The 144,179-nt window shown below is 40.5% G+C and overlaps 2 protein-coding genes and 1 long non-coding RNA gene across 3 annotated transcripts; 1 reads left to right on the top strand and 2 right to left on the bottom strand.

The window, feature by feature from the left end:
• On the bottom strand, positions 38,980 to 92,520 carry DSG2 (desmoglein 2). Its single transcript, XM_003356392.4, has 15 exons — positions 92,393 to 92,520; positions 72,159 to 72,194; positions 70,238 to 70,372; positions 66,714 to 66,875; positions 66,434 to 66,578; positions 64,907 to 65,073; positions 62,049 to 62,186; positions 61,746 to 61,931; positions 56,170 to 56,435; positions 54,052 to 54,194; positions 53,543 to 53,770; positions 49,129 to 49,362; positions 46,167 to 46,288; positions 43,820 to 44,155; positions 38,980 to 41,704 (listed from the first exon to the last, which is right to left on the bottom strand). Exons 1-15 carry the CDS (start codon positions 92,429 to 92,431, stop codon positions 40,682 to 40,684), a joined length of 3,360 nt encoding a protein of 1,119 aa, XP_003356440.1. The 5' UTR covers positions 92,432 to 92,520; the 3' UTR covers positions 38,980 to 40,681.
• LOC110261189 lies at positions 92,841 to 102,305 on the top strand. The gene is made up of 2 exons (XR_002345076.1): positions 92,841 to 92,947; positions 101,843 to 102,305. It is a non-coding gene; the product is annotated as an uncharacterized LOC110261189 (long non-coding RNA).
• On the bottom strand, positions 108,993 to 140,738 carry DSG3 (desmoglein 3). The gene is made up of 16 exons (XM_003356391.4): positions 140,470 to 140,738; positions 131,348 to 131,383; positions 130,695 to 130,826; positions 129,678 to 129,833; positions 129,100 to 129,244; positions 128,336 to 128,502; positions 127,085 to 127,213; positions 126,607 to 126,792; positions 123,563 to 123,834; positions 122,536 to 122,675; positions 121,232 to 121,459; positions 119,348 to 119,608; positions 115,051 to 115,190; positions 114,674 to 114,737; positions 113,053 to 113,300; positions 108,993 to 111,856 (listed from the first exon to the last, which is right to left on the bottom strand). The coding sequence occupies exons 1-16, from the start codon at positions 140,515 to 140,517 to the stop codon at positions 111,239 to 111,241; spliced, it is 2,970 nt and encodes a 989-aa protein (XP_003356439.2). The 5' UTR covers positions 140,518 to 140,738; the 3' UTR covers positions 108,993 to 111,238.

Here is a 144,179-nt window from a genome sequence, read left to right as displayed (position 1 = left end):
GATTCTACATATAAGTGAGAGCATGCAATACTTGCCTTTCTCACTTAACATGATGCCCTCAAGGTCCATCCGTGTTGTTGTAAATGGCAGGGTTTCCTCCTTTCTCATGGCTGGGTAATATCCCATTGTATACCGCATAAATGTATATCCGTCTTTATCCATTCATGGTTGATTCCATATCTTGGCTGTTGAGAATAATGCTGCAATGAACATGGGGTGCAGAAACTCTTTGAGATCCTTTTCATGTATTAGGATGTATACCCAGGGATGAGATAGCTGAATTACATGCTAGTTCTATTTCTAATCTTTTGAGGAACCTCTGTATTGTTTTCCATCGTGGCTGTACCAATTTACATTCCCACCCACAGGGCACAAGGGTTCCCTTTTCTCCACATCCTTGCCAGCATTTACTGTCACTTGTCTTCTTTATGGTAGCCATTCTAACAGAGAGGTGATATCTTGCTGTGGTACTGTTTATGTTTTTTTCTTTTTCTTTTTAGGGCCACACCTGAAGTGAAGGGAAGTTCCCAGGCTAGGGGTCAAATCAGAGCTACAGCTGCCAGCCTACACCACAGCCACAGCAACACAGGATCCTAGCCGCATCTGCGACCTACATCACAGCTAATGGCAATGCTGGATCCTTAACCCACAGAGTGAGGCCAGGGATCGAATGGATACAAGTCAGATTTGTTAACCACTGAGCCACGAAGAGAACTCCCCCATTTATGAATTTTAACCTAAGTACAGGAACCCATCTTGATGCCTGACACATCTCCTCATGTTAGATCCATCCCCACTCTACCCCATCAATGTCACTTTGTCGTTCACTGTACCATTCAAGGCACGAGCACACCTTCCAAGTCTCATCACTTGGCCACTTTAACTTGCTTGCCCTCTGAACTATCATTGATCTGGAAATCATTAAAAAAAAATTGAATTTGAATAAGACAAGGAGATAAAGGGAAAGGGAGGCAATCAGAGTGCAGGGAGCATAATGAATCTGATTGTTGAATCACCAATATACTTGCAGAGATAGAGATGATGTTTTTACATATAAGATGAAAATTTTTGGCAGAGACCTAAAGAGCAAGGGCAGATCATGTGAAGCAAAGGAGAGGGAGTCCCAGGGGAAGAAGCCAACTATGTTTTACATGGGAGAAGAGCAAGGCTGAAGAGGGAGGAAGAAGTGATGAGAGTGGGAATGCATTCTTGGGCAAAGGAATGCTTGTCTGGAGCAAATGGCAGTGACAAATATGAGAAAAGTCCACTGTTTCTTGCCTGAGAGGTAATTTGTGATGAAAGAGGTTTATAAGGCTAAACATAAACTCCCAAAGATAAGAGGCCTGTCTTTCCGTGTTTATTTGCTTTTGTCAAATCTCCTTTGGGAAGATGGTTACAAGGGATCCACCAAGAGGGATGAATGAAGGTCAAGGGTCACCACATTCCTGGGGTCCTAAGTGGTTGCTGTAGAAACTGTGTCTTCTAGGGCGAATATCAGCAGCTTCAGGATCCAGTGCCAGAAAACGAAGGTGCATTAGTGAACCATACATGCTATAAATGTGTGTCTTTTCTTAGCCATGTACCATTTTTCTTCACATTCTGACCATGGGGTGGAAGCTTAAATGTTTAGTTGAGGTAAAAAATACTAAATTGATGACAACATCCTTCCTTTGACTACAGAAATATATGGTAGTTAATGAACAACTTCAGACTGAATTTAATGTTCTCCTGCCTTCTCCTTTGTAATGGACAAGCTTATTTATTCTTTTGCTAAAATTATGATCATAAATTCTTTCTTCTTCATTTATTTTCTGAAGGTGCATGTCAACAGTTAGCCAGTGATCCCTTGGCTCTGCTAATAATAATTTTGGCCCCATAATATTCGTGTGAGAAAGCTGATTAGCCAGAGTGGAGAGTTGTTGGCCAAGTGTTTGGATCTCATGGCAGAGCTGGCTGGTGAGGGTGAATGGGGATGACATTGTTTGGGGGTCCTGGATCTTGGCAGGCTAAAGAATTCAATTTTGTCAGCTCCCCTTGAGGGGACTAAGCCCTGAGGATTTCATTAACGTTAAGAAAATCATAAAAGACGCATTTTAAAACCATAATACCAATTTAATGAATAGTCATATGGTTGCTGAGTAAACAAAGAATTAGAGCAGAGGGATTTGACTCATTTTTGAGAGTATTTCATCCAGCCTATGGGAGAGCCTACAGAATTTTCTTCCTTCATGATAGAGCATATACTTTTCTTGTACTAGGAAGCTTGTTTCTACCTTATCTAGTATGTCTTTCCTCTGGGAATTTCTGAATAAATACGGAAAAATCCTTTTCCTCTGGTCTTCCCTTCTCTCATTGTCCAGGTAGGCAACCATCCAAGAAAAGGCAAACTTTAACTAGGATGTGTTAATTATGTCATATTTTATGTCTTATTAATGGTAAATTTAGTTTCATGGTTGAATTTTAGTGAAAGTTGGGAGCGACCCTTGGGAGCTCCCTATTTCAAGACTGTTCCACAACTTGTATTTCACCTGCTGTTGTATTTAGGGACTCTATAATCAAAAGCAGCAACCTCAGCCTTTCCCAGGCTCAAGAACCCACCCTGTCTCTATCTGGGGAACTTTGAATTTGCCTTATGTGAGCCATCCAGATGGTTGAAAGTCAAGACATCTATGCCTTGGTCCAAGTTTACATCTGTTTTAGTGATCACATAGGTGTTAAGAATTTTATCCATAAGTCATTGGTAGATGAAATTAGAGTTTTGGCTTCTAGGGTCACTTAACGCTCAGCTATCCCCATCTATGAGAGGAGAGCTACACAGAGAAGAGGAGATTCAAAGTTCTTCTATCTATTTGGCAGGTTTTGTTTGGGTTTCTCTCTGCTTTCCACCATGGCGGTCATGCACTGTGGCCACATGTGGCAAAGCAGGCCCGAGATTTGATGCCATTAGGATGGGCGTACATGGCCATACCCTGTAAAGGATCAACAGGAAGCAGGTTATGACCTGATGGAGAGCTTGTATGTAACAGAATACTTTCCTCTCCAAATACATTCCTGTGATTACTTTATAGCTTAGCTCAGTTTACCAGGAGACTCTACTGAGGTTCAGGTCAACAGGTACAATTAAACAGAATTTATTTGATTGATTTTATCTCTGTACCCATACCTCCCTCAGAATCAATTTACAGCCATCATCCAGGATCCATGACTCAGGATCCATACTTTGGCCACTTGTATGTATCCTTCAACCTTGGAAATAAGGCTAATGCAGGGATATTATAAGTTTATCAACTGAATAAAAAACAGCAATTGAACATCTTCTGAATGTGAGCCAATGTATGCCACCATCAGTTATATGAATTTTGATAAATAAATGTATGCAGTCCACCAGAATCAAGAGTTAGATTTTTTTTATTTTTGTCTTTTGTCTTTTTTTAGGGCTGCACCTGCAGCATATGGAGGTTCCCAGACTAGGGGTTGAATCAGAACTGCAGCTGCCGGCCTACACCACAGCCACAGCAATGCCAGATCTGAGTCACATCTATGACCTACACCACATCTCACAGCAATGCGTGATCCTTAACCCACTGGGCGAGGCAGAGGATAAAACCCGCATCCTCATGGATGCTAGTCAGGTTCATTAAGCACTGAGCCACAATGGGAACGCTGTAAGAATTTTTTTTTTTGGCTGCACCAATGGCATGTGGAAGTTCCAGGCCCGGGATTGAACCTGTGCCAGAGCAGCAACCTGAGCTGCTGCAGTGACAACACCAGATCCTTAACTTGCTCTGCCTCAAGAGAACTCCGAGAGTTAGAATATTTCTATCCAAAGAGTTTCCACACACTCTTTTGTAACAATTTTCCTTTCCTCCGCCTAGCCACTAGCAACCACTAATCTGCTTTCTGTCCTTATAATTTTACCCTTTATACCCATATAAGTGGAATCATACAGTATGTAGCCTTTTGATTCCGGCTTCTTTCTGTTAATATTCTTTTGATATTCATCCATCTTATTGCCAATTTCATTAATTTTCCTGTTAATTTATGAGTAGTATTCATTTGGATGAATATACCACAATATGTTTATCCATTTACCACTTGGTGGGTACTTCATTTCTTTCCAGTGTTTTTTTTTTCTCCTTTCTTTCTTTTTTGGCTGCCCTCGCAGCATATGGAAGTTCCCAGGCCAGGGATCAAATCCTAGCCAGACCTGTGACCTACCAATGCTGTAGCTGCAACAACATTGGATCCTTAACCCACTGTGTCCAGGTGGGGAATTGAACTGGGGCCTCCACAGTGACAAGCAGGATCATTAACCCACTATGCCAGAGGGAGCTCCTGTTTCCAGTTTTTAATGATTGTCTCATACATTCCACATGTGAGAAACAATGTTCTTAAAAAGATGGAGAAACTATCTGAGAACTGTACATAGCGTATGTAGACTGGAATGAATTATCCAAAGAACCTCGAAATTGGTATGTGAGAAACACTGTAAAAGTAGCATGTCATAGAAAAAGCAGAGCGGTGCCAAGCCAACTTATTAAGGGTTCTTTTTTTTTTTTCAATTTTACTTAATTTTTATTTTATATTAGAGTATAGTTGATTCATTGGGGTTCTTAACTTGGGGTCTACAAACTGTTGATTCTGTGGGTAAAATTCAGAAAAACTGTGATGTTGAATGAAAAAAATTACATCTTAATTTTAGAATTTCCTTAAATTTAGGAAATTTCGTATCTCCTTAAATTATAAATGTGGACAACAAACCAGAGTAGTTATTAGCAGTACTTCTGATCTTGTCACCAACAGAAATCATAGATATTTTTGTATACATTTAGTTGGCAGATATATTTTAAAATATTCTTTATGCTCATCACTACTTTGAAATTATGGTCATCATTAGACCCAGTGCTAGATTTTATAATTAATAAAGATGTACATATATTATATTATAATTTGAAAACAATTTTTTTGGGGTCATTTTTAGGGCCACACACCTGGCACATGGAAGTTCCCAGCTGGGGGTAGAAGCAGAGCTGCAGCTGCTGGCCAATGACACCACAGCAATGTGGGATCTGAGACTCGTCTTTGAACTATGCCAGAGCTCATGGCAACACCAGGTCCTTAACCCATTGAGTGAGGCCAGGGATCGAAGCTACGTCCTCATGGATACTAATCAGGTTCATTACAATGAGGACTCCTGAAAAATATTGTAAAGTGTCATTTTAATGTCACTGATTTCCTTTGTAATCCTCTATATTTAATTTTAAACACAGTGAGGTTAATAACCTGGGGAAAGAGATGGAATGGACACAAGGCCAGCCTGGCATGAATGTAATCTAATGGCATCTACTTGCATATGTAAAGTAAGAGGATGGGAGTTATCCACGAGCTTGATTAGTGGTGGAAGGAAATAAAAAGGAAGTTGCAATATTTGTTGTTTGGAGTGAAGATTTATAGTTTTATGAACAGGATCTTCCCTGGAGCAGCGAACAGTATCACAAAGACTTCCCACAGAAATAGGGAAAGGATCCATCATTCTGACCGGTGTGACTGTTAGGTTTCTTAAGGAATATCACTGTACTAAATTCCTATTTATAATTTGCACTTCAGTGTTTCTGGTTGCAAAAGTCCGTCTCTGATATTTCAGATGAAACAGTGGTTCTGAGCCTGCACAGTTGACTTTGGACATTGGTCAGCCCATGTAAATTGGCGAATTTGCCTGGGGAACGCCTCCTAGGGAGACCGCCAGTTGGGCTCCACCAGGAGACATGGATCTCAGCAAAAGGCATCCCCACCCCCGACAATGTCAACAATAGGAGTCAGGCTGATATGGGGCTGCTGGTTTAGAAGGCAGGGATGGATGCGACAGTGCTAAGCCGCTAAGCCGGTGGAGGCCAGAGGGGCAGGGTGTTGAAGATGGAGTGTAAATGATTCTCCACTTTAGAACCTGGGATGACTGGAGATGGGCTCTCCAACAGGAAGACCGAGGCAGTGAGGAAACCGAAGGTCTTGTTTGTGGAAAGGGGAGTAATTTGAATATTTAAAGGCAGAGGCCAGGGAGACAATGCAAGTTTAAACCAAGTCAGATGTCCCTGCAGCAATCATGCTTTATACGTCTTCTTCAGCTGAAATCTGGTTTCACTTGTAACTGCATTTCTTTCAAGCTTTCTTTAGTGGTACCCATCTCCTCATCTGATCAAGGAACCCTGGAGCTCTCATCATTCCTGTTTGGAATTTTCTGTCCCCAAACCAGGCCTTCAGTGTCTTGATGACTGGATGGTGAGAATGCAACAATGGGGAAATCCTTAGGTTGACCTGCTTTATCAATTAAAGATGCAGAGGTATGATTGGTTTTTCCAGTTGACTCAATCGACAAGACCCAATCAATTACATTCACAAAAGGGGTTAACCTACAAATCACCTTGCTTTCCTGCATCCCCAGAGGAACAGACTCCTCTCTCTTCTTCCCCCTTTCAGCTTCTCCATTCATTTGTGCTCATGCCACTTAAATCACTCCCCTGCCTCTTCCTTCTACTGAGTCCCAGGAAACGTCAATCCTCTTGTCCCCACTCCGCTCCATCCTCAGCAAATGTCCCAAGAGCTCTACCTCTTCATTTTAGCTGAAATCTGGTTCCTCATGTAACTGCATTTCTCTTAAGCTTTCTTTAATGGTACCCATTTCCACCTCTGACCAAAGAACCCTGGCGCCCTCATCATTCCTGTTCAGGATTTGCTTGCCCTCCCTCCCAGCCTGTGTCCTGTGGTCAGTCTTCAGTGTTCCTCTCACCAGGCACCCTAGATGCCTCTTATCCTTAATCTTTTGTCATGTCCTCATCTGAGTGTCCCCTCTCCATCTAATTGGAGAACACCTGTGGAAGGTGGCCATGTGCTAAGCTTGCTTAAGGGAAAAGTGACAAAGGAGTTCCCACTGTGGCACAAGGGGATTGGTGGCATCTCTGCAGCACCAGGATGCAGGCTCTATCCCTGGCCTGGCACACTAGGTTGCAGTGTAGGTCGTAATTGAGGCTCAGATTTGATCCCCGGCCTGGCAACTTCACATGTCGTGGGGCAGCCAAAAAAGAAAAAAAAAAGGTGACAAAATTATTTTGATCATGCCCTCAAAATTATCATTTAACTCTTGAGTAACCTTCATTTCAGCTTGATTATTCTTATATCCACATCTGTACCTTATCAGTTCTTCATTGCCCTTCCTACATATTCTTAGATCTGGATTAAACACTTAACCTTCCTTTCTTTTAACTATTCCTTGACCCTCCTTCCTGCATTCCTTCATTCAGAAGAAAGCTCACCATTTTTTCCAAATGCCCCCCCCATTTTTTTACATTTATAATGTTCCCACTCTGACCTGAATTTGTCTTCTTCTCGGATTATCCATTATCTACTCTTCATTGAACTTGCACCCACTTTCTCCCCATCTCTCTACTTCCTTGGTGCCTGAAAATTGATTCACATCACCCGAGGTGATACTGCCCTCCCACCCTTCCATTCCCATCACCCCTTAAGGGTCATCACTTCTCTTTTCTCATCATGCGCGTCAAGGATGACAGTCTAGTTTCCCTGCCACTTCCCTCTTATGAGATCTCTTTTACTCCACGGGTTCTTATCATCCCTAAGCCCAGCAGTATTCTGTCCTCCTTCCACCTTGATCCCTTTCTCCACCCTTGTGGAGGAACATCCCACACTGTTCTTTTTGGCCTGACCATTCCTTCCCCCATCTCCCGGCTCTCTGAGCATCCCAGCTGTGCCTCGTGTTCAACACGTCTGAAAGTGAACTCCAAATTCCGCCTCTCCCCCCTCCCCCATCACCCTTTCTCCAAGTGACATTACCATGTTTGGTTGGTCAAGGCTAAAAACCTCAGGAATTTTGTTTGAATTCTTCCCCTCTTAGGCACCAAAGTTTAAACCGTAAAAGCAATTCTATTTCCAAAATATTCACCCCTGTCCTTGCAATTTCTTACTTTCTGTTTCCACAGCTGCCAACCAAATCCAAACCTTCATTGCTGATCAAATAGGCTTTGGCAAGTATGTCCTAACTGGTCTCCTTGCTGCTAATCTATTTTCCATATAATCTTTTCTATAAGCTACTGCCAAATTAATCTTCTTAATGCATACCTCTGATTTCATCACATCGCTCTTCAAAAGTTTTCTCTCACCACCCCCCGCCCATGTCCAGCTAAATAAAGTTGAACGTCTTTTGCCTGGCATTCAGAGATGGCCAAGACTTGGTTCAGCTCCATCTCCATTTATGGCTGTGGTCCTTGAGACACTCACTGGACCCTGGATAGATCCTGCAACATGCCACCCCTGGGCCCTCATCTCTTCCCCATCCTGCTAACTGCCCGAAGTAGCAAACAGAGCTTCCCAGAGGCTTTTTAGTGTGTGAAAGGCAAGCCCCTAGGGAGAGGTGAGACTTGAAGCAGAGGGTGAGACTTGAAACTTCAGGGGCAGCAGTTTCAATAACCCAGGGGAGTGACGATGAAGGCAATGGTAATAGAGAAAAGGTCAGGTAAGAAATGGTTAGGGAGATGGAGATGAGAGATTCTGGTAACATTGGGAATGGAAAATGAGTGAGAGGGAAGAGCCAAGGTTTACTCTAGTACTTTAGCTTGGGAGGCTGTTTTGATAATCAAGTCATTGTCTTTTACAATTAGAAATATACAAGACAGTGACTCTAGCTTTGGACGTGTTGAGGTAGAGGGGTTGATATTCAGGCATTCACGCCCAGGTAACTGTTGGAGATGATAGCATGGGAGATGGAGCTTGGGAAAAATCAGGCTGGAGATGGAAATTCAGGGTCATGAGCATGTAGGGTGGATCCACCCTTTGGAGGTGACCAGTAGAATTTACCATTGAGAAGTCTGAGGATAGAACTCTGGGGTAAAGTAACATTCAGTCAATGATAAAAGCAAGAGAAGCCTGAAAGCTAGGTTTTTTGCTAGGCAGAGGTTATGTCTCTCTTTTGATGTGCTTTGTACCTCTCTTAGACATTTATGCCACTTGTCAGAGCTCTGTGTACACACCATTTCTCTTTTCTGGAGCATTAACGCCTTGAGAGCATAGGCAATGCCTTCTGATTCTCTGTGTCCCAGTCTTTAGTTAATGCAGGGCCTGGCACATAGGAAACACCCCTCAAATGCTGACTGAATAATTCAATAAACGAATGAAGAGACAGCTCGACTTTGCTTTCTCTCTCAGTGACCCAACACTTGTGCTGCCCTCCACACCCAACTTTTGGCTTTAAAAAAAAAAAAAAAAACTTTTGGCATTTCTGATGGCAGCTCAGTAATCTAATTGCCATTTTCCTTAGCTCTTTCTTAAAAATATATATTCTATTGAAGTACTCTTGCTATACAATATCATACAAGTTACAGGTGTACAAATACTGATTCACAATTTTTACAGTTATTGTAAAATATTAGCTATATTCCTTGTGTTGTATAATATATCCAAATAGTGCATTTTATGTCTAATAGTTAGTGCCTGTTACTCCCATACCCCTCTCTTGCCCCTCTCAGCACTGGTAACCACTAGTTCGTTCTCTATAAATGTGAGTCTTCTTTATTTATTTATTTATTTGGTCTTTTTAGGGCCACACCCATGGCGCATGGAGATTCCCAGGCTAGGGGTCTAATTGGAGCTGTTGCTGCCTGCCTACACCAGAGCCACAGCAACACCAGATCTGAGCCGTGTCTGCAATCTATACCACAGCTCAAGGCAATGCCGTATCCTTAACTCACTGACCAAGGCCAGGAATTGAACCCACAACCTCATGGTTCCTAGGATTTGTTTCTGCTGTGCCAGGATGGGAACTCTTTCTTTCTTTCTTATATTCACTAATTTGTCGTATTTTTTTAGATTCCACATATAAGTGATATTATAGAATGTTTGACTTTCTTTGATTTATTTCACTTAGCGTAATGCCTTCCAAGTCCATTCATGTTGCTGCAAATGGCAAAATTTCATTGTTTTTTATGGCTGAGTAGTATTTGATTGCATGAATGTACCACATCTTCTTTATCCATTCATCTGTTTATGGACATATGTCGCTTTCTTATCTTAGGAACTGTAAATAACACTGCTATGAACATTAGGACATTTATCTTTTTGAATTGGTATTTGCTTTTTTTTCCCCCAGATATATACCCAGGAGTGGAGTTGCTGGGTTATGTGAGAGTTTTTGTTATTGTTGTTTGAGGAACTTCTATATTGTTTTCCACAGTGACTATACCAACATTTTCCTGTGTTCTTTATTGCATGTGCTAGACTGAGACAGACTGAGTCTGAGCTCGAGTGAGTGTTCCTTGTTTCAGTCCTTAGTCAGTAGCTTTGTTTTCCTACCCACTTGCCTGCATCCACTTTCCATCTTCACCCAGGTTATTTTCTGAGGGCATCTATATGCCTTCTGCATTTGTCTAAAGGTTCATTTCTTCATTTCTTTTTCTTTTCTTTTTTTTTCTTTTTGCGTTTTAGGGCCGCACCCATAGCATCTGGAAGTTCCCAGTCTAGGGGTCTAATTGGAGCTGCAGCTGCCAGCCTACACCACAGCCACAGCAACACTGGATCTGAGCCATGTCTGCGGCCTACACCACAGCTCATGGCAATGCCGGATCCTTAACCCACTGATTGAGGCCAGGGATAGAACCCGTGTCCTCATAGATACTAGCTGGATTTGTTACTGCTGAGCCACAATGGGAACTTCTGAAGGTTCACTTCTTCATTCATTGATTCCAGACTCAAATCCAAAACCCCTCTACTATATAGTTCACAGGATGGACAGAAGCCTTTTCCGCTGACATTTCATTGCCTCCAAAATATGCATTCTAGAAGACAATTTCACCTAACTTCCTTAGCCCAGGACAGACTCGGAAACTGGAACAAACTGCTTTATTCCGTGTTTTTGGATAAGTCTGGTGTGTGTTTGGGGTACGAGGGCAAGTCCTCCTTCCTCACCCTACATTCTAGACCAGTGGTTCTTAAAGTGTCAGCTCCAGACCAACAGTATCAGCATTCTTTGGGAACTTGTTAGGAAGTGTACATTCTAGATTCCCACCTGAGAATTACAGAATCTGAGTCTCTAGCAGGGGGACCCAATAATCTGTGTTTTAGCATGCCCTCAAGGTGATTCTAATGTGCTCTGAAGTTTGAAATATTTTATGATACAAATATGATATGTATCAATGTATCACATAATTTGTTACAAATATCATATGCTCTCACTTATACATAGAATCTAAAAAAAGATACAAATTAATTATTTACTGAACAGAAATAGACTCACAGACATAGAAAACAAACTTATGGTTAACAAAGAGGAAAGGGAGGAGGGATAAACTATGAGTTGGGGATTGAAATATATATACTACTATATATTAAATAGATAACCAATAAGAATCTACTCTATTACACAGGGAAATATACTCAATATCTTGTAATAACCTATAATGGAAAAGAATCTTAAAAAACATATACATATGCTTTATATATATACACATATAAATATATAAAAATATGTATATATAATAAACAAAATATATATACACATATAACAGAATCATTTTGCTGTACACTTTGTGATTTCTGCCAAAAAAATGCAATATTAGAGTGGAATGCAAAAGAAAAAAAGAAAGAAAGAAAAAACAAAACCATTATCTTAGATGCAACTCCTGTTCAGGACTGAGGTTGGGCCATGGAGTCCAGAGTCTGGTTTCTTTAACTGCTCTGCCACCTCCTAGCTGGGTAACATTGGCCAAGAAAGAATTATTTGCAGGTATTAGTAGCTTAGGAAGGCTGATGCAGGAATAATGATCAACCCAGATTTCAACAAGCAAAAAGAAAAAGAGTTACCCAGATATCGGCTCAGGGCTGTCTGCTGTTGGTTACTTATGAATTCAGCTGAGGAGTTTGCTCCGCCTGTTCTCCATTTCAAGAGTTTTAACTACAAGGTCACTCTGAAAATGACTGCTCATTCTTCTTGAGAGGTAAACCATGTCATTAGCTGTCTGTACAGTCAATACAGTTCTCTTGGAGCACAACTCAGCTTCTATTCTTTTAATGCATGTTCATACCAACAATGTAATTCTTCACTTGGGAAAAATGTTTGCACAGAAAACAAAATAGATTTATCCATAGCTTTATCTGAGTCATGGACAACCCCACGTGGCCTCCTCCCCAGTGCGCAGTTCTGAGAACTGCTCCAAAGTCATCATGAAGACAAGACAAACACTGTGGCCACTGGTTAGGATGTAGTAGTGTTCCTACCTGCACGGTTGCCGTCAGCTCAAAGCAGTCACAGTCTTTTATCCCCATTCTTGGGGTCCTGTGGGGCTGGAGGCAGCTCCCCAGACAGGTAAGCTTCTCCTCTTGCACCATGTCCATCCTTGGAATCTTCCTCTGACTCCGCCTCCATCTAGAGACCTCAAAGTCTATTGAGATGGCACCGAACGTAGAATGCCAAAGTGGTAACTCATTATCCATTCTTTAAGAAAGTCACAAATAAGAGTAAGTGATTGTCCGCTCATCTTTTTTTCTTTTTTGGCCACCCCACAGCATATGGAGTTTGCAGGCCAGGGATCAGATTTGAACTGCAATCATGACACGTGGCACAGCTGCGGCGACACTGGATCCTTAACTCATTGTGCCGGGCGGGGAATTGAACCTTCATCCCAGTGCTCCCGAGATGTTTTTGATCCCATTGCACCACAACAGGGACTCTAATGTCTGCTCATTTTTGATTTTTGAAATCCCCTTGTTAGCAGGGCCAGCTGAGGGCATATTGACTTAAAAACTCAACTGGGACTCAGGTACGAAGGAAGGAGTTTACATTTTTATGGTGCCCCTACTTTTTTTTAAAGCCTTCCAAGCATGCCCCAGTTTCTTATACTGATGCCATCTCCAAAGCTGTCCTCACAGTCACCCTGATTGTGAGGGCTGCTCAGCAAAGAAATAAATTCCCTTGAGAGGCAGTGTAGCATAGCAGAAAATGCAAGCACTTTGGACATTCGCATTGTGTCTCAGTGGTAGAGAACCTGACTAGTATCTGTGAGGATGGGGGTTTGATCCCTGGCCTCACTTAGTGGGTTAAGGATCCAGTGTTGCCATGCATATGGTGTGGGCTGCCGATGAGGCTTTAATCATGAGTTGCAGAATGGCTATTACGCCAGATGATTTGTGAAAATAAAGGTAGTGAATGCAGTCAAGGGGATGGAGAAGCTGCTGTGGCTGTGGCATAGACCGGCAGCTGTAGCTTCGATTTGATCCCTAGCCTGGGAACTTCCATATGCTGAAGGTGCAGCCCTAAAAAAACAAAAAAAAAGCAAAAAAAGAAAAGAAAAAAGAAAAAAGAAGAAAATACATGAACTTTGAAATCAGGAAATCTTGGTTGGAGTCTGACTTTACTGCACATTAGTTTTTTTTTTTTTTTTTTTTCCTTAGGCTCACACCGTGGCATATGGAAATTCCCAGGCTAGGGGTTGAATAGGAGCTGTAGCCTCCAGCCTACACCACAGCCACAGCAAGGCCAGATCTGAGCCGCATCTGCAACCTACACTGCTGCTTATGGCAACTCTGAATCCTTAACCCACTGAGTGAGACCAGGAATCGAACCTGCATCTTTGTGGAGTCTAGTCAGGTTCTTAACCCGATAAGCCACAACAGGAACTCCCACACTCGGTGTTTGACCTGGGTTTTCTTGCACAACCCATAGGGCTTAATGTCCTTATCTGCTAAACAGTGGAAAGAATGGTGTCTACCTGTTAGGGAGGATTGAATGCACTAATGAGAAGAAGACAGCACAGTGCTTGGCACTTAGTAATACGTAATGTTGGTCTGGTTGGTAGAGATGGATGGGGGTTTGGTGGGCCTGCCTTGATTTTGTTTAAACAATTTAAACTTTGGCTCTGTTTGTTGTGGCTACTCTACAGAGAAAATTGCAAGCCTGTGGCTGTCTGTTTCCAGGTCCCAGCTTTTTGGAGAGGAATCACCATAGCGTAACTCAATTTAAGACCCATTTTATTTTTGTCCAAATGCAAATGTTGACATTATAAGATGTGGAAGTTCTGTCAGAATGTTGATATTTGTTAGTCAACTTGGATTAGGAAGCATGTAGAATGTCAGTAATTCTCATGGCATTTGAGTGATGCCCATTCATTTCAGTGTGAGTCACTATACAGAATGGCTATCATGCAGGATGGTTTGTGAAAATAAAGGTAGTGAATTAGGTCAAGGGGAGGGAGGAGCTGTGTTGTCTCTATTCCTGCTGGGAAGTACGATGAAGCTCCGTGGTGTCTTCCTCCTGGCTGTGCAAGGAGGGGACTCTGAATGATCTGCACTGGGGAGGGGGAGGGGTTGGAACTGGACCTTGTTTATTGTCAGCTAAAACAGAACTGTTTAAATCACATTTCTAGATTGTGCATGATTGCAGCTGCCAGCAAATAGGTCAAGGGTGACAATTGCATCAGTAGTATTTAAACTTTGCCCTGGGCTTTGAGCTTCTGTGAATTCAGAAGTGCATCTTCGGCAGGTTCAAAAAAAAAACAGTCATTCAGAGGAACTGATTCTGTGGCAGGTTGAGTTCATTAATGCAGAATCAGGACCCTGGGCCCTGGTGAGCAGCATGTAACCTGACCAAAAGCAGGAGACTTCAGCTTTCGGTGTGTGGCTCAGTTGTTCCAACCTCTTCTAATATGATGTAAAATTCTTTTTCTAATGTAAAAAAAGTGTCTTGGACCCGAACTCCTAATATCTACCTATATAGTAAAATACCCTATGACATAAAGTTAATAAAAGGTCAGCAATGCCTTGGAAGGACTTTGTATTTTACAAAGTGTATGTGTGAGTGTGTGTGTGTGTATTTTAAAAGCAATCATCTGTTCCTGGATGAAATATGAACTTCAGTCACCTTGTGTGGTTGAGCCAAGGACTGGTGGGCCCTAATTATGGTGGTTATTTTCAAGGCCCTGGAGCTGCAGATGCCCCTGCAGGGGCTGCTGTCAAGCATTCTTTAGCAAACGCCTAGTCTAGGCCTGCGTGCTGGAGGGAGAGGGTGCAATTAGTGAGTCAACACTCACTTGGAGGCAAAGGTCTTGACTGCAAATCTCAGTCTTAGCTGCAAGGGAAGTTTCAAGCATAATCTCGTCCTCAGGCAACTGAAACCTCTTGCTGGGAGAGGAACCTGTTTAGACACTTGACACTGGAGGCAAGTCACCAAGCGCTTGGCTGGCAGTTCAGACTGAAATTGCCCAACACACTTGGGGGGAAGAGAGGTGCCAATGTCAGGCTGTGGCCGTGATGAAGACTCTGTGGAGGGGAGATTTTTAGGGAGGGCTAGAGTAAAAATAAAAGCTTCAAAGATCCAGAAAAGAAGGAGGACCTGTCCTCTGACCTGGCCTCCTGGGAAGGGCTGCACTCTACCTGCTTCCTCCAGCCTGGAGGTGGCCTCCTTCTTTCTTTGGGGGCTGCCTCTATAGGTCTGTGACTTTCCAAAGAGGAAGAGTCTTGGAAGTTGGGAGCCCTTGGGGACTAGGGGACATTCTTAGGACCTTGGTACCATGTTTTCTTGGGTTCTTGGCTTAGATTTGCCATTCAAAACCAACAACTTTTCTTTGCTTGTTCTTTCAATTTAGAGCTTGGGCTTTCTGGGAAAGCAGTATAAAAAAATGGCACAAATGAGGTTGGGGGATTATCTGGGGATTTCAACAATGGTTGATTCCCTTTAAGAAGGATAATCTGGACTTGAATGTATAAAGGTTACAATTTCAAGTCTTACACAGGCTGCAGGGGGCCAAACTGGACCAGTGAAATCCAGAGAATACAAGGGAGATGGTGTCTACACAAAAACGTGTCTCACTATTAGAACTCAGGAAAATTGGTCTTTTCATCGCTGTTTCCTCTTAGCTCTAGGGCTAGAACTGCTGGATCAGCAAGAAATCAAGGCTGAGAGGCATTCAGAAAACACTCCTCTTCTCAAAAAAGACAGAACAGACTCTCATTCAATGCTGTTTTGCTGGGGCGCCATTGTGGCCCTGAACCTTCTTAAATAGTCATGTCTTTATTTACCTCTGGGATGTCTTAGTTGTTAGCAGGATTCATAATGCTCTGTTCTTGCAGAGAAAATATCTTAATATTATATTGTTAAGTTGTTCCCAGTATTCCCATATCTCCCTCTGTCCCAAGTGGAAGTAGATAAAGGTAGCATCAAATAGAAAGAATGTGACCAGTGGGCTAGACAGACCTGTGTTCAAATCCTGCCTTTTGTGCCCTCTGGGTGAATGGAGGCACTTGGGGCTTGGGGAGAATTGGAGGAAACTAAGTATGGAAAGCACTGGCTTAACCAAGAATCGGCTTTCGTCACATGTCTATTCTTGCTCCTTCCCCCCTTGAATAGTTCTCATAACATCTAGTTTCATTGTGTTGTCTTTCTTTAGCCAGACCTGAATTGCTAAAACCTAGACTGCCTGGCCTCTAGTCCTAAATACAGACTCCTATTTTACAGATTAAAAAACTGAGGTTTGGAGAGGTGTGTGCAGCAGCTTGCATAGAATAACATCCAGCAGGCATCTATGCAGGGCTTGCCATATGCTAGGCAACAAGCATTGAAATCTTACAATGGTAAGATAGTTACTTTTTTAAATCCCACATTTTATAGATGAGGCATGGAGATAGATTTGAAAAGTTAATCTATACCTGATCACTCTAGGCCATACAAATCTTCAGTGTGAAAAATAGAGCTGATACTAAAATCGACTCTCCAGGCTCTACCGTTTTCCTGTGCAAGGGTGCCTTTCCAACACCCTTAATGGGATAGTCTACCTCAAGGTGGTTATGCGTTCTCTGAGATCGGGATCTTTAACTAAATCCATGAGAGTGTTAGCTAGAGGGCAACACCTAGAGGTTGCTATAGGAATGCTTCCTTAAAATTTTTTTTTTTTAAAAAATAGAGTATTTTTCAAAACAGAAACAGATCAAGGACATGGAGCACAGACCTGCATTTGCCAGGGAGGAGGGGGGAAGGAGTGGGATGGATGGGAATTTGGGGTTAGTAGACGCAAACTATTACATTTAGAATGGATAGGCAATGAGGTCCTACTGTATACAGCACAAGAAACTGTGTCCAATCTTTTGGGTTAGAACATGATGGAATATAGTATAAAAAATAACGTGTGTGTATATATATATATGTATGTACACTCATATATGTATATATATATACACACACACACGACTGGGTCACTTTGGTGTATAGCAGAAATTGAAGGAATATTGTGAATTAACTATATTTTAATAAAAAGTTTTTAAAGAGTATTTTTAGAGTTTCAGATTTACAAAAAATGAGTACAGAGAATCCCACTCACAATTTTCCCTATTAATAACATCTTGCATTAGCTGGCATATTTCTTATCATTGATGGGTCAAATTTGATACATTATGATTAACTAATGTTGATAGTCTGCACGCAGCCTTTTCAGATTGGCTTCTTTCACTTAGTCATGTATGTTTAGAATTCCTCCATGTCTTTTCATGGCTTGAGAGTTCATTTCTCTTTGTGGTTGAATAATATTCCGTTGTATGGATGGACACATTTTGTCTATCCATTCAACCCCTGAGGGATTATGATTGCTGCTGTGTTTTGGCAATTGTGAGTAGAGCTGCTATAAACATATGTGTGCAGGCTTTTGTGTTGGTAGAAGTGTTTTGATTAGCAGCTAGAATAATTGACTGAGTTTGAAGAACAATCTCAATTTCTCCAATTACACATAATGATTTTAATCTGGTTTGCTTCATCTGATAGGTTCCCCAAGCATGTGGGTCTCTTATTTAAAGAGGATGGATCCATATCATACAACTGACAGAACTCTGAAGCTTTGGGAACCTCTCAGACCCTCGGCCCTCAGATTTTATTAGACTTAGGGGAACTTAGCACTCCCAGAAACAATTAGCAACCGAGGAGTCTTAACCAATGCAGGGTTCACAGGGAGGATTCTGGAACCTCGCAGGCAATTCATGACACCTTGGGCACAGGCAAGATTCTTCGTGACTTTTGATCCCATTGTTCCTTCTGCTAAAGCTGGCTCATGAAAGAACAATTTCTCAACAGCTAATGCTCACTAGAGCACAACTCAGATTTAGTAGAGCAGACATGAGAACCATCAGACCACATGGAGACCAAAGGGAAATACGCAGATTTTACTGTTGTCCTGTTACTATTTAGGCAAAGGGGCTGTGGAGACTGTCACACATTTCCCAATCCCCCTGCTGACTCAGCCCTGTCTCTTCCTTTTACTTGGGGGCTGAGGCTGGCAAAATTCTCATGTTCTATTTGCTTCTATTTTTATATACCTGCCTCTCTTCTCACCTCTATTTGCTTCCTTAAAAGAAGAACCTGCTAGAAAGAACTCTGAATAGCCATAGTAGTGAGGGCAATGAAGGTTGTTTCAAGCCATTAAGTTTTCCTTTGATTGTTACTTTCTATCCTTTTTGATTATCTTAGTCCCCATTACATGGAAATAAAAATAGGTTTCTGCAGCCTTTTGTGAATAATTTTGGGGGTGATGGAATTAAAAGACCCCTTGCTTTAGTTGCTAATATTGAAAAGAGGGAAAAAAAAAGAAGAAAAAAAAAGAAAAGAAAAAAAAAAAAAGGAGTTCCCGTCATGGCGCAGTGGTTAACGAATCCGACTAGGAACCATGAGGTTGCGGGTTCGGTCCCGGCCCTTGCTCAGTGGGTTAACGATCCGGCGTTGCCGTGAGCTGTGGTGTAGGTTGCAGACGCGGCTCGGATCCCACGTTGCTGTGGCTCTGGCGTAGGCCGGTGGCTACAGCTCCAATTGGACCCCTAGCCTGGGAACCTCCACATGCCGTGGGAGCAGCCCAAGAAATAGCAAAAAAAAAAAGACAAAAAAAAAGAAAAGAGGGAAGGGATTGAGGTGAGAGAAGGCAATCATGAAATGAGGCAGACTCTTTCTAGTATTATAGAGGAAAGGGACCTGGGGACACGCATATTCTAATGAGCCACGTGAGAAAATGCACACATATATGTGTCTACACTTGTAAGCCCAAATGTTCAGGTACAGTTTAATGCTTGGAAATAAATACATATAGGACCCCAACAGGGGTGGGATAGAGGGAGGGGATGGGGCTGTGGCAGGTGGAAGGTGGACTTAGCAAAGGCCAACACTCACAACAACTTGACATTGGTTCCTGGAGCAGAGAGGCAGAGTAAACCTTGGACAGACCTACATGCCACCCTGTGGCAGGAACAAGTTTGGTACAGGTGATGGGGAAATATTTGATGGCCTGGCCCTGTTCTCTGCCCAGATAAAGATGGCAGGATGATCTCTGTCCACATGTATTTAATGTCAGAGCTGAAGCCAAGACTGAGGTCCTCAACCAAGAAGGATGATTAACAAAATTCACACCCCAAGATTCTTCATACTTTTTATTGTGAAGTGTCTGCATGCACAAGCTCAAGGCCAATTGGATGCCTTGATTATAACTTATAAATAATGACTGGAATTAGTGTTTATCTTTGAAATAGACAGCAGTGAAATTCTCAGCTGTGCCAACAGTGAAAATGCGATTACATTCTCCATACTGATAATGATGGCCTTTAGCATGAAGGAGGATAAGAATTATTTGCTGAATGCATTACCCATTGATATTAGTGTTGCTGCAATAATGACTGCCAAAGACCACCATGCAAAAAAACGCTTGATTGGAGTTGAGCCAGAGAATGTCAAAGACTCAAATGAATTTGATATTATTCCTTCTCTAGGCATTGATTTCTTCTTGGTACTATACCTAATTTTCAAAGTTCCATCTTTTATGGTGGACAAACATTCAACTCTAAGGAATCACATAAGAGAAAGTGCACTGTAAATTTAGAAAAATCCCAGGAGGCTTTACCATACACAGTCTTCTGGGCAAACCCCAAACCCCATGGTCTCCATTTATTCTTTTGGTGCCTATGAGTGAAGCAGGTGGAACAGGTTTGTTGGGTGTAGGTGGCCTGTCAGTATCAGGCCCCAGGGCAGGAAGTCACATGAGGTTCAAGGATGCTCAGAGCAGGAATTGGAAGCCACATTGAGAAGGAGAGCAAAGGTCAAAGTGTGTTAGTTCCTCCAAGGCCCATGGCCAATGTAACAGACCAGCTGGCCAGCAAATCTTTGACAAGAAGAAGCAACCAAGCCGAGACTCAGCAGAATATGACCAGAAGGAGAGGAAAACATGAGGCCCAGGGCAGACTGTTGGAGGCTTTGTAAGGGGAGGCTTCCTCAGATGTCCTAGTTTAGTTAAAGAGTCTGTGAAGGGCAGTGGATACCTTGCAAAACTGGGAAGGTTAAGGTGGTATCGAGCTTGGGGTGAGTCTGTGTGGAATGGAGCCTGATCGAGGGTGGCTTAAATTGCATGTGCTCATCTGCTTGCCTACGAGGGGTTGAGACCTGGGTGGGTGCGGGCTGTCTCCGCTCTTTGTGGTACCCTTGCTCGGGGCCAAACTTCCCTGTGACTTGCTTGGCTTTCCCTGAGGGCTGTCAAGTGTCCACAACACCAGTGCTCATCTTGTCTTCAGAGAGCAGCAATCTGAGCAGAAGAAGGGTACTTCTGTTTAGTAGGAAGAAAAGCCTTTTCCTGACTTTCCCTCTGAGCATGTTAGCCAGGATGGGGGCACCAGCCCTGGACCTGGCCACCAGGGAGGGCAGTAACTCTGGGGTCTGGCATTTTCAGCTTTTATCAGCCAGAAAAGAAGACGGTCCAAGGAATGGTGATTGTGAAGGCAAATAACGGTGCCTGTTTTCATGCCCTGGACTTTTTTAGGTCTTGTTCAGCAAATATAAAGTTTGACCACATTGCCACTCCACATCTCAGCCAACCTGCTTGATTATTCTCCACCACGGTTGCAATAGGAGTTCCTGTCGTGGCTCAATGGATTACAGACCCGACCAGTAAATATGAGGACATAGGTTCGAAACCTGGCCTTGCTCAATGGGTTAAGGATCCAGCGTTGCCATGAACTGCAGAGTAGTTTGCAAACACAGCTTGGATCTGGTGTTGCTGTGACTATGGCCGGCAGCTGCCACTCTGGTTTGAAGCCTAGCCTGGGACCTTCCATATGCCACAGGTATGGCCCTTAAACATTTTTTTTTTAATTTTTAAAAGAAAGAAGAGTTATAGTTGCACCCAAATTATTCCTAAGAACCCTAAATATGAGCCAAACAGGAAGCTGGTGTTCCCCATGCTTTAGCTTCCCTCATCCTGCTGCTGTCTGTGGAGTGACTGGAGAAGGAGGACCTGGTTGAGAAGTCTGTGCTGAGGGAGAATAAGGGTTTGGGAAAAGGGTTGGTATCAGTGATGGAACATGGGTGGAGCATGAACTCTATCACATGACAACTAGTCCATTTCTAAAATGTTATTTTGTATCAGATCTGCTCTCACAGGCAGCTGTTGCCCTGGCTTTCTCTGAATTCAACCGATTTTATTCAACACTGCTCTGCGTGCATGTATCTCATAAGCTTAAAGCTGTTTTGTAGCAGGACTGAAAGGTATACACAGTGTGCTGAATTGTTCTAGAGCCACCTTTGCTACTTGAAGAATGAACAGAATCTCCCGTGGATTTCAGGGCCCCCGACCCTCTATGGCCTAAGTTAGAGCGCCAACAGAGACAACTGTGTGGGATTTGAGAAGCCGAAGGGACATAGTGGCTGTTTTGCTCTGAAGCACATTGCAAGCCAATATGGTGGCAGCCGGATGGGTGGTGTCCAGTGGCTTCAGCCTGTCTTTGCTGCATCCCTCCAGGATCTAGCTATTCTAGGTGATTGTTGGCTCATCTGAAGGACCATCTACCACGAGCCACGTGGCAGTGGATCTGCAGTGCTCCTCCCCCAACCACACACTCACAAGTGACACAAGTGACCAGCACTTGGCCAGCTCTGATCTGTCCACCCCACCAGCGCTTCAGGAGGCCTGGGCATGAGATTTCTCCAATTGTCTTATTTCCTCTTCCAGATTCTTGCTTTCTGAGCTCCTCCCACAACTGGGTTCAGATCCAGCGCCCCCGAGGCTGAATCTTATCCCATAACCTGCCTGGTGGCTCTCTTTTTCTGAACGCAGCTGGCAGAGACACATGCTACTCAGATGTGCATCAAGCTGGCCTTTGTTTATTTCCTCTAAGCCGTGTTTGGAGCCCCCATTTCTACCAAGGATAAAGGAATGTAGGATGCTACTTAAACTTGTCAAATTAAGGACATTCAGCCTATTATAGTTTATTTTATTTTATTTTTTAAATTTTATTTTATGATTTTTATTTTTCCATTATAGAAGCTTTATAGTGTCCTATCAATTTCTACTATACAGAAAAGTGACCCAGCCATATATATATTTCCCTCTCATTATCCTCTACTGGGTTCCATCACAAGTGACTGGATATACTTCCCTGTGCTACACAGCAGGATCTCATTGCTTATCCAGGCCAAATGCAATAGTTTGTATCTATTAACCCCAAACTCCCAGTTCATCCCACTCCCCCTGCCTTGGCAACCACAAGTCTGTTCTCCACATCCATGAGTTTCTTTTCTGTGGAAAAGTTCATTTTGGCATAGATTAGATTCCAGATGTAAGTGATATCATATGGTATTTGTCTTTCTCTTTCTGACTTACTTCACTTAGTATGAGGGTCTCTGTCTTTTATAGTTTAAAACACTTGTGTCTGGTTAACCTTAACTGTTTTGTATGTCCTTTCTTCCTTTTTTTCCTGGGTGCACTATTCCTGGGTGTGAGGGGGAATATCCCCAAATTCCTGGGGGGACAGCCCTCTCCTGGCATCTCCGATGCGGTGTGGCCAGACTGTCCCTAGAGGCTGTGTACCGCTCTGCCTTGAGGTGTGGCTAATTCCATATGGTCGTTTGGGCCAATGTGCTGGAAACTTCTGCTGGATTCTGAGGCTCCTGACATTTGCTTCCGCTAAGACAGCCACCCTCTCCAGCCTCGTCTCCTGACTCTGGGTCCCGCTGGCCTATCTGTCCTCTCATTATCCCCACGTCCTCCCCCCGGACCCTCCTGGTGTCCTGAATTCCGAGCCCAGGCTATGTGGGAATCAGGGCACCATCAGAACCATTTAGGGAGCTTTGAGAAGTTTAAGGAGAATCCACTGGCTGGAAGGAGGTTTCTAGAAGTCTTAGAAGGTGGAAGAGTAGAGGCAGCAGGAAGGGAGACATACCCCTGGGAAGGCAGGCACTTGAGATAGAAGCTTCTGCGGTGGAACAGTTCCTGGAGCTGACAGGCTCAAGGGCAGCCCCCAGGCATGGGGGTGGAATGAAATGGCCCGGAAACGGAACATGGGGGAAAGTTCCCTTCCTTAGTGGACATGTACCTTGTCCATGTGCTGAGGAGAGGCTTCGAGGAAGCCCCAGGATGTCCGGGGGGGTGGGGAGGTGGGGGGGTGGGCGGAGAGCAGAGGAAGCTCAGGAGAGTGGAATAGCTTGGAACTTTGTAAGTCAACCTTCTGAGTTTAAATCCTGGGTCTAAGGTCATGGTATATTGTTTCTTTGAGTCTTGCTTTCCCCGGGTGTTTAGTGGGGACACTGATGTCCCTTCTGACCAGGAAAGAGTCAGCAGGTTCTTGGTGTTCTGCATCCATCATTAGCCACATTTCAGCACTCAGCAGTTCACAGCCAGGAAGGAAAATTAGTAAAAAAAAAAAAAAAAGCACCACTGTATTTCCTTGAGCGGCTTCCTGGCACTTTCTTTGGATTTCTAGAAATCCAGACAGTATATGTGTTCATTGTACTCATGCCCACTTTTGGCCTTATGATCTCTTCTTAAAGCAAGAGGTCCATTTTATACTTTATGGTACTTTGAATCCAGGAAAGATATCAATTTACCGCCACTCCATGAAGGTGTAAGGAGACAGGACAATTTGATGTTCTTTTTTATCTCATTTTGCCTCTTGAGGGCGTGTCCATCTGCAGTTGCCCCATCACTCCATCTGCCCCATCACTCCTCAGCAGAGCTCCTCCCTCTCCCAGGGGAGATTAAGCAATAACTGAATTATAGTGGTAAACATTTAGCTGAAATCTTGAAGTGGTAAAATTAAGGTAGTTTTGAATGGACACTCATCAAAATGCAAATTTTCAAAAACTGGAAACTTCTGAACTTCACACACCATAAGCTGCTGAAGTATGTTCTTTACCCAAGATACTATAAACTCCTTGCCAGCAATAACCATGTTGTAAGGATCTTTGTATGTCCAGGACTTAGCCTAGTGCCAGACCCGGTAAAGCTCTAATGAATGATTTAAAAGTTGAACCTGGAGAAGAGAAAGGTCCATATGAGTTCATGATGCATGTCAAGTTAATAAAAAGCTAAGGAAAATCATAAGAAAAATAGATGTCTCCATTATGAAGAGTAAAAGAGAAGATTTACGTGAAACAGCCTGAGGAATTCCAGTGAGATTTAGGGAAGAACTTCCTGACACAGACACTGTGCCCACCCTGCCTCCCTTTCCTACTTTCATTGACCAAGAGGTTGCCTCTGAATGAGAAGATAGGTCTAGCTGACCTTCCAAGCTTGTTTCAGCTCTGAGACTGTGAATGTATTTTCCTCACTTACTGCGAATCACTGTTATTTTCTTCACTGCTGAAGGCTAGCCTTGAAAACATTTTTTGAAAATTTCAGACCATCTCATGGCTGATCTTTCCTGTCATGGGCTGGTGTGGATTTCTGCGGGTGTAGAAAACTGAGGAGCTTCAGAGTCTACCGAATGGCACAAGACCTCCCAGGGGTTGAGAGACGGAGCAAGCTGGGGACCCTCCCCACAGCCCAGAATCTGGTATCTTTTAAAGACCACATGTATTTTTATAATCTAAACAAACAAAGAAGACTTGTTTTGTACTGAAGGAAAAAAAACAAACAAGCAAAAAACACAAACCAAACCGACAACTTTCCCTGACCTTTAAAACCCCTGTAAGCCTCAAAGCTGTTGGCTGTATTTTGTAATAACTCTGATCTTTTGACTAAAAAAGAATGCTGATCAGTGCAAGGATGCCAACCTCCATTAGTTACCCGGTTGCTAAGTGATAGCTAAAGAGGATTAGCTGCTCGTAGATCACAGGTACATGGAAATTTCTGCCCTGGGCTTTTGTTCATAGTGATGAAAAATAGTTTAGAGTATTTGAGGAAAGAAAAAAAAAAAAAAAAACCCTCTTCTGTGTTTTTGGCTCTTGAATTTAAAGAGCCCTTCTCTGTCCCAACAAACCCAAAGATAGGAAGACACAATGAACAGATTTCTGAGGCCTGAAGTGCATCTCAGGCTTGGCTTTCTCTCTGTCATCATTTCTTGAGACAGGGCTGACTGTCTGATGATGCAGAAGGCAGGAAGATCAGCCAATTTTACATATTACATAACTGCGCTTTCGACCCTCAGTTTACTCATCCCTAAAATGGGAGAAAATAATGGGATGTCTCCTAAGGATTGTTGAGGGGATAAAAGCAGATTCGTATGGGAAATGTTTAATTGGCATCGCGTTTGCCCGTAGAGAGTACCTAGTAAATATTATTAGCATTTTTACCACAGTTACTAGTATTATTAGTATTAGTAATATGCCATTGTAACAGTGTCTCTCTGTGGCTTCGGGGTACTATTATTCCAAAGTGACGCACACATTTAGTTTCCTCTGTTAAAGACTGACTGCAGGTCCAAGTTTTGATCACGGCGCAGATCTCTCAGTAACCAAGGTCACTGCCTGTGAAAGCCCCGCCCTGAAGGGTGTGCGCATGCGCAGGCCACCCGCTTGGGTTCCCCTCTCTGCGAAGTGGGCAGCTGAGCCTGCTGTAGCTGACACACTCTGTCACAAAGGGTGGATGGGGCGGTGGGAATATCTGTTCCTTATTTCCTCTATCCCCGCAATTACGGAAAGTAAGAAGTATGGCCGTCTTGTCACTTGAAAGCGTCTCATGAATCCCCAGGAGGCACTGGACAGCGCTGATTTTTTAAAAATTTTAACCAGCTGTTTACCATTTTTGCAGGGTAAACAATTCTGTGACGAACATCCCTCTAGGCACATCTTGTCCTCATTGCAAGATTGTCTCCTGAGGTGAAATCTGAGGAATTGAGCTGCTGAATCTGATTACCTTTGGATGGATCATTAGCAGTATCACAACATTGACCCACCTGGTTTTACTCACCCCTGTTACCAGGGTCATGTCAGAGCTGGAAAGGAAGATGGATTCCTGTCCCTCTACATTCCTTCTGCTGCTTTTATAGTTTCTCTGCTTGTTTCTTCTAACTCATTGATCTGCATTTATGACTAAACATTACTGCAGGAAAAGAGAGAGAGACAGAGAGATTGTTCCTTTTGATTGTTGTCTTTATTTCTATTTCATCCCAGCTATTGTCTGTGGATAGGGTAGGTGGTCCCTAAACCATTTTCTAGTTCTTAGGAATATAAATCCTGCACTAGCAATAATAAGGTGGATTATATCTACCTTTTCTGAGAATGCTCTAGATTTTTCCCCTTCATTGCGAGGAACACTCCTGGATGAGGAAGCTCATCCCTTTGAAAAGCAAGAATCCTCATCTCTCTCTTTTACCACCCATTTGGCTGCTCTTACAGAAATCTGAGAATGCCTTGGGTGTCTTTTTCCTTCGATGTCCCCTTTTAACTAAGTACCTCCTTCCAGGTCTCTGTTTGAAATTCTCAGGGAAAGGAATTAACTGGACCGCTTACTTATCATCCTTGTATTTCGAGCAGATCTTCGAATCAGGCTATCTTGGGCTTCTAGGTAGCCTGTAGATAGATGGTTACTCTTGGGTTAAGAAGCCATTTTTCATCACCAGCTTTAAGTTGTATGTGTGTGTGTTGACTTAGATCGAGCTGCTATAACAGAATACCTTAGACAAGGAGGCTCATAAGGAAGTTACAAGCACAGATTTTTTTAAATCATAGTTCTGGAGGCTTAGAAGTCTAGGATCAAGGCACCAACAGTGTCTGGTGAGAGCCCAGTTCCTGGGTAACTTCACTTAGTGCCTTTAGTGCCCTCTGGAGTTCTTATAAGGGCACTAATCACATTCATGAGGGCTTCATCTGCATGACCTAATCGTCTTCCAAAGGCCCCCACCCCCAAATACATCACTGGGAGTGAGTTTTCAGTATATGAATTCTGGGGGCAGAGGCAGGGACACAAACATTTGGTCGATAGCAGGTGTGCATCACATGGAGTGGAAAGACCCCGTTGGTGTTCTGGAGCTCTAAGTGGGGTGTTTAGTATTCTGGAGACCTGTATAGGTGCCCTTGATCAAGGTTTCTCTTAGAGTGTCAAACCGGGGGAGATAAAACAGGACAAGAATTGCCAAGCATTTTGTAAAAAGGAGCTCCTGAAAATATCAAAATATTTACTCTGTGATCCAGCACTTACAATCCTAGTTATTTGCCCGAAAGAAATGGAAACATGGCCAGGAGACCTGAACCCAACAAAACAAAACAAAGCAAAAAATGGTCATAGTAGCTTTATTTTTGAGAACACGAAAATGGAAAACAGCCCAGGTATCCACTGAAATGAGAATGGATAAGCGACTTGGACATAAGGTATAATAGGATACTACTGCCAACAAAAAGAAACGTATTACTATATATTTTTTTGGTTTTTATTTTAGGGCCGTACCCGTGCCATGTGGAAGTTCCCAGGCTAGGGGTCTAATCTGGGCTGTAGCTGCTAGCCTATGCCACAGCCACAGCAACACTGGATCCTTAACCCACTAAGTGAGGCCAGGGATTGAACCCACATCCTTGTGGTTCTTAGTCGGGTTCATTAACCACTGAGCCATGAAGGGAAATCCAAGAAATGTATTGTTGATACACACAACACAGGTGAATCTCAAAAACATTATTCTGTCAAATATAAGCCAATAAAATAAAATTTTAAAAAACACAAACATTATTCTGAATGAGAAAAAATATGACTCCATTTACATGAATTTATAAAGAGGCAAAATGAAAAAAATTAAAAAATAATAAAAAAAAAAGGTGTAGCCTGTGTAGGAGGAAGCATTAGTATTTTCTGTTGTGATGATAATTTCTACATCTTGAAAGGGGTTTGGTTTACACAGGTGTTGTTTTTGTCAAAGCTTAGAAATATATACTTGGAGTTCCCGTCATGGTTCAGCGGTTAACGAACCTGACATGAGGATGTGCCATTGATCCCTGGCCTCTTTCAGTGGATTAAGGATCAGGTGTTGCCGTGAGCTGTGGTGCAGGTTGTAGACGTGGCTCGGCTCCCGCGTTGCTGTGGCTCTGGCGTAGGTTGGCAGCTATATCTCTGAATCGACCCCTAGCCTGGGAACCTCCACATGCCTTGGGTTCGACCCTAAAAGGCAAAAAAAATTAGAAAAAATTTGTATACTTAAGATTGGTACCTTTTTTACCTCAGAGGGGAAAAAAATGTAAACAAATCTTGAACTCCAGTTAAAGCTATGCCCACCGACATATTTCGGGGAAAATGTACTTATGCTATAATTTAATTTGAAATTCATATTTTGGGGAAAATGTACTTATGCTATAATTTAATTTGAAATTCATAAAAAAATGAGATGGATTGATGGATGGATGGAGAAATGGATGGGTAGACAGATATGTAATAAAAGAAGAATAGTAAATATTAATGGTGGAATCTGGTGATGGGAATATGGGTGTACTCTGAAAAGTCTTTCAAATTCGTTGCATATATGAAGTGTCCTAATAGAATGTTGGGGAAATATCTGGTGAGGTAAGGAATGCCATTCCATTCATTTCAATAGTACCGAGTGTAATTTAGGGTCAATTCAACAGCAGACAAAAAATAATTGAGTACCTGCCATCTATAAAGCTCTGTGTTATGTACTGAAGACAGAATAATAAATAAAAAGTACTTGGCTCAGCTTACCTTTTCATAAGGGAGACCAAAGTGAAATCAAGTTGTCATGGGAACAAACATAGCTCAATGATTTTCTCGAACAGTCTAATTTCAAGAACTTTTATTATTTTTAAATGTAAGAGATTCCTTAATTACTCGGTTTTGTTTTGGTTGCTTAACTCCATAAGACTTGGTATATAAATGAATTCATCCATCGGGAAAATAATCTTCTGTCAAGTGCCGGTCTCCCAATTTTGTTTAGGGAAACATTTTGGCTATAATTATATCTGGCCTCTCTGTTTGTTCAGTGACCTTGTTGACATAACATTTAAAATTTACACCGAGGAAAGAGGCTCCAGAATACATGGAAAAATCAATGAACGTCAGAGGGAAAAAAAGGTTAATATTTAATGTTCACATGGGTTGGGGTTATTTTCAACTTTCCCCCGCCCTCTTCTTTAGTATTTCCCACCTGCAACCCATCCCCCACCACACCCCAACGGCTCGTTCTAAACTCTGCTCATAAGATTGTCCTGCTTAGAAGTTTCCTGTGGCTCTTAACTGCATCGAGTCTGGGACTGAGGACTTAACCTCCCCCTGTATCCCTACTTTCTGCCATGTCCTCTGCATGTCATTTCTCAAACACTAGCCACCCTCGGCTCTGTGAGGTGAGCATTAAGCTGATCCCTGCTGACTTAATCTTTACTTTTCATGAAAAGCCCGCTTCTCTAAGAAGCCCCTTAGATATTCCCATCCCCAAGTTCATGGAGGAATTAATTTCTTCAAGCAGCCTTGGTGCTATCTTTGACATCTTGTTTATTACTGGGCTGTCTTGGTTTTCAGAAGATGTTTGTAACTACAATGACCACTACTGTGTCAACCCCTGAGGGGCAGAGGCTGGGTCTTACCTTTGAATAAACTTTAAAGTCACTAAAAGAGGCTCTGCCCATAGTGAGAAGGCAACAAATGTTAGTTTCATTGCATCTTGCTTTGCAGAAAAAATCAATATCTATTTGTAAATTAGTCCACACCAGGATGATTGTGTTATTTGTAAATTTGTTGGTCAATCCCTCCTCGAAAGGGCAGCATTTTTAATAGAATCAAAGTCTCATGACTGACCTTGAGAAAGACATTTTGTATTTCACCACAGAAGGAGCTGTACAGATTTTATCAGCCTTTCATAATCTGGGCTTCTTTCCTCAGGCACTCCTGAAGCATATCACACTTTATCTGGGAGGAGCACAGGTAGCAAAGGCAGATATTAGCCTTTGTGAGTTTGCCTTGCTTATGCCCTTGTTAAATTGCTTAATTTTTTTCTTTTAGTTTTGATACTTGGACTTTGCCTTCTTTTGCTGCATGCATAGTGCCATCTTGTGGCCCGAAGCATATGACACACATTTAGTTCAAAGGCGATGGTTTTGGGACATGCCCAGGAGAAATGTGCTTCTGTTATTCCACCTCTTTCTATGGTCCAGAGGATCTCCAAACAGAAAAACATGTCAATTACTACGAGGTGAATGTACACATAGTTTGCTGTAAGCCAACTCAACTTGGGCTTCATTCTAACAAAAGTCTATTTAGAAGTATTTATGATGTTTATATTTTGTGCATTTCCTCAACTTTTTCAGAGCAGTACCCCAAAGACTGTTTTTCCTTCCTCACCCCAATATTTTCCCGAAGAGAAAAAGGCCGTGTAAAAATGGGGTGACGGTAAGCATGGACCTTGGAGGGGCTGGGAATGACAAAGCTCGCGAAGACTGCAGCAGGGTCTAACTCAGAGGGTTGTGAAACCAAACTTTCTGCTGCAAGAAGCTGAAAGCAGTTGATATGGGAAGTGGGACTTCTGGGTTCCATCCTGATGTCAGCCTTGGGTAAGAGGACAGAATAAGGAAACAAATCTTTAATACAGTGAGTAAAATCTCTTGGCAATCCAAGCAACCAGAATATATAAAGAAACTCTGAAATAAACAGAAGAAATGTTGAGTCATTAAAAGTAGTTCCCATTATGCACTAAAACCTCCCTAGTTCTCTTTCTCTCAGAACCCTTCAGGCCCTTCTCAGAATTCACTGATTATGACTTTCTGATGATGGAGGTCCTGCCATGACGCAGTGGGTTAAGGATCTGACTACACTAGCTCCTAGCCACTGTGGAGGTGCAGGTTCAATTCCCGGCCTGGGGAACTTCCATATGCCTGGGTGCAGCCATAAGATTAAAAAAAAAAAAAATTTGGAGTTTCCGTCGTGGCACTGTGGAAATGAATCCAACTAGGAACCATGAGGTTTCGGGTTCGATCCCTGGCCTGACTCAGTGGGTTAAGGCTCTGGTGTTGCCGTGAGCTGTGGGTAGGTTGAAAAGGCAGCTTGGATCTGGCATTGCTTTGGCTGTGGCGTAGGTTGGCAGCTATAGCTCCAATTGGACCCCGAGCCTGGGAACCTCCATGTGCCAAGTGTGTGGCCCTAAAAAAAAAAAAATTCTGTTGAGGACAAAAGTGGGTTTGTGATGCTGCACTTTAGTGGTTGCAAATTAAATGAAGGACAGACAGGTGAGACACTGACATCATTGATCACACATAGGTTTAGGAAATCAATATGAATATTTTGTTGGATTTTCCAAATTTTCAATTGTCTTGTTTGAGTGTATCACGAGAGGATACAGACCAAAGAGGCCCATTCCTGTTTTCAGTGACCTCAACTCCTGATGAGGATGGGGATAAGAAACAAGATTTACACACACAAAGCAATTAGAGAAATATAGAAAATAGTTTGTTTTTTCATCTTTTATCTGTATTTTGCCTTCCCCTCCCCTCCAACGAAGTATGTATAATGCAAGAAAATATTTTAGTAACACTTTAAAAATGTGGAAATGGGAGTGAAAGAAAGAAGGAGTTGAACCTAGCCAGGACATCTTCCAGAAAACGATAAATTCAGTAGACATTCTGGCTAGCAAATGACAACTTAAAAAAAATTAAATATTGATCATTTCTGCTAGTTAGAGATATGGGGGGGGGAGGCTATACCAGTGGTTTATGACAAAACAAGCAAATATTAAACCAAGTCTACAAAATGTACAAATATTTATTAACAGGCAGGTCCAGAAAGTCATTCAACATGATTTTGTAGCTCAGGGCCTTTCTGCTCTCAGCCCGAGTCACTTCTGACCAGCAGTCGATGCAAGGTCCATTCTGAGGCAGGCACCATCATGTTCAGATGCCAGGACGAGCCAGTATTGTGGTCCGTCAGCCGGCAGGAATCTCCTGGGAGTAGAAGCACATGGCACAGGTGAGGTTCTGGTGCTGCAGGAACTATGGGACCGGCGGGGTTGCCTTATTCTCATGCCACGTTCATGGACCTTCCTGTTGGATGGGAACGGTACACCCAGTGCCTAAACAATCACCAGTCTCAAAACCACTCGTTTGACCATTTAACCATTACATCTGTCCCTCATGCTAATGAGCAAATCTTCCAGTGTGGATTTTGGAAATGACATTTGAAGGGCTAAGTAATCCGAGTGGGCATTTCTGATTAAAAATCTTCAAACACTGACGTTCTTTTTGTGGCTCAGTGGGTTAAGAACCTGACTAGTATCCATGAGGCTGTGGGTTCAATCCCTGGCCTTGCTCAGTGGGTTAAGTATCCTGCGGTGTAGGTCACAGATGCAGCTCGGATCTAGCATTGCTGTGGCTGTGGTGTAGGCTGGCAGCTGTAGCTTCCATTCAACCCCTAGCTCAGGAACTTCTATATGCCACAGGTATGGCCCCAAAAAGAGAAGAAAAGAAAAAAAAAAAAGAATTCTTCAAACACCAACCACTCCCAGGAAACAAATTAGAATTAACATGTACACATGTTTATCACACATCTTACAATGAAGTGGTTTTGAAATGAATTATCTCGCAGACATCACAATAGAAGTCATAACGAAGAAGCAGATCACCATACGTTAAGGTCTTTATATAAATATTTTTTAAAACTAGAAGGGAAGAAGGAAATAATTTGCATGGACCTAAATTTAGACTACAAAAGAAAGCAGGAAAGGCCACTGAGCTAAGTACAAAAGCCTCAGAAGCAAGTAAGCAAAAAACACTCCTTACGTTCCCGTCGCGTGGCTCAGTGGAAACGAGTCCGACTAGGAAGCATCAGGTTTCGGGTTCGATCCCTGGCTTCACCCATTGGGTTAAGTCTCTGGTGTTGCCATGAGCTGTGGTGTAGGTCGAAGATGTGGCTCGGATCCTGAGTTGCTGTGGCTGTGGTGTAGGCCAGCGGCTACAGCTCCAATTGGGCCCCTAGCCTGGGAACTTCCATATGCCGGGGGGTGTGGCCCTAAAAAGCAAAACAAAAACAAAAACAAAAATACACTCCTTAGAATTAGTTCCACAGGCAAGAATGATCAGTCTTCCCCTCGCTTAGTGGAAGAGTTGTTTGTGGAGTTCGGGTTGCAGAGCCTCTGAGGAAACAGAAAAGCTGTGTGAAGCCTGCATCCAAGGCCACCTAGCTGGGGTGTTGGCTGCCATCGATGATCTTAGACCCTTCCTTTGGAAATTGTACAACCACATACATGCTTTGGTGTTATTGCCTCTGGTTGTGGCTAAAGGCTCCATAGCGACTCTGCAGTCTCTTCATTCAGGCTACTTTCAACTCAGGTTTACATTGTGTTACGGTTTCCAGCAATTTGTGTTAATTATTCACCAAAGAGTTGTTTGAGGAAATGCATGACTTTCATGGGAAAAAATAGTACAGATTTTCAAGCCAAGTCTGTTTGTTTACTAGGTGTTACGGGCTGAGTTCTGTTCCCTCAAAGTTCATCTGTTGAAATCCCAACTCCTATTACCTTGGAAGGTGACAATATTTGGAACTAAAGTGTTTTTTTGCTTTTGCCTTTTTTTCAGGGCCGCATGCACAACATATGGAGATTCCCAGGCTAGGGGTTGAATCAGAGCTATAGCTGCTGGCCTACACCACAGCCACAGCAACATGGGATCGGAGCAGCATCCTACACCACAGCTCAGGGCAACACTGGATCCTTAACCCACCGGGTGAGGCAAGGGATTGAACCCACATCCTCATGGATACTAGTTGGGTTCGTTAACCACTGAGCCCTGATGGGAACCACTGGAGCTAAAGTCTTTACAGAGGTAGTTAAGTTAAAATAAGGTCATGGGGCTGGGCCCTAATTCACCATGACTGGCATCCTTATAAGAAGGGGAAATATGGATGTAGACACATACAGAGGGAGAGGCAGGTGAAGATAAGGGAGAAGAGGGCCGTTGACAAGCCAAGGAAGGAGGCCTGGGAAGAAACCAACCCTGCTGACACCTTGACATCAGGCTTCTGGCCTCTAGATGTATGAAAAAATAAAGGTCTGTTGTTTAAACCCCCAGTCTGAGAGCTTTGTCATGGCAACCCAAGCAGACTAACACAACAGAATTTTTTATTTTATTTTTAATTTTTTTTTTTTTTTTTTTTTTTTTTTTTTGCTTTTTATGGCCATGCTCGTGGCATATGGAGTTTCTCAGGCTAAGGGTGGAATCAGAGCTGCAGCTGCCAGCCTACACCATAGCCACAGCAATGTGGGATCCAACCTGCACACAGCAACGCTGGATCCTTAACCCACTGAGCGAGGCCAGGGATTGGACTTGCATCCTCATGGATTCTAGTCAGATTTATTGCCAATAAGCCACGATGGGAACTCCCAACAGAATTTTTTAAAGGGGGTTTTTATGACTTTAAACATGAGCCATTGTTTAGCAGCTGAATGTCAGTGAGTGTCCCCAGGGAAGCAGATGAAAGTGAGGAAGGTTTAATGGATCGAATGCAAAAGGTGAGGCAGATGGGAGAATCCGAATAGGATGGTCTAGGATCCCAAGTTGGGCAATGTTTGAGGAGGGGACAGTCAACACCCACAGGCCTCCAGGTGCAGAGGGAGGAAGAGTGGGTTCTCAACTCAGAAATGGTGTTGCTGTGTGGAGCGAGATGCCTAGAAAGTGCTGGAAGAAGGAGACGGGAGGAAATGCCCTGACTTTATTTCTCTCTTTCTTGCAACCTCAGCCAATGCCTCCCAGTGGCCAAGTCAAGGCCAGATGACAAGGATGTCTGGGGAAGCAGCCATAGATTAGAGCCAGTGAGAAAGGGCAGAGAGTGACATGAAGGGGACATGGGGAATCTTCGGCCCACGGCTATCTGGATTTGTAAGAGGTACACATCACCCCTCATCTCATTTTCTCAACTTGGCTCATGGATTGGTGGAGCCTCTGTAGCTCGTCTATTTCCACTCACAAATGGGCTTGATAGAGTTTCAGAATACTCACGCCAATAATGCATGAGAGCCAACGGGGCGTATCAAGGTCAGTGACACAGCAAGATCCACAAAGAAAGTCCAAGGTTTATGTACATTGTGGAGTAGTAGAATATTTGAAGGTAAACTACAAGAAATTAAAGATGCATACTGTAATTTCTAGAGCTATGCTGTAAAACCAACCAACCAACCAAACAAACAAATATAAAACAAACTTTCCACAATGATAGAGACGGTCTGTTTGTGCTTTTCAGTTGATGGCTGCTCACCGCATAGAATGTAGCCCTAGAATCTCAAGGGCAAGTTGAAATCTTAAAAAAGAGAAAAAAACAGAATTTTTCCTGGCGCAAAAAGAGAAACTTTCCCTCCCTTTATCCCTTCCTCTACTTTGGAAAACTTGTAACTGTTAATTCTTTCTCTATCCCTTTCAGATGGTGTATCCATCTTTTTAAAACTAAATGCGTCTTTTGCCAGCTTTACAAGCAGGGATGTCTTAAGGACGTCTTAAGGACATAGGAACCATCTCTTTCAAGCTCAAAGAAGAAAGCACTTGTAGCTCCCCCTTTCCATGAGTGGCTAGCTCCAAATCTTTCACTAGCCACCTGTTGTAGATACTAGAAATTTTATTTCTTTGGATAAAGCAATCAACAAACACAATGGCCACGTCAATTACCAGGTGAATTTAAGATGAGTCATGTAAGAAAGCCATGCTGACAAGTCCTGTTTGTGGACAAGTTGTTGTTTCTCTTGTCAACAGGCATGTAATTGGTTGTGTCTGACTTGCTACTTAAAGAGATGAGATTTATTTCTCTCTTTGCAATTTCTTTTTGGGTTGCCTGTGATACACATCATGTTCTGGCTTAAAGCTTATTCAATAATAAATCTGTTCTCTTTCTCTTGTACTTTTGTGAGAGTTTCTCTAGGTTGGCAGGATTTTTTTTTTTTTTTTTTTTTTTTTTAATGGCTGCACCCATGGCATATGGAAGTTCCCAGACTAGGGACTGAATCCGAGCTGCAGCTATGACCTTCACCACAGCTGCAGCAACACTGGATCCTTAACCCACTGCACTGGGCCAGGGATCAAACCTGAACCTCTGCAATAACCCAAGCTACTGTAGTAGGATTCCTAAATCACTGTGCAACAGTGGGGATTCCAGAAGATTTTGTTTTTAATTAGAGTTCCGCAAGAGCAATCAGTGAAAAAAATAAACATGAGGAAGTATTGTAAAAAGTCAGTGGAAGAGGAGTTCCCATCGTGGCTCAGTGGAAACGAATCAGACTAGCATCCATGAGGATCCCAGGCCTCACTCGGTGGGTTAATGATCCAGCACTGCCATAAGCTGTGGTGTAGGTCACAGACGTGGCTTGGATCCTGTCTTGCTGTGGCTGTGGTGTAGGCCAGCAGCTACAGCTCTGATTCAGCCTTTAGCCTGGGAACCTCCATATGCCATGGACCTAAAAAAAAAATCAGTGGAAGAGCTACAAGCGGAATTCTAGAACAGGCAAACACACAAAGGAAGGCAGAAAAGAAAGAGCAGAGAAATAAAAAGAGATTGGACCAAGAGAAAACAAATACCAAGATGGTAGATTTAAACTCATCCCTATGAATAGCTGCTGTAAATAGATTAAAACTTTCCATTTAAAGTCAGAAATTGTTAAAATGGGTAAGAAACCAAGGCCTAACTGATATTTATGAGAAACATACACTATAAAAGCACAGACAGGTTGCGAATAAAAGCATCAAAAAGATATAACCATGCGAACAGTAAACATAAGAGGGCTGGCTTGGTGACATTAATCATAAGCGAAGCAGATTTCAAGACTAAGAATATAACCAGAGACAGACATTGCAGGATAAAAGGGTCAATTCTTTGGAAAGACACAATATTGCTAAATGTATTTGGACCTAACAAGCAGGAATAACAAGTTTCAAAATACAAGAAGCAAACAGAGAGCGAATTAAACCACAATCAGTTGAACATTCCTCTCTCAGCAATTAATGGAAAAAGTAGACAAAACATCAATAATGATATTGAGGATCTGAACTAAACTAACAGTGAAATTCTGGGCTATTACAGAGGTAAGATTTGATCATCTGACAGTTGTTAGCTGAAACACCTCATTTCTGGGTGATCCTTGATAAGCAACATCTTATAGCATAAATTTTGATGTTGCAGTGATTAGAATGTGATCTGAAGTGATTCATGATGTTAATCAAGACTTGCTCTCATGTACCATGTGGGGTGGGAGCATTGGGGTCACAGAAGTAGAACAGTCTTCATGCCTTAGGATGTCTTCAAACTTTTTTATTATTAAAGTATAGTTCATTTACAATGTTGTGTCAATTTCTGCTGTACAGCAAAATGACCCAGTCATACATACATATCCATTCTTTTTCTCACATTATCCTCCATCATGGTCTATCCCAAGAGACTGGATATCGTTCCCTATGCTGTATAGTAGGACCTCATAGCTTATTTATGTAAATGTAATAGTTTGCATCTACTAACTCCTAGTCCAACCCACTCCCTCCCCCTCCCCCTTGGCAACCACTCTATGTCTGTGAGTCTGTTTCTATTCTGTAGATAGGTTCATTTGTGCCATATTTTAGATTCCTCATATAAGTGATTTTGTGTGGTCTTTGCCTTTCTCTTTCTGACTTTTCTTAGAGAACCTCTAGACATACCCATGTTGTGAAAGATTTATTAATGTGACACTAGGCAGAGATTCTGATCTTTTTCCCTTGTAAACTGTAACAATCAACTAAAACAGCCTCTCAGCAATGGTTGAATGATCCCATCTCTTGGGGTCAGATGTGCCAGCCTCCTTCAGCTACATCCACACGTTCTTCCACTGTTACTCTGCGGGCAAATTTCCCTAGAAAAATGTTGCCAGACTTGGCAAAGAGCCACACAGTGTCCCGTTAAATCTGCATTTCAGAGAACAGATAGTTTTTCATTCTGGGACATATGTATATTTAAGAACTGTTCATTACTAGTCTGGAACGAAAACGTAACAGGGCCTTCTTGCATTCTACCCCACTTTGGAAGGAAAATGCGTTCTTCTGCGGAGGCTGGCTGAGCTGGATGCAGGCAGTTCTAATTAAAATACCGAAGTCCAACAAACACCTACCTTCAGAAGGTTGTTTCCTCCTTGACCACCAGCAACATTCCTTGTAAAATAGGATGGGGCAATAAAAAATCTGGGCAAAGCACTGCTCAAAAGGTCACCTTTTTATTTAAATATTTTGATGGTAACACATACAAATACAATGTTTCTCCCGAGGAACAAATGTAAAAACTAACACAAGTCACCCTTTCTGGTATAAAGAACATTTAGAAAATGTGATGACTTTATATTCAGGAGACAGGTTAGGTTTTTCCAGCCTGCCGGAGGAGGACGTTGAAGACCCAAGTTTTGTTTGGAGTACGTAGGTCATATTCACATTTTCATGTAGTATTGCTATTCCTGTTGCAGACTTGGCAAAAAATAACTACTAAGTCTATGCCAAAAAAAAAAAAAAAAAAAAAAAGCAACAACAATCATTAAGTAGAGTAAAAAATTTAGAGTACAGAGCAATGACCTCCATTTTGGCCACAGACTTAACAGTGTCTAAAAATATCTGCCTTTTATTTATACAAATCAGTGAGTAAAAAAAGTATACATTGTTTGCTTATGCATAATTCAAGTCAACAATATTTTTAAAACTGTGCTACAAAATGAATTTTTAGAGATTCATTTTTCCTAGCAAAATATCTTGAACATTCACTAAATTACTGCCTTTCAAATTTCTGGAAATTATTTTGTGGTGGAGAATATATAAATTACTACTGATATGCACTTTGAAACCTGAAATGGATTCTTTCTTCAAGGGGCAATAAGAATTCCCTCTGTTTATTGTCAAACACCTGAATCCCTTTTCAAAAAGAAAGGCAAGCTGCTGTTCAAATTCAGGTTAGTTATATAGTATTTAATACTCAGGGAGTAAGCTATGACCAGCTAGCCAATGACTTTTGAGACATGGGATAAATCATAATTTTAAACTCATAATTATAAAAATTACAGGGTCTTTCAATATTTTTTTTTCAATTCTAGTTAAAAGGGAATGGCTTCTGAAATTCAGTTTAATTCTACAAATATTGATTTGGCACACCCATAGTCGGCACTGAGGATAAATAGCAGGGGAATAGGCACAGTTTTTTAACCACAGTGTTCATAGTTAATATAGCTGTACTAAATTAGAAGATAATGTGTCCTGAGGGTTTTTTTAAAAATAGTATATTATTACTATAAAAAATAAACTATATTTATGAGTTTTGCCCTGGATTATTCCACTGAATTTGAAGTACTTAATATTTTCATGATTATTGAGAGACAAAGGGAAGGTATAATGCTATTTTGAAGGTCATACAACACACACACACACACACACACACACACACACACATGCTCAGAGTCACATGTATGGACACACATACACTCACACACAGTTACATGCACAGAACCACACAATGTGTGTTCTTACCATGTTAGTGTTCTAAAATTCAATTGCTGGAATTCCCATCGTAGCTCAGTGGTTAATGAACCAGATGAGCATCCATGAGGCTGTGGGTTCGATCCCTGGCCTCGCTCAGTGGGTTAAGGATCCAGTGTCTCCATGAGCTGTGGTGTAAGTCGCAGACACGGCTTGGATCCCACTTTGCTGTGGCTGTGGTGTAGGCCAGTGGCTACAGCTCTGATTGGCCCCTAGCCTGGGAACTTCTATATGCTGTGGTTGAGGCCCTAAAAAGACAAGACAAAAAAAAAAAAAAAAAAAAAAATTAAATTAAATTAAATTAACCTTACATGAACTGAAGGGGCTCTTGGCTTAAGGAAACCAAACAAACAGAACTGGTTACTTGGACTGTGTTATGTATCTTTGGATAAATGAATTGTTGATAATTTCCTAGGTATAGGGAAGTATGGGCTAGAAGAGTAATGTTAAATGACAATGAGGTAGGCAAAGCGGCCCACTCAGTGCTGTGGGTGGCTCTACTGGATGGCTCATGAACTATTCAGTCGATAAATTCTTTTTTTTTTTTTTTTTGGCTGTGGAAGTTCCTGGGCCAGAGATCAAACCTGTGCCATGGCAGTGACAACACTGGATCCTTAACCCACTGAGTCACTGAGGAATTCCAGTACTTTGATACATTCTCAGAAGCCAGATTTGCTCTATTTAACTTGCTTTGTGAATATGGTTTGGCCACAAGTCACTAAAAGGCACCAAAGGCACAGCATCACCATCATGCCCTCAGCCAGTCCTGGGGCATTTCTGAATTGCACTCCTAGAGAGGAGACAGTAAGGTTCTCTGCATTTTAGTGACTGAGAAGAAGTTTAAGCCTAAGGTATTATGTGCTTTAAATGTTTGTGAGGGTTATGAAAACCAGGTCCTTTGAAAACAGGAAATCAGAAATCAACGCTGCTAGCTACACTCTGGGTCAGAGTGTGGCCGACGGCTGATTAGGAGTAAGCATGCTGGATGGTGCTATGCTTGGTGACTTTGGTGGAAGATGCGGTTATGGTATGATTAGAATGACCAGGCTCCTCGAAGCCCAAGTTGGGCAGAGGGCCTGGGACTCTGGTTCCAGAGACCACAGTCTTTTTGGTAGTTACAGAGGTTTCAGTGGGAATCTGGTAGCTAGACTGCAGAGTGGAGGCGGGGCTTAGCACTCTTTCTGTCACTGTCATGTTCTGTCCTATGGCTACACTAGGCACAGCCATCGGGGGTTGCAGGCTGGAGCTGGGGGTAAGGAAGCGCTCTCTCTCCCTCACCATGACATAGTGGGCATCCGGGAGATGCCCAGGGCCTTCCAGAGGGCCAGATGTGCCCCCATCAGGCTGGATCACTCTCTCGGTGACCACCACGTGACCCTCACTGGCGTACTGCTGATCTAGCAAGGAGGAAGCTGGGGCATAGACCCGCTCTGTCACGATCAGGCCCTGAGACTGGTTGGGGCCCAGGATCACAGTGCTTGGTGGCAGAGTGGAGCCCGTGGCATAGGACGTTTCTGTCACTATCATGTTGCCAGAAGCCAATGGATCAGAAAGTGGTGCGGCTATTGTTTGACCCTGCCTGGAAGATACAGACTTTTCAGTGATTATTTCCTGAGTTAGTTTCTCTGTGTTTACTTCAGGCAAAGGTTTGGGAACTTGGAAGCTGCTACCAGAGGAATAAGCATTCTCGGAATTAACCCTGGTTTGCTCATAAAGTGAACCGGAAGGTGCCTGCCCACTGGTTTCTCTCACAGCTTTTGGCCTCTGCTCCATTTCTGCATCCATCTCTATTTTTTGACCCAAACAAACTTCAGCAAGAGTCTTGAATTTCAATCCTAAGTCATCTAAGAAGCGGTCATCCAGCTCTCCTTCAATAAAACTGCAACAGCCAATGGAACCCTGGAGAGATTCAGTTTCTTCCTGAGAATAGACCAGCAGGCAGTCTTTGGCTATGTGAATGTCATCTTCCTCAGTGTAAGAGGCAACTTTCTAAACCGGAAACAAAACAAGTGTACAATGAGTGACGCACAGCATTTAAGAACAAGCCTCTAGATTCCTGCCCCAAAGGCATAACCTCAAGTCTAGTTACAAGGAACCATTAGGGAAACACACATTTAAGGACATCCTACACCAGGACTGGCCTATAGTCTTAAACTAATATTAACATCATGAAAATTGAAAAGGCAGAGGAGGAGTTCCTGTCGTGGCTCAGCGGTAACAAACCCAACTAGTATCCATGAAGATGAGGGTTTGATTCCCGGTCTTGCTCAGTGGGTTAAGGATCTGGTATTGCCACGAGCTATAGTGTAGGTCACAGCCACAGCTCGAATCCCGAGTTGCTGTGGCTGTGACATAGGCTGGCAGCTGTAGCTCTGATTCGACCCCTAGCCTGGGAACTTGGATATGGCATGGGTGCGGCCCCAAAAAGACCAAAAAAAAAAAAAAAAGAAGAAGAAGGAAAGAAAAAAAAGAGAAAAAAAAAAGGTAGAGAAGACAGTTTCAGATGGAAGGAGACGAAAGTGTCATGACAACTAAATGGAAAGGAGTGTCCTGAACTGGGTCCTAGACAGGAAGGACAATGACTATGAAAGATAGTATTGGGATAATTGGTTAAACTGGAATACAGAATGTGTCTCTGTTAAATCTCTGTGCTGTGGAGACGTAAGAGGATGTGCCTGTGCGTGTAAGACAGAAGAGAGAAAGCAAAAAGCAAATGTAGCAAAATGTTAATATTTGGGTAATCTGGTAAAGAGTATAATGGGAGTTGGAAACTTCTTGCAAATTTTCTGATGAGTTTGAAATGACTTTCAAATTAAAAGCTGTGCACACATGCATCAGCAAGACTGATTCGTGCAGGACTAGAGCAGAAAGGGAAAAATGTATTGAAATAAAACTAACAGCACCAGAATGGAGCCTGGCCGAGAGACGGAAAAGGGACCAGCTAATACCTGGGGGCAGGCAGACAGCAGGAAAGAAAGGAGTGTAGGAGGGAGCAGAAGGTGGGAAAGCAGTCGTGCAGAGAGGAGGGCACAGAAACGAACTGGCTGCTCGGAATCCCATCACCAGGCGTGGCCTTGCTCTCAATAAAGGCTCCTCACTCTTGATTCTAGGCATGAGCTCCCTGACTGAGCCTGTTCATCTTTCCTGCAACTCTCCTAATTTTTTGTGAACCACCTCAGCAGTGAAAGAGTACCCTCTTTCAGAGGACAAAATTTAAGTGGATGCAATAGATTGCATCTTTTATTTTCTGTTAAAATATAGTTGATTTACAATGTTGTGCCAATTTCTGCTGTACAGCAAAGTGACTCGTCATATATATATGCTCTTTTTTGGGGGTCTTTTTTTCTTTTTAGGGCTGCACCCGTAGCACATGGAAGTCCCAGGCTAGGGGTCGAATTGGAGCTGTAGCCACCGGCCTACGCCACAGCCACAGCAACTCTGGATCCGAGCCACGTCTGCAACCTACACCACAGCTCATGACAATGCTGGATCCTTAACCCACTGAGCGAGGACAGGGATCGAACCTGCAACCTCATGGTTCCTTGTCGGATTCGTTTCCCTTGTGCCACAATGGGAACTCCCCCTGTTCTTTTTTTTTATTTTTTTATTTTTATTTTTTTATAATAGTACTTTTCATCATGATCCATCCCAGGAAATTGCACTTTCTGCCTCACTGGCAGCAGCTTGGTCATGTGACTCGCTCTGGCCAATGAAATGTGAGTGGGAAAAGGCAACCACTTTGAGGGTTCTGTACTGCTGTTCCTTGCACCCCAAGAACAGGAGCTTCCCGGGCCCAGCCTGCCTTTTTGGTCTGCACCTTGGAACGAGGGCCACACGGAGCACAGCAGAGCTGTACCACCAACTGGCAAAAAAAAGAATATGGAAAAGAAGCCTCTGCGAGGAGTAAGATTGTGGGGTCGTTTTGTTTTCTTTACATAACTGAGCTGACTGATTCAATGGTCCCATCTCTCCTTCTTCACTGCCTGTGAGCGTTCTCTTTCAAAAAGGAACTAAGTCCTGCTTAGATCCAAGGCAGTGATTACCTGAATAATATCCCATTCACATATATATGTTTTCCCCCCATACATAAAAACCAATGCTTACCTCAGTGAAATAAGTTCGTAAGAATTCCTCGTTCACTGCCACCGCAGCTGCTTGAGCTCCAGCCATTTCTCTGGAAGCCCCTGTGGCTCTTGTGGTCCTCATGGTTTCTGTGCTCACCACAGCTCCTGTGGTCCCTGTAACCTGGGTGGCCCCACCGGAGAGAAGGCTTCTGTGCTCCTCCCATCGGCTGTCCATCTCAGAGAGCTCATGCTGCCCTTTGGTAAAGGAGGCGGAGCTGCTTCCTTTCACAGTGGCCTCTTTGCTCATCATACCTGCAACTCCGCCGCCTGCTGCGACACCATCTCTGTGATCCGCTCCCAGGAGTGGGACCACCACCTGTGAGAGCAAATCGAGTTGAGTCATGGATGGTCAGGACAGCTGGGAGGAGCTGAGCTAAGTGAGCACAGAACGGGAAGGATTTATCTAACTCCACAAATGAGGCAGATGAGGGCAACTTGTTTTGTTTGTTCAATTTGAGTCTTCTTTTTTAATTTTAATTTTTAAAAAATTTTTATTAAAATATAGCTGATTTATTTGAGTCTTCTGAAGATCTCTGCTGAACCTTCTTGTTTTATTAGTAGGTAACCCAAGGAGAAAACAGAAAACTAAATACTGTCTCAGCTCATTTACCCTCTGGGCACCAAGGGCATTGCAACTTTCCTCTGGAGTTTGATGCCTTCTTTTATGGTTATAGGACCCTTATTTGGTTTTTCTGGCTGGAAACATGGCTTCCCCAAATAAAGACTGTCTTTTCAGGCCTCTGCTGATGCTAGGTGTAACATTCTAAGTTCTGGTTAATGTGACTGCAAGGAGAAATGGTGGAGGGTTCTGCAGAAAAAGAAAGACAAATACCATATGACATTACTTATACCTGGAATCTGATATATGGCACAAATGAACCACCCTATAGAAAAAAAAAAAAACCTCATGGGCATGGAGAACAGAATTGTGGTTGCCAAGGGGGAAGGGAAAGGAGTAGGATGGACTGGGAGTTTGGGGTTAGTAGATACAAAATGTTGCATTTGGACTGGATAAGCAATGAGACCCTGCTGTGCAGCACAGGGAACTACATCTAGTCACTCGTGATGGAACACGATGGAGGATAATGTGAAAAAAAGAATATATATATATATATATATGTATGACTGGGTCACTTTGCTGTATAGCAGAAATCGACAGAACATTGTAAATCAACCATAATAAAAACATTAAAAAAAAGAAGGTGGTTCTTGGATGTGAGGGAGCTCTGGCTGCAACATCTGTCACCCACTGATCATCAGGGTTGATGTGGCTGATCTGACTGGCTAGGTGGGTGTCCCCTTCCTCCCTCACAGCTCCATGTGCATCCCTCCCAAAGCTGTGCACTTGATCTACTGGTCCTTCTCCAATAGAGGACTGTTCTTTGGTCAAGGGCACATGACTAGCTGTGCTCCCCCGCTAGAATCTCCAAACAAACTCTCCAATAGGAAAACAATCTAAATTTCCATTAAGAGAAAAATTATTAACTACATTATGTAATATTGTGTAGCCAATGTATTGTTTTATAGCCAATAAAACAAAATCTGTTAAAACTAAAAAAACAAAAGAAGTGATTCTTCACTTTTCTCCAATTTGCGGGCTGGAATGTGGGGATGGAGGCTAGTGTCTGGAGCCAGAGGAGAGCAGGAGAGGGGATCTCCTCCACGGAGGAACAGCTGAGAAAGGAGATGCTGGGCCATGTTGTTGAGGAAGCATCACGCTGGTCCTGCACCAGTGTTTATATTTAAGCCACTGTTACTCTGAGTTTTCTGACACTTGACACTAAATCATATCCTATTAGATAGGACACTCATAGCAGGTGGTGATGAGAGATACCGGGTGAAGATGCAATAGAGAGATGATGGGAGATGGCTATTAAGTAGGTATGGGACGGGCAATTTTGCAACACTTTACACCTGTCACGGGGGTTGTGGATGCACCTCTGCTGGACCTGTGTGTTACATGCAAGGGAAATGGAGAAGCAATTGGCTGTGAAAGACAGCATTTAATATTGGGACAAACACTTCTACCTCAATCCCTGCACACTCTTGCTCTCTTTAACCTGCTTGCCATTTCTGGTGTCACTACCTGACCCTTCTACATTCTCTGTAATGCAGGATCTGTCATAATGGGGCACAACCACCTCAACTCCACCCTGGCAACAAACGCAAAAGATGCTGTTGTCCGAACCTGGTGATTATTGAAGGCATGTGAATGAAATTTGTAGTGACTGCTTTACTCTCTCATGACCTAAGATATTAGACTCACTCCCCAAGACCCCTTAAAAGCAGAAAGGAAGACATGCTGCACTGATATCTGATTATCTGACCTTGTCTTCAGGGGGCGCCCCTTCGTTGTTCCAAGGATGCAACATCTCTATCGTACCAGGGATAGGGGTAAAGCCTTTGGCGCCCTCGCCGCAATGGCATGTCAGCAGAAGCAGCGGCACAACTGCAGAGAAACAAAGTTGAGTACAAAGAAGGTTAGTCTGGACAGATTTCTAAATTTAGGTTGTAAAATTTTGGAATTTGCGATATCGCTTCTGGAGTTCAGACTTCACTTATTTACAGCCCTATTCTTCTGTTTTTTTCTTCTTCTCTTGATCCAACTTCACCAAGCTTGTTTTGGGTGAGTTATACCGAAGACAAAAAGCAGCATGAAGGAGGCTTACAGACTCAGAGGCCTTGTCCATTGCAAAGACTGTGGTCGCCAAGTGGGACACCAAGGCTGGATTCGACAGTATTCAAACCATCAAAACCAAATGATGGCTCAAAGTTTTGTTTTTCTAAACCACTTTGATTTTTAATGTGAAAAAATTCACCATCTAAAATACATACATATATATATGTTAAAAAAATCAAAAGTTCCTAAGAGTAGACAAACTTTAGTTAAATATTCTAGAACACTGGAACTTCTATAATACGTCACCACTTTACCCCAGAGTAGAATTTGGCAGACAGCATGACTCACTGAGGTTCCAGGTAACCTAGAAATGACCTAAGTACTATTTTCTAAAATGGCTCTACATTTAAAACCCTTAGGATACATAGAACATTTCAGAATTTGATAAAATTTCGAGCTCTTTCCATTTTATTCCACCTCCAGGAGGAAGTAGAGAATTTAATATCAGGACAAACACTGGTTGCTTGATCAGTAGAGAATTAACCACATCTGCAAGAAGTCCACCCCAAATTAGCTTCCAATTGTAAACTGACTACTCCACAGAATCCTTTTTATGTAATCGTAACTACAGTTACTGTACGTAATGAAAAGACTGAAATCAACCAGGGGTAATTCAACAAATGTTTATCAAGTGTCTGCCATGTGCTAAGTACCACACTAGGCTCTAGGAAGTCTGAGATGAGAACGCAGCACAAGGAATCTCCAGATAAAAGATATCATCTACCTACTTATAAACTTAGTAAGTCAAGTCATTTACCATTATGTCTGTATTTTTACCCATTAAATCGAGGTGATGGTAACTTTTGAATGCTGTGCATTCAATTGGATATCTACTAATGGCTTTAACAAGCCCTTTTTTTTTTTTCTTTTTTAGGGCTGCACTTGCAGCATATGGAAGTTCCCAGGCTAGGGGTCAAATCGGAGCTGCAGGTGCAGCCTATGTCACAGCCATAGCAATGCCGGATCTGAGCCACATCTGTGACCTACACTGCAGCTTGAGGCAATGCTGGATCCTTAATCCACTGAGAGAGGCCAGGGATCAAACCCGCATCCTCATGGATACCAGTCAGGTTCTTGACCCACTGAGCCACCACATGAACTCCAACAAGCTTCTTTTTTTTTGGTCTGCACCCAATGCATGTGGAAGTTCCCAGGCCAGGGATCGGACCCTTGCCAGGGCAGTGACAACGCTGACTCTTAACTGCTAGGCCACCAGGGACAAGCTCCTTTTCTGACATTGAAATAGCTGAGGCTGCCTTGGAGGCATTCCTCTGCCCCAGGGAGTGGTTCCACATGACCCCAGGCTGCAGGCTTCTGTTCCCCCATGAGAGGAAACCCAAGGTCACTGGGGGGCATGCAAGGAGGGTAGGACTGGCTGTCATTGTTGGGAAGCATGCAAGTGCTCAGAGGGTCTGGGTCCTGTTGCTGCAGGTGCGGGGGCAGCCAAGCAGAGGGTGAGGAGGTGAAGCTCTGATGAGCTGAAGGTGCAAAGCAAGGATTGATGGGAATAAGATGAGTGTGTAAAATAATCTTGTACCCATAACCTAAATTCATGCCACAAATCTTTTCTGAGAGCATTCTCTGCACAAGGCACTGCTCCAGGCCCTGGGCCTGGAAAAACGGATGACATCCCTCCCTCCCTCACAGACCCTATCAAAATAGGGACGCTGACAAGGTTTAGACTAAAAAACTAAAAGGTTGGGAGTTCCTGTCGTGGCACAGCAGAAATGAATCCGACTAGTATCCATGAGGATGCAGGTTCGATCCCCAGCCTCGATCAGTGGGTTAAAGATCCCGTGTTGCTGTGGGTGTGGTGTAGGCCAGCAGGTACAGCTCTGATTTGACCCCTAGCCTGGGAACCTCCATATGGCATTGGTGTGGCCCTAAAAAGACAAAAAAAAAAAAAGATTGTTGAAGAACATGCACAATAACTTTGGGTTATGTAAATCAGGAAATGATTCATTTCTATAAAACAAAATTTTGAAGAATGCCTCAACAATTTGATAATTTATCAATGATCAGTTGTTTCCCTTACTCAGCCTCAACAGCATTCTAGTGTGATTAGAGAAAAACTAAAGGAATCAATGACTCCTATAAGGAACAAAATACTAAAAACCAAACAAAACCAAACCCACCCCCCCAAAAAAACCTAAAAAGGCACTAAAATTAATAAAAGAGCTAAAGCGTAGCTTTTTTCTTTTTTTAGTTATGTGTTCTTTTTTTTAAAAAAACTGAAGTATAGTTGATTTACAACATTGTGTAAATCAATTTCTGCTGCACAGTGGAGTGACCCAGTCATACATAAATATACACTCCTTTTCTTATATTATCGTCCTTCATGGTCTATCCCAAGAGACTGGATATAGTTCCTTGTGCTATACAGTAGGAGCTCATTGTTAATCCATTCTGAATGTAATAGTTGGCATCTACTAACCTCAAACTCCCAGTCCCTCCCACTCTCCCGCTTGGTAATCTCTATGTCAGTGAGTCTGTTTCTATTTTGTAGATCAGTTCATTTGTGCCATATTTTAGATTCCACATATAAGTGATATCATATGGTATTTGTCTTTCTCTTTCTGACTTACAGAGCATAGCTTTTAAATACTTACGTAGCAAGAGCAGAAGGGCCAAAATTATGAGTGCAATTGCTGCAGGCCCCAGGCCAACGTAGGAGTCAGACCAAGATCGCCTTTCTGCACAACTTCTGCCTTCCACACACTTACACACCGTGAGGTCAAGGATCTGCTTTTCAGGGCAACTGAAGCCCTGACTATCTGAAATCGAGAAGCGAATTTGATTCCTCCCAGCCTTTTGTTCGTTTTGCTGTAATAGTACACTGGTACCTACAAGGAACAAGAAAATAAAAGAAATAAAAATGAGTCATTACCAAGGAAGGGACAAGATTAAATCATAGAAACATTCTTTTTGAAAAAATTATTGGGATATAGCTGATGTATAATATTATATAAGTTGCAGGGATTCACACTTTTTAAAGGTTATACTCCATTTCTAGTTATTATAAAATATTGGCTTTAGGCCCTGTGCTGTATAATATATCCTTATAGCTCATTTATTTTATACATCGTAGATTGTACTTCTTAATCCCTACCCCTATTCCTGCCCCTCCCCACTGGTAACCACTAATTTACCAAGGAAGTTTTACTCTTCCATAACTTCTCTTTTGAATTCACACTGTATGCTTGATGAATTCTGGCCAGACACTCCAAACATGAAGGTAAATAGCAAAGGATCAGGTTTGGACACACCTTTTTGTTCCCAACACTGAGTATTTTAAACTTTGAAACATTTCAAATCTATAGAAAACTTTGAAAGATGATTATGATGAATATTGATATACTCTTCATGAATTGCCCACACTTTATAACATTTTCTCTCTACAAACACACTTTTTTCCTCCTGAACTATTTTCCAGGTAAGCTGCAGGTCTCATGACATTCTTCAGCATATTCCTCCTAAGACCAAGGGACTTTAGCCCTCTCAAGAAATTTATTATTGATATAATACTATCAAATACATAAAACACATTCAAACTTTCCAATTGTAGTGAAAATGCCTATTTTATTAGAGTTCTCTCTCTTACTCTCTGTTTTTTTTTTTTTTGATCCTACATCCAATCAAAAATTATGCCTTGCATTTAGCTGTCATCCTTGTCTCTATTAATAATCTACCATAGTCCAACTTCCTCTTGGCCTTTCAAGACCTTGACCTTTTTGAAGGCCACTTATTTTAAAGGATGCTCCACAGTTTGAATTTGTTCAATTGTCTTCTCATGACTGGATTCAGGTCACACATTTTTGCTAAAAATACTACACAGAAAATGTTGTGCAAATGACCTTTTTTTTATCTTCTTTTTTAAAAACATAACCGATGATGATGATTTAAAAATTTTTCTTTCAACATGAATAAAAATAATGACCAGTTTTCACATGAGTAAGGATCCAAGCCGTGTCTGCAACCTACACGACAGCTCACTGCAACGCTGGCTCCTTAACCCACTGAGCAAGGTCAGGGATGGAACCTGCGTCCTCATGGATGCTAGTCAGATTTGTTAACTACTGAGCCATGATGGAACTCTATAAACAACAAATTGTTAAGATGCTTTTAATTTTGGGCGGTAGTTATAAGAGTGTCTGCCTTATTAGCCTAGAACTTTCTGTACTTTGAAATTTTCTCAAATAAAAATAGGTAGGATCTATTTTTTATCATGATAGTTGGTCGATCACCATATTATATAACCAAGGAGAAAAAAGCCTAGGTGGGAGAATCCTGTCTCTTTAAACTATCTAGATACATAAAGTATAACCTTGGTGACTTCTTGTTATAACACTCCAACATGTACGTATATCCCCAAGGGTTTTATGTTTCTAAGGCTAGGAAAAAAATTCAAGAGCCTATCAAATTCAAACATCTTTCTTTTTAGATAGAAAATCCAGTGGGCTCAGAGGGTTAAGAACCTGACATAGTGTCTGTAAGGATGTGGCTTTGATCCCCACCCTCGCTTGGTGGGTTAAGGATCTGGCGTTGCCACAAGCTGCAGCATAGGTCACAGATGCGGTTTAGACCTAGTGCTGGCTGTGATAGAGGTCGGTAGCTGGAGCTTCATTAACCCATAGCTTTGAGAACTTACATAAGCTACAGGTGTGGCTGTTTAAAAAAAAAAAAGAAAGAAAAAAATCCACTATGTATCTGGAGAGGCAACAGGACATAAAGGTAGAGAGTGGAGACTCTATAGCCAGACTGCTTGGGTTCAAATCCTAATTCCAGCTCTTAACTAGCCTTGGCTTTGAGAATGTTAATAAAACTTTCTGCATCTTTGTTTCCTCCTCTGTAAACTGTCGACAATAGCAGCACTAAACTTCTAGGGTTGTTAATATTAGGTCAAGTGCTTAGACCAGACTAGCATCTCCCAAACATCACGTGTTTCTTAGATAAAATAAGGAAGTCTTAGCATTCCAGCAAGTTCAATACAAACACATTTACATATCTTAGTCAAAGAAAGGCGAACTCCAACCAAGCAGTCGGCCTAGGGGAGAGTCCCAGACTTCTGTGAGTACAGAATGAGACAATGTGAGCCAGGAGACCAACCAGGTCGTGATCTCCAGCTCACTGAAAACTTGATCTTAATTAATTAATTAATTAATCAGAATGGTGACTGTCATCCTTAGAGGGGAGACAACCTGAGTTACCTGGGGGGTTTACTATCTTTTGCAAGTGTGTATCCTAACAAGATTAATTAATTTATTTATTGTCTTTTTGAGGCTGCACCTGTGGCATATGGAGGTTCCCAGGCTGGGGGTGGAATAGGAGCTGCAGCTGCCAGCCTAAACCACAGCCACAGCAATGTAGGATCTGAGCTGCATCTGTGACCTACGCCGAAGCTCACGGTAACACTGGATCCTTAACCCACTGATTGGGGCCAGGGATTGAACCTGAGTCCTCACGGATACTACTTGGGTTTGTTATTGCAGAGCCACAATGGGAACTTAAGTTTATATCCTAAGAAGATTCAGAATTAAGTATAAAAATATTTAAGCAAATTAAATACATAGTTTTAATATTTTTGTATGATAAAGAAAACATTTGTATATGTTATTGTACTTATATACTTGCAATATTTTTAAGAAAATTAGCCCTATTAATACAGCAGCTTTGTAACTCCAAAATGTGTGATTATGTTACTAATTTAGACTTAGGGTTTTAGGTTGAAATATTCCTGGTTTGTTCAGTATTGGACCACTGAAGAGGATTTCAGGTCTGATATAAGTTATATTCATTGGAATTTTAGAGCATAGGCATCAGAAGAAAATTTTCTTTGTTAATTCATATCACTGAAATACCTAAAAAGGAAACCAAATATATTAAATTTATAAATATAGCTGGAAATGTTACAGGTCTTTAATTTGTAAATTGGAACAAACATGATACAAAACCTTTTAAAATAAAATGACTGTAAAATTTGCTAGGCTTAAAAAAACAGCTTTATATGTTAAGAAACATTTGGGTGTTATAGTTTAAACTTTTCTGAAAACTTTTCCGAAAAGACTACTAACTGTTTAAAACAAGAGTTTCCTGGATAGATTTTCTGCATTTGAAACCACCTTGAAGGAACTCAAAAGAGCATGTCAACAAGGGGATATGTCCTAAGATACGGATATATATGCTTTTGTTCCTCTGGCGTGGGTGGGGGGGAGTTGGTACAGTACAGACTATCACATACCAGCTTTGCGACTTTGGACAAACTTAATTATAGTTACACCAAAGCTTTCTCAGCTGTAACAGGGAATAATGTCACGGGGTAAGGAGTAAGTGTGCTAATGCATATGACGAGCCTGCAGAGTGCCTGGCACATGGTACGTGCTCCATAAACGCTATTTTTAATGGAATCATCGAAACCATACATCAAGATTTTTAGAAGGCATATGATTGCTGTGCTTATTTAGAAAGACAGAGTATTCCGCAGCTTTGGAGGCAAACCACTTCAAGAGCGATCTGGAGAATATCCAGCTACTTTAAGACATTAAGATTTCTATTTCCCTTCTCTCCCCCCAAATAGGGTATCTGCTATTAGGCAGATCAAAAACACTACACCTGAGGTTCAAAACTTCACTTTATAAACTCTTTTTTTTCTTTTTTTTGCTTTTTAGGGCCGCACTAGTGGCATATGGAAGTTCCCAGACTAGGGGTCCCATAAGAGCTACATCTGCCAGGCTACACCACAGCCACAGCAACGTGGAATCTGAGCCGTGTCTTCGACCTATACCATTGCTCATGGCAACACCAGATCCCTAACCCACTGAGTGGGGCCAGGGATCAAACCCAAATCCTCATAGATGCTAGCCGGGTTCGTTAACCACTAAGCCACGAAGGGAACTCCCTAGAAACTTCTTTAAAACACTGTGTTGGAAATATCATTCATGAAAAGAAAAAAAACCCGATATTATAAAGCTTTTCGGTTTCTATCATGTTTAATATTCAAATATGTAGCCCCGTGCTTTTGCTTACTTTCTTGGTGTACTATTTTCCATCTTTCTGCCATTCCTGCTGGTTTGTCAATGATAGAGAAACTGAAAGGTGCGCTGTTCTGGGGTCCGTCCAGGTCCACTGCCGTCACATTCACATACTTCGCGTCATCACAGATCATCTGCACTGGCTCGACCAGTGTGGGACAATTGTCATTGACGTCTTCGACCATGATAACAATAGTGCCAGTGATGGTTTTTCTAGGATATTCTTAAAAATAAGGAAAAAAAAAAGTATACTCTGGTTATACTGCTCATAATGGACATAGTTTGAATTCTCTTTCCCAGCTGTTAAGAAGAAGGTACTAATAGCCTATCTTAGCTATGTTTTCCTATTCAGATCAAGTCATGCCTTTGAATCCACTAAAGAAGTAGAAATGTGAAGGTTTACCCATTTGACCTTTCTACAAGGTCAAAATAGAGGTCTCCAAAGTTGGAAAATAAAATCTAAATACATATAACCAAGGAAAAGAAACCTATTTAATAACTTACCTTCGGTGACAGCCACAATCTTTACAGTGTATGTACCATTTTGGACATATCTGGATTCATAATCAGGAATTTTTACAAGTTTAATTTCAGATGTGGCAGAGTCCACATAAATCCAATTGTCTATATCTTCCAACTTGGCATATCTGTTAGAAAACAGGCACAACATTAATTTTGAGCTCTGGATAAACTGAGACTACTTACAACTCTTTTAAGCCTAATTTTTGCTTCATTGTGTACGTTCTCATTATAAGCATTTGTTTGGAAAGTTTTAAAATGTCTTGAAACTATCCTAAAAGCTCCTCTCTTTACTGCTTATCACACTTCTTTGGAACCTTCCTTATTTCTGAACCGTACTCAGAACAGATATACAAGGGGCAACCATTCCTTGCCTGCTCCCCCAGGAAGTTTACAAGTTGCTCTTCAGTGTCTTAGAGCTAATCTAGTCTCCCTTAAATTTCGAGTTAACCTTTGGAGGATAACTTAGCTATGCAGCAAGAACTCATGGAGAAAAGCAGTCTCACATTCCACTGTTTATTGGCATGTTATCAATATTTTAAAATCAATGACTGCTTTAAATGGAAGTACTTTAAATATGGGGGATATTGTTCATTGTTTGGAGCAACAGGTTTCTTACAGTTAGAAATGGTTAAAAGTGAAAAAAAGGCTGATAATGTGATTTCTGGGTCTCTTCCCTCAAAGCAAAGGAGAATTAGTGTGGAAAGAGACAGCTTTGGGAAGACAGAGAGAACACAGTATGTTTTCCAAAATGTATGTCACTTAATACCATTGATATATTTAAAATATATCCAAATACAAATATAAACCAAACATATGAGTATTTGGTTCAAGCAATCAGATCAATAATTTATTTTCTATTAAGTGGCTGTTTAGGCACACAAATATGAGTGACTAGAATATAGCAATGTTTATTTATAGTGACTATTTAAAAAATTCCTATTACACACTTTAACTAAATTCTTCTGCCTTTTAATATTTTTACCAGTAAATGAGGATACATTTGGATTTTCATAGACATTGCTAAATTTCATGTCTGAAATTTTAAAGCTTGGACTTAGTGGCTGCCGATGTATTCCCACGTTATACTTGTAACAAAGTCAAAGATATAATGGCAAAATCACATTTCACAATGGAATGTTTTGTGTGATCTCACTTAAGGAATTTTCTACGACATGGCAAATATCCATAAACAATTGATGCTTATGAATAATCAGTAAAAAGTAAATTATGACAAAGTTAAGAGTGATTCTTCTGTTGTCCTTATCAACATTTCTAAATTAGATGAATACTGGAGATTATTTAACTTAGCTGTGCCTACTATTCCTTATCTGTTAAATAGTAAGTCTGAATTAATCTTTAAGATCATTCTCATTCTAAAGTTCTGTCACTGTATCCTAAAGAATAAAATACTTTTGAGAAGAAATATGGTTCGTTATTTTTCAAAGTAGAACACGCAATCTTTTGACACAGTCTTAAGTCCTAATAAAAGCAACAATTAAAATTAAGTAGATGGGGAGCTCCAGTTGTGGCTCAGCGGAAATGAATCTGACCAGGAACCATGAGGTTGCAGGTTCAATCCATGGCCTCGCTCATTGGGTTAAAGATCTGGTGTGTGTGAACTGTGGTATAGGTCTCAGACACGGCTCGGATCCTGCGTTGCTGTGGCTGTGGTGTAGCCCGGGCAGCTATAGCTCTGATTTAACCCCTAGCCTAGGAACCTCCATATACCACAGGTACAGCCCTTGTGCAGCGAATTTAATTTGCTATTTTCTTACCTCTAATACTCTTTTGGGAGATATGACAGATTTTAAAAAGTTTCTTTCTGAACTTGTTCTTGATTGCTTTTTAGCTTTCTCTATCCAGAATGGTTTTGAGTGAGCTACCCAGCCTCACTCAGGTGGTAGAGGGAAGGGGTCCTGGGAAAATTCCTTTCTGCCTCGAGTGACCCGTGCCACTCTAGGGAATTTAATCTACAGGCCTTTGGGGAGTTACAATGGCGGGGTTCAAAGAAATGAAGTGTTCAAATTTCATTATGATTTTTGAAAATAGGCATGCAAAGGAATTTATAGTGAGGAAATAATATACATAATTATCTCTTACTTTACTCGGGCTACTTGTCCAGTGTCTTCATCAAAAGCTTGAAATTTTCCCAGTATTTGGCTTTGGCTTGATTTTTCCATGCTCTCGCTGGCATGAAATCGGACTGTACTGCTTTTAAAATAAATGCCTTCTTTCACATTTTTCACTTTGACTCTGATGGGAATGGATGTAGGCTTATATTTATTCTTAACTGATTTGTGAAAAGCTGCTTTGTTAGTGACAATAACGCTGAAGTTCAGACTCTTCATTTCTTCATAATCCACTTCCTAGAAAGGCAAAATCAAAGGGAATTCTTTTAAAAGGGAAGACACTTGTGGTTTTAGTGTCAGATATAATAATTTAAAATATGAAAAATATAGAAGCACTGAGTATTCTAACTCTTATATTGACATCACACCATTAAAAGTCTCTGTCAGTCTGGATATTCATAAATGTTAAGGATATTTAGGATGCATTTATTTTATTTAAGGTCAAAATCATTTAAAATATATACATTTTTAGGAGTTCCCATTGAGGCTCAGTGGAAATGAATTTGACTAGCATCCATGAGGATGCAGGTTCAATCCCTGGTTTCACTCAGTGGGTTAAGGATCTGGTGTTGTGTGAGCTGTGGTGTAGGTCGCAGACAGGGCTTGGATCTGGCATTGCTGTGGCTGTGGTGTAGCCTGGCAGCTACAGCTCTGATTTGACCCCTAGCCTGGGAACCTCTATATGACACGGATGCAGCCCTAAAAAGCAAAAAAAAAAAAAAAAAAAAAAAAAAAAAAGATGTATATAATATATATACATTTTTCTTTTTGACAATCTGAAGTTATGTTTTTCTTAATAATTAATGGAATTAAATGTAAGTTAATATTCCTTAAAATATATCCCATGGGTTTATTCTGGTGAAAAGGGCTACTACATAAGCAGCACTGTCCTATGGCAACACTGTTGAAAAAACAACCACTTAAATTTGTTAAGGCCAGGGGTTTTCAAATTTGCTGAAACAAGTAATCTAACCCTCTCCATTTTTAGCCTGTCTATTCATATCTGGTTTGCTATCAATGCCATAAAAGATTAACCTTCCTCCAAATACTCTGTTCTTTGTGAACTGTAGTATATATAACTTGATATGATCAGCTTTACATTTGATATAATCAGTTTATCACTCCTTACATATTTTATGTTCCAATTTGTCCATTTTCTTTTAAAAAACATTTCTATAGCTATCTACTACTTAGCTACACTTAATTTACTTAGCCATTCTGTTATTAGGCATTTGGACTATTTGCAATTTTTGAATATAACTAATAATGCTCTGAATGTTCTTATATTATAATTATTTTTCCTCTGTTGGGCTATGTACTCCTACTAAAAGAAGTACCCTTTCAAAGTTTATGTAGGTCCTGTTACTTTTTAATTCCAGGGGTATTGCCATTTAGATGTACTGACTATTTTTTGCTCCTTCTTCAGGATAACATTAAATATCTTACATGTGTTTACATGAATTACTGCAATGCTCACTTTTGCTTTTGGATAATTTATCATGAAATCCATTTTCTCCTCTATAGAGTTCTGGATAGATAACTTCTGCCTCCTTTTTTTTATATAGGTCACTATGGTGTTGGGACAATGACACAATAGAAATTGACTAGAGGAGTTCCCGTCAAGGCGCAGTGGTTAACGAATCCGACTAGGAACCGTGAGGTTGCGGGTTCGGTCCCTGCCCTTGCTCAGTGGGTTAACGATCCGGCGTTGCCGTGAACTGTGGTGTAGGTTGCAGACGCGGCTCGGATCTGGCGTTGCTGTGGCTCTGGCGTAGGCCGGTGGCTACAGCTCCGATTCAACCCCTAGCCTGGAAACCTCTATATGCTGCGGGAGCGGCCCAAGAAATGGCAAAAAGACAAAACAAAACAAAACAAAACAAAAAAAAGAAATTGACTAGAGAAAAACACACTCTGTGATTGCAGAATCCTTCTGAAATTCTTTCCTTTTCCTTTTTTTTTTTTTTTTTTTTTAAATTTTTGGTCTTTTTTAGGGCCACACCTGTGGCATATGGAGGTTCCCAGAGATCAAATCAGAGCCAGCAGATCCAAGCCACATCTGTGACCTCTGCCACAGCTTGTGGCAACACTGGATCCTTTCACCCACTGAGTGAGGCCAGGGATTGAACCTGCATCCCCATGGATACTAGTTGGGTTCTTAACCTGCTAGGTCACAATGAGAACTCCCTATTTTCTTAAGATGCTCTTGCATTTCACAGGCTTATTTTGATGTATGAGGTATGCCGGATGAAAAATAAAATCTTCCAGCCAAATGTCATTAGTCTTCCAAAGCTGTAAAGGACCAAGACAACATTTAAAAAAATGAATTGCATACTGGGTACATAAAAATTATTTCACAGTGTTTGTTATAAATAGCCAGAATGCACCAAGGAGAATGGAAATACTTTCAGCATTAAGAGAAATGTATGAGGGCATACATCTCTATTTTTTTACAACTGTTAGCATATTTTATCACTCCTATTTTTGCTATTTTTAATAGCAAAAAGATACTAAGCTTATTTGTTAACAAAGCTGAGGATTTTTCTCACGTGATGATTTACTATATTTCTACAGTCTGAAGTATCCTTTTCCTTCACCTTTTTTTGGACAGCTTTACTAAGGTATAACTTAGCTACAGTGAAATGTACCCATTTTAAGTGTATGGCAGGAGGATGTTTAGTTAGCCTGATGTTTAGTAAGCCTAAGTAGTTTAGCAAAATCGTGACCATCCCATTTCAGAACACTTCCATCATTCCCAAAAGTTCCTTTTCGCCTATTTGCAGCCGACTCACAACCCCCTCCCTAGGCAACCACTGATCTATCTTCTATATCCATTTTTTGCCTTTTCTAGAAATTTCACATAAATAGAATTGTACAATATATAGAATTTTGTGTCTGCATAAAGTATAATGTTTTTGAGGGTCATCCATATGGTAGCCTATATCAGTATCTTATTCCTTTTTATGCCTCAAGAGTATTCTATTGTATCAATATACCACGTTTTTTTTATCTGCTCACCAGCTGGTGGACATTTGGACTGTTAGCAGTTTTTCACTATTATGAATACAAGCCTCTGTGAACACTGCATTCCAGTTTTTTTTTTTTTTTTTTTTTGTAGATATACATTTTTACTCTTCTTGGGTGGATACCTAGGACTAAACTATTGGTCACTGGATAACTACTCTATGTTTGACTTTTTACAAAACTGCCAGGGAGTTCCCGTCGTGGCTCAGTGGTTAACAAACCCGACTAGGAACCATGAGGTTGCGGGTTCGATCCTTGGCCTTGCTCAGTGAATTAAGGATCCGGCGTTGCTGTGAGCTGTGGTGTAGGTCGCAGACGTGGCTCAGATCCCGCGTTGCTGTGGCTCTGGTGTAGGCTGGAGGCTACAGCTCCGATTAGACCCCAAGCCTAGGAACCTCTATATGCCCCAGCAGCGGCCCAAGGAATGGCAAAAAGACAAAACAAACAAACAAACAAAAAACACTGCCAAACTGGCTCTACTGCTTAAAATTTCCAATGGCAATATGTAAGCCTTTATATTCCTGCTGATACTTGGTGTTGTCAGTCTTTTTTGACTGTAGTTCGGTCTAGTAGGTGTGCAGTGGTAGCTCACATAGTCTTAATTTGCATCTTTCCTAATGACTAATGGTATTGAATATAATTTATGTGCATCTCTGCTGTCTGTATAACTTCTTCTTCTTCTTTTTTTTTTTTTTTTTTTTGTCTTTGTCTTTTTAGGGCTGTACCCACAGCATATGGAGGTTCCCAGGCTAGGGGTCGAACTGGAGCTGTAGCTGCTGGCCTACGCCACGGCCACAGCAACTCGGGATCTGAGCCGAGTCTGCGACCTACCCCACAACTTACAGCAACACTGGATCCTTAACCCCCTGAGTGAGGCCAGGGATCAAACCCACAAACTCATGGTTACTAGTCGGGTTCGTTAACCACTGAGCCACGACAGGAACTCCTGAATATCTTCTTTGTTTAACTTCCTTTGAGTGGAATCTGATTACTGCTCTTCTAACCTGGACTCAATTTTTTTTACAATTGAGAAAGAAAATTTGTAATTTTCTTAATCTGTTGCTGTCATTCTAATACTAAATTTACCATTTTTTATTCATGTTCCCTCTGGTAGAAATAACTGTGTCCCTTTTTTGTGCTACCACATGCACACTAAGTGTCTGTCTCTCCTTTTGAGGGTTACTGGCTTTTTATCTCAAGCATCTAGCATGGTTGCACTTTTAATCTATGACTAAAAAGTATGCTTACTTCTATATATGCAAATCTATTTTGTCTCTGATCCCGTTATCCATTTCTTCAATAATCATAAACTGTGTCTTCCCTTTAAACATGAGGTAATCTTATTCTATTTCCCTCTGCTTCACAAAAGTAATTTAAATGCACACAATAGCCTATTGATAAATGGTATCAATAATTACCAGAGACGTCACGTTAATTTTTCTCTATTCTGTTTTACATTATCATCATTCCTCTTCCTGCTTTTACATACTCTGTCATATATTAAGTTTTTATTAAAATGTGGAAGCTTCTGGAATCTATTTTTGTCTCTGACTTAATGAAATAGTTTTTTTTTGTTTTTTTTTTTTCCTTTTTGTTTTTAGGGCCGCAGTCGAGGCATATGGAGGTTCTCAGACTAGGGGTCAAAATGAAGCTACATCTGCCAGCCTATGCCACAGCCACAGCAATGCAGGACCCAAGCTGAGTCTTTGACCTACACCACAGCTCATGGCAATGCTGGATCCTTAACCCACTGAGTGAGGACAGGGATTGAACCCAGGTCCTCATGGATCCTAGTCAGGTTTGTTAACTGCTGAGCCAGGAAGGGAACTCTGAAATAGTATTTTTTTTAATAATGATTTTTATTTTTTCTATTTTGCAGTTGGTTTACAGTGTTCTGTCAATTTTCTACAGCAAAGTGACCCAGTCATACACATATATATATATATACATTCTTTTTCTCACATTATCCTCCATCATGCTCTATCATAAGTGATTAAACATAGTTCCCAGTGCTATATAGCAGGATCTCATTGCTTACCCATTCCAAATGCAAGAGTTTATATCTATTTGAAATAGCATTTTGAAAGCTGTAGCTTGGCATTTTATTTTGAAATCTGATAAATGATAAACCATTTAAACATACACTGATATTCGTCCTTACTTATTCTGCTAGATAAAAATGCATTCTGTTAAGTTTTGTTTAAAAAATGTCTATGGGGTTAAAAGTTTTCAATGTTTAAGACCCATATGCCTAATCACACTATTTAGTTTTTGTTCACTGATTCGATTAAGCACAATTAGAACACTATGTTTCAAAATGTGAACCTTGTATTACTTACATTAGAAACACAAAAAGTGTGACCACTTACTAACTACAGAACTTGGGCAAATAGGAACAATCCCTATCACTAACAACTATGGTGCCAGTTAACTGATTATGTAATGTACTTGTAAATGTTCGAAATATATCAGTTTCCTCCTCTGGACCAACTTCTCCCATTCCAGTTTTGAATACTAAGTGCTTACCTTAACAAGGGTCACGATTCCCTCATTAGTTTGAGTGTCAGTTTCTATGTGGAAATAACCCCTTTCATTTCCTGATGCAAAAGTAAAGTTTGCTAGCCAATTATCGGAGCCTACTTCGTCAGCATCAAACACTTTTATGCGTAAAACTTCTACATTGGCTTGGTTTTCTTCAACTGTCCCTTCATACTGCAAAACATGAACGCAGGATTTTTACTTTGATGTAACACAAACACAAGCGATACATTTTTAGTTAGGACTGAAATATGAATAAGCAGGCATATTTGCTATAAAAATAATAGTTACCACTTTATTTTCAATTACAGGTATGTTGTCATTGACGTCCAAAATACGGATCTGAACTTGAGCTTGTTTTACGGGTTTATCTGTTATTTGTCCATTGCCATCTCTTGCTTCTACCGTCAAAGTATAGCTGCTATATTCCTGCAGGGCAACGAAAAGTAACCAGCTGGGTGAAAATGAATCACTCCCAAAATCTTTCTGGTTTTAGTTTACTTTATCATTAAGTGAATGAACCACAGGATATTTTATTCATAAATAACGTTCATGATCTCCTGTTAATCTGTGAAGATGCTGTTTATTAGCCATCAGAGCTCTTCTAAAAGAGAAAAGCCTAGAGCACTTGCTGACATCAAATTCTTAGTTATGTTGTTGGTGAGATTTATGTGATAAATCTCTCCTTAAGGAGCTCCCGTTGTGGCTCAGTAGGTTAAGAACCTGACATAGTGTCTGTGAGGATGCAGGTTCGATCCCTGGCCTTGCTCAGTGGGTTAAGGATCTGGCATTGCTGTAAGCTGTGGTGCAGGTTGCAGGTGTGGCTTGGATTCAGTGTTGCCTTGGCTGTGGTGTAGGCCTACAGCTGCCACTCCCATTCGACCTCTAGCCCAGGAACTTCCATATGCTGCAGATGTGGCCCTAAAAAAAAGGAAAGTAAATAAAATAAAATAGTGGGCACACAAGAGAGTGTTCCAAATGTGGTTTGCTCTACGCTGGAAGTGATGAGACTAAATGAACTGGTTCTTTCTGTCCCATGCTTCCTTTTCAGCTAAAAGTTAAGCCAGGAAACTCTAATCCCCTGAGAAAACTTGGTCAGTGAAGGCAGAACTTGGTGAGCGCTGCCCACATATCCCGGGAGACAAGATTCTCAGATAACATGCCCTAGAGAAGGACGTCTCAGATGTTACTCCAAAGTGAACCCTTCTCTTCTACGTGGTCCCCTTCCAGTGTGACTGGAGTTTACCAGAGACATGGGCAACCAGTGCTAATGCCAATGCCTTGGGGCTCCTGGGCAGGGTAGAACTGCTTGTGAAAGGCAGGAGCACAGAGGCTCTGGAACAAGCTGCCTGGGTTCCAATTCTGATTTACTAGCTGTGTTGGACACACACTTACTCCCTTTGATCCTTGATTTCCTTCTTCATAAAATGGGCATAATAATTAGATCTGCCTCACAGGGTTTACAGGTGGATTAAATGGGTTAATTTATGTAAAAAGCTTGGAATAACACCAGGCACATTGTCAAAGCCCAATAAATGACAGCCATTATTTTTTTTGGCTAAACTTTCCATTCTTCAGAGATAGAAACTTGTTTGAAAAAAAAAAAAATCACACTAGTAACTCAAAAATAGCACTTTTCCATTCTCGTTTGATGTGAAAAGGTATGACAGAACTTTAGCAGTAATCAAATTCTTTAATTTTACAAAGATCTTGATAGGAATGTTGAGTACGACCTTCTCCTTCCCTGGACAGAGTCAAATCATTTTTCCAAGCGATACAAAATATGTGGACTGTGCTTTGATGATGATTTATATATGATGGCAATATGGTGTTCTTAGGCTAATCAACATTTTACTGTGTATGCTGTAAAAACCTTTATGTATCTAGGATTTTAAAAAATCTTCTCTCAGAGTTCCCGTCATGACTCAGGGGCTAATGAACCCGACGAGAATTCATGAGGACTAGATCCCTGGCCTTGCTCAGCGGGTTAAGGATCTGGTGTTGCCGTGAGCTGTGGTGTAGGTTGCAGATGCGGCTCGGATCCCACATTGCTGTGGCTGTGGCATAGGTTGGCAGGTATGGACCGATTGGACCCCTAGCTTGGGAACCTCCACATGCCTCAGCTGCGGCCCTAAAAAAAAAGACAAAAACAAAAAAACTTCTCTCCCTTCTTCACCTAAAATTTTTCTGTTGAGTTAAAAAGTGAAATGTTCGAGAAAACATCTGTTTTAGGAAATTGACTCAAATTTTTCTCCCATTTGGGATTTACAATAACTCTTTCCTTTACAAATACTTTCGTTACCCTCATTGGTGCCCCTATTTTAATCTTTTCTCCCCCTCTACATGCACTAGCGGTAGATAAGATTCCAGATGTTTCATTACACAGCCACACACTGAGGAACATATGCTTCAGGACTCTCTAGCAAACAGATCCTGACTGGAGAGGCCCTAAAACAGTGCTGTCTGTTTGTAATTTATTCTATTTTATTTTAATTAATTAATATACAATTTTAAGTGTCCTAGCAGCCACATTTAAAAAATAAAAAGAAACTTGGAGTTCCTGTCGTGGCTCAGTGGTAATGAACCCAACTAGTATCCATGAGGACACTGGTTTGATCCCTGGCCTCGCTCAGTGGGTCTAGGAGCTGGCATTGCCGTGAGCTGCGGTGTAAGCCAGGGGCTATAGCTCTGATTCGACTCCTAACATTGGCACTTCCATGTGCCTCAGGTGCAGCTCTAAGAAGACAAAAAAATTAAAATAAAATAAAATAAAATGAAACAGATGATACTAATTTTAAACAAATATATTTCATTTGATCCACAGTTGATCACATGTTCAACAAAAATTATTAAAGTGATATTTTACATCCTTTTTTTTTCATACTAAGTCTTCCCAATCTGGCGTATATTTTCCCAACTTACAGCCCATCTCAATTTGGTCTAGTCGCATTTCAAATGGTCCATGGCCACATATAGCTGATGGCTACCATACTGGACCAACATCCCTAGGAGAGGATAATTCCAAGAGTTATCCTATGAATGGGGAATACAGAACAAAAGAGGAAAATCAGAAAGGAAATAAAGAGAGAGAATAAACTGAAGAGACAGAGGAGAGCTGAAAAGATGAACAACATAAAATATTAATTTACCTCTCTGTCCAAGGTAATACTGGTTGTATAAATCTCTCCGGTATCTTTATTGAGGTAAAACACTGGAGGATAAGCAGGCTCCTGAGACACAATTCTGTAGGAAATTTTAGAATTCAGAGTATTGGGCTCATCTGCATCTGTTGCGGTGATTTTCATCACAAGTGTATCTGGCATCAGAAACAAAGGCATCCAAGTTGAAACTCAACTTTTAGCACACTTACATAAGTTATTATTTTATTCATAACTTCGGCTTGTTCAGAAAAGGATTTCAGGCGCTTATCCAGATCAGTTTACCAATATCAAAACATTTAATTGTTTGAGGAAATAAGTGTGAGTGGAGATAGGAATAGGAAAAATAAGATCAGGATGAGGTGGAGGTTAACACATGTAATTCTTAGGGTGAAGTCTTAAACACTTGCTGTAGGAGGGCTGCAAATTTGTCTCTAATAGTTCTAAATAACTAATACAAAGAAAGAAGAATGAACAGATACAAATACATGATCCTTAAAATACAAGCAGTTAAGGAAAAGTGCAGCTATTCATTATACTATGATCAAAGAAAAATCTCTCCTGCACGTTTCCATATAGAGCACTGCACTGAACAACTGTATGGAAGCTTGACTGTAGAAAGAATACGTCCAAAGTCAGCAAACTGGAGTTCCTGTTGTGACTCAGAGGGTTACGAACCCAACTAGTATCCATGAGGATGTGGTTTGATTCCTGGCCTTGCTCAGGGGGTTAATGATCTGGCATTGCCGTGAGCTGTGGTGTAGGTCACAGATGTGGCTTGGATCCCAAGTGGCTGTGGCTGTGGCATAGGCTGCCAGTTGCAGCTCCAATTTGACCCTAGCCTGGGAACTTCCATATCTTGCACCTGTGGCCCTAAAAAGACAAAGTCAGCAAACTACTGCCAGTGGGCCAAAGCCAGCCATCTGTTTTTGTAAATAAAGTTTTATTGGAACACAACCATGCCTATTTGGTTACATATTGTCTATGGCTGCTTTCCTGATACAGGGTAGAGTTGAATAGTTGCTATAGAAACCTAACCTGTCATATCTATCTATCATATCTGTGTTGAGGGTAAAAAACTGGCAATAAAAAAAGCAGTTCCAAACCTAGAGCAATAGGTTTGTTTGTTTGTTTATTTATTTATTATCTTTTCAGGGCTGCACCTATGGCATATGGGAGTTCCCAGGCTAGGGGTTGAATCAGAGCTGCAGCTGCCGGCCTACACCACAGCCACAGCAACGTCAGATCCAAGCTGTATCTGTGACCTATACCACAGCTCACAGCAATGCTGGATCCTTAACCCACTGAGCAAGGCCAGGGATCGAACCCGCAACCTCATGGTTACCAGCCGGATTTGTTTCTGCTGTGCCATAATGGGAACACCTATTAATGGGAGCAACAGGTTTATTTGTCCTATGGGCAGTATTCAGCCTCCTCTCAGACAGGAGTTTTGGTGTTCAGTCACTAAGGGGATAAAATGACTTTGGGTATTCATTCAAAAAAATAATAAACTCTTACTTGCTGCACTCAACTCTTCAATAGACCCAACAAAGACATCCTGTGTGAACACGGGCTCGTTGTCATTGATGTCAAGAACTTTAATGCGAAGTTCTATTGGTTTTTCCAAGTTGTTTCCTTTTTCATCCACAGCATAACCAATTAGCTGAAATCATGACATAATAGAATGGATTAGATTTAAGCTGAGGTCATTAAAGTACCAGAGCATTAAATTATAATAAATCATAACTATTACCCAAGGAAAACTACAAACTAATAAGTGTAAAACAGTTCTTCTTACCAGAAAAAATGGTGTTTCTTCTCGATCTAGAATGCTGGTAATGTTCAATTCTCCAGTGTCTTTGTTAAAGACAAACAGACCAAAAGGTGGCTCTGTGATCCCTTTTCCAGTGTACTTGTAGGTAATTTTTATTCCTTTTTCTTCTGCAAGATCGGAATGTATCTGACATAAAAATAACAGAGGAATGCCTCAAGTTACTCTCTCTGTAATGAACAGGTAATAGTTTTTAATGGAAATTTTCACTCCAAAGCTGTCAGCTGTTGACAGGAGGGAGAAGGGAGGTCACAGGTGATCCAGAGCAGAGGTCCTGATGTCAGAGAATCTGGTCTAGTCCTGTCTCGGCCACTTACCAGTCATGTGATGCTGAGACAGCTACCTAACCCGTACCTCAGTGTTCTTATCTGCTAATGGGAGAAACACTACTGCCTACCTCTTAGGGTTGCTGTGAAATTAAGATATCGTTAGGGAGTACATCCGGGTGGGGGTGGACTTTAAATTTAGCACATAAGGTAAAAACTGCAGAGTTAAAAACCACCTTTATAACTCCATTTAATCATCAGGAATGGATGAGTAAGGCATCTTTCCATGGAAGGGTTACATCAGTCAAGTGCTTTGTCTGCTTGGAATGTTTCAGCAAATTAATGTTTCTAACCTACTGGGTCTTCCGTAGTCTCACCTTCGTCTTCTACAAATATTTTTTATTGTATCGCTAATTCTTCATTAGCCAATGTGTCTCTGTGGCCCTCTAGTGGATCCTCGATTTCTTTCTTCAGACATCAGTGAAGCCATTACCACCTACTTGCCCAGCCAGTTCTTTGTCCGGAAATTGCAGGCTTAGCTACACATTCTTCCCCTTAGAATTCCCAGCATGCACTGGTGCTGGGGGGTAGGGGCTGAGAAACTTCAGATGGGGCTGCAACTTCCTGCTGCACCTGGAGGTGGAGCTGTGACCCTCGGGCAGTCCCATAGTCACTTTCACTGAGCTTCTCTGTCTTTCTTTTTCTCCGTATTTTTGTCTTTTTTGCCAAGTACATGCCTATACACACAACATATGTGTGTGTGTACACATATATATTTCAGTATTTATAAAGAATATTCTAGATTTGTATGTACTGTTAATGTGTCATAGAATTCCACTTAAGTTAAAAATAAAACCAAACTGTATGTGAAAACAGTTGTTTGTGTGTGTGTGTGTGTGTGTGTGTGTATGCACTTAAGAGTATTTAGTATATACATATGTATTTCATAAGAACTGGAAGACATTAAACTACTGACAGTATTACTCCTGGATAGAGAATTTGGAAAGTTAGAGAGAAATATAACAAGATCTTTCACTTTTTATATAACTTCTATCCTTAACAACCTGTATAATTAAAGCTAGTAAGAAGAGTTAATGCTTACTGAAGAATCAATAATCAATGCATTCTAGGGAGAACTACTGAAAGAATGTATGACTCAATTATCTCAACCCAAACCAAAAAGCTTAGCTGCTTGTATACATATTATTATGTAAAACCATGATAAAATTTGGATCTTAGAAGGCTTTTGGGAAAACAACATGTTTCTGGAAAAAGGAAATTGTTCTCTATTCTAGCTGCTCTTTGTTTTTAAACAGCTCATCATGTATGATGTTTATAAGATGGGAAAGATGAAGGCTAAACTTGCTTATGAACATTTACTCATTCATACAAATGTTTATTGAGCACCTACTGGATGTTGTCATTGCTTGGGGCACAGGGCAGCTTATACTCTAGTGAGGGAAGCAGACAACAAGAAAGCAGCTGCGGCATAGTGTCCTGGAGTGAGTTCAGCTATAATCGGAGCTGAAACTGAGTAAAGGGATTGAGAGAGATGGGGTGAGGCAGGGAAGGGAGCTCTTTCAGGAGGTGACACTTGGCCAGGGGCTTGAGGCTGTGAGGTTCTGCAAGTATCTATGGGGAGGGGGTTCCATGCAGAGGGAATAGCAAGCACTAGGGGTGGGAGGCTGGAATGAGCTGTGTCAGCTCAGGGAGATAGCAGAGTAGGTGATGTGGGGAACTGAGGTCAGTAAGGATGTCAAGGCTAATACATCCCAAGAGCTGTTGTAGGCCAAGGTGAGGAGTTTATTCTTTCCACTGCAGCAGGAAGCTGTCGAAAGGGTCTCACTAAGGGGGTGAACGTGCTTTGATATGTCTTTTCAAAAGATCACCCTGACAGCTGGAGAATGGACTGTGGTGGGGATGGGGGAAGCAAGAGTCAAAGCAGGGAGGGCAGGTCAGGGGCAATTTTGGTAACAGGTCAGAGCTGACGCTGACTCAGACAAGGAGGGTGGCGGCAGTGGAGAGAAGTGGGCACACCTGGAATATATTTTGGGGGTAAAACTGACACTATCTGCTACATTTTTGAAATACTGTATGGAATTATAGTGCCATGAAACAAGTAGACTGTAGGGAGAACAGCTTTGGGAAAAAACCAAGGATTCAGACTTTGCACATGCGAAGTCTGAGATACATATTAACAGAATTACCATATAATTTGTCAAAACAACAGGACCCTTTGCGATCCAAAGGGGACTTATTAATTAGGCTAGGGCAATGGGCACAAACCAAGACTGTCTCAGGCAGGATGTGTGGTCACCCTGCCACCTATTAGATAGCAGTTCTTTTCATTTTGAAATCTACTTTCACGTAGAGAGTGCAGAACGTGTGATTTTGGTATAAGAATTATTTAGAGCTGAAAGCAATTGAGAAGAAGCAGAAAAGCTCTCTGCCTTCCCCCTACCTGCCTAAGAGCAGGACTTAAATTTGTAAAGGTGCCTTTCTAGCCACCTCTACGAGGAAGGACAAAAGTTAATCATGGAGTCAACTTTAGATCCTTATCAGGCTGGAGACAAGACCAGAGAGGAATCTACAAAACAAACCTGACGAACTAGCTTTTATATTTGCCTTCCTACAACTTGCCCCGAGAGATTCAAAGTCCCTTTTCCTGTCTTGTCACTTCTCTAAAAATTTATTATTTCTTTACTGAGAAGCTATATCAACACAATTTCTAACCAACCCTTTGGGTGACTCATCTTTGGGTAGTCCCATGTGTTACAGGCGTGACAGACGTGTTATTAACCTTGTTTGTTTTTCTGCTGTTAATCTGCTTTTTGTCAGCCCACTGTACAGGTTCCAGCCAGAGGACCTAGGAAGGTGGTAGGAAAAACAACATGACCCCCAACATAAGCTAGTATCTCCTTTTGAGTGTTGTAACATTCCATTAAAGATTCAACAAGTGCAGGTTTCAACTCTTGGTTGAATCCAAGCCCGGAATTATATATTTGTTCATCAGAGATTCTGCATTTTCCAGAATGGGAAGGAGACTCTTCAACGTGGCACTCTCTGCTAAAAAGTTAAACTCTGCTCATTTTCAAAGACATGTGGAATATTACAAAACTCATTAAGTACATCATATAATTTCCTCAAGTTTTCAAGCAAACATGCAAATCCTCACACCACATTTTAATAATATGCATGCACTTCCCCCTCCTCTTTAGAAGGTACCTTGGCAATCGGATTCTTTCTGGACAGATCCTCTCCCTCCCGAAGGGACACAGGGGCCGTGATCCAAGCACGCTTTTGCCTGACCAAGTGAGTATGTTTAGGAAGCAGCTTATTTTCGTTTCTTGAGTGTAAGGCCTACAACAGTAAAGTATTGTCAAAAAATTATTAAGTACCCTAAGACATTAGTATGGCACCCACCTTGAAATTTACTAACAGCCTTAAGAGAGTTGTGCAAATTTTAAGATATAAATTGCATATTTTTCTAACTGGTTTCACTTTCAAAGATGAAATATATCCACTCTAGCAAACACTATATACTTCAAGAGATTGTCTCCAAACCAGTAAAGCAGTTTTTTTTTTTTTTTTAAATCAGTAAGAAAAGATCTCCCAGAGTGAAGAGTTAAAAATGCTAAAGAGTACTTTGGTGACCTTACAAATGGGCAAGTTACAATTAACATACCAAATACAGATTTTTTCTTTTTCTTTTTTCTTTTTAGGACTGCACCTGTGGTATATGGAAGTTCCCAGGCTAGGGGTCTAATCGGAGCTGCAGCTGCTGGCCTATACCACAGCCACAGCAACGCCAGATCTGAGACTCGAGACTCGTGTGAAACATATACCGCAGCTTGCGGCAATGCCAGATCCTTAACCCACCGAGCGAGGCCAGGGATCGAACCCACATCCTCATGGATACTAGGCAGATTCCTAACCAGCTGAGGCACAAGGGAACTCCAAGAATTATTTTTTTACTAACCAAAAATGAAATTTTGTTTTTCTGTGGTGGCTTACAATTTAAAAATGAATTACTAATGTTTTAAGGCTAAATGTTAATAAGCTGGACATCAATTTACCTAAAACTAGTGAAGTGTCTGTTAATGAATTTATTAAGAATGAGGTTAAAGGATTAAATTGCTCATCCTTGGTTTTCAAAAACTTAGGTAGAAAATTATTCTATAAATCTGCAGTTGGGTTTCAGTAGATAAATATGTCTTTTATCCAAGGAACATTTCAATACAGACGACCTAGTATTTTAAGATCAGAATTGAGTTTTATACTAGGTTTACGATTTTATTCATTTTCTTGCTCTATATAACATGTATTTTATTTCAAAATATTTATACTGGCTTTCACTAGGTCACTGATATTTTTTCTTTGTTTTTAGTGGAAAAATCCTTCTATAATTACAAAATTTAACTATGTATCAAAATATTAAAATAACATTCAATTTTATAATGTAAAATGTGTAACTTCCTCTTACTGTTTCACTCATACTTCAGAGCATTCACTATTAGCAGCTTGATAAATATCTTTATGATCTTTTCTTACAACCATACAGCTGCACATGTTAAAAGGTCTCTTTTTTATAAAAATGGAACTATGTATCTTATTCTGTCCCCTAATTTTTCACTAGTACCTCATCATCATCAACATTTTTCCATGTACCATGAATTCTCTTATTAATGGACATTTAGATTGTAAAAAAAATGCTGCACTAAACATCTCTGGGTAGGAGCTCCCGTGCACCTGTTTGAGTGGGAACAGCTGAGTCTGAGGGAGTGTGCGTTTTAGTCTGAGGGAGTGTGCGTCTTTATTTTTATTTTTTGTGTTTTTATGGCCACACCCGCAGCATATAGAAGTTCCCAGACTAGGGGCTGAAGTGGAGCTTCAGTGGAGCCACAGCAATGCAAGATCTGAGCCGTGTCTACGACCTAAACCTCAGCTCATGGCAATGTCAGATCCCTGACCCACTGAGGGAGGCCAGGGATTGAACCTGCATCCTCGTGGATCCTAGTAGGGTTCGTTACTGCTGAGCCATGATGGGAACTCCCGGTGTGTGCTGTTTAATCTGCTAAGGCCCAAGTGTCTTCCATGAAATGAAGTCTCTGAGTTCAACAAACAAATAATCACCTTGGTTCCTTACCTCTAAATGGAGTCCATTTCCAAAGTTAAAGCATATCTGGAAAAGAAAGTTATTTCTGGTTTAATACAATTTATCACTCCATTCAGCCTAAATACCTTGTTAATGAGTAACTTACCACCTAGGATATTACAGACATTAAAAAAGGTGGGGTGGGTGGTGGTTAACGACTACTATTGTCCTTTGTCAAAAGGAAACAAATTTTAATTTTCTCTTTTGCTTCCCCATCATGACCAGGGCCAGAGAGAAGGATCCACATAGTTTTTTTTTGGATGCATATTGCATCTTCCAGGAAACTCAGAACACAACTAATGTTTGATAAACAAAACAAATACTCTCCTTTTGAAATCTTAGTCTCTCCCTGATCCTTCTCTCTTTACTCTGCAGTTTTCACCTCATGTTATCAGGGACCCGCCTCCCTTTCCTCAAGGACTTCAGTGTGAGGTGCTCCCCCCCATCTATTAACGCCCATCAGCCCTTAGGGTCACATATTCAACCTTCATTCTACAACTTCCTCAGTCCCTCCCACCGACTCTTTTCTTCCGTTCTTATCAAGCACTTTGGACTTGCACTACACAGAACTAGATATCGTTATATTGACTCTAAATCTATACAACAAACTCCCATCCTGCCTTTGGACTTTTGTGGCACTTTTTTTTAACGCCACACCCAGGGCACATGGAAGTTCCCTGGCCAGGGATTGAATCTGAACAGCAGCTGTGACCCAGGCCACAGCTGTGACAATGCCAGATCCTTTTAACCCACTGCAAGGGGCCAGGGATTGAACCTGTGTCTCGGCAGCAACTGGAGCAGCAGCAGAAGGCTTCTGAACCCACTGAGCCACAGTGGGAACTACTGCTGCACATTAATCTCCTCTTCATTTTCCTCTTCTCTTGGCTTAATCTAAACCAACTCTTCTAATATGGTAGCCACATGTGGCTATTTACACTTAAATTATCTGAAATTAATAATTCATTTGCTCGATTGCCCACAGGAGACAGGTGACTTAAGAACGTTTCCGTCATTGCAGACGACTCTGGACAATGCTAGTAGGTTACTGCCAGCCATTGCAAAGATATTGTAATGATTCAGGGATCCTTACTCGCTTAACCTAATATTCCTGCTGCATTCCCCCCACCCCCCCCACTCTATAGGCCTAACTATTGTTCTCTTTTATTCTGACCCTGTGATGACATTGCTAGAAAGGGACAGAGCCTGAAAGGACCTGTCACATCCATGCTCCCTCCGTAGGGGTGGAGTTTGTTTCCAGGGTGACTGTATGTTTATCTCCTGTTGTGCAGGCTCCCATCTGGTGGCAGACTTTTCATTCTCAAAAGCGTACTCATTCAGATCATAAATTATGCAATTGCCTTAGCTTTGCTTCTTGTCCTGCATCTCTATCATACATTCCAAGCTTCCAGACAATACCCCAATCACAGACCACACTTCTGAACCCCCTCACTCCTAGGAGATGATCCCATATTTTATTTTACTGAGATTCTGTCTTCGACCACCCTCTCCTTCCCTTCTTTCTCCAAGGAATAGGTGTCCTGATGCCTTTCCAGGGTTAACCTTCATCTGTGTGCTTTATTTTCAACATGTCCACTTATTCTCCCACATTTACCATCTCCAGAACCCTGTTCTCCCCACCGATCTTTTTTTTTTTTTTAAAACCTTCATTTCCTAAAGGCTAATCAAACATGTTCATTCCCTTCCCATTGGCCAACCAGACATATTTATTTACCTATCTATCTATTTATTTATTTATTTTGTCTTTTTGCCTTTTCTTGAGCCGCTCCCACAGCATATGGAGGTTCTCAGGATAGAGGTCCAATCGGAGCTGTAGCCACTGGCCTACACCAGAGCCACAGCAACTCGGGATCCAAGCCGCATCTGCAACCTATACCACAGCTCACGGCAACGCCAGATCTTTAACCCACTGAGCAAGGTCAGGGATCAAACCTGCAACCTCATGGTTCCTTGTCGGATTCGTTAACCACTGTGCCACGACGGGAACTCCAACCGACCAGACATATTTAGATTTTTCCCATCTTCAAAGCAAACCAACCAAACTTTCCTTTATTCCTGCTAATATTTTCCTACTGTTCTATATCTTTCCACTACAATTCCAACCTGAAATAATTATATTTATTGCCTTTACTTCCCCATTGGCTATTTGTGCATTAACTCTTTGCAAACTGTCTTAAATGTGGACTTTTCTCAGCCTCGTTTGTCTGTTTTCATGTGCATCTCAGGTCACATGGATCCGTGAAGCATTAGCTGGTCAATCACGGAAAGCAGGGCTTTCATTAAAATTCCTAAATCTCTTTTTCCTACTTCCCTTAGAGGACTTCTTGCAGGGTCTGCTCTACACCTTCCTTTCTTTCCTCTACTTTGCAGTATGTGTTCTTGCCTCCATTCTTGCAGAGGAAAAACCTAAGGATAGTGGATATTCAGCCTCTAGTATCAGTTTCTCTGGGGCAGATAAACAACCATGGCTGATTTACTTTTATGGTCAGATATATTAGTTCCTCCTCATCCTCTCTTGTTACTAGTTTACCCAGCTAGCACTAGCCAGAGATCTCTCTAACCAAAGCTGTGCTCCCCAAATTTATGTACTTTTAAAGGTGACAGGGTATGAAAAACAAGTGGAAGCAATGCTGAATGGATTACTCTTCTCCGTTTGGATATTTTTTTAAAAAAAGATTATTTTTTTTCTATTATAGGTGATTTACAATGTTCTGTCAATATCTGCACTGTACAGCAAAATGACCCAGTCATACATATATATATATATATAATATATATATGTACGCATTCCTTTTCTCACATTATCCTCCATCATATTCCATCACAAGTGACTAGATATAGTTCCCTGTGCTATACAGCAGGTGTTTGGGGATTTTTGAAAGGAAAGACTAGGGACTAGACCCAGGATTTCTCAGTGTCACATCATCAGGCGACATTCTTAAAATGTGATATATATTTCTTGTCCAGGCTTCTAACGACTGATTTCTTTTCTCTGTACAGGCCGTACTGAGGAGTTGGCTGGATAAAATATTTAACACTTTTATTCTTCCTTAGAGTCCTACTGGGCCTAGCAAAAGATGTGATAATTATGTGTTATTTTAAGTAAATGTTATCATTCTGACCAAATATCAAGTGTTTTCCCAAGATATAAGTTAAGGGGCCAATTTACAGTCTTTCCATCAAATTTAAACTCTTCATAAGAGTATCCTCATTTTTTAACCTTTTTTTTTTTTTTTTTTTTTTTTTTTTTAGGACCACCCTGGGCTAGGGGTTGAATTGGAGCTGCATCTGTAACCTATGCCACAGCCACATTAACGCTGGATCCTTAACCCACTGAGCAAGGCCAGGGATTGAACCTGAGTCCTCATGGAGACAACGCTGGGTCTTTAACCCACTGAGCCACAGTGGGAGCTCCAGCACACAGTTCTTTTTAAATAAGCTTTTTATACAGGGATATTTTTAGATTTACACAAATATTGTAGAGTACTGAGAGTGCCTTTGCCCATTTCCCACTGAAATTAACACTTAAGTAACTCTAGCACATTTGTCATAACTATGAGATCAAAACTGATATATTTACATACAGCACAGTTAACTAAGTAAATTCCAAACTTTCTTCACATTTTACTATTTTCCCCACTATGTCCCTTCTCTGTTCCAGGATCCAACCTAAGATCACACACTGCACGAAGCTGTCATGTTTCCTTAATTCCCCTGGTCTGTACCATTTCTCAGGCTTTCCTTGTTTATGACCTTGACAGTTTTGAGGAGTACTGGCCAATTACCCTGCAGCACATCCTCTACTTTGGATACATCTGTTTTTCTTCTGTTTAGAACAGAGGGCAGTGTGGTCTTGTAAAGACCACCACAGTGCAGTGGTGAAGTGCCTTTTTCATCACATTCTATCAGGGGCACAGGATACCCACACAATATTTAAGTTCGCTTTGGTAGGTTTCTCCACTGTAAAGTTGCTACTTTCCCCTTACCTGCTGTATTCTTTGAAAGTGGGTCATTAAGTCTTGCTGACCCTTGGAGTGGGATGTTGGGAAGGGAGAGATTAGGCTCTACTTCCTAGGGGAGGGCATCTATATATCTTATTTGGAATCTTTAAGAAGACTTGTCACTTCTCTATTTATTAATTCAATCATTTCTATCAGCTTGGACTCATGCATATCTATTTTATTCAGTGAGTTATAACCAGTATTGTTTTATTTGTTGTTCCAGCTTTGGCCATTGGGAGATCTTTCCAGTTAGGTTCGGCATCCCTATGTCATGTCCCATGTTTAGTCTTCCTTACTGTCTAAGCATTATAAGATGCTCCAGACTCATCTTGTATTTTCCTTGTCCCAGCTTTAAAATGAGCCATCTCACCTGGGAGCCCTGGTTTCTGATATTGGAGAATGGCATTTAGAAGATATGGAGGTACAGCGCATACATTAAAAAACTGTTTCCAGTCTTCTCTGCTACTCTTCAGGGTAGGTGGTAAAGATAAAGCTTTTCTTAACTTTGCTGTTACCAGAGACTCTTTTAATTATTTTTTTATTTTTATTTTATTTTTTTGTTTGTTTTTTAGGGTTGCACTCGTAGCATATGGAAGTTTCTAGGCTAGGGGTTGAATCGGAGCTACAGCTGCTGGCCTACACCGCAGCCACAGCAACGTGGGATCCAAGCCATGTCTGCGATCCATACCACAGTTCGTGGCAATGCCAGATCGCTGACCCACTGAGCGAGGACAGGGATCGAACCCACATTCTCGTGGATACTAGTCGGATTCGTTTCCACTGTGCCACCACGGGAGCTCCCTCTTTTAATTCTTTTTGAGTAGCAATATTATCTAATAAAAGGGCATAACTCTGCATACCCAGATTCTGCCAGATAAAATGCTTTAATCTTAGTTTCCTAAGATGGTAACATAAGAAATAATCACTTAGCGGTGGCAGACATTTTCGATCATATAATGTCCATCTTCAATGTTCACAGAACCCCGTTTTGTTTAGATATCAGGTACACACCACCCAGTTCCTGGAGCTGAATGACTTACTTACTACCAAAGCATGATAGTCTCATTCACTTTGACAGTGACTAGTTTAGACATAAATGTATTACTAGCTCAGGCTGCTAAAACAAAATATCAGACTGGGTGGCTTAAACAGCAGAAGTTAATTTCTCAGGGTTCTAGAGGCTGGGAAGTTCAAGTTCAAGGTCCTGGTTGATTCAGTTCCCCAGAGAGGGCTGCCTTCTCCCTGTGTCCCCATGGTGGGGGTTGAGGGGAGAGAGTGAGGGAGAGAGAGAAAGAGAAATGGAGTGGGAGCACAAGTCCTCTGGTATCTCCTCTTACGAGGGCACTCATCCCACCATGGCACTCACCCTCATGACTTCATCTAAACCTATTACCTCTCTAAGGCCCTATCTTCGATTACCATCCCATTGGAAGTTAGGGTTTCCACCTATGAATCTGGGGCGACACAAACATTCAGTCTATAACCACGTGCAAGAGAACTTGGCCTGTAAGCTATCAGGAGAGTCTGGAAAAAGAGGAGAGTCTGGAAAAAGATTCTTCTCCCTCCTAAGAAGAAAAGTATATGCACAGCCTCTCTTTTTACCCATTTCTGGAGACTGCTGAGCAAAGATATTTGACATTTGGTACCTCGATCCCATCTGTGAACACAAGGCTAATAAAATGGCAGGGAAGCCAAACTGAAACCATAGCACCTCTGAGTTACAGAATTAGTCATAGCTGGAGCCACCCCATCTCTGGACCATGTCTTGAGAGATATTAAATATTCTTTTTATTTAATTTTTTAATTGGCTTTTGGTACTTGTGTCTGAAAGCAACCTAACACATTCATTTTGCAATTATTATACAAGTTAAAAGAAATAATAAATAAATGCACTTATTGCAGTGACTGGCACATAGCAGGCACTCCATGAATAGAATCGTGATGGTATTTCCTCATTTCTAAGACTTTTCCTCGTCTTAAAATCTCTGAAATTTGGATTTATTCATGCCTCCAATTTCCCAGGCTCCTACAATATGCTAAGTAACAGAATGTTCCTGTCCTCTTGGATGTTTTTTTTACATGTTGGGGAGAGAGACAAAAATAGGTTGTGATAAGAGCTGTAAAGAAAACAAAAGCAGGGGCAGGGTGGCAGAGAGAGGTTTAGGACCATGCGGAAGATCTCAGAGGAGGCTACATCTGCATAGAGAGCAGAAGAAGTTGGGGGTGGGAGGCAAGTCAGGCTGAGCTCTGCAAAAGGAAGAGCCAGGCCAGGCGGTGGGAATGACAGTGCCATGGTCAAGGTTGGTGCTGGTAGAGGGGATGGCGACAGTGGAGGCGGTGTCAGGGGGCTGGTAATTTGTTTCTTGATATGGTTCCTGGTAACATGGTATGCTCAGTTTTTGAAAGTTCAGTAATTCATTAACTTCATCAAAAAGTTAGCAAAATTGATGTGAATCTTAAAGCTGAGGGTTTCTTGAAATCTACCTAATAGTTCTGCTGTTTGCATTCAGAGCATCAATTGCAGGAGCCTGCTTTCACAGATACTTAATAAAGCCACCATAGACTGAAATATTTGCTCCACATTCATTCATGGTACAAAAAAAACCCCAAGAGAATTGTACCAGCATTTTGTCAACTGTGGAACTATTTGATTATGTGACTAAGGAAATAGTTGAGACCTTAAGTACTCTTCCTAAAGTAAATATTTTGGATGTTTCCTTGGGATTGTATCTCACAGCACATATTCTTTATTCTTTTTTTTTTTTAGGTCCACACCCGTGGCATATTGAAGTTCCCAGGCTAGGGGTCAAATCGGAGCTGCAGCTGCTGGCCTACACCACAGCCACAGCAACGTGAGATCCGAGCTGCATCTGCCACCTACACACAGCTCACGGCAACGCTGGATCCTCAACCCAATGATTGAGGCCAGGGATTGAACCTGCATCCTCATGGATACTAATCAGATTCATTTCCGCTGTGCCACAATGGGAACTCCCACAGCACATAATCTTAATTTAGAACAGTAGTTCTCAATTGGGGGAGATTTTGTGCACACACACTCCACCCCTTGCGTGACCCGTACCACCCTGCCATCAGTCACCTGGAATATCTGATAAAGTCTGGAGACCTTTTTGCTTGTCAAACCAGAGTTGGGAGCGTGAGGAGGTGAGAGCTACTGGCATCTATTGAGTAGAGACCAGAGAAGCTGCTAAATATCCTACAATGCACAGGACAGCCCCTCCCCCAATGGAGTATCAGCTGGCTCTAGAGCAAAGTACCAAGGTTGAGAAACCCTAACTTGGACCATGTTTCTCGCTTTGGAAGTTACTGTAATAACTAGGGTCAAGAAAGTCACACAAGTTCTGGAGGACCATGGATTTATGTAAATTTCCAAACTGGTAGCATATTGCAGACAATTTAAAGGCATGGACTGACACCTGTCTTCTGTCCTCCATTCCCACTCCCTACCACTTTCCTTTGAACATTCCCAGTTCAGGTAAGTTTGAGTGACATCCTGTGCGGATGCTGTAAAAGTGTTTCAAGCACTGGAAGGATGTCTGGATAAGAGGACCGTTATGGCTTCTTCCAACTATGGAATCCATAATTCTTTTTTCTCACAAGGAACTTTGTGATAGAGGAATGACTTGTGCGACATGCCTTTAAGATCGAAGAAGAAAAGGAAGCTTTTAGTCTCAGTATCCAAAAAGTAGTGTTTTTAGATGCACCAGAAAAATCCTTTAAAAGCTTTCCCAATTTACAGATGATTAGAAAAAAAGAAAAAAATTCTACCATTAGATCCTATGTATCTTGTAAAAACTAGCCTTCTCAGTAATTGGCAAGAAAATATTTTTTTTCTTGGCAGAGGCATGAGGGAAGGTCAAATATCACTGAAAAAATACAATCGATTCTTTGTTTCTAAGGTCGGCACCTTTAGAAAAGACTTCCTGTTCTGGAGTCACCTTGATGAGTTTAACAGAATCCTGGAGGACTTCTGAGTCACTGGAAGAAGGCAGCTCCTCCTGGTTGATAGGCCGCCGGTCATAATATGCTTTTTTTTTTTTTTTTCTTTTGCTTTTTAGGGCCGCACGTGCAGCATATGGAAGTTTCCAGGATCAAATCAGAGCTGTAGCTGCCGGCCTACGCCACAGCCACAACAACACAGGATCCGAGCCGTGTCTTCGACCAACACCACAGCTCATAGCAATGCCGGATCCTTGACCCACTGAGCAAGGCCAGGAATTGAACCCACGTCCTCATGGATACTAGGTGGTTCATTTCCATTGTGCCACAACAGGAACTTCCTTAAGATTATTTTGAAACTTCCTTTTGTGACTCTATGAGTCCATGGTCCCTTAAACTTTAATATCTCAGACTAATTAATAACTTACTGCAAATGAGATGTAGAGGGTTACAGAGTAGTTTATTTTATTTTATTTTTTTGCTTTTTAGGGCCACACCTGGGGCATATGGAGGTTCCCAGGCTAGGGGGTCTAATCAGAGCTAGAGCCAAAGCAATGCAGGATCCAAGGTGCATCTGCGACCTACACCACAGCTCCTGGCAACGCCAGATTGCCCACTCACTGAGCGAGGACAGGGATCAAACCTGCAACCTCATGGTTCCTAGTCGGAGTCGTTTCTGCTGCACCATTACGGGAACTCCCCAGAGTAGTTTAAAATATTGTTTTAACTTTGAGGAATTATAACGGCTTATTATTTCCAATCAGCCAGAAAAAATTTTATAGAGGTCTATAAGGTGGTGAATGGATGATCTTCGGGACCCAAAAAGAGGTGACCTTGCATGTGCTTGCTGCTGTTCTTCAAGCTCATGCCCATCCCTGGACAGTCACAGAAACACCTGTAAATTCCTCTTCTAACCCACCTTTCCAACCAGTCAGAATGTTTTAAAATTCTCTTTCTCCCTTTCAGTGTACCGAAGGCAGAATCAGAAACTGCCCTTAGGGTCCCTGGCTTATATCCAACCCATTCTTTTCCTTTCCATGGCCATGCTCACAGCATGCAGAAGTTCCTAGGTAAGGGATCGAACCTGCAACACAGCAGTGACTACACCAGGTCTTTAATCTGCTAGAACACCAGGTAACTCCCCAACCCATACTTTTTTTTTTGGCTTCTTTTTTAGGCTGCACCCATGGCACATAGAAGTTAGCAGGCTAGGGGTCGAATCAGAGATGTAGCCGCCAGACTACGCCACAGCCACAGCAATGCAGGATCTGAGCTGCGCCTGCTACCCACACCACAGCTCAAGGCAATGCTGGATCCTCAACTCACTGAGTGAGGTTAGGGATCAAACCCAAGTTCCCGTGGATACTAGTTGGATTCGTTACTGCTGAGCCACAACAAGAACTCTACAAACTTAAAGCGTTTTCAGCTTTGGCTAAAATAATTTAAAGGAAATAAAATGAGATAAAATAAAGGCCACAGATACTACTTATTTATTTCCTCTCATTGCATATCCTGAATTTTCTAACTGTATAGACAGAATTGGTCCTTAACAGCCTCTGTATCCACAAGAAGGTCTGATACACCTGAGAAAGGTGAGACTTGTTAGAATTTCATCTATCTATCATACTAATGTCCTCTTTTTTATTTTTTTTTGAAGGAGGAGGTGGTCTATAAAGCTTATTTTATGGCTCAACATCATACCTTATTTAGAAATTCCCATCTTAAAAATCCAATTTATAAATAACCCATACATAAGTATAATTCCTAGGGCAGCCTCACTAACTTAAACATAATTATAATTTTCACGGCTGCTCCTTTTAAAAAACTCCATAGCCAAGAAAAACAATATTGTGAAGGTCAATTTTTCAACTCTGAATTTGAATTTTAGATAGTAAAATTATATATACTTTGTCTGACAGTAATAAATTCTATGGTGGATCATAATCTTTTGCCTGCTCTTCAGATGTCTGAGCTAATCTTAATGTAACAAATATGATCTGGGGTGAGTCATATTGAAGTTGGCTTCAAAGGGAAAGATATTTTCCTTGGAGACATTTATTGATGCCAAGAAATATAAAATACAGATTTAGCAAAGCTGTGCTACACCTGAGTTGTCAGATCATGTTGTGGATTGTGATTTCAAGTTAAGCTCTGTGTCATCATGAACGGCTCCTTTTTTTTTTTTCTTTTTAGGTCTGCACTTGCAGCAGATGGAAGTTCGTAGGCTAGGCTACAGCTGCTGGCCTGTGCCATAGCCACAGCAACTGGGGATCCGAGCTGCATCTGGGACCCACAACCCAGCTCAGAGCAATGCTGAGTGAGGCCAGGGATGGAACCCCCATGTTCTCATGAATACTAGTCAGACGGGTTTCTGCTGCATCACAATGGGAACTCCTGACAGCTCCTGTATTCAACTTGGCATAGACAAATAAACAGAAGACCCCCCAAAAGTCAACATTATTTAGTGTCCATTCGCTTGGCTTCTAAAATATTTTTTAAAAAATTAGAATTGTTAATAAATAGGTAAAAGTAGGGTTTTAAAAATATTGAATCTTCTTTTCCATTTACAATTATTTTCTAATAGGGATTCAATGGTGGTTCTCAAACTTGGGTGGCATGTGAATCACTCTGTTAAAACACAAGACTTCTTGGCCTCACCCCAGAGTTTCTGACTCAGTAGATCTGGGATGGGGTATAAAACCTGTATTTCTAACAAGTTTCCGGGTAATGCTGATTGCTGTTAGTCCAAAGATCATGCTTTTGAAAATAATTGTGTAAAATCACCGAGTAGCAAGGGGAAGGGAAGGAAAGCCTGGATAATTCAGGCTGGACAACAAGTCCTTAATTACAGAGATGTGTGAACAGATACATTCCAAATAAGGAAATTCAGCAAGTGAGTTCTTCCCATTATAAGAAGATTTTCTACTTTACAAGTAGTAATCAACTACAATAAGATAGCCTTAAACAGTGTTTTCTCCTGGCTCATACCTCTTCTTCTAGCTTCAGTTTTACTGATCCTGACCATTTATCATTTTTGCACTCTTTTACCATTTTACTGGTGTTTTCTATAATTGCTAAAAATGCTTCGGGAATCAGGCAAAGTATAAGTAAATCTGAATAACGCATCTTTTCATATACATCTGTATAATACGTAATTTCTTAGACAAAAATGACAGTCTGTTTCTACCTTTTTGCTACAATATATTCCTGAAAATTACACTTAAAAATAGAAGAAACCCAATTTCCACCCCGCAAGTGTAAGAAAACCAAGAACTTCAGGTTGTCCTTTTCCACCACTAGATGGCACTGGTCTGTCAGTAAGTCAAACTTCAGGAACTACCAGAAACTGACCAACAATTTGATGCCAAGTTCCAAAGTGGAAAGTAGAAATTTTCAAATGGCTTCAAACAAGTGGACTGGCACAACTGTACAGTGAAAATCAATGATTTTAGAAAATTGTAAGAATACTTTTGTAGAACTGTGAAATCAGGTATATCTCAATTTACATTTCCTCTCTTTTTTCCTTTTTTGAATGATTCTATCTCATAACAACACTAAACCAATCATTTAGTTTCAGAAGTTCAGGCCTTACATATGACTAACTATAGAAAACTGCCTGCAAAAGGAGGTCATGGTGATCCCTTTGGATCGACCGGGAGGCATATGGTGTTGGGGGCCCTGGGTTCTACCCAGCTTCATCCATTAATAACAGTCACTAAATCCAGTTAATCAGCACACAATGGGTGCTCAAAAAATGTCAAATTATTTCCTCCACATCTACCTTTTCCCTACTGTAAGCTCCATGGTCTGCAGCTAAAAGACTGGCATGTAGCAGAAGCACAGCTAGCAACTGCTGAATATGTTAAAAGTCAAACAAAAAAACAATTACCACCCACCTTACCTGGGTATTAAATGCTTCTTCTAAACAAGTGAAATTCAGATTATTATTCCAACTTTTCCAAATATAGAGAGACACATGAACTCTTAGGTTTTTAAAGGATTCTCCTGTTCTAAGGCATTGAGCTAGTCTATAGATAAATGATATGTAGATCCTGTTCTGAAGAAGCTTAGTTCAGCAGGAGAGATAAAGCAGACATGAATTAATATAATTGAGATAGAAAAACTTCTTTGTGTGAATGTCAGCTGCAAAGGCAGTTCTGGGGAGCCCAGAAAGGGCAGAAATTACTTCCTCTTAGAGAAATCGGGAGAGGTTTGGGAGAGGGAGCAGACAGGAGATGGAAGGAAACAATCTGCTCTAGAGACTGTCATCTGCCAGAACACAGAGATGGAGGGCAACGAACAGGAAGTCTGGTGGTTTGACACCTAAACCATGTGATGGTGACAAGTAGAAAGTAAGGACAAAAAGTTGTGCTAAGGATCTCCACTGACCCTATAAGGACTGAGGAGTCATTACCAGCTTCCGATGAGAGATATTGTGCCACCAGAGCTTCAGAGAGTTGGTTTTTTTTTTTTTTTTTTTTTTTGGCAGGAGACAGCTGAAGGTTAAAGTTATAGCTAGAGGAGATGAATGAGGACCAGTAATAGGGTAATGGCACTAGAATGGATGGGTGGAGGTGAGAGTCTTTAGGGAGTCAACATTAGCCATTGGCAATGCCCTTTGTTGGAGGGTGGGGAAAGGAGTCAGGGGGTATCAAAATTTTAGTTCTGAGTAGTTAGCAGATGCAATTCTCTAGAGCACAGATGATAAAAATGATGTTAGAATTATGAGGAAATCCTTTGAGTAAGGAAAAGAGAGTAGATGCTGAAAAGCAGGGCATCGCTGCAAAGGGAGGCATGGGTCACTGCACAGAGTCCCAAGGGTGCACCCTCTCAGGCACTGCTGCTACCGCCCATCCCTTGCCCCCCAAGATCTGGTATGTCTCCTGGTGATGTGGGTACAGCACATACTTCTGTGCCTGGTCAGAAAACCACTGCAGCTTCCTGGAGGTGCAAGGACCCTCAGCAAAGTACTATGGAAGCAAAGGAAGGAGAAATTTGAAAGAATAGACAACTGCCAGTGTTAAAAGAAAATAACTGAGCAAGGCCCCCTGCCCAATTTCCCAGTTAGCACTTTTGGGGTAAGGAGAGTGGATCTTTAACAGGAGGCAGGGGGATGGGCCATTTATTTATTTTTAGTCTGTATTGTAGGCAACTTGAAAGTGTTGTGGCATGGAGGTACTTCAGAAAAAGGGGAAATTGGACCTCTCTCTTCTCTCCCATCCAAATCTGCCTTCTCATTCCCCCATTAGCTGGGCAGCACCTGCTTGCCTAGTGAAAGAAATTGCCATGCAGGTATGATTTTGAAAATAAGACCTAGAAAAGTGGCACAGAGTAGGTGCTCAATAATTCTTGCTGAATAAATGAATGTACCAAAGCTTAACCAATCAAAAGGATATCTGCATTTTAAAAAAAACAGAAGTAATATCGTAGTTCCATTGTGGTGCGGCGGGAATGAATCCAAATAGTATTCACAGGACACGGATTCCATTCCTGGCCTTGCACAGTGGTTGGAGATCTGGTGTTGCTGTGACCTGTGGTATAGGTCGCAGGAGCGACTTGGATTCTGCGTTGCTATGGCTGTGGTGTAGGCCTGCAGCTGTAGCTCCGACTGGACCCCTAGCCTGGGAACTTCCATATGCCATGTGTCCAGCCCTAAAAAGCACAAAAATAAAAAATAGAAATAAAAATACAAAGGTAAGCTGAATCCCTAATTAGAAGCTCTATTTGTTAATCACCCTTTCTCAATGGGTTGGGGGAACGGTGCTACCATCATCTCTGATAGGAAAAGTTTTCCTAAGTGGCCAGGTTTTTTTGTGGGTTTTTTTTGATGGTTCTGTAGATTGCTGGATGTTTAGCATCTCTGGGTTTGGAATACTAAACATCAGTAGTGTCCTGCACCTTCTGACATCCAAAATGCTCCTTCCATACCCCCTTGTCCCTGCACGTTTTCTTGAGCATCTTTTAGAAAAAAATTTTTAACTATAGTTGATTTACAGTGTTGTGTCCATTTCTGTTGTACAGCAAAGTGACCCAGTTATATATACATGAATTCTTCTTTTTGCCTTTTGTCTTTTCAGGGCCGCACCCACGGCATGTGGAGGTTCCCAGGCTAGGGGTCTAATCGGAGCTACAGGTGCCAGCCTACACCACAGCCACAACCATGCTGGATCCGAGACGCATCTTTGACCTACACCACAGCTCATGGCAAACGCCAGATCCTTAACCCATTGAGCGAGGCCAGGGATCAAACCCAAAACTTCATGGCTCCTAGTTGGATTTGCTTCTGCTGCACCATGATGGGAACTCCCATAAATTCTTATTCTTACATTATCCTCCATCATGTTCCATCACAAGTGATTAGGTATAGTTCCCTGTGATTTCCTTGAGAATCTTTGATCCCAAACCAACTCTCCTGCCAGGCTGTCCCCTCCTTCCACTGTACTTACTGTCTGGGCTCTTCCGCCAGTCTTTGATCACAGCATCCTACGTTCTGGAATGCTTTTTTTTTTTTTTTTTTTTATTAAGATAATGACGGACAATTATACCCAGTCAACTACTATCTCGTCTTTCTCCATCCCTTCCTGAATAACTCAACAAACATTCACCTTTTCATTTCCTTATTGATTTGAACACCTCCCTAAAAAAGCTCTCTTGTCAGTAAGCCCTCTGTGGATTCCCCTGGTACCAAGAAAGCTGCAGACTCATCTTTCTGCATGTTGTTTTGCCTTGCTTTCTGGGTTCCAGCTACACGTTCTTTCAGTTCTTTCAGGGAATCACGTACCCTTGTCTCTGCATATGCTCTTCTCTCTACCTAGAACATTCTTCCTCTTCCTTCCCTTCACATTACATCACTAATTTATAACTGTTCTCAGGGCTTAGCTGGGATGCTCAGTGCTGGAGTGCCTTCTGAAGGCTCCATGGTACCATGGGTTCTTTTATCATTCCTCTTCTTACCACTGCCCATTTGGAATTTAGTCATTTACTTGTTTAAATGACTATAAGCAAAATGAGAACAGAATAGCTCTGCCTTTTCTAGCACACTGTCTAAAACTGAGCAGGGAATTGCAAAATAGTGGTCATATGTGGTTAGCTCCTACCTAGTTTATTTTCTTGCAGACATTATCCAACTTACTCTTAGAATATGGTACAAATCCTGGTGTTCCAGCTTCCTTCATCCTAATCACCAAGCTTGCATACGTAAAAACCCCAATACATTTTTAAAATTATTTGAAATAAACAAAAACTGTGCAATGTCACATGTGGTAAACATCTGAAACTTTAAATTTAACTGAGAAAGCAATCTTTCATCATATGTGGATTATATGTTTGAAAACTATTATCAGCTGTTAAAATCTACAGCACAGTGAAAGACAGAAAAAAAAAGCTGTTATTAAGAAATGCTAGAATTGCTCTTAAGCTCATTTATAATTTCAATGAAGTTTTCTTTTTTACCACAATTTGGCAGTTTAAAAAATACCAAGCCCTATTCAATGTGTAATTTCTTTCCCATCCAAATATTTGCATGCTTCATTCATGAATAAACTCTTTTGCAAAATATATAATATCTGATAATCAGATTAACTGCAAAGTTTCTATCAATACATGGACCTCAGCCTTGGTGATTTTTAACTTAGCTCATAAGTTTTCTAGTGATCAGGGAGAATTTAGACTAAAGTAATGCTCATCAGATCTTTTTGTGACATACTTTCCCCTAAGTGTATAATCAAAGAAGCTTCTGTGAAGAGCTGCCATTTCCTCATTACCTATTAATGTTCAGAAACAAAAACAAATGTTAAAGCATACATCTGTAAAATTCCTGGATATGATAATTGATTATCCTTGTAAGCGTCAATATATACCATCTAACTTATACGTGAATTTATTCAAAATCGGTTATCCAGTTGCATATTAGAACATTAAGTGTAACACCGATGTCATTGAAAATTTATAGATGAACCTACTTGTAATGGGCTGAATTGTGTCTCTCAAGAGAAGACATACTGAAGTCTCAACCCCCGTATCTCCGAATATGACCTTATTTAGAAATAGGGTCTTTGCAGATATAGCCAAGTTGAGGTCATGAGTGTGAGCCTTGATCCAAGAGGATCAGTGTCCTTATAAAAAAGGAAATATGGACACAGACTAAGACATGCATGAAGAGACCCAGGAAGACTGTGTCCATGTGAAGACAGAGGATTGGAGTATCCAATCCTCCAAGGGGAGGAATGCCAGAGATTGCTGGCAAACCACCCATCACTGGGAAGAGGCAAGGAAGGAAACCACAGGTTTCAGCCCACACCCTGACTTCGGATTTCTGGTCTCTAAAACTAAGACAATAAATTTCTGTTTTAAGCCACCCGGTTTTTGGAACTTTGTTACAGCAGCCCTAGCAAACTAAAACATTAGGAGATTAAACTGTTCACAATATAATTTGTTACCACTGAATCATTAGAATGTAGTTTGATTTTGAAGGACAAGCTTAATTTAGTCAAAGGCAAAACTGAGGCAACCATCAGAAATCTCTCCAAGTGCTGTCTTTAGCAGTCTGTGGAAACCTGTGGACCTCTTCTCAGAATAATGTTTTTAAATTTATAAAATAAAAAATACTGGATTATGAATGAACCCACTTATATTGAAACAGTTATCAGAATTTGTTTTTTTTTTTAAAAAAAACACCCATTTGCGATGCAGTCATGTCATGTACTTCATTGTCGACACATTAAATAAGATATAGTAGAAAGTCTGTAGTGATGAGAAAAATGGTATTTTGAGATACTTATGATGTGAAAATATTTGTGAATTCTATTGTTTAGAGTCACAAATACTGCTATGCTATGGCAGTGTCTTTCCTATACACATAATTTAAAGAAATGCCAAACTTTAGTTAGACATTGATGAGAATAGGTATATTAATTTATTCCCAGCCATGTCTATGGATCTTCTGAATCCTATCTATGGATCAGTGGATTCCAGATAAAGAGATCTTGGAGAGGAAAGATTCTCTGGCTTTATTTAAAAAACTGCCTCTGTTTCCCCTCTTCACAGAGATGGGATAGACGACTGTGTGATAGTTACATGGGTGCCACTCAACATCTCCCTTCCGCTTTGTCTCCCTGAACCTCAGAGGGAAGCTAAAGACCAAATATCACAGACTCCCAGCAGCTAAGGTTCTGAATGTGCTTTAGGGTCAACACCCAGCATTTACGTGAGACTTGAAAGAAGGAAGTGAAGGTCTGCTGTTCTTGCTGGCGAGCACAGAAGTGGATGGAGCTGGGGTTTTGCAGCAATCTGACTCTGGCTAGAGTGCCCATCACTAGGCTCATGCATGCCAAGAGGCAGGGTCCTGGCACATTCCGTTGGTATGTATCCAAGCAAACCTGGCATGGTTCTCGAGCTGGCAGTGGAAGTAGCATCCTGATCAAGGCTGTTTCCACACTGTGGGGTGGAAGTGTTGGTTCCTGATCACAGGAGCTCCTCAAGGCTTGGGGTTCTGCTGGATGGCTTTGAAGTCACTATTGACAGCGCAAAATGGGCTGTTTCCACAGGATGCCGTCAACACAATGCCCTGAAGCACTTCTCTTCTTGCTCTAAGTAGCCAGAGTGAATTCTGTGATCTGCAACTGAACTCTGACCCATTCACACTGTAATTTATATTCCCTTCTATAAAAGACCTGGGTCCTGGAGAGCTACTTCTCTCAGAATAGCTGCTTTCCATTCTTTACTAAAAGCTATACTTCCAACTTCAACTTCAAACACATCAGGGAAAAATGCTGAACTGCTCTTTTTTTTTTTTTTTTTTTTTTTTTGTCTTTTTGCCTTTTCTGGGGCTGCTCCCGCAGCATATGGAGGTTCCCAGGCTAGGGGTCTAATTGGATCTGTAGCTGCCAGCCTACTACGCCACAGCCACAGCAACACAGGATCCGAGCAGCGCCTGTGACCTACACCACAACCCACTGAGCAAGGCCAGGGATCGAACCAGCAACTTCATGGTTCCTAGTTGGATTCGTTAACCATTGAACCACAACAGGAACTCCCTGAACTGTTCTTTGACCAAAAATAAACATACTCAAATTTATATCTTGTAAAATATTACAGAAAATACGAAAATAAACGTACTCAAATTTATATCAGATAAAAATACAAGAATTTTGCTCATCATCACTTATAATCATTATAAAATTATAATCACTTCTTTTCTTTTTTTTTTTTTTTTTGTGTGTCTTTTTGCCATTTCTTGAGCTGCTCCCTCGGCATATGGAGTTTCCCAGGCTAGGGGTTGAATCGAAGCTGTAGCCGCAGGCCTAGCCAGAGCCACAGCAACGCGGGATCCGAGCCACGTCTGCAACCTACACACCACGGCTCACGGCAACGTCGGATCCTTAACCCACTGAGCAAGGCCAGGGACCGAACCCGCAACCTCTGGGTTCCTAGTCGGATTCGTTAACCACTGCGCCACGACGGGAACTCCAAATTTTTTTTTTTTTTTTTTTTAATAATCACTTCTTAAAAGGGCAATTATTGGAGTTCTCTGGTGGCTCATCAGGTTAAAGATCTGGTTTGCCACTGCTGTGGCTCTGGTTACTGCTGGGGCGTGAGTTCAATCCTCGGCCTAGGAACTTCCGCATGCCGAGGGAGTGGCAAAAAAAAAAAAAAAAAAAAAAAAAAGCAGTTATTGCCCAATAAAGTAAACATACTGAATTACTAAAGTAAAAAATATGCCTAAATTATGTACCTATTTCTCTGTAAATGAAATTGGCCTGCTTGTTATACCATTTGAAGATAAAGACAATTTCTTTTCCTACTTGCAAGGATTTAATAATTAACCCTCAAACTGAGCCAGTTGCTACGTTAGTTTGGTTATCTCCTTAGCCAGGAAGTACCATGGTGAGGGATCTAGTTGCTCTGTTATTCTGGAGGCCAAAAAGGAAACCCCAAATTTTCTTTGAAAAGTTTTAATAACAAAACAAACTTGAATTGAAAATTACCTCAATGACTTGGGCAAAATGAAAAGATAAAAAGAGCATGAAAATAACCGGCGCCCAACGGTCCTAAATAGCATGCAAAAGAGAGTTCACCGAAATTCCTAGACTGCATTAGTCATGTTTCTTCTTTCTATGTGATAAACACAAAAGTTCCGGGAAAAATTTTTTCCCTCCTCTGTTGCAATTCTGGGATAGAGAAAAGGCAATCTCTTGGAAGTTAGAATTTTTAATACAAAGTGTACTTGTATACTTTTCACCATTACATAAGAAAACAATACGATCTTGTACCTAATCTCTATGAACATACATCTGCTAAGTCCCTAGAAGGTGAAAGCACACCTATATTAGTAGGATAACTGTCACTGTATCAAAACCCATTTGGCAAACACCTACAGGCCAGGTACATTTCTCAATTACGTGCAGTTACTTTAACAAACGGAAAACAAATATTTAAAACCCAATAAAAGTCTAAAAACCAAACATAAGAAAGGTAGCACTAGAGACTGAACACTGTTTTCCAATTTAATAACTTCTGCAAACCCCATTTGACAGTGGCTCTGCACTTCGATTTTCTGTTAAGTTTTTAAAATAAAATAAAAAATCATAGAACTTTTACATTTGTTCATTACCTTTAACACTAGGAGATTGTTTTAAAACACCAACTTTGTGAACTTTAAGTTCAAATTATATGTGGGTGAGTTTAAGAGTAACGTGGCTTTAAGGGAAAAATCTCTAAACTGTGTAAAACACATTTAAAGAACGACTGGGGCCCTTTGCCGCAGTCTAGGAATACAGGTATTTCCCCGGCCCCCTCTCCCCCCAACACCCACCCCTACCCCGCCCTGGTCACTGACGCGCACGGGTGGCTGGAGCCGGGGGACCCTGCAGACACAAGCAAGGAAGGAGGCGCGGCCGCTGCCTCCATGTTGCCGTCGGGGACTCCAGACAAAGCCCCGATCTCCGGGACCGGTGTCCCCACTCCAAGGCTCACTACACCCACAGATCGCAGACACCACAAGACACTAGGGCTGGTGCGTGGATGCAAGAAAAAAGGAACTTCGCCAGGTTCCCACCATCCCGTTCGGCCCCAGCGAAGCTCCAGGGTCCGCGCTCACCACCGCCTGCCCGGCCCTTTCCCACCTCCGGGCACAAAGAGGAAGCATCGGGCAGGCTCCCTGGCGGAAGGGGGCAGGTTTGGGCGCGAGCCGGGCGCCGGCGAAGTCCTGGCTCGTTCCGGGCGCCGCGCCCCGACTCCTGCACTTACCAGGAGAAGCAGCAGCGCGCCCTCCGCGCCCCGCGCCATCGCCTCCCGCCTAGGGCCGCTCGCACTGCTGGCTGCCTGCGTCCCCGTGAGCGCGCACCCGCTCCTCCCCGGCGCCCCCGCCCCGAGGGTCCCCTCCCCCGCGGCGGCCGCGCGCCCAGCCCAAAGGCGCGGTTCCAGGTGTGGCCGCCGCGAGAAAATGGAGCCCGGAGCGCGGCCGAACTGCCTGTGCCGAGGGTGGGGACCGCGCCTAGGAGGGAGGCTCACGGTGGACTCCCACCCCCTGCCGCACACGCACCTGGAGCCGTAACGTCCCGGGGTTGGGGACTTTGAGTGGCAGGCCGCGCCCCGCCGCCCTTCCCTCCTCGACCCCTCTTCGGTGGAGCCAGGCCTTGCTCTCGGCAGCTGAGACCTGCAGCGGCGCGATGAGCCAGGAGGCCGCCCGAAGGTCCAGCGCTTGGTGGCTGTGCGCGAGGCCCGGGTGGCGCGGAGACGACAGCGGACCGGCCTCGGGGCGGCCGCGGTGCCTGGTGCAAAAGTTCTGGAGCACTATTTCAGGTGGTTGTCTCCACGAAGGTTTCTCACCTCTTTCCTACGGCCCTGTCCTTTGCGTTTAACAGGTTTGCCCTTTGTCTGGCTCAGGGAGAAAGTAGTTAGAAGAGGCACACATGATCCAAAGGGACAGTTCTTTGATCCCCTTTTGACTAGCCTCTACTAGGAGAAAACTCTAAAGGTGTAAAGGGGAAAATACACAAATCGATATGATTTACGAAATCTCTGACACAAAGCGTCACTCGAGATCAGAATCCTTTCTCTGATACTTAGTTGTGTAACCTGGATAACCTCTCTGTTTCTTCTCTGTGCCTGTTTCCACATCTGTCAAATGGGATTAATAGCCCCCAACAAATAGGGCTGTTGTGCCAATTAAATCAGAAAATCTATGTGAAACGTTCTGTGGCGTCTAGCACATACGGGTTCAGCAAATGATTGTGTTATAATTATTATTGCGAGAGTAAATACTAAATTGAATTCTTGAAAAACAGAAACACTAGAATCAGCACCAGATTAGAATATTTGTAAGAAAGGCTAATTATTGATATTTTAAGTATATTGGAAGTATACAAAAGTATAGAGGATTGATTTGCTACTAGAAAGACAAGTCTGGCATCAAGGTTGATCAAAATATCAGTTTCCTTTGTGGTTAAAAGTGCTCTGTGCCCCCGCCCAAAGTATCTCTATCCTTCTTTCCACAGTTTGCATCGTTCCACTTCTTCATATCCAGTACAATGGCCGTCTCCTTCTTAGTCCCTTTCTTCTTCAGCTGCCAAGGACCACTGCCTCTTTGAGTTGAGAATCCCCTTTTCCTCTATTTGTTTAGGGATTAACTGATAAATTAATAGTGTTATTTAAGTGTCTGTGGCTAAATTGAGCACTAAGTATCTAGAAGGAGTGTGCTTAGTTTCCCCCTCTGTTTCCAGTGCCTGGAACAGTGCTGAGTACCATGTTAGACTCTTAATAAACATTGGTTGCCTCGTTGAATCAGGAGGAAAGAATGTCTTCTAGTTTCCAGTCCTTTCTCATGAGCTAGAAGTGGGTGAATCACACCTTGGTGATAATTCTCATTCCCGATCACTGCTGAGAAAACTTCTAATTAAACAAGGCAGGCTTTACCAAAACACTCACAAATCATCCCTGGAAACTATATGTAAGTCCTCTAACAGTGCTCTTGTAACTGAGTCCTATATGCAAGTATTTAGGCCTTATTATCCAGAGGATGATCTCTGTTTAGTAATGAAGATAATTGGTAGCTTTCAGAATGAGAAATAGCCAAGGCAAATTTTATTTGTTGGATAATTTACTCGCCCCTGGAGGCTGTCAAAGGCAGTTTCAGGGTAGTCTTCCTCTATAATACTATTGCAAGGCTTTTAAGAGATGGTGTCATTGGCAAGATGACAATCCAATGAGATGGTATGTCATTCTTGAATTATTTCCTTGTTGAAAATTCTGAAACTTCTGACTCAGTGACTTGAAGGGATCTCTTGGAAGTCCGTTCATACATAGCTGATTCTCTAGCACCTGACATGAGAGTCAGTCTATTTCATAAATCTCTTTGCTCAGAACAAATGCCATTACCAATGAAGTGCTGATTGCTTTAAAATAAAACAAAGTGTTTATAAGATGTGAAAGATTTAACTTACAGGTTTTCCCCCCCAAATTAGTTGAACATTATGGTAAATATGCTTTTCTTACAACATGTATTTATAATGCAGCAGTTTAAAATATACTTTGTGCAAATAATTAGCTTAACATCTAGTTATATTCAAAATATCTGAGTTATGTTTCCCAGTATGCTTAGCTTCACACGTACACACAGGTGAGAATAAGCTTCAAGTGATTAACTTATTAGACTCATCTCGTAATATTATCTAAAACAAAAATTTTATTTAACCAAAAAAGTTTCATAAGGACCAACAAAGATTAAAGTGCCCTTTTCTACTGTTACTGCCGTCTTACTCCCTACCCACTCCAGGATTAAAAATCAGTTTATAAATCAACATAGTATAAATGGCTAATCGTTTTAATAGACAGCTAAAACCATTCAACTCCATTGAATGTCCCAATGATTGTATATGTTAGAATTAACATTACTGTGCTTAGAAGCAAAGCACAGAAATGTGTGACTGTTATAAAAAATGGTTACAGTGCCCAAGAGACATAAAATATTGGTTAATAAAGGGTATTTGAAATAGGGAATATAGCCAATATTTTATAGTAACTGTAAGTGGAGCATAACCTTTAAAAATAGTGAATCAGTATGTGGTACACCTGTAATTTATATAGTATTGAATATCACCTATTCTTCAGTTAAAAAATAAAGGGTATGTAGATACAGGAAAAATTATGAAATATATCTAGGTAAAGTGAGAAGGACCATAAAAGGAGGAGTTTTTTTTCTGGTTTAGTTCCTCTCATTTTTTTCTCATATTTTCAACATTAGTTTGTCTCTGTTTAACAAACATTTAATTTGCATTTTATTGGCGATGCAAAGATAAGTAGTCCAAGAAACAAAAATTGATGCTTATGAAATAATAGAACTATAACTAACTTATCAACTACTACAAATGCTGTGGTAGAACTATGTGCAGAATATAAAACAAACATAGGGAAGAGAATATCTAATTCATTCTTCTGACCATGAGAGTAGAGGCAGCTTTTTTGGAGGGGTTGGGATAGAGTGGTGTTGTGAGCTGATACTTTAAAGGATGAATAATTGTGAAGGAGACATTGTTTATGCTAGAGTAAATCAGAGTAAATCAGGGCATAAACACTGTTGGTGAAGAGTCAGAGGTTTCAGATTTATCCATGAAAAATTTTTTTTTCATCACATTGACACACACAGGGGAGTCAGAAGTAAAAGCTTGTGTGTGTGTGTGTGTGTGTGCGCGCGCGTGCGTGTGTGTGTGTGTGTGTGTGTGTGTGTGAAAATTGAATTTGAGATATTAGGGCTATACCCAATGAGAAGAGTCTAGCAGGTAGTTTGAAATGAGAACATAATTGCAGGTAGATTTAATAGGCAGAAAAAGTTACCTTATTTTCTTTCTTGTTGGCTGTTCGTTCTCAATATATTTCTTATTCTTTGCCTACTTGTTAAATGCTCATGCCTGGGAGTCCCCTGGTGGCCTAGTGGTTAAGGATCTGGTGTTGTCACTGCTATGGCTCAGGTTACTGCTGTGGTGCAGGTTTGATCCCTGGCCCAGGGAGTTCCTCATGCTGTGGGCATGGCCAAAATGCTTATGCCTTTGAGTTCTTTCTTTTCCATCTTTTCTTCTTACTCGGTACCCAGCATGATTCTGTAACCACTCCTGTTGTACAAATCCATTACTGCCTTCTCTCCTGAGCTTCAAACATGGCACATAACCATTTGGCTATTTCATAGGGACCTCCAACTACCAATAATTTTGTAGGGATCTCAAACTGAGCATAGTGACAAAAAGATTGCCCTATCCCTTACACTTCTCCAGCTCAAGCTCAGTACTTCTTCATGTGCCTTGTCAATCTGACCACCTAACATCAATTATTCCATTCTTTTCATATCCAATTACTATACTTAACTTTTCTTTCATTGTCTGTGGCTCTGTTCAAAATGATCCTACAGCCTGTACAGCAGCAATCACACTGTGGTTTATGGTTTGTTTATCTATGTCTGCTACTTCAATTATTTTTCTTTCTTAAGACTGCTCTTTTTTTAAGAGCAGAGGCCGTTCATATTCAGAGTGGGCCCAACTCATTGTATCCAGTACGTAATAAATGATCAGTAAAGATTTGCTGAACCAAGCCCACAAAGAAGGAACTGATTACAAGTGGAAAAGGTGTATAATGGGGGAAAATGTTTGAAATATCTACTGTGGATGAATTAATAGTGCATCTGGTCAGAAAATGTTGATCTGGGTTTGTGTGCATGTGTGTGCGTGTGTCTGTGATGCACAAACAATATGCATTCACACATACATGCATGTGTGTTGGTGTGTGTTTTGTGTGTTTTGTCCAACAATACTGCACCAAGAGTGGGAGAGGAGTAGCAGATGGTGGGTGTGAGTCAGAGTTTCAGAGTGACCTGGCTGATAGTTAAGAGGTGTACGTATCTGGGATATACTGTGCCTGGAGATGAGTGTGGCAGAAGTTGAGTGTGGACAGGGCAGGGCTGGAGAAGTTCAGGGGCAGGTTGAGAGGAATGTATTGTACTGGGGGTGGAGAAATGGGAGCGGACCATCCTTCCCCTTAATCCTGGAGAAGGTCTCGTCTCCTTTTCCACAGAAGCCCAGGCAGAAGTAACATTTACAGATGTTATATGTCAGGGTGATGAATTTTTCATGGTCTGTCTGGGTGGAAGGACCAAGAGCCATGCCCGTTTTAGGCAGTGAGAAAGGAGCATTGGCTGACTTTGGGGCAGGGGGAGGCCTCAATGACAGGGTGGGAGAGTTCCCATTGTGGGTCAGCAGGTTAAGAACCTGACATAGTATCCATGAAGATGCAGGTTTGATCCCTGTCCTTGCTCTGTGGGTTAAAGATCTGGTGTTGCCACAAGCCGTGGCGTAGGTCACACGCAGATGTGGCTTGCATCTGGTATTGCTGTGGCTGCAGGGGAGGGCCAGCAGCTGTAGCGCCCATGTGACCCCAAGCCTGGGAACTTCCATATGCCTCAGGTGCAGCCCCAAAAAGAAAAAAACAAAAACCAAAAAACCCCCAAGACCCAAAAAAAGCAGATTGGGAAAGCTTTGTGGCCTTTCTGATCTAGAACTGAGAGAGTAATAACCAAAGCCTAGCAGACTGCAAGCCCTGTGGTCTAGTGCAGAGAAGCCAAGATGTCCTTGGTGAATAGTCACCATGCTGTGGGGCAGCAGCAGTCGGCCCTGAGCATGGGCACAGATGCTGACACCCTGCCAGAGCTAGAGCCACACTTGAGCTGTTCCCCAAGTTTCCTCCTCGTGAGTCAGTAGCTGAGGACTGACTACTCAGACTTACTTTGAGTTTCATGACCTCCTCTAATTCTGACTTAGAGATTTTGTTAGATAGAAATGTTTGAACATCACCAAACTAGTTAGGTAAAACTTTGATACAAAAAAAGGCAATGGGAAAAAAAGTACTCCTGATAATTTAGTTTTAACAATCACAGTAATCCTTACCAGCTTGTCTGAGGTCATTTGTAGTTAAAAAAAAATTTTTTTTAGGGCTGCTCCTATGGCATATGAAAGTTCCCAGGCTAGGGGTCAAATTGGAGCTGCAGCTGTCAGCCTCCACCCCAGCCACAGCAACGCCAGATCTGAGCCATGTCTGTGACCTACACCCTAGCTCATGGCACCACCAGATGCTTAACCTACTGAGTGAGGCCAGGGATCGAACCTGTATCCTCATGGATACTAGTCGGATTAGTAACCCACTAAGCCACAACAGGAACTCCTAAAAGTTTTAGGGTTTTTTTTTTTTTTTTTTTTAAGTCCCTGAACCAAAAGGACTTAAGGAAGTTGTCAACATTATTCATGGGCCAGAGAATTAGAGGAAGACGTAATTGCAGAACGAGGTTAGGCTCAGCAGAGAAAACGCAATAGTCTCTCCTTGGGTCTAGGTAGAGTGCTGAACCAACATCTCAGGAGACTTTTTTCAAAACAAGTCGTACACTCATTTTAGAAGGTGATAAGACTATAATAATGCTGGATTGAGGTGGGAAGAAAGCAGTGATTGTCTGGAAACCCTCGGCAAGGTCATGATGGCCTCACCCTCACGAGGAACTGACTAATGTCTGAAGTTCTTTAGTTGAAGGCTCCCTTTGCTGATACATGCGTGTTCCTGGGAGGTGGCATGCTAAACCCTTATCAGTTATTTACATCACAGCATGATACCACAAATACACCAGGCATGCTCCACCTCGTCCTCTCCACTTCTTTCCCTAGAAGGTTCTGCTCCAGACATGCACAAGGTTTATTCCCTCACTCTTCACTTTTTTCCTCCCTCAAATATTGCCTTCTCAGTGAGGTCTTTTCCGACCACCCATAACAAAGTTATAATTACTCCCACCCCAAGAGCTCCCCACCCCCTTTCCTACTTCATTTTTCCTTGGCACACCACGCTCTAAAAGACTGAGCGTACTATGTATTATCTGTCACCACTCATTAGAATGTAAGCTTCACGAGGGCTGGGTTTTTTCTCCATGAACTTTTGTGTATCCAGCACCTAAACAGTGCCTGGCCCATTGCATTGTCAGTCTTCAGTAAATCGTAGTTGAATGTGTGAATGAAAGAATAGTGAATATGTTTGCAAGGTTATTTTGGAGGATAGACTGGTGTGTGTGCGTGTGTGTGTGTGTGTGTGTGTTTGTATGTGTGTGTAAAATGAGGATAGAGGGGAAAAGAGCAGAGACCGTTATATTCCTGGAAGGACGTGAGTAAATGTCACCAAACTGAGGTAGAATTCCCAGGCTAGGCATCAAACCCACACCACGGCAGTAAGCTGAGCTGCTGCAGTGACAACGCCAGGTCCTTAACCCACTGCACCACAAGGGAACTCCTTTATCTCATACTTCCATCATGGGTGAGCCTGCTAAGGCTTTCTGAACAGTGTAAAGTTGCAGTTGTTCAGAGGCCATTTCTGTGTTCTTCCTTTCCTTCCAGACTCCCTTCCCCACAGGAGGGGCAAAGTGTGAAATTATCAACAATATGGAAAATCCCTTGCCCTCCAGAGATGAACAAAGTTAAGCCTTGTTACAAGAGTGTGGTTCTTGGGAATGTTGATGTTATCTCCCCACCTATTTTTTTCTGAAGAAAAATTTCAGAATAAATCTCCGGCTTTGATTCACCCTAGGGTTTGTTTATAGGCATTCTTGGAAAGATAAGGGAAATAGCAGTGACTAGGGAGGAGAGTTTGGTTGCTAATAGCAGCCCTGGCCTTGCGACCATTGCCTGTGCAACCGGACATGTAGGGCTGGGTAGTACGAGTGTACAGGCAGGTACAGAGCGTTTGCTCAGAGTGTCAGGCAGAAACCATCATGCTGACCCAATGTGCCTAACTGAGCCTAGAGAGACCCACCGGAAAAAACCCTCAGAGGACAGAAAAGAATGCTGGTTTCTTGGCAGTTACTTCATTTATTTGCACGTAAACAAGTGATATTCTCACATATCCAGAAAAAGTGAAGTAGAAGCGATGCAGTAGCTTTGGAGAGCGAAAGTGGAAGTAAAACACTGGCTTTAAAGATCTTTTTAAAATGATCTGATTGATGATGATAAATACTTTAGTAGAGAGAGGCAGAATCTCAAAAATAAATAATAATTTCGGAGTTCCCGTTGTGGCTCAGTGGTAACGAACCCAGCTAGCATCCATGAGGATGCATGTTCGATCCCTGGCCTTGCTCAGTGGGTTAAGGATCTGGCGTTGCCATGAGCTGTGGTGTAGGTCACAGCTGCAGCTCCGATTTGACCCCTAGCCTGGACATTTCCATATGCCACAGGTGTGGCCCAAAAAGAAAAAGAAAAAGAAAAAAAATTTCCGTTTTAAAGAAAAAACAGGGATTCCAAGAAATTAACTTATTTTAATTAACTTTCAACATTAATCTTGGTGGTGGTTTTTAAATTTTAGTCCCATGCAACTTGATGTAATAATTTGTTAATCAAGGTCTGAAACTTAGTGAATGATTTACTTATTGAAACGATTAGAGCACATTTAAAGTTATTCAGTAATGATACTACTTACCTACATTTTTATATCCCCTCCTTGGGTGGAGAAGGAGGTTGATTCCTGCTGGCAAGGCAAATGGAGCCTCAGGGGGAACTTGTCCATGAGAGGGTGTGAGCTTGTCATTGTTGTCTGTCACACATGTCACGTAGAAAATATATTGGGGACCACTGCCTTGGAGGACACCCTGTGAACTATGGGGAGCAAAAGTTATGATACTGTTATTCTTGAATCCCAAATGTGATATTATGAATGGCAAATTATTTCTAGTAATTATTTCATAGTAATTTTACTTTTATAACAAAAATAATTGAAAATCTTTTTTTTTTTTTTTGGCCACGCCCTTGGCATAGGAAAGTTCCTAGAGCCAGGGATTGAACCTGTGTCATAGCAGCCCAATTTGCTGCAATAACAATGCCAGATCCTTAACCCGCTACACCCTAAGAGAACTCCTGAAAATCTATTAATATGATACAAAATAATTTAATACATCAGTACACACCCAGAGAGAATTGAAGCAGTCTTTCTGATATCATAGAAGAGAATCAAGATGTCTCTAGTGTCTGAGCATTTCAGGGAAGTGCTCTTAAACCTGTTTTGTTTTAACCATACACCACTTTTGCTTTTGCTCTTATTTTTTCCGCAGACTTATTTTGAGTTTCATGACCTCTTCTAATTCTGACTTAAAGTAGAGATTTTGTTAGACAGAAATATGTTCAAACATCACCAAACTAGTTAAGTAAAACTTTGATACAAAAAAAGGCAATGGGAAAAAAAATTACTCCTGATAATTTAGTTTTAACAATCACAGTAATCCTTACCAGTTGTCTGAGGTCATTTGTGGTTAAAGATTTTTTTTTTTTAGGGCCACTCCTGTGGCATATGAAAGTTCCCAGGCTAGGGGTCAAATTGGAGCTGCAGCTGTCAGCCTCCACCCCAGCCACAGCAACACCAGATCTGAGCCATGTCTGCAACCTACACCTTAGCTCATGGCACCACCAGATGCTTAACCTACTGAGTGAGGCCAGGGATCGAACTTGCATCTTCATGGATACTAGTCAGATTCGTAACCCACTAAGCCACAACAGGAACTCCTAAAGGTATTTATTTATTTATTTATTTATTTTAATCATCATGTTCGTTATGGAACATGACTACATGCCTTGAAAGCAGAGCTCTTATTTTACTAGGCAATTGTCTGCTAATTTATTGTAATATTTTTTTTTTAAGGTGGACCTCTCTTAACTTCTACTGAAACAATATCAAATGATTCATACCTTTGAAGAGAGTCACACCCATTTCATGCAGAATCAGCTACAATAAAGCTAAGTCAGCCAACAAAGATTTCTTGTGACTAATTCTCCTGTGGGAATGAAAGAAGAAGAGAGTATATCCTTGTACTTGCTTCATTTTAGAATTAGAACAGGGCAGTATTACAGGGAAGACAGAGTTGAACAAAGTAACATCCATGTGAAAGCTCATGTGGAGAATTGTTTTATGGTTCATAAAAGTGCCTTTGTGAGTTTCCATTGTTTGGACCTTGGAATTTTCAGTAATTGGATCCTCAGATATAGAGTATGGTTTATTGTTCTTTATACCTTGGATTTGCACTTTAGAAAATAAAGCCATCTAAAACCAAAAAAAAAAAAAAAAAAAAAAAAAAAAACCCAAAACCCCAAAAAAAAAAAAAAAATCAGAGGAAGACTGTGGTCTCCAGGCTTTCAGGAAGAAGATAGTGAGACTTCTGTGGAACATTTTGCTTTCTTTCTTAGGGACTAGATGCATTAGGTCAATTGGTGAGGATGTGAAGCCTGAGCTTCAGGTGTGCTCCGTGCTCCTACATGAACAGATGACACATGTGTGACTTGAAGAGCACTGGAAACTGTTCCTCCTCTGGACCTATGACCTAATGATAATGAAATTTCATTTTTGTTCCTGAGTCAGCAGATATTCCAAGTATTAAAGATCTATATTTCCAAGGAGGAGCAGTGCTTTCTGTGATTTACACTTTACTGTGAATTTATCGAGCAATTACAAAATGTAACTAGTTACAGTCAGTTTTTTTTTTTTTTGTGTGTGTGTGTGTGTTTTTGTTTGTTTTAGGGCCACAGCTGCGGCACATGAAGGTTCCCAGGCTGGGGGTTGAATCGGAGCTGTAGCTTCCGGCCTACACCACAGCCACGGCAATGCTGGGTCCTTAACCTACTGAGTGAAGCTTTGTCTTCATGGATACCATTTGGGTTTGTTAACTGCTGAACCATGACAGGAACTCCTACAGTCAGATTTTTAAAGGAAGTAGGAGGTAATGATTATGAAAACATTTAGCGTATCATGTTCTAGAAATAAGGTAGTAAAACATGCAAAAGTAAAGACATATTTAACTTCCTTCTATTTTATATTGGGTCAACCAACTTTTGTAAATAAAACCTCTTTTCACCCAGCACCATAAATTCGACAGTAACTGGATATAAAGTGTGGTCATTACTGTTCTACCAGCATTCCCTGACATATGTATCCTGCTGGAGGTTGGGTCAGTAGCATTGTTCCTTTCATGCTAATTTCAAGTACTATTTCCCTCCTCCCCCCAAACCACCAGGCTACCCTGTTCTACTTTGGTGGCAATGACATAGAACTCTAAGGGGGAAAAACCTTCCAATTCTATCCTTGTCCCAGGAAGCTCAACTGAAAATTGCAGTCATTTGGTGATTCTCATCAGTTTGACTACATGATCACAATTTGATATGAATGAATTCATCTCTATTTGCTTGTGTTTTCAGAGGAATTTCCCGGGGAAAGGGGTAGACAGGACAAGCCATGTGGTTAAAGCAAAAAATTAGTGAAAAAGAAATATTACAGTGCCAGTTTGGAGTCATGAGAAAATTAGCCTAGTTAATTCCTAATTTTACCTTTGATCAACAAATTACTTTTCAGCCTGGTTGAGCATCTGCAAAAGAAGACTTTGGATCAGATAATCTAAATGTTTTGAATTTGTATGGTTTCCATAGTTTGTATGTCAGAACTCTTTGAGTTCATTTTGAAAATTGAAATAATAATTATTATTTTTATTTCAAATCTTCACGAGCACAATCTATGTCCTAGGTTCGTTCTCCTAACTCCTTTATAGAAACCTTGAGGGGGGTGGGGTAGGGACTGTTATTATTTCCCTAACAATAGTCAGAGAGGTGTCAAGAGATTAAGTCACTTGCCCAAAGACACACAGCTGGTAAGTGGTACAGCTGGCATTTGAACTCAAGTAGTTTGTTTCCAAAGCCTGACCTCTTAACCGCTAACTTAAAACACACAGTTAAAGAACAAAACCAAACAAAAACATTTCTAGTTTATCTTTTGTAGTCATTAAAATGTAATATACAGTTAGTTTTGATTGACTTAAGAGATGGAATGAAATGAAAACATTTTCTCCTGGGTCCTCCAGTAGTAGGTTTTGATTTTATGCAAAACCAGCAGATTTTCTTTGCTTGACAACTCATTGTTGCCTGTCAGAATATTCAGCAACATCTCCTGACTTGTTCTTTCAGTGGAGACAGCCTTCCCTAGGCCGAGTTGGCAAAGGTGCCAAGAGCAAGTATTGGCTTGTTCTGGAAGCCCTGGGGAGTCTTTGTAGCTTAGAGTAGAAGGTCTTCTATCATCCTGACAACATATGCCTTTGTTGTTGGTTTACAATTCGAAGGACTAGTCAAAGACCAACACCAAGAGGACAGTTCCAGGGTTCAAGAAAGTGTAGATAGAAAGAGTGGCTAGTTAGAAAATCAGCTTGGATTTCAACATTTAGCAGGCAGAAAATATCTTCGGAGGAAAAAAATCCATAGCCGTTTATAACAGCTGAGAGGAAAGGGGGAGATGCAGAAAACTATTGTCCAAATGTATTTGAGCAAGGGTTGTTACACATTAAAATTTTTTGAAGAGTTCCCATTGTGGCTCAGTGGTAATGGATCCAACTAGTATCCATGAGGACATGGGTTCATTCTTTGGCACCACTCAGTGGGTTAAGGATCTGGAGTAGCAGTGAGCTGTGGAGTAGGTTGCAGACACAGCTCAGATCCCACATTGCTGTGGCTGTGGCATGGGTCTGCAGCTCCGAGTTGACCCTAGTCTGGGAACGTCCATATGTTGAGGATGTGGCCCTAAAAAGACCAAAAAAAATTTTTTTTGACATACAGAAAGTTGTATATAATTAATGTATGCAACTTGATGAGTTTGGAGATAAGTATAAACTCATGAAACCATGACCGCAGTCTATACTATAACCTTATTTATCGCCTTCAAAAATTCCTTTTCACTCTTATTTATACCATTATTTTGTGTGTGATTAAAAACATTTAACATGAGACTTACCTTTTTAGTGAAATTTTAAGTATACAATAGAGTGTTAGGCATAGGCTCTATGCTGTATACTGGCTCTCTAGCACTTATTCACCTGGTACAACCAAAAACTTATACTCTTTGACTAATAACTTCATGTCCTATTGCACATGTTTTCACTAATCAAAAGTTGTGATATTAGGCCTGGATGAGACTAAATAAAATCTGGTCAAACAAGGCCTCTTCTTTGTGCCTTACCTAGATAAATTTGGATGGAAAATCTAGGTGATTATTTTCTTTTTAGTAATACATCTAGAGAGCAGACTCCATGTATGCACAAATTTTGTATCTGCAACACTACTAAGCATTAGTGTCTGATCCAGGATCTGATGATGGAAAGACACTCTTCAGCTACATCAATCTACGTGGTTACTGATGGCAAATATGTGCGTGTGTGTGTGTGTGTGTGTGTGTTTCACCTCCTAGTTAGGACCATAAAAATCTTATTATGAATACTAGACAGTAGGACTTAGAAAGGCATGACTAAGTTAATCTCATATTTTGTGTTTAAATACCCCTTCTTGACTTGGTAACAGTGCCTTCTTGCAGGACCAGAAACCATGTCACTGTGCCATCTAAATAAATCCAAGATTACCTGATTCTGTACTGCTTTATAATTAAGAAAGTTCTTTGAAATCCTCTCTTGATTTTGAAAGACTATAAATACTTCCTTCCTCTGAGGAAATGAGGACATCCATATTTTTTCAATATCAGTGTTTTGCTTATGTTATCATAATTTGATCTTCTGTTTTCACACAAAATTTACTGTTTGCTCTTTTGATCATGACATATTCAGCACATAGAAAACATTAGAGATGTCCTGAAGCATAAAATTAAAAATACAATGTTCTCATGTACTTTATGAGAATAAAGGTAGAGGAAGAATTGGCTTTAAGTAGGAAAATATTTGCTGTAGTTGTCAAAACGTATTGTTATCCACAAATTATGGAAAATGCTAAAGTGGAAGGACCCATTTAAAGTTATTATTTTAAAAAACAAAACAAAACCCAAGATCATAGATATGGAGGACAGATGGATGGTTGCCAGAAGTGAGGGCTGGTGAGGTGGGCAAAATGTGTGAAGGGCATCAAAAGGTACAGGCTTCCAGCTATAAAATAAATACGTTCTGGGAATGTAATGTAAAGCAGGGTCACTGGAGTTAATACTGAATTGCATATTTGACAGTTGCTAAGAGAGTAAATCTTGAAAGTCCTCATCACAAGAAAAAACACTTTTCTTGTAACTATGTATGGTGGTGGATGTTAACTTAAATGCATAGACTTATTGTGGTGATCATTTTGCTATACATATATATTAGCAATATATACACATATATATATATCAAGGAAAAAATTTAAAGTAATTTTTACATCAAGGACACATGTCCTATAACCTCTTAAAAATAGTGTGCTATTAAAGTAATTCTTAAGGGATTTACCAGAAAGGAGATTCCATGACCTCTAGGTAGCTTGCTTCTGTTATTAATTGTGGAGGAGAGCTGACCAATGTGTTCTGAAAAATAAATTCACATATTTTTCAAAATAACAGCACATTACGTGTTTGCGTTCTTTCATCTATCTCTACCTCTTTATCTCTCTCTATCGCTCAATCAAATATGTATATATATGCTTTACATTGTAAGCTTCTTTAACCTTTAGAATTATATCTAGATTTATACTTTTTATTTTATAATTTTCATTATTTTTCATCCAATTTTTCATGTTCATTCAAGTCTTAGAGCTGAAAATAAATAGATTATTCCGAGAGAGTAATAAGTATTATTATTGCTGAACGTAGACCAACCTTCACATTTGTGCCATTTATTGTAAGGCCTTGAGGAAGTTACTTTTCTTCTCTGGGTCTCTGTTTTCATGACTGTAATCTCAGAGTTACTGTAAGAAATAGATTAGAATATAATCATCTTGGCCATCTGGTAGACCTCACCAATGTCATGTTTGTTCCTGCTCTGGTAACTGCATACTTTTGCACTTGTCCTTTTAGATCATCATTCTCTTGAGTTTTAACTACACCTGCATTGTGTTTAGACTTTTTTGTTTTGCATTTGTTTAAAAAAAGTCAAGAGGGAGTTCCTATTGTGGTGCAGTGGAAACGAATCCGACTAGTATCCGTGAAGACACAAGTTTGATCCCTGGCCTTGCTCAATGGGTGGGGGATCCAGCATTGCTGTGGATCACCATGTGAGCTGTGGTGTAGGTTGCAGACTTGGCTTGGATGCTGGCTATGGTGTAGGCCAGCAGCTGTAGCTCCAATTCAACCCCTAGCCTGTGAACCTCCATATGCCACTGGTGTGGCCCTCCAAAGCAAAATAAATAAATAAGATAAAAATTAAAATTAAAAAATCAATATATAAAAGCAAAAGACAGCAAAGACACCAACCTGAAATAGTCTGTGTCTTATCATGAAGGAATAGTAGTGCACTCTGAATCAAGCACAGAAGAAGGAATCTCAGTCAGTAGTCTTTGTGGAAAACGTGTTGTTTCTGGCATCTGGAATTTAAACAATTATCTTTTTTTCATCAATTATCTGTTTTACGTACAAATGATCTCAGACTGTGTTGTTGAGCAAGTCTTAAGTGATATGATCTCTAATTCAGAATTACTCTTCACAGACTCAGTAAAGGAGTGGAGAAAATGCTAGATTGCCAACAACATGAAGTCCTTAACTTTTGTTTCTTAATTGTTAGTTGCATTGAAGCTAGTCAGGAAAAGGTATTCTTTTACACTCTTACTTGATTTTTTGAAAGTTAAAGTAAGAGAAACTGACCTTGCTTTTTTTATTCTTTCAACTTTCTGTAGACATTCCTGTTGTGGCTCAGCAGGTTAGGAACTCGACATTGTGATCCCTGGCCTTGCTCAGTGGCTTAAGGATCTGGAGTTGCCACAAGCTTCTGTGAAGGTTGCAGATGTAGCTCAGATCCTGCATTGCTGTGGCGTTGGTATAAACTGGCAGCTGCAGCTCCGATTTGACTCCAAGCCTGGGAACTTCCATATGCCACAGATACAACTGTAAAATAAATAAAATAAAATAAAATAAAATAGTAAAAAAGTTTCTGATGGCATCTGCTTAAAAAAAAAAAAAAAACTTTCTATGAATAGAAGGGACCGGTGATATTTTTGGAGTTTACCTGCATGGCTTTCATTTTCCTGGGATTGTTGTGAAACATCTGTGTTAAGCCATCCACTTTCTTCACTCAACATTCACTCTAATCCAGTTTCCACTTCCCATAACCCAGGTCCAAGTCGAGTTGTCTGCATTTGAGAATGAGGAAGGTCAGCCAAAGCAAGATCTGAAGTTCTAAAGGGACTTATTTTCTGGCATCCCTTTAAAAGAAGACATTAAAAATAATAGGCACTTACTGGGAGACAAACCCACTGCAGGGGCTGATGGCTGTCACCAAAGTCGTGGTACATTTTCGTCATCATGTTAGGCTGGAAAACCTTACCTTCTCTTTACTCCAACTTTTCTGAGTCTTCATAGAATGTCAAAATTTTTGCTTGATAGACCATTCTAAATGACCAAACAAATGAGTTAAATATCCAGTTAGTAAGTTTTCTTTGACCTCAGCCAGCATCTCATCCAGCACTGTTTCTACCTGAAGAAGAAGAGATTCCGGGAGTTCCCTAGTGGTCTAGTGGTTAGGATTTGGCACTTTCATCTCTGCGGCCCAGGTTCAATCCCTGGACTGGGAACTGACATCCCACATCAAGCAACTGCACACTGTGGCCCCCTCAAAAGAGATCCTGAGTCCCCATATACCTCCTTCCTACTTGAGAGGATGCAAAAAATGTATCAGCTAGAAAAAAAAGTAAAATATGGATAAAAAAATATATAGGCAATCATTTCCTTACATCATATTTCTTAATGGTTATTCATTGCAGAGAGTTGTTCAGCTTTCATTAAATGGTTAAGGAAGTACTCATAAATTTGTTGCCAAACAATTTTATTTTAACAATGTTACACTGTTAAAGTTTTAATATATACTGTTTAAAATTCACAATACATCAAGTAAAAAGATTTTGAAGTTTTAAATTTTTCTACTTGAAACAGTTTTTATTCTTTCTGAAAAAGTACATATACATTTTTTGCTTTGAATTTAATTTTACATGACGAATCATTTGTAGGTCCCCCTAGACCCAACGGATCTATTTTTATTTTAAATATATTTCATTTCATTTCAGTTTTTCCCTTATTAGACTTTACTGTGAAGGCATGGTTTCTTCTGTAGTTTGACAATGCAGCAAAATCCCCATTTGATGGAGAGTTGGTTTTTTTAAGAGGCAATGGTAAAATACTTTGAGGATCCTAAAAACACTTTTGAACTTGGAATCAGGGTTCTTCTTGTGACTAATTTAATTCTCATGCATACACAAAGGAACAAATGGGCTCTGTGTGTTCTAGATCTGGGAGCAAAATTCTATTGAGCAGAGGACCTCGTGGTAATAACAGAGTGACTTCCTCAGGATCTGGGAGCCTCCTCCAAAGGGTCTAGTTCCCCTCATCTCAAGATGGGCACCCCGCAGGCCTTGCTACCTTGGAGCCTGGTCTTGGAAAAATAGGTTGGCCCTGCTTCTCGGGCTGTCTTAGCCATACCTTCCTGGTGGTCGTGGAAGTGGGAAGAGGGAAGAATGCTAGATGTAAGGACATTTGGCAGGGAGGGGTGGGGGAGACTCTTTTTCCCTAGAAATCCTCAGGACTGCTCCCTCCTGGGTTAAAACACAAACACTTAATTGCTTTGCATTCCATCTGAAAAACAAAGATAGGTTTTGAATACGGCAAAAACCTGAAAGGAGTATTTTATATACAATTAGAATAGAGCTAGACAATGACCTTGTAAGTCTCAGCTAATGTTGATAAGAGGTAGGGTGCTCTCTATGGGCTAAAGGTTAAAGACCTTGAATGATCAGAAATGATTTGAAGAACTGCATTGCCATCACAGTAACACAAAATAATGTATTCTAAGCTCTCACTAACCTAACATTGTTATGCTCAAGAATTAAATTGCAATAGCTGTTAATTTAAAAGAAGTGAGGGTTAATAAAATAGAGGTCACTGATAATCCCTTTCCATATTTTTTTTGACTTGAAATATTGCATATAATACACATTCACAAATTTCACTATGTGTTAGTCTCTCATCAAAGGCCTCTTTTGCATATGAGGAAAGCCATGTTTTGTATTCCCAGAGTCATCAACATAATAAACATCACTGTATTATGTCATTACCCACTGACATTTAAAAAACATCACTATATTATGTCATTACCCACTGACATTTAAAAAATAAAGAATATATATATTTTTTTCTTTTTACAGCAGCACCTGTGGCATATGAAAGTTCCCAGGCTAGGGGTCAAATTGGAGCCTCAGGTGACAGCCTACACCACAGCTACAGCAACACAGCTTTCAAGGCAACACCAGATCCTTATCCCACTGTGTGAGGCCAGAGATCAAACCTGCATCCTCATGGATACTAGTCAGGTTCTTATCCCTCTGAGCCACAACGGGAACACCAAAGAGTACTTTTCAAAGACTATTAACACAGGATTACTGTTGAAGTGCATAGCTTAATGTATTACTTTCTTTAGATAGATCCTTTCAAGGTGATTTTAAAAAACACATAATATTTACAACATAATAGACTTTCCCAAATGTCCTATGACATTTCTATTTCAAAATTGTCATTATAAGAATATGACAAATATAGATGCAGCAAGTTTTATTTATAAGCCAATACCCTTAGCTTGAGCAAAAGATGTACCTAGGATCTCCCAGCACCAAGAAGATGGCAGAATTTCAAATGCAGCTACTTCTTTTCTCTATGCAGCTCAAAATGCTTTAGCAAAGACCTTATGACTCATATCATTATTAATGATATAAGAGAAGCTGAAAGAGTCAAGAACTGGGGCTCTTGACTCCAAGCACTTAATCCACTAAAACACATTGCATTTGAAGTTTAAAAATTGGTAGGAAATTTTCCTGCTGAATATTATTTTAAGATATTTTGAAAAGCAGCAAGATTTACTATGATTGGAATAGTATTTGAGAAGAGTGACAACATTTCCATTTTGGGGTTTAACTAGAAAATTTAGGCTATAATCGCAATCAGTTTAGAAGAGTAGCAAATAAGTGCCAAATCAGACCAGTACTCTGAGATTTGCTATGTTGTTTTGAATAATTTGGTTGAAATGGCCATATTTGGCCAGTATGTTATTCCAGTTCATTTTGATCAGATCAGACGGGAACAAGGATCTTCTGTGCAGATTTGATTACAGGACCCTGGTAGCTCTGTCGGAGCATGTAGGTTGCCAGGAACACTGGAAATTGGGCAAATCACTCTTTCCGTCACTATTACATTTTGCGTGAGAAGTGGATCAAAGACTGCAGTGGAGGGTTGCATGAGGGAACCAGAAGCCGAGTAAGTCTCCGTTACCAAATAGCTACCCTGCTGCAAAGGGTCAGGAATGGAAATGGCTGGTTGGAGAACAGAGCTGGAAGCAGACAAAGCAGAAGCTCCCTGGCTGCCTGACAACGTCTGGTAGCAAACAGATTCTGATTGCTGAACTTGTACGGATTGGCCACAGGATTCAACTCCAGAACCGCTGTCTTTGGCTGGTGGCTGAGATTTTTTGGCTTCGTCATCCATCCCCAGGCTTATCTCTGCAAGCTTTTTAAATTTGGGGCCAAGTGAGTCCAAGAAGCCATCATCCCACTCGTCGGCAATAAAACTGCAACAACCCAGGGAGCCGACGGGAGAACCGGGGACACCGGTTCCTTCGTTATCATAGATCAGCAAGCAGTCATTTGCTTCGTGGCCATCGTCTTCCTCCGCACAGGCAAATGCTTTCTAAAGGTGGAGGAAGGTGGAAAAAAAGAATTTTGAAAGACGGTCCATGGAAGAATGTAATGCCTCTCACAGAACTCAAGGTTTGATCATGAGTGCATGATTTAGGTAATCCATACAAGTAAAGGCATACTCTTTACATCAGGCGTCTTGTTATAGAAGTTACCTGTGTTTGGAGAATAGTGTTGTTGATAGTCCTTGGAAATTGAGTCTGGCCTAGGCTCGTGGTTTAATGCTTGATTTTCAGGGCTTGAATTTACATAGACTTAGGTGTACTGAGCAAATGTGTACAAAACCTAGAGGTGTTTGGCTAGGCCGAGTACGAGGGTCCCCATGTGTTCTTGTGCTAATGCATGTCTTTGTGTGGGGTGTGGGTGGAGCCATCCCACCGTGCACCCTCTGAGACAGCTGTCAGCCAGACATGGGTCTCTGATGAGACTCTGTAACTCTTGGGAGAGCCTGACTTGTAACTAGGACCCATACACAACTTGGAATATCCCAAGAATCCCCATCCTAGACAAGCCCTTCCTGCCAGTTGCTCCTCACAGTATCACCCTTCATCTGCTTGGACACCAGGCCAGCACTTACCAGTTCATACTAAAGCTTTAGATGAGATGCACCAACCAAGAGGCAAACACCCTACCTCCCAGAGTCCTCTCTGTTCTTGCACCCTTTCTCCCTTTCAGTTCTATGCTTCCTGACACTTCACCTGATCTTCCATCACATCCCTGGTCCCCCCTTTTGTTTTGGGGTCATTAATTCAGTGGTTCTTCAACTTTTTTGGGCACAGACTCCTTGAGAATGGGAAGAATACTATAACCCTCTATGAGAAAAACATATGCAGATGTATTCTGACATACTTCATGGTATAGGAAATACAGAGCAAGCTGCTTTGTATTCCTAAAGAGGATGCTGTGGATCTGGGTGCAAAAGGTTTTCCTTGTCAGTTCAGTTGGAGGGATGAGGCGCCCTCTTCTATCCCTTTATGTCTACCGACCCATTCTTCCTTTGGGCCAGTAGCCCTAATTTTGTCAGCCATCTTAGGTATACTATATACTATTTTCACAAGGAACCTCTCTTTTTTTGTTGTTGTTTTTGCATCTTACGAAGCTGTAAAAAAAAAGGAACTGTAAAACTGGAGTCACGTAGAAAGATCTCTAATGTAAACAAGATAACAAAGCCACAGAATTTTCCATTACCTGAGAAAAGTAGGAGTCCAGGAAGTTCATGTTTACTGCCCCTTCGCCATAGTCTTTGTTGGTTCCTCCAGTGGAATGTCTTGTTCTCATTGTCCCAGACTGTCCTGCAGAATATATGCTAAGGCCAGCGGCCGCTCCAAATCCCGCAGCGGCTCCAGATCCTCCAGCTGCTCCAAGCTTGGTGGTCAGTTCCATTCCCGAAGCTCCCTCTACCACTGTCCCTCCGGCATATGTATTTGTACAAACTTCTAAAAACAGGAGAGACAATTTTATAGCATTTCATGCTGTGATTTTTTTTTTTTTGGTTGTGTTTTGTTTTTACTGGGTTTTGATATCCAAGAACTGTCTCCAAGTAAAACAAGGAAATGGGAGAAAATATAGTTATATGACTAGAGGTGATAAGAACACCCACAGCCTGTTATGTGAGAGTTATAGGGGAGGTGAGGATGTAACAGAGGATATTAGCAGATGAAATAGCTCCGAAAACATGCTAGTTAAAAAATATACAAAGGAAATAGATTTTCAACAGCCAGAAATGGAAAAGTGAAAACAGAATATTCAGCACACAGCCATAAGCTTCTAATGCAATGCTTGTTTGTTTTCAGGAAAAAAGAAATTGTAATTAAGCTGTTTTATTGGCTCAATATGGAAACCAAGAAGGAAATATACATAATGTAATCATACAAATTAGCAGATGCTAAGTTGGTGTCTTGGTGCCTAATGAAAATTTAATGAGTTTTGACTATTCTGCCTTCACATTACATTTTCATGGAAAGCTGTTTTTTTCTAGAGAATTCTAAATATAGTTTTTGCTATGTAATTATAATGGTAGAAAAGTTAAGTATTAATGTAGCTGGTAAAGGCAGATGGTTACCTCTTGGGGGAGGTCTTATAAAGATTCTTCAGGCTGGGTATTTAAAAACAATCTATTGCTAAGCATGGAACTAAGAAAAATTTGAATATTAGGCATTAGCTCTTATTATTCTAGTTTACACCTTAGTTGTGGCATTGAGATAATAAAATAGTCATTTGATAAAACAAATAAATACATAATTTCACCTATATGACAACATAAGTGATCTTGTCCCATGATGACTGAATATGAGAACTGGTAATTGAACTCAAGTCAGGAAACTGTTAGTTCTGGGGAAGGAAGAAGGGCAAAAAGATCTAGCATGTGCACACAGGAGGCTTTAACTGCAAATACTACCAATGTCAATAGTCAAAGTAGGATGATGGGTACCTGTTGTTTATTATATTTTCCTTATCATTTATTTTTCTATATGTGTGAAATCTTTGCATATTAAAAAATTAGTAATTGACTATATGAGAGCCATACTTCAGTTGGTTAAAGTTTGGAAAAGTATAACAAATCTTCTGCCAGTTAAAAACAATGACATCAGTGGACAAATGAACTTACTGAAGCCAGAGCTAGGTCACGGAGTTGGCTAATATACTAATATTAAACCATTTCATTGAAATTCTATTTCAGTGGTAACATCTCTCCGTATGTGCACAAATATGCAAATTATTAAGAAAAGAATTTAGAACAGTTTTTATCATTCATTGTTTCTTGCTGAACCCACTATTGTGTTCAAAAATAAATTTGATGTTCACTTACCGGAATTTTCCATGAAATCAACTCCATTGGAAGATATGGGTGGCACACGAATATTTGTGATTTCCTGCAAACCATGTGCAAAGAATAAGTACATTTAATAGTTAATCAGATTTCAGCAACATAAGTAAAATGTGCCCCTTTGCAAATAGTGACATTACAAGAAGCCCAAATTCTTGCAGGAGTCACCATTTTTATGATTTGATATCCGAAGAGCTAAGATCCTAAAAGCCTTCATTCATTTCAGCACTGATTCTCAAGAGTCTTAGAGGGTCAGGAATCTCTTATTTTTAGACCCTGTTACCCCTTTTCCTGTTGGAATATAAATCGAATTTTGCTCTGTATGCTTGAAATAAATGTTTCACCGAGTGGATTCTCACCTTGTCTTCAGGGTGGGCTCCTTCGATTCCCCACGGATGAATTGTTCCTTCTGAACCATCAGGCACTGGGATGAATCCACCAGTCACTCCCCCGATAGGACCCCTCCCACAGTCGCAAGTCAGCAGCAGAAGGGGGGCCACTAGTAGACAGGAAAACAAAATGTCAGAACGTTTGCATCACTTGAAACAATTTGACATTGCAATTGTCAAAAACCTTGTAAAGAAAATGTAGTATTTTTAATGCTTATGGAAAATCTACTAGAAGGCAAAATTAGTTTCTGCCAAAAAATCTGGTAAATTAAGCATACTAAAATTTCATAGGTTATGAAACTGAAGGAGACAGATGAAGTTATTCTTGTGACACATATATTGTTTTCTTAAAATAGGCTCGGATAAATAATAACGGTGGTCCTTCAGCTCCTCAGTCCTTTTCTGTAATATATTTTTATTATGTTTGCATTAATTTGTACATGTTGAGGCTCTGTATATGATTTCAGGTGAATACCCACCCCAATGGTCAAGATATTAGGTGGACATTATAATGTTTTAGTAATCTGGACTCTAATGCTCTCTTAGTGAACAACAATTAACCAGCAAATTCCCTCAGCAGCTAGAGTGATGATCTAATATCATTGCACTCTTAATTGTGATTTAGGAATCTTTAGCTTGGAGGGGCCTTCCTGCCTGGGTAATTATCATTCTTTCTGTGCATATCAGTCACATCTTGGCAATAAAGATTAACATCGATCTCCTGCTAATGGACCAAGAGAGAAAGGCAGCACTTCCCAGGCTAGGTAGTCAGTGGCCCCCATCTCTACCTCTGGCTTGCCAAGGCCGCTTAAATCCTAATGTTTGAATTCTGTTTACTTATGGGCAGCTAAGTGAAGGGTTTAAGAGTATATGGCCTCTGGAGTCAGACTTGTTGGGTTTGAGTTTTGGCTCTACCATTCACCAGCTGAACAAATTAAATCTTTTCTTGCCTCCATTAACTTAGCCAAAGAATGGGAGAATATATAGTGTCTGTATCATAGATTGCTGTGAGGATTAAATGAGTTAATATAAAGGATAGTAGTGAGTTGCATGAGGACTTACCCATATTGTTTAGATGGACCATGTCCATTATATTAATTAGGTTTATATATATATAAAAGAAGAGTATTAAGGCAAGTATATAAAATAAGACAGAATTAATACATTTTCTCAAAATTTAACCTAATGTTCATATAAGTGATACTTCTAAAGTTTTTCTTTATTGTCATTCTCAATTCTGTGACTTTATGGGATGTATGGAAAGCGTTGAATATTGTAATTGGACAAGTTAGTTTTGAAAGGTGGTTAATGTATGTCTATATGCTCAGTATTTCCTAGGGGCCTTTGTTTTTATATGTGCACCCAGGGAAAGTTTTTTTAAAGTGTTGATTGCATTTCTACAGAATGAAAAATGTATGTTCTGTCCTGCACAAAATTCAAGATATGCCATTTGCAAATGATAGGATTCCATGAAGCAGATATGATTGTGGGATAACACAGTGTATTTCCTCTGACTGTCATCCTGAGCCACAGTCCCAAATGTTCAGTGGCCTAGAGGACATATCCATGTCTCAAAGTAAACATTTTAAAATCAAATTTATCATTGCCACCATACTTATCTGTGCTTCCTCTGATATTTTCAGTTTCATTTAATCGTTTCAGTGGCAGCTGAATTCAGTGGTTCATCTGGATTTCTCATCCACGCTACCTATCCACTGTCTCCAAATCCACCCTGTGTACCCTCATAATGCCTTGCTCACCTATCCTTTCCTTTCTCGTCTTATGCCACAGCTTGAAATCTGGCTCCATTGTGCCTTATGAACTATTACAATAACCTCCTAACTCTTCTTTCCTTTTAGATTTACAGTACACGCTGCCAGTGTTGTCTTTCTAAAATACAGATGTGATCATATTCGTCTTTTATTCAAATACTCTCAGCAACTTTCCTTTCCATGTGTATGTAAGCCCTTCCAGATTAGTCCCAAAGCTTTTGCCAGTTTCATCTCCTTCAATCTCTACAATTTCCCGATTGCTTTAGCCTCCCAAGGCTGTGTGGTTCCTAAAACCTGACAAGCGTTTTCTGGCTTTGGCTCAGGCTGTTACTTTTTGGAAACATTTTCCTTTTTTTTTTTTTTGCCTTTTACGGCCACATCTGTGGCATATGGAGGTTCCCAGGCTAGGTGTCTAATCGGAGCTGTAGCTGCCGGCCTACACCACAGCCACAGCAATGCCAGATCCAAGCCACATCTGCGAACTACACCACAGCTCACGACAATGCCAGATCCTTTACCCATTGAGTGAGGCCAGGGATCGAACCCACAACCCCATGGTTCCTAGTCGGATTCATTTCTGCTGCACCACGACTTTCCCTCTTTTTTATATTTACTATATCCTACTCATTTTCTAAGGCTCAAATTGATGATTCCCCTAACCTGAGAAGCCTCTACAATATTTCTTAGTATTCACTTCTATTATATTTTATATTATTACATGTACTATAACTTTTTCTTGGCGTAATTTCTCCATATAGTTAGACCTGCATAAATCTGGTAACTACATGACAACTAGAATCAAGGCCCCTTTCCTAGAAGCTAGCACAAAGACTCATATATATATATATATATATATATATATATATATATATGTATTTAAAAATTTTTGCTTTTGAAAGTGACTCACATGACATTGGAAAACTGAAACTCTGAGTGCCAATTTCAGCTATTAAAGGATGCAAGATAACTTCAGAATGGTAAACACTTTTGGGGAAAGTGAAAGGAGAATACACGGCATATGCAGGAGGCCATTAAATGTATATATATGGCAATTTCTTTTTTTAAAAAGAGATCTGAGTAAATATGGCAAGTATTAATGTCTGTTAAGTCTGATTTGTGGCTGCATTTATGCTTGCCGTGCAATTTTCTGTACTTCTTTGTGGTTTAAAAATATCTCATAAATTAAGCAAAATTTAAATGAAGTTGAAGTAGACTTGATTATTATGAAAAATCATTTTAATTCTAAAAGTCTATGGTTTATAATAAATTAGGGAAGTGATTGTGAATTTATCAAGGCTTTCTTTTATTTATATAAAAATCTGCCACAAAGTTGTTTTAAATAGAGACTTGTTCCATTCAAAATACTGTTTGATTCACACAATATTACGTGCAACTTTTGGAAACCTACCTATTAAATAAATAAATTTTGAAGTTCCTGTTATGGCTTAGTGGGTTAAGAACCCGACTAGTATCCATGAGGATGTGGGTTTGATCCCTGGCCTTGCTTAGTGGGTTAATGGTTTGGTGCTGTGGTGAGCTGTGGTTGCAGATGGGGCTTGGATCTGGTGTTGCTGTGGCTGTTGTATAGACCAGCAGCTGAGGCTCCCATTTAACCTCTAGCCTGGAAACTTCCATATGCTATAGGTGTGCCCTAAAAAGGAAAAATATAAAAAATAAATTTTCCTGTTATTGAAAAATAATATATGTGCGTCATTTCCCTAATGTGTTCAATAAACTTAATCTTTTTTTGGCTGCGCCTGAAGCATATGGAAGTTCCTGGGTCAGGGATTGAATCCAAACTGCAGCTGCGGCAACAATGGATTCTTTAACCCATGTGCCAGCTGGGGATCGAACCCACGCCTCTGCAGCTACCCGAGCTGCTGCAGTTGGATTCTTAACCCACTGTGTCACAGTGGGAATTCCCTAAACTTAATCATTTTCAGCATGGGAATCTTAAAGGAGTGTATTTTCACGTGGAAAGCTATTTTGAGGAAATTCTGGATTAAGCAATAACTTCTCAGAGTCTGTGATACATTGATGTGCATCTTAAAGCTCCAAGCTTATGATATCTTACGTATATCCCCTAAATTTACTTCGTCAGGGTCCTCTTTTTATTTCAGAATCTCATGAGACCTGTATGTGGAAAAGACATGTCAGAAAGGGCTACGCTCATGGATAAAGTCATAATTTTGATGTCACTGACAGTGTGTAGAATATTCATGCTTTATTTTTTTCCTTCTTGGTTCCTTTGTGCTGTTTGCTATGTGTCTAATTTATATGACTTGCTTTGCTGTATGATAATTGCTTTGCTGTATGATAAGTATAGACTATTGGCATGTTAACTTTAAACATTTCCAATTCTCCCAGAAAATGCCATTTCCCCCCAGCTTTGCCTCTCAAACAATTGCAGAGGTGCACTGCCCGTGCAGCATGAAGCTCTGCACTTGTGGGTGCAGGCACCGGGTACAAGCAGAGTGACGCTTTGGCATACTCACACAGCAGCATCAAAAGACCGAGGAGTAGCAGGCCAATGGCTGCAGGCCCCAACCTCCAAGATGACGTCTTCCCATTTTCGGTCGAAGGCGTTTTGGTCGGAACCGGAGTTCCACAGGTATCCCTGCTGTCACACTGACAGACTTCCAGAGTCAGGCTCTCCGGCGTCTCACACCGCCTGCCTTGGCTGTCCGTGACCACGAGGGAGATTCTGTACACCCCAGGAGATATCTGCTGTGGGGCTCTTAGGAGGGCGGAGGTGTCTGTGGGGAACAAACAAATCAACAGTAGGTCAAGGTGTCTTTTGCTCTTAAAACTACTTCTGTTTGAACAGAACCAGAGTTGCCATAGATATCACTGTTGCAAAGGGTGGGGCTGACAGTGGGGTGAGGCTTGAGCAGTTATGAGCCTACACGGTTGAGTTGGGGTATCTGGGCCTGTCCTTCCTCCTTGTTCTGTCTGTTCCAGGTGGGCCCATTGTTCTCCCCCATGAAAACTCAGTCCTACCTTGATTTTGCCCCCAAGGAAGAGGGGACGTGGACATCATTTAAATGGGGGCCTCCTCCTTCTGGGGCTTCACCACTCTTCTCTAAGTGCGCACCAACCCCTGGACTGTTGTGGTGCCCCTTAAATGTGTCCCCTCTGCCTCACTCCACGTTTTTGCTCCTGACTTCTCAAGACTGAATTCCCACTTTGGCTGCTGCTACCTCAGCTGCTCCCATCGATCCTCATCCCATGAGCCTCATGCATTTTGGGGTTCCCTGTGGTGAAGGCCGCTACTTATCTGACTCAGGAGCAGTGATCATTTGCCATTTCTATGCTGTCCCATTCTAAGTGGCTCCAGCAGCAGCTCTCGTAAGCTGTAGGGTTGTGCTGCTTGGATAATTCTTGACCCCATTGTGCCCCTTAACATTGTGCCTGATCCTTCCAGTCCAAGCGCTGTTGCCTTGCCCAGCCTCACCCAAGCAGGTGCTTATATAATGCCAGGTCCTGTCTCTCTATGATATTTCTTTTGCACTCTTTTCACTGGCAGGGTGTCTAGTGGAGCCAAATGCACAATTTGGAGCTAGATCCTTACACCGAGATCAGGAAAGCCCCAGGAAGGAAAGCCACAGAGAACAAGATGCCTTTGGTGACACTAGCAATGGAAGATACCTATGACTAGGCAACAGAGAGCAAGCACATGCTTGAAAGGAAGCAAGATTAGTTCAGAAAAGAGCTAGAGAAAAGTGAATTCATTTACAAGGGATTTGAAGTGGACTGGTGGTCACAGTAAAATCCACAAAGGGAGAAGATTCTTATTAAGTCTAATAGCTTTTTCTGTGAGACTCCTGGAAAACATGGAGCAGGTAAAATTAGCATGATAAAGGTTAGGAGAAAAGGAAGAATGATTGGCTCTTTCCACTGGCTAATGGGTTTATGAGTCCAGCATGCCTCAAGATTCCTGACTGGTAATAGATGAGTGACAGACTTGAGCTGACCCCTCCAGTGCTTCACATCTGACAGTCTGCTTAGTTAGGAAAAGTTTATATATTTAGAAATCTAAACAGCTCTGCAATAAAATAGATGCCTGACTCTAATCTTTTTTTTTTTTTTTTTTTTTTTTGTGGCGGGAGTGAGGAGGTAGAGATAAAAAATGAAAAATAGAAAAGTATACAAAAATTGGACTCTATGCAAAAAACAGAAAATATTAAATAGTGCTAACATTGTATCATTCCATTCTCTTCTGAAAAGAAGAAATGCATGAGGCTACGACCACATCTTCATTGCTAAAATCTTTTAAATTGCTCTTGGAAAGGACTTGCTCCTCAATGAGCTCTCTTTTATCCTTCTGGAAATAAGAAGCAGCAACTTTCATTTGTGGAAGCAGCTTTATAGTTACTCACCATCCAGTGATGCGATACTCCACACAACTGGCAGTTTTAGAGGTTGATCCTCCAGTGAAAATGTGTAGGGGACAGTGAATTTATCCTTGTCCACGGCTCTAGCTGAGACAACCACAGAAGGTGATGAACTACAGATTGTTTCCTTTTCCAGGGCAATTGTGGGACAGTTTTCATTAAAATCAGGTACTTTAACATATACGGTGCCTGTAGATGTTTTACCCGTGTTTTCTAAAAGAGTAACATTTTAGAGTTAAAGAACAGAACATGTCGTATCAAAATTAAATAAATAAATAAACTTTTAAAATTTCTCTTGCATGCATGCAGCCAAATTAGCGTGCCTACTCCTACAATGAGAAATTGTATCTGTTACTCCTACAGGTAAAAAGATGTCATGCCATTTCCACATCTTGTTAAAAGCAAATTTAAATTTATCAACTTGGCTGAGGTCTTTAATTAGTAGCATTGGCTATTAACTAAATATATTTGGAACCAAGACCTATAAGGTGATGGATTTACTGATTACAAATAAAATCAACATAAAAATAGTAGTCTTCTTAAATGTAACCTACTGCATGAGCCCTGACTGTGTGAAAGATTTTTGCTTCTAAAGCTTGGGCCAAAGTATTTGGAGTAAACAATGATGTGTTTTTATTACCCAAGATACATAAGATTATTGAAGAAAAAAATTAATGCTGATAATCAAAAACAATAAAAAAACTCTCAGTGGTGGGATTATGAATGATTTCTGTTGTTTCCCTTAGTGCTTTTTCTCTTTTCCTAGATAATATGATTTTTGGTGTTTATTCTTTTGTTTTTATGTTTGCTTATTGCCTTGAGCATAAATTAGTTTTACACTTAAGCAAACAAACAACAGTCAGTGAATATTATTTTGAAAACATTTCAGAGAATTTTTATTGTCCAATCATATAAGCTCCTGAGGTTTCTCTAAGTGATTCTCTCTGTAAGTAGCTCACAAAGGCACCTCCCATTTGAGGTGAGCTTCCCTAATAGGCTTTCTGTACAGTATTTATCCACCTTCTCAAACGCAGAAATTCCTGCCCCAACCACAGCAAACGATAGGGACAAAATACAGAATTCTCTGTGGTCCAACAAAATCTAATGAGAAGTTGGAATGCGCTATCTTCTCCTGGATTTAGCTGCCTCAGACTTGAGACCCAAAGCCCCTAAGATAATTAACTTTATCTAGTGATAAGGGCAATATATTAATAGCTGTAATCACTTATTACTCATAAAGAAATGCCAACTTGAGTCACGTTTCCCTAAAAACAAAGTATTTTTCTTACCGTCTATGGCTAGAACCTCAGCTGTGATTGTCCTGTTAACTATGAAAGTAGCATCCCGATCAATGTTTTTGGCAAATTTGATTTGAGCAGTTTTTGAATCAATAATTAGCAAACCACCATCATTACGTCCCAAGATGTATCTGTTTTGTAATAGAACACAATAATAGTTTTTATTTCAAACATGGAATGTTACCTATCTAGTGAAAATGACGCATTCATATTTAGTGTATTGTTACTTAATGTAAGACATTGAATATACTTTTATAAAAAGCAGTAGAAAATTAACATATTGTCATGGATGAGGAGGCTTTCATAATCCTTAAGTATATGTTAGCCTGGTTTTTCAATTTCCTGCTCCATTCAGTAAAATAACTCTGTCCTTGCTCTTTATGCTACAGCAACTACTTTGCATGGTATCCTAATATTTTAGGCATATGTGTCTTTGTGTTAGTCTGTCTGAATGTAACATGGTCTTCTGGTGAGCTCGTACTTTTCTTTTCTTTTGCTTTTTTTAGGTTTGCACCTGCGACATATGGAAGTTCCCAGTCTAGGGGTTGAATTGGAGCTACAGCTGCTGGCCTATGCTATAGTCACAGCAATGTGGGATCTGAGTCACACCTGTGACCTATACCACAGCTCATGGCAATGCCAGATCCTTAACCCACTGAGTGAGGCCAGGGATCAAACCCACATCCTCATGGATCCTAGCCAGGTTGGTTAACCACTGAGCCATGAAGGGAACTCCTGAACTTCTACTTTTTTTTTAAGACTCAACTGAAAGTTTCCATGAAACTCTTCTGCTCTCTCTAGACGGGCCAAGTCATTCTTTTCTTAGTTTCCACTTTAACTTATGTTTATGCTACTTTTGCTCATAACACATGCCTCTTCTTGAGTTATATATTTCCTTGACTTGGCCAGCTTTGAATCTTTTGTATCCTTGGCATAGAATGGCTTAGATGTTATTTTGTAATGATTTATGTATTAAAATGATGTCAAGGAATAATATGATATTAAAAAAAAATCTCACCTGACAGATGAGGCAGCTTTGTTAGTGTCTTCATCAATGGCTTGATATGTTCCCAAGACATAATTGATTAATTTTCTGCTACTTATGCCTTGTTGGACCACGAATGTCTTGGAAGCAGGACGGAATGCAATTCCTTCCCTCACGTTTATTACTTGAATTGTGAGTGGGGTTGACTGGACTCGATATTGAGAGATTACTGATTTGTGAAATTCAGCCTTGTTTTTGACGGCAATACCAAGTTGCACACTTTGTAGCTGTTCATAGTCTAGAGACTAGATTAAAAACAAAATTAGAAGAAAAGAAGTGTCCCCAAAGTATGAACTGGCAAGAAGACAAGAGAACTCCATGTTATGTGCTATGAATGAATCCTTTGCTTCCATATACAGCAAAATGTTTTCATAGATCATTGTAATGTTGTGACGAGAAGCCTTGAGAATTCTTAACTCATAAAACTTCAGTTTGATAACTGATACTTAGAAAGTAGAGTACTTCTTTTTTTTAGACTAACGAAACATGATTATGGTTTCTTTAGGTTATGTGGTGCAGTGGAAAGAATCCCAAATTTGCTATGTACCATGGTTTGAATCCTGATACTGCTACTTAATAGCTGTGTGACTCAGGGCAGAATATTTCATATCTCTGAAGCTCAGTTTTTCACTACTGAAAGAAACTCCCTTACTCCATCAGATTGTGTGAGGCCTGAACAAATTAAGGCTCACAATGTGTTCCTGTAAATGACAGCTATGGACATTCATGAAATAGTCATTAGATTCATGAGCAGCAATGTCTTTCCTGACTTAAAAATTCCCTGGTGGCAAAGGCAAATTATCTTGATGAACTTGCTTGGCAAATAGCCCTCTGCAAAGTGGTGAGTGGCTGGCCCACCGATTTTTCATAAAACCATCTTCAGATAACCTTGTATGATAACTCTTTGTTTGGTCCTTTTATTGAGATGGCCCAACTCAAGGCCTGAGGAATCTCAGAATAGCTTTTTCCTTTCGCTAGTAAATCTTTTAAGAGTGATGAGATAATGAAATGCTTATTTGGGTTATATTTGTGTATAACTGAAAATACATTAAGGTAGGAGATGGGGACTTGAGTTTTAACTTGGCTGTGACAGGTTTTGTGGGCTCTGGTGTTTCCTAGTGGAGAGGAAGAGAAAGATGCTTCAATAGGTAATGATAAGACAATGGGTAAGTGACAAAAGAGATGGTAGAGTCTCTGTGTGAAAGGGAGTGAAGACTTGTACTTGAGAAAGTCGAGGAAGACTTCTGAGAAGTTTTCATGTGAGCAGAGTGTTTCAGGGTGAGGAGGACTTGTCCAGGCAGAGTGAATACAGTTGCAAATGGTCAGCATTACAGAAGGTGATAGAAAGCTGACTGCTGAGAGGCCTTGGATACAGTTCTGAGGAGCTGAAGGTCATTTCAAAGGCCCAAAGGGGTCATCAACCCTGGCTGCATATTTGCTTCCCGGAGGAGCCTTGAAGAACCAATTTTTGGCCTTCCCCACATACTGACTGAACCAATTGTTCCCACATGCCCACGGCTGGGAGAAGCTGAGATGATTCAAATAGGCAGACTCCACTAACCCCAAACTATTACATTGAAAATGGATAAGCAATGAGGTCCTACTGTATAGCACAGGGAACTATATCCAATCTCTTGGGATAGAACACAATGGAAGATTAAATGAGAAAAAGAATGTATATATGTGTATAACTGGGTCACTTTGCTGTACAGCAGAGATTCGCACAGCACTGTAAATCAACTATAATATAAAAGAAAAATGCATTCTTATCACAAATCACAGCCAAAAAAAAAAAAAAAAAAAAAACCAAAAGAAACAAAACAAATAGGCAGTCTCGATTGAGGGCCGGTTTCACAGCCAGTGGAGAAAAAGGACAGCTTTTAAAGAGGAGAGTAACTGGTCCAAATTGGCTTTAATAAAAATGTGGTAGAAGGAGAATGAAGGGAAGTAGACCCAGGAGGCAGGAACGTCTGTCTGGAGGGGTTGCAGCATCTAGGGGGGAGGTTGGCAGGGCCGGGTAGAGCTCAGGCTGTAAGGAGGAAGTCCAGGGCTGGACTTTAAGGACAATTTCTAGGGCAGAATTTGATGTCTGGCTCTAGATAGTGAGAAAATGCTGTGATTGAAGGATAAGGCCCAGGTTTCTAGTTTGGGAGACTCAGTGACAACAGGAAGACCAAGAGTAAGTCATTCCTAGGCATTGCTGGGGGTTTATAACAAAACCCTTGCATCTGAGGGTGGTTGTAACCCACTTTCTGAAAAGCAGAGAAATGAGAACTGCTTATGTGGCTTCCAGCAATCTGGAATTCCAGCAATCTCCCTGTTAAGGGAATACTATGGCTCTGTCATTCTACTGGACTCAAGGAGTTAAAGAAAGAAGCTCCCATATCATCTAGTGTCTTATGCCAAGGAATGTCCTGAAATAGTGGTTATATTTTTCTAGTCTATACAATATCCAGGCATTAATAGCCTTAAAGAATTTTGAGATGGAGGGTCAGCTGCAGCCAAGTCTGTTAAACAAAAGTTTGACTCAATTTTTTTTTTATTCTGTGCGTTTCATTTATACATTTCCATTTTCCAGAAAAAGTTGCATTTTTCCCCCCTCCGAGGGCTGTAGCTAATCCATTTAAAACAAGTTGGCAGATTCATGAGCCACAGTTCCACGTATTCTTGTCTCTTCCTAACTTCAGTTGTAGAGAGTGAATGAGTTAAACGCAGGAAATGTGTTTACTTTCAGTGCATAAAGCAGGCACACCAATATTTATTAATATACATCAATATATGTATACTAGTGTGTTTGTGTTTCTGTAGAAAGTATGACAGCTCAGAAGGAAATCAATCAACATATTAAGTTTCCTTAGGTGATAGGGCTATGTGGGTTTTCAAAATTGTCCACTTTTAGGTGTTTTTAAAGTTTTCTATAAAGAAGTGATGTTATTAGTCATAAATAAATAAAGAATATTTATGACAGTTTGATTAATAGAGACTATTTTTCCCACTGAAAGGAAATTGGACCTTACCTTAACCACCTTTAGGATGCCTTCATTAGTTCTGGAATCAGTTTCTATTTCAAACCATTTCCCTTCATTTCCAGAGGTAAAGAAATACACTGCAAGCCAATTATCTGTGAACTCTTCGTCCAGATCTATTACTTGAAGTCGAAGCAAATCAGAACTTAAAGTGTTTTCCTCAATACGTGCTATATACTTAAAAAAAAAAAAAAAAAAAAAAAAAAAAAGAGAAGCAGAATTTCGGACTCAGTGTCAGGTGTTATCTAAAGGGATTATATCATTCTAAATGGCATTAGTCATTAATTCTCAAATTCTATATTGTCACCTAGCTGGTTACTGAATTCTTATATTTTACAAAAGCTTATTTTTAAAAGCAAAGTGCAGAGACCTTAAATGAAAGCCAGCAAGCAGGCAAATCCTGGACTAAGATGACAAAGTATAAGATAAAATGTATATAAAATAATTCTATCAGGAGTGAAAGGCGTACCTGCGATTCTCTGAGTCTGGGAAAGTTATCATTGACATCTTTCACTTTAATGCTACATTCACACTGACTTGCTAGTCCTTCTCCATCTTTGTCTGCACCACTCACAACCAGACGATAGCTGCTAATTTGCTAAATTTGGAGAAAAGATAAAGGAAAATAATTAATCTCTAGTGCCAGGGATACAAATGGCAACTATTTGCTTCCTGTGGGAAGGAGGCAAAAATACTCAAGTTCATGGTTCATTCTCTAGAGGGATCACATGTACTGTTTGCTGTCCATCAAAGAGGAGGTATGTGAGGCTGGGGTTGCTTGGGTGGAAGTTTTTTGGGGCTAGTACAAGTTTTCTCTTTTGTGAGCTTCTTAGGGCAGGAAAGGACACTTAGAGCCAAAATGGACAATGAGAGGAGCTTGCTTATAGAACTTACCTGTTGGTCTGTTCAGAAAAATCATTTGGGAGTTCCCGTTGCGGCAAAGTAGAAACTTATCGGCTAGTATCCATGAGGATGTGGGTTCGATCCCTGGCCTCGCTTAGAGGGAGGGGATATGGCATTGCTGTGAGCTGTGGTGTAGGTCACAGTTGTGGCTTGGATCTTGCGTTATGGTGGCTGTGGTGTAGATGGCAGCTGTAGCTCTGATTTGAACCCTAGCCTGGGAACTTCCATATGCCATGGGTGCAGCCCTAAAAAGAGAAAGAAAGAAAGAAAAGAAAGAAAGGAAGAAAGAAGAGAAAAATCATTTGTATAAACATAATATGGAGTCCGATGGGGTAGGGTGTGTTAATGGGGATATGCTGGTAGGACAATGGAGGGAGAGAAGGGGATTTTTCAGAGGCCAGAGCAGGGGTAAAATGACAAGAAGCCAGGAGAAAAAGCATGATATCAGAGAAGGCCTTATTCCAGATCGAAATTCCCCCCTTCATCAATGTGATTTCCTTCTCGTCAGTCCTAGGAGGGATTGGCCCCAGTTCAGTCCCTGTCTGTGTGTACAGCACTTTCTTTCAATTTCCCACTTTAGCTCCCACGGGGGTGCTGAACTCATTTGTTTAGGCATAGTTGATTGTGCAGGTCTTAGGTGCACAGGATGCCCCAGCAGGATCTTGCTAGAATGCAGAGAATTCCCTAGACTGGCTGGGCTGAGCCCTGGGAAGCTCCTTTCTTCCCCCCTTCATTCTCAGGTAGAAAGATGCCACCTCTCTGGGCTTTCTGACAACCTCGTCTGCGCTGTTGAGTGCTCCTCAGGGCCTTGCTTTACCTCTCGGTCGAGGGAACTGGTCAGAGTGCGGACTTCTCCCGTGTGTCTGCTTAGGAGGAACATGGGTGTGCCTGCAGGTTCCTGAGAGAGGATTTTGAAGGCAATTTTAGAGTTCAGGTGGTTTGGTTCATCCGCATCTGTGGCATTGAGCATCATCACCAGTGAGTCTAGGAATACCGAAGACTTTATTAAAGTATATGTAAAGATTGACATCATGTTCACATTAAATATTCAACACAATTTCAAACTGACATTTGTCTTTTAAGATGAAAACTATCTGGAGATAAAAAAATTACATGTCATTTGTAATACCTCTTAACTGTTTCAATCAGATGAACTGTGCTGCCTTCTGTAAAAATCCTCTTGTTGTTGTTAAGCCTTGCTGTGTGGAGTTTGAGACTATTTTCTATCTTTATTTTTTCCCCTTGATGAATAAGCTTGTAATTCTCCTCTCCCCCCAAATTGTCCAAGTACGTGACTGTGTCTTTATACCTTATAATCTGCAAAAGTCCAGCTGATGCATTCAGGCTTCCTAAAGCCACCTCTTTAGCTTTGTGACTAGAATAAGCTTTGACTTGATACTATTTCTAGCTCAACTACAAATATTAGAAAAAAAGAAGACCCAGGTTATCGTGAAGACTTTTTCCACAAAACTACTAATGAAACTCAGAGAATAAATTAGCTTGGAAAAATGATGTACTATGGTAATATTTATATCTAAAAATAAAAAAAATTAAAAGTGGTAGTTACTACAAAAGACTTACTCGAAGCACTGTTTTCTTCAATTTCACCCATGAATACACTTTGTGAAAATACTGGAGGATTGTCATTTATATCTAAAATTTTGACCGTGAGTATAAGTGGTTTCTCTACATCTTGTCCTAGGGCATTGAGAGCACGACAAGTAATCTAGAAAAGGAGGGAAATGTTAATTAACATTCTACAAACTTAGTTGGCCTACTATAAAACTTGTAGAGATAAGGCCTCTCCTGGCATGTACAGCACTTCTGTGCAAAGAGGAAAAATATTTCCCCAAAGAGGAGATAAAGGAGGAAAAGTGCCAACTCTGGGCAGACCAGTTGGGCAAGTTGCCCCTTCCTCTGTGATGGTGCTGCCACCCCTCAGCGTGAAGCTCTTGGCAAGCAGTGTGCTGGAGTTCAGGGCTTGCTCCTGTATCCTTCTGAGGTGTTCCTTTAGAGGCATGGCCCTACAAGGAGGCTCTTTGTAGAGGGACTAATATTTTATTTGTTGGTGGATGGATTCATGCACTGATCTCTTTCTAAATTAACCAGTAGAAGAGTATCACCTTCTCAAGCCACTGTGCACGAGGGCACAAACTCACCTGGAAGCTTGGGGTTTCCTCACGATCAACTATGGCTGTTATGTTAATTTCTCCAGTGTTTTTGTCAACAACAAAGATTCCATAAGGGGGCTGGTCAATTCCTATTCCAGAAATGCGGTAGGTAATTTTCTGGGTTGCTTGAAAGTCTGAAGTAATCTGCAGCCCAAGATACCCAAAATGTTAAGGTGGTCATCACTCAGGCCTCTTCCTTCCCCTCCTCGTCTCCATATGCTCAAGTCGTCTGTTAATTTTTTTCATGCTTTCTGACACTGTGCTGTATACTTTTTGCCTTGCCAGATACTAGAATGTGAAATAAATTCAAACTGTTGCTTCTCTTAACTAGCATGGACCAATGCGCGTTAATCATTGTGGCTTTAGAATATTTGCCCAGATTGTGGTCACCATGGTCATGGTAAAAGGTTGAGAGAAAGTTAAGGACACTAGTCCATATATGTATTTATATATAAATAATTTCTATTTGTTAGAATATGGATCCCAAAAGGCCTTCTGTTGAAGTTGGTTGATATGTCTCTAATTTTTTATTGCTCTGGAAGCTGTAGTTCCTTTAACTTTCTCTCTCTTAAATTATTACTATTATTATCATATTTTTGTTGGTAGTGAAGATACCAGGTTATTTGTTCTGCATCTTGGTAATTGGAATTGCCATATTATTTTAATTTACATCTAAGACATTTATTCAAAAAACTGCAGTTCCTGTCGTGGTGCAGCGGAAATGAATACGACTAGGAACCATGAGGTTGTGGATTCTATCCCTGGCCCCACTCAGTGGGTTAAGGATCCGGTGTTGCTGTGAGCTGCAGAGCAGGTCACAGATGCGGCTCAGATCTGATGTTGCTGTGGCTGTGGTGTAGGCCAGCAGCTGTAGCTCTGATTGGACCCTAGCCTGGGAACCTCCATGTGCCGTGGGTGTGGCCCTAAAAGGCAAAAAAGAAAAAACCCCAAACCCCCCTCAAAACACCAAAAAAAACTCACATTGTCTCTGCTCAAAAGACTTACTTTGGCAATTGGATTTCTCTTTGAGTTGTCTTCTCCTTCTCTGCAGGGTCTTGCAAATTTCACCCATTCACGTTTGTATCTCCTTTTGGCTTGTTGTACCTCTGTCTCATATTCTCCATGTTGTCCTTTTGTCTTATGTGAAAAGTGATTTCATTTTATTACACACATTGTTGGAAATTTTTGCTTCGAGTATTAATTATAGACAACAGAGTTAAGAAGCCCCCTGTGTTTCAAGATATCTAAGACTGTTAAATGTCTAATTTGCTCTATCTCACACCATTAAGCAGAAAAAAAACCATTAAATAACCAAACCAACTGCAAAGCTGTATGATTTTTAATATTAGCATTTAATTATATTTTGTATTTCCTATATGCATTCCATAATATGTAACTGTTCGGGGCACATAGGACCAGTTTAATGAAAACTTGTTGATTTATTTAGGAAGGAAGAATGCATGAGATAAATTATAATAATGATTCACATTGTTGGCATTTAAACATTATTGAGTGAGTTGTTAGAGTCTTAATTTTATTTTCACAATTAAATTATTAAATAATTAAAACTTTAAATAAATGTTTATTTTTCCCCAATACAATTTTAATTTTTAAACAAAACTATTATTTTAATTACAAAAAACTTTTTCATACTTTACCTCTATTCTCAATTCTCCATGAACCAGTAGGACCACCTGTAGACATTTAAATAAAGTGAAATTAAATGTAAATTCTTCAAATAAGTAATTACAGAAGATAATATTCCTGGTTTTTACATTCTGCTCTTCATATATATGAGAGTTTTTCCCGATTTCAAAAGAAGCAGATTTGGAGAAGCAGTACTCAAAGGGTACAATCCTTCCAGAAAAGAGAAAGTACTCGCGGTATAAACAGGTCCTCCCAGTTCTTTAATCTGACTACAAAATTTTAATGATATACAAGAGCATATATTAGACTTTTAAAAATTCTTTCTAACAGTTGTAGCCACCAGACATTTTTACCTGGATACTCTATAAGCCCTTCCAGGGAACCATGGAAAGTATTGCTTTGGGAAACATCGGTGAGCATCATTGTGATAACCTTCCAGAAGGTACCACAGGAGATTATTAAAAGCCCTGACCTATGCAGAGTTCCCACTGTGACTCAGCGGGTTAAGAACCTGATGCTGTGAGTCTCAGTGGGTTAAGAACCTGAGACATAGTGTCCGTGAGGATGAGTGAGGATAGCCTCACTCAGTGGTTAAGGATTCAGTCTTGCCGAGAGCTGTGGTGTAGGTCACATATGCAGCTCAGCTCCCTTGTTGCTGTGGCTGTGGCATAGGCTGGCAGCTGCAGGTCTGATTTGACCCCTAAAGCTTGGGAAACTTCCATATGCTGCAGATGCCACCATAAAAAGAAAAAGAAAAAAACAAAAACAAAAACAAAGGCCATGACCTGTGCTGTTGATTTGAACAAAGGCAGTGCTGTATTAGTTAGCTGCATTGCAGGGTAAGACTTTTTTTCGTTATGTAAGAGTTCAGAGAATGGAAGGGAACTAGTCTGATTTGGAGAACAAAAAGTAAGAGATGGGGATATGCTATTCTAATCACAAGTTCTGTTTGCAGTGGGACAGCTGCGTATCTCTGCCCTACTACTTCACTTTAAATTTGAGCTTAATTTTCACACTTATCTGAAAAAAGTAAATGAGGATACAATGAGTCCAGGCAAGCTAGGGTTTATATTCTCTCATGAGCATATAGGACCTTCATCTGTGTCTTTTTCTGTCTTGTTTTCTACCTGGAATGCTTTCTTCTTTCCCTTCACACATTTAAATGTTACTCATCCTTTAAAGTCATTTCATGTTCCAACAGTCTCCATGAAACTGTCCTTACTGATGACTCCTTTTCTGAGCCTCTGTATCACCTATTCTCTACCATGCAATTAGGCCCATAATGTTTTACCATGATTTATTATTTCTTATTATTTTATGTGCATTACAGAGTTAAGCCAAAAGAATTGCAAACTTTCCAAATCATTGCTTCTGTATTATTTTTTTCCCCTTGCTGTTCATACAATACCCATCACTCAGTAGATGTTTAACAGCTATTTTCTGACTCACTGGTTATATGATCTGAAAAGAATCTGGTAGGGAAAAGATTGTGAAAAATAAATCAGAAGAAAAGAAATTCTGCTTTTTAGTGTCAGTTGCTATTCATAGAGCTTTATATTTACTATCTCATTTAATACAGCAGCCCTCTGAAGGAAATTCTATTATCGTAATCCCTATTTCATGGATGAAGAGATGGAGACATGAAAGAATGAATACTTTGCTAACAGCCTTGGGAGAGCCAGGATTTGAATCTCCAAAGCCTGACTCTGAAGTGTGCACATCATGACTACACTAGATTCTATCTAAAGCCAGCTTAAATAAATAGAAAAAAAACCCAGTTGTAGAAGGAAAGTTACATGGCAGTCGACTTCGATTTCTTCCTGGCAAAGGCTGAGGTTATTTCTGAAACTATGTAGATTTATTACATCATTTATTTTGGAGGGTTATAGTAGAAAGACAAGTCCCAGTCTGAACCAAAGTAATAACCATATCAGACATAGGATGCTGGAACCCTTCCATTTTAAAAAATTCATTAAAATCTTTTTTTTTGTCTTTTCAGGGCCACACCTGCAGCATATGGAGGTTCCCAGGCTAGGGGTCCAGTTGGACCCTGGCCTGCGCCACAGCCACAGCAACGCAGGATCCGAGTCTGGTCTGCAAACTGCACCACAGCTCACAGCAACACCCGATCCTTAACCCACTGAGTGAGGCTAGGGATCGAACCTGAGTCCTGATGGATGCTAGTTGGGTTCGTTAACTGCTGAGCCACAGTTAATGGGAACTCTTCATTAAAATCTTTATTACAAAGGATGTTTGTTGAAATTGTCATGAAAAAGGACTATTACTTATGGCTATAACAGGTTTTAGAGTAAATTTACAGCTTTACTGCTCTTTGTTAAATAATATCATGGATTCCTTGGGAGAAAAGACTGGGGAGAGCATTGTGGTAATTGTACTCCTCCTTTCTCAGCTCCTAAGACCGACTCAGCCACACGTAAGGGGAGGGATGGGCCAGGTGCAATCCCTTTTACAGGAAAACTGGGAAGAGTCATCTAGAAAATATGAGTCATGTTTGTACTAGCCCCACAGAGAATGATTCTTCTAATAGACATCAAAGCAGAATTTCTGTTTTCCTGGGAAGAATGGAAGGACAAACCCTAAACTATGGAAAATGAGCATTGATGATAGTTTTTCTATTTGTTCAGTCATTTCAGTGAATCAGAGTCCTTAGAGATGATATCCAGTCAGACTTTTACTCTGTCCTATTCTCTCTTTTAAAATCAGACCACCAAAAATGTTCTCCAATTTTAGGGAATATTGTGAAAATATGATTATTTTTGTGTTTCTAGGAACGTGGGGCAGTTACTAAGAAACACTTTTAAATAATGCAGGGCTCTTTATATATGTATTTGGAAATACAGTTGAAGCCTTGCATTATTTTGAATAGTGTTTTTAAAAAACTTTACTATTTCAGTTAATTAATACCTAATATGTGGCTACTTAGTTGTTCTAGTTACCTGTTCATAAAATTATTTGAATATTTAATAATATTTCAATAGTTGCTTGACAACATAAATCAACTCAGTTGTCTTATACTGTGGCCTGGATTGGAAATACCACTATGGAGAAAGCGTTTCTTCTCTTGAGCGTTTCTATACTTTTCTTTCTTCCTCTTGTTTCCTGGGAATGATTTTGGTTATGTGATTTTCAAAGCATTGATATGGCCTAAATACCTTGGAATAGATAATAATTTGAAAGAGTTTATTAAAAGCAAATCAGATGATTAAATTTAAAAGAACATATGATATAAAGTAATTTGATATCCATATGCCCTATTTGTTAGGTAAAATGTATGTACTTCTATCATTAGGCTTCCTATTGAATACGGTACATTCACAATAAATATATTTTGAGGATATGGTGACTGGATTTTTAAAAATAATGTATAATAACAGTTACTTTTTATTGAGTTTGGCTAAGGTTTTGTTTAGAGTAATCTGAGACTTTAGTGTGGGAAAGGGCAGACTGTTGGACTATGCATTAGATCCAGGGAGCTAGTCCTAGCCAGCTCAGGGCATGACCAGCTCTTCTCAGAATGGGACAAGAGTGGATCACAACCACTCCCCTCTGGGAAATTTGTAGAATGAATTCGGTAGTTCAAAGAAATCATTACAAATTTTCAACTTGATTTTTCAATTTATTAATACTTTAAGTTATTATTTTTGGAGAAATTCATGAAATATATGTAGGTTGGTAATATTATTTTTATAATTGGTTGGACACAATGATTACTTATGTATCAATCAGATTACAGAGGTTGTTCAATACATGTATGAATCAATTTCATATGTAGAACAGAAGAAATGAGTGATTTATCTTTTATGATATCTCTTGGCTTTATGTATATACGTATATACACATACGTAAACTGTTAAAATTAAAAAACTTGAATGTATTTTAAGGAGCTTTGTCTTTATCAAGGCAAATTCCTTGAACGAAAATGATACATGTTTACTTAAAATTATTTAACTTAGGACAACTCAATTTTTAATAACTGATTTTTAGAGTAAATTCAATCTAAAAAGTTAAGCCTTACATTATGATAGAAATGCTAAGTAAAACAAATACCGTGGGTGTTTTCAAGTACTCATTTTGAATGAAGTGTATATTGCAGTCAAGAATAGTAATACAAAATTGGACACTGGATCCTGAATCCCTGAATTTAAATCCCAGTCTCACCATATACCAGCTGAATAACTTGGGAACATTACTTAATTTTTCAGTTTCTTTATCTGTAAAATAGGGATGATAATTCTACTTGCTTTATAGTTTTTTTTTTTTTGTGTGTGAGGATTAAATGAATTAATGGGTCTAAAGTACATAGATAAGCCCTAGCCTACAGTAACTACTTAGTAAGTGTTAGTTACTTCTGTCATTTGGACTTAAAAAAAGGTGTAAAAAGAGCCACTGTGATATGAAGTGACCTTTTATTATTATTATTCACAAAAAGGCACATAAGAACTTTCTCCTTCTTGAGCATCAGAGATAAGAACCAGTGCCCTACTGTACACTTGTATAGGTTGTGCCTTGCACAACTCCAGGGGGCACTGCTCACATCTGTAGTTTATGTGAATGTTCCACCTGGCATTGTGCAGTGTACAGCCTGGCCAACTGTGAAGTGGCCATGCAAAAAAAGTGTTCATATTACACAGATTTAATTATTCATATAATAATTACGGATAGTAACCAATCACCTGTGTAATTTTCTCATGATGAACTTCCCAAAGCAAGCCCTCACCTTAGGCTGTCAGATTGACTCTTGACTGGAAAGGAAGAGCCAAAGGCTAAGAGGTTTATGAGAAATATCATGGACACTGAGTGTTCTAGCTCCAAAAGAAAACCGGTTAGGAGTATTAAGCAAATGGGAGTGGTAATTGGCAAAAGTAATTACGTCCTTCCTAAATTTTGCCCAAGTCAGCCAGGGCTGGCTGGAATTGCATGGCAAGGTTATTCTGATTTTAGAATCTTAACTTTTGGAGAAATTTAGGGGGAAATTAATTTTCATATGTTTATTAGCACTGGAAATTGGATTGCATCATCAATGAAAAGAAGGAAAGATAGAGAAAAGATTTTTCCTTCTATTAAAAATTTGGGCCTCTTAGTGTACAGTATTTTTTAAAAAAATTAACCTTTTCATGTTCTATAGAAGAAGGTGGTTGAACAGTGTTCTGCTGTATTCAACTCAGAACTTGATATTTAAACTACTTTTCTCTTTTTTCCAACACAAACACCACTAACATTTTAAAAATATTATGCTTTAAAAATCTTTGGATTTCAAACATCTGTATTAGTTTTGTAGTAAGTAAATCTACCTCATACAGTGAAATTATGAAATTAAATAGCTTATTGTCCAGATGCTATAGAAGTATTATAAACAGACTGTGTTTCATATTTTGTGGACTATAAAACACTGACCAGTGGTCTTCTTTGAAGACAAACATTGTTTTCAAAAGGTTAAATCTCTGGGTATTTTTCAGTTACAAATCCTTTCTCCAAAATGTTTACTTGGTATTATGTGAAATAGATTAAGCATACGTGGGACGACTGATAAATATTACCTTTTTCAATAATAGGCAGGTGTTCCCTGTGACTTCCATTCTCAAATAATTAATCTAGAAGACTGAACAGTTGAAATTTTGAGTAATGCTCCAAGTTTGAAAATATGTTATTTCCCTACACTCAGTATCATAATCATTTAAAATATAGTTTTAATTTTTTTCCGTCACTTTTCCAGAAATTAGTCTCACACCTGTTTTCGACATACTAGTCCACTCAAGACAATTATAGGCCTTTTCTTGACTTATTAAAACTGATGTTGGTGGTTATTTAAACTAGGGAGGCAGAATATTAAGAAGTTACCAAGAATCATCTTTATTCCCAAAATATCATGAGTAATAGGAATTAAGAGTCTTACAAAGCACTTTATATTTTCCAGGGCACGTTTTGCACACATAGCTGCTTTATTCTGATATAGTTATTCTTGTTAGGCAGGAGGATATGATTATTCTGTGACAGTTGAGGAAACAGGCCTGGAGTGAGTCAGTGGTACAGGCATACCTTGAGGTCTGTGACTTGGCTTTTCTCTCTTCCCTCTCTAGGCAACCCTTGTATGGTCATAGGATGGTGGAAGTAATTCAAAACCTCCAAACAGGTCTTCCAACTTTCAGACCCCACCCTTTAACAACACAGATGTGTGTTCCCACTCCATCATGCTTTTAAAAACATTGTTTTTTCTCATCACCACACCACTTCGAAACTCTGGGTGGCTCCCTACTTCTAAAAGGATTTCATTGCCTTTCACAGAATGCACTTTTCAGTCCTACCCTTCTTGGCCTTCCTAATTCAGGTCCAGGTTCTCCAATGCAAACTGTTATTCCAGCCAAACCACTGCGTCCATGGCCCCTAGGCAGATGCTGTAATTACTCTTGCCTTTGCTTGTGCTGGTCTGACAATCAACAGTATCTTCCTGTGGCACATGTATAATTATCAAAAAGCAGCTCAAATCTCACCTGGTCCATGGAGCCTTGTTTGCCTACCTCACTTCTGACTGACACTGCCTTCCACTAATAAAGCATTGAGAGTAGACCAGCACTGTCCAGCAAAACTATAATAACCACAAATGTGAGCCGTGTACTTAATTTTCAGTTTTGAATTAATCCTATTAAAAGGTTAAAAAGAACACTGTCACTTCAATACTTAGTCAACATAAAAATTATTGATGACATATTTTATATTCTTTCATACAAAGTCTCGAAATATGTTGTATGTTTTACACTTAAGCAGCACATTTCAATACAGAATAACCACGTTTCTTTTCTGTCTTTTCTTTCTTTCTTCCTTCCTTCGTTCTTTCTGTCTGCCTTTCTTTCTTCTTTCCTGTCTTTCTTTCGGCTTTTTAAGGCTGTACTCATGGCATATGGAAGTCTCCAGGCCAGGGGTCAACTTGGAGCTGTAGCTGCCAACCTACACCATAGCCACAGCAACACAGGATTGGAGCCACCTCTGTGACCTACACCACAGCTCACGGCAACACTAGATCCTTAACCCTCTGAGCAAGGCCAAGGCTCGAACCTGCATCCTCATGATACTAGTCAGGTTCATTTCCTCTGAGCCACGATGGCAACAACTCCCAATGAACCATGTTTCAAGTGGGTAATAGCCATATGTGGCTAGCTGCTACTATATTGGGCAGAGCAGATCTAGATCTCTCTGTTGATGATAATGTAGATGTTGTATTGTTGTTTTAAATAGCTTATGTGTTTGTGTATTGGTAAAATTTTCTGAGGGGAGCAAAATGTCCTAAATCTCATAGCATCCTCCATGACTAGCATTATAGAGGCACTTTATGGGGGGGTGGGAAATACAGTTTAGAGAGGCTTCATTCATCCATTAATTTATGTGTTCTTCAAACAATTGTGTGTCCACTGTAAGACAGGTATTATGGTAGGCATTGGGGATACAAAGATGAATTAAACAGCCCTCAAGTATAATGATCTCACAATCACTCCAGAGGGGTAACCAAGAGTGGTACATGTCAAAGAAGGGAAAGAACACCCCCCACCCCCGCCAAGCTTGTGACAGTCCAATTCCATGTCAACACTTTTCCAGCATCACTGCTGCACATCCCCTAGCTTCCCATGTTGGTCATTGGCTTGGACAGATGGGTTATCAGACTGCCTGCAGTTCATTTAGTTCAGAAATGACCATCTGGGAAGGTGGGGAAGTCATACAACTGCCATTCTCTTTACACTGTTCTTGAGTCAATTAAATTCATGAGATTACCAAAACAATTAGTTACACTGTCATAATAGAAACGACTCTTAACAGAAGGGTGTGATACCAATTTTCTGCTTGACCATCATCGTAAGAGGGAAGGCTGGGAAACTCTGGCTCACGGGCAGGCTCTTTTTTTTTTTTTTTTTTTTTTTTTTTTTTGCTTTTTAGGGCCTCACCTGTGGCATATGGAAATTCCCAGGCTAGGGGTCAGATTGGAGCTATAGCTGCTGGCCTACCCACAGCCACAGCAGTGTGGGCTGTGGCCACTGAGCAAGGCTAGGGATTGAACCCACAATCCTCATGGATACTAGTCAGATTCATTTCCACTGGGCCACAATGGGAATTCCCAAGTCTATTCTAATTTTAAACATATTTAATTTTTACAAAGTTCTTTCTTGAGATCTAGCTCCCAGTAACTTCTTGAAGTCCAGTTATTTCAATTTTTAGATGAGGAGATGAGGGAAACTGATGCTTAGGCCCAACTTATTATGATAAGGTGAAGAATTAGTCTTAGAAAAAAACTTAAAATACTCATTATGGTATATTTCACTATTTTGATATCTTTGTGTAACTGATAATATTGTGACAAATTCTTTTCTTCACTAAAACAATGCAGTTAAGGAACAAACTAGTCTGTAACATCCAGGCTAGTGCTTTGCTCTCCAGCTTCCACTTCTCTTTTAAATAATACTATGTAAAACTTTCCTAATCAGTGAAAAATCACTTCCACTTCTGAAAAAGTGGCTTATAAAATATTCTGTCTTTTTTTTATCCCCAAATGTTGGATATCTTTTGCATATAATGGCTAAACATAAACACTATTTTCTTAATAACACTCCCAATTTCTCTAGAGTCAAACATTGCTTTGATTTTAATTCAATGGTCTTTGACTACATAAAAACACGTCAGGCATCAAGACCAGGCATGTACAGTTCTTAGCCATAGGCTTAAGAGATATGTAACTTCGGAAAATAGACCTCATTTTCTTTTATATGTTTTAGTTTGTGTATCAGAATAAAAGCATGAATAAAAAAGATGAATAAAGAGCATTACTTTGAAGAAAGTGAAAGCCTCATGGAAAATAGACTTGAGACCAGGAATATTTAATTCGTTAATTAAGAATTGCTAACTGGTGACTTTCAAATTCATTTCTCTCTGGCTTATTTTTCTATGTGAAACTACAACATTAAAAAGACAGCAGAAGGGGGAAATTGGTAATCTTTAGTTTCATTTTTAAAGTGTTTATTTACATCAAACTCTTTTTAAAATTTATAATAGGGATTCCGCAATATAATGTTCTCTAATGATGAAGTAAACGGGAAAGTTTGCATTTATTAGAAAAAAAATTAGGACTTACCATCAAAATGGCTAGAGCCCCTGTGGTCCTGAAAAGGCGCCAAGCCATTGTCCCAGATTTTCCTGGCGAACAAATCCGAGGGAGCTGCTGCTTTAGTCCTTCCAACTGTCTACATCCGATGTCTAAGGACAGCCCTTTCTCAGCGTCTCTGCCGTCTTCAGGAGTCTGCAGATGGCCTGTTATGCAGCTCCTCCCCACCCTAACCTGAGGATTGGTCTCATCAGAAACGCTTGCATCACTTTTGCTCCCAGGTAAAAACTGAGACACACCTCAATTCCTAAAGCAATGAAATCCTTTGTTGGAAGCTGAAAGAAAAGTTCACAGGCTCAAGACCAGTTTTATTAGGAAGGTATCAAGTGAATAATAAATTAATCATGGTGTGGAAGTGCAACAGCTAGCCCTGACTCTACTGAAAAAGAATGGCTTCATTTCGTTGGTTTCTTCTTATGGTGACAATTAAAATTGAAAAGTAAAACAAACATACAAAATTCCCCAAACCTAACTTGTAGAAGAGCATTTACTTTCAGCCTGAGTATATGTGAGTAAATCTGAAGTTAAGCAAAATATATTTTAGGTGCTAAGCAATAACATATTTTACTGAAAGTAACCACAAGTCTGAAGAAGAAAACCATCACATCAACAACTATTAATGCAGGTTTTGCATGAAGACAATTAGAAATAAAATTAGACCAAATAGTTATCTGGTGCCTTGGATATTTCAAATATATAAATAGTGCATCGCAAAATCAGATCTCTGATAATACTCAGGTAACATCTTTCCTACTGTATTTCTTTTATAAGTGTTTTAAAAGAGTAGTTTGCATTGTAAAGTAGGTTTTCTTTGTGCATTTTTAATTAGTCAAGACATTTTCTTTAAAGCAGATAGCCTGCTCTCTGCTGTTTTTTTATGCACTCCTAAACATCTGAACTCCAACTCAAGTTAGGGGATAGGGAGAAGACTGCTAACACCATTTTGGTTTGCTTATAACACTAAGTTAAGAGCTCTCACATTCAGAATGTTTCTAAAAGACTTGGTAGAAGAACAATATTATCTTTGTAAGTATTTATGCATCAGGTTTTGGAAGCTTTTTGGTTTCAGGAGACCATATAATAAGGGTCTTTTGGAAGGAAAGGATTTCTTAGAAGTTGGAAGAAAAACACCTTGTAGGCAAAATCCTGTGGATTTGAGGTTTTTTTTTTTTTTTGTCTTTTTAAAAAATTGTGGTAAAGTATACATAAAATTTACTGTTTTAATTATTTTTAAGTGTACAGCTGAGTGGCATTAAGTAAATTCACATTATTGTACCACCATCACCACCATCCATCTCCAGAAAAATGTTGATTTCGTAGTAAAACTTTTGCAAATAAAGTTTTATTGAAACACAGTCACTCATTTGTGTGTGGTGTGTGTGTGTGTGTGTGTGTGTGTGTGTTGTGAATGGCTGGAATGATTGTTCTTGTGGTGAAGTGGCCGAGTTGTGCAGAGTTGAGGAGTTGGATAGGGTCTGTATGGCTATGAAGCTAAAAATACTTACAGAAAACATTTGCTTTATTTATTTTCAGAATACATTTCAGATCACCCCTGGCTGTGCTCTTCACAGTGCTTTAAGCCAGCATTTCCTTTTCTATGCAGGTTTGGGAACCTGGGTAAATTAATAAAGCATCCTTGTGTTGGGACCACATTTCCATGGTGTTAGGAAGGCGGCCTGGAAGTTACTCCCCTGAGGAGTGTATTTGCATAGTTCCTTCTGGACTAAGCAGTGTTTTCACTTGCTATTTCATTTATGGCTGTGAGAGGGAAAGAAGGGAGGATTTTCCAGTGATTTCCGTTGCGTGATTTTGTTATTACTCTCTAGATAATGGCTTTCGAAACAAAAGCCCAACTTGAACCGAGCTTTTACTCAAGAGGCTGAAATAAAAATGAGGATTGTAACTACAATAATCATAATCATTAAAAGGGGGTTTCATTATATGTGTCTATTGTACTTTGTTGTACCATATTGAAAATATAAGAATTAGACAGTAGATACAATATGTAGTAGGTTTAAAAAGAAACCATTCTTCAGTTTGCTGAAAACTGAACCATGGAATAAATGGAGCATGAAGAAATGAAGTAATAAGAATGAATATTTATTTAAGTGGGCAGTGGCTTCAGAGATTTCCATGATGTTCCTAATGCTCATTATCTTCAGTAGTTCTATTATTCATCTAGTAGAGAATGTTAATAAGACCGCCTTCACTGGCAAGCCTTCACTGATTTTTGTTTGTTTTAACTGGAAACATGTATGTAATACATCTTCTATGTGAGACATCATTACTTTTTAAATTTTTCAATTTTATTTTTTAATTTTATTGGAGTATAGTTGACTTACAATATTATCTTGGTTTCAGATGTATAGCAAAGTGAATCAGTTATGCATATATCCATCTTTTTACCCATTCATGTTATTACAAAGTATTGAGTAGATTTCCCTGTGCCATACAGTAGGTCCTTGTTAATTATTTTCTACGTTGGTGTGTATAATTTATTCCCATCCTCTAATTCCTTGCTCCCCACAACCATGGTTTCCCCTGTGGTAACCATAAGTTTGATTTTGAAATCTGTGAGTTTGTTTTTGTTTTATAAATAAATTCTTTTATATCATCTTTATTAGATTCCACATATAAATGTTACATATTATATTTGTCTTTTACTTCACTTAGCGTGAAAATCTCTAGGTCCATCCATGTTGCTGCAAATGGCTTTATTTCATTCTTTTTTATGGCTGAGTGATATTCCATTGTATAAAAACGTAATACTACCACATTTTTATCCATTCCTCTGACAATAGACATTTAGATTGCTTTCATGTCTTGGCTATCGTAAATAGTGCTTCAATGAACACTGGGGTGCATGTATTTTTTTGAATTATGGTTTTCTTTGAATATATACCCAGGAGTGGGATGACTGGATCATGTGGTAGTTCTATATTTAGTTTTTAAAGTAACCTCCATACTGTTCTCCTTAGTGGTTGCACCAGCTTATATTCCTACCAACAGAGTAGGGGGGTTCCTTTTTCTCCACACCTTCTCTAGTACTTATTATCTGTAGACTTTCGAATGATGGCTATTCTGACTGGTGTGAAGTGATACCTCGTTGTAGTTTTGATTTGCATTTCTCTAACAATTAGTGATGTTAAGTATCTTTTTATGTGCTTTTTGGCTATCTGTTTGTCTTCTTTGGAGAAATAGAGTAATGAAAATAAAAACCAAAATAAACAAATGGGACCTAATTAAACTTAAGAGCTTTTGCACAGCAAAAGAAACCATAAAAAACCAAAAAGACAACCCACAGAATGGAAGCAAATCTTTGCAGATGAAGCAACCAACAAGGGATCATCTCCAAAATATGCAAATACCTTATGCAGCTTTGTATCAAAAAAACAATCTAATCAGACATCACTATTTTTTGATATTTAATTGTTCTTGAATGTCCACAAATTCATGAATTAAGATTTCAGTTCCACAAATCATGCATTAACAAGATAATACATACATCCATCCTGAAATGGTCTGCCAATATATTGATCAGTCACCTTTTGTTATTCAAGATAGTGGAAATCATAGGCTTCTTCCATTCACATCATCACTTGAAGACTTTCAGAAATATCTGAGAAATGTAATAATTGTGCATCTGCAGAGAACAGTCTGTACTTTAAAAAAATCAGTGA

Source organism: Sus scrofa, chromosome 6, assembly GCF_000003025.6.
Source record: "Sus scrofa isolate TJ Tabasco breed Duroc chromosome 6, Sscrofa11.1, whole genome shotgun sequence".
Lineage (NCBI taxonomy): Eukaryota > Metazoa > Chordata > Mammalia > Artiodactyla > Suidae > Sus > Sus scrofa.
Note: the sequence above shows the minus strand (reverse complement) of the source record. Positions and strands in the feature narration are given on the sequence as shown.

Coding starts and splice junctions, on each gene's coding strand:
- DSG2 (XM_003356392.4), bottom strand. CDS start 92,431: ATGGCGCGGGGCGCGGAGGGCGCGCTGCTGCTTCTCCTG. Junction 53,771..54,051: donor GATTGTGGCTGTCACCGAAG/GTAAGTTATTAA, acceptor CTTATTTTTAAG/AATATCCTAGAAAAACCATC. Junction 44,156..46,166: donor GGGCGCCCCCTGAAGACAAG/GTCAGATAATCA, acceptor TTGCTCTCACAG/GTGGTGGTCCCACTCCTGGG.
- DSG3 (XM_003356391.4), bottom strand. CDS start 140,517: ATGGCTTGGCGCCTTTTCAGGACCACAGGGGCTCTAGCCATTTTGATG. Junction 114,738..115,050: donor GAGCCCACCCTGAAGACAAG/GTGAGAATCCAC, acceptor CATGGTTTGCAG/GAAATCACAAATATTCGTGT. Junction 111,857..113,052: donor TGGACTCCTACTTTTCTCAG/GTAATGGAAAAT, acceptor CTCCACCTTTAG/AAAGCATTTGCCTGTGCGGA.